This window comes from Bombina bombina, chromosome 2 (genome assembly GCF_027579735.1).
Source record: "Bombina bombina isolate aBomBom1 chromosome 2, aBomBom1.pri, whole genome shotgun sequence".
Taxonomy (NCBI): domain Eukaryota; kingdom Metazoa; phylum Chordata; class Amphibia; order Anura; family Bombinatoridae; genus Bombina; species Bombina bombina.
Window position 1 is genome coordinate 1,188,724,710 of NC_069500.1, and position 144,179 is coordinate 1,188,868,888.

The 144,179-nt window shown below is 37.6% G+C and overlaps 1 protein-coding gene across 1 annotated transcript; it reads left to right on the forward strand.

Moving 5' to 3' along the window:
• Nucleotides 1-23,048: 23,048 nt before the first annotated feature.
• On the forward strand, nt 23,049-99,843 carry TLR3 (toll like receptor 3). The gene is given in 8 exon segments (XM_053703893.1): nt 23,049-23,160; nt 33,800-33,971; nt 45,180-45,326; nt 58,098-58,556; nt 74,373-74,511; nt 74,514-74,563; nt 96,155-97,986; nt 99,402-99,843. Coding segments are annotated over 5 exon segments (2,703 nt in total). The 5' UTR covers nt 23,049-23,160; nt 33,800-33,971; nt 45,180-45,326; nt 58,098-58,103; the 3' UTR covers nt 99,631-99,843.
• Nucleotides 99,844-144,179: the final 44,336 nt, after the last annotated feature.

Genomic DNA, 144,179 nt, shown 5'->3' on the forward strand with positions numbered 1-144,179 from the left:
CGGTTTGCAGTCTATTTAGATCCACTAAAGGGATTTTAATCGGTAAGGTCCTAAACATATATAAAAGTCTTGGGAGAGTATTCATTTTAATGGCCGATAATCGGCCATACCACGAAAAACTTCCGGCCTTCCAAGATTTTATCTCCTGTCTGATTGTCTTGTATAGTGGGACATAGTTCAATTTATAAAGCTCTGTAATATCACTTGAGATTTTAATTCCTAGATACTTCAGGGCTTCTTTTACCCATTTAAATGCGAAGTTAGTGTCAATTAATTTTTTTGTATGGTTTGGAAGTGCGATAGGTAGTGCCTCGCTCTTGTCTAAGTTGATTTTGTATCCGGAGATGTCAGAGTAGTTTTGAAGTATTTGATATAGGTGTGGGAGAGATATCAACGGTCTAGTCAGGGTGAGGAGGACATCGTCGGCAAACAAAGATATTTTGAATTCCTCACTCCCCAACCTGACTCCGTGTACCTCAGGGTCTAGACGGATTATCGCTGCCAGCAGTTCTATACAGAGCGCGAACAGGAGTGGGGACAGGGGACAACCCTGCCTTGTACCATTTCGTATGTTAATAAGTTTGGATTGATAGCCTGCCGCTCTGATATTTGCTGTGGGATGAGAATATAAGCTCCTAATAGCCTGTATAAATGGGCCCCGAAATCCCAGTCTGTCCAAAACCTCAAACATGAAGTCCCAGTCTATTCTGTCGAACGCCTTCTCCGCATCCAGAGATAGGACCAGAGAAGGCGTCCGCGTTTTGTGCAGGTAGTCCACCAGGGAGATCATACGTCTAGTATTATCTGGGGCCTCTCTATCCAGGATAAATCCCACCTGGTCTGGGTGGACCAGGCCAGGTAAGTGTACTTTAAGCCTGTTTGCTAAAATTTTCGTAAATATCTTTATATCTTGGTTGATTAATGATATAGGTCTGTAACTCTGGCATAACTTTGGATTCCGACCCGGCTTAGGGATCACCACTATCTTAGCTTGCAGGATTTCCTTTGGGATTTCCTTGCCTTGTAAGATGTCATTACAGAGTGACACCACATGTGGGACTAAGGTGGATTTAAAAAGTTGATAATATTCTCCTGGGAACCCATCAGGACCTGCTGCCTTTCCAGGCTTCAGTTCCTTGATAGCGTTGAGTACTTCCCTGGTGGACACCGCCGCATTCAGTTCATCCCTGACACTACTGTCTATAGGCTTAAGTTTTGCGTCATCTAGGAATTTGTGCGTCAATTGCTTCGTGCGGTCATTGTGGGTCGTTTTTTCTCCATCATATAAATGTGCGTAATATTGGGCAAAGCTGTCTGCTATCTCCTGAGGGTTTGAAGTGTATGTGCCATCCGATTTCTGTAGTTGTGGTATGGTAAAGGATTTAGTCTTCTCTCTAAGTTTATGTGCTAAGTATCTGTCAGGTTTGTTAGCATAGAGGAAGTATTGTGCTTTCAGTCTGTGTGCTGCTCTAATAGCCGCTTTGTTCATAATAGTTGCTAATTCTGATCTTTTAGTCTGTAGCTTCTGAAAGACTTCAGTCTCTAGGTTCTGTTGATGTAGTTTAGTGAGCATGTCTATCTGAGTCTGGAGAGAGTCAATCTGTTGTCTGTTCGTCCTGGAGAGGATTGCTTTTTCTTTAATGAGTAAGCCACGGATAATGGGTTTGTGTGCTGCCCAGGGGTTAATTGGATTGGAGGTGGATCCCTTATTCATTTCCCAAAATTCAGATAAAGCCTGGGTAATGGATTTGCATACGTTTGGGTTTTGTAAGATATAAGGGTCATAGGTCCAAGAACGTGCGGTACTAACATAAAATGTCTCTTTGATATTTATTTGGACTATGGAATGGTCCGACCAAGCGCATGCATGTATTGTGGAGGATAACAAGTCTGGAATCCATACCTGACTCAAATAGATATAGTCTAATTTGGAGTAAGTCTTGTGTGCATGAGAGTAGTAGGTGTAGTCTGTGGTCTTACCATATAGCGTGTCCCAAGAATCTATTAAGTTATGCGAGGAGAGGGTCTCCTTAATCTTTTTAATCATGGAATTGTGCCTCATCTGTTTCTGAGTTAGCTTTGGTTTATTCGTGTCTTGAAAGGCATGCATTGAGATATTGAAATCTCCTCCTAGTAGGATCCTAACTTGTGACCATTGAGTCAATAAATAAGCGATATGGGAAAAAAAGGAGATTTGAGTCTCATTGGGGGCATATATATTGCATAGGATTATTTGTTTGTCCCTTAGTCTTCCTCTCAGAATCAAAAACCTTCCCTCTGGGTCCCCAATAGTCTGCTCCACTAAAAAACCTAAAGAGTGGTGTAAGAGGATTGATACCCCCCTTTTTTTTGTATCAGTGGTAGAGTGATAGTGTTGGGTATAATTTTTGGACCAATATTTTGGTATTACTTCCTTTGTAAAATGTGTCTCTTGTAGATATATAATGTTAGCCTTCAGTTTAGAGTATTGAGTCAAAGCCATCCTACGTTCAAGGTCTGTGTTGAGGCCCCTTACATTGTGTGTAACCAGTCTTATGTCCCCCGTCATCACTTACATCCTGAGGTGGGGGTTCCCCCCCCCCCGGCTCCGCCAGCAAGTCCTTTACATCGGGCCACAGACATTGCATATAGACATTTCTTTATCTGAACTTCTTGTGCGAGCAGGTGAAACAGCATGAGAGAATAGGCATGAAAAACAAAAACAAATTTGTCAATAAACAATAACATTTTCATCAAATGATGTTGAGTAACTAAAAAGAGAATCCCCTCCCCCCTCCCCCCTTCCCATACAAACAACATGTGAGTACTTAATATCCCCACTGCATGTTAAAATATTTAGAGCAAAAAATAATTTTTAACTTGTTACATTACATAGGATAACAACTATCTAGACTTAAGTTGCCTTATCTTTCAGCGATTGATGTCCAAGTCCTTGCAACCAAAACATCAATCTTATGCTCTGTAGCCCTTCATAGGCAGTCTTTTATCCTAATTTATTATAGGTGGAGTTGAGAGCAACATAGCAACGTGCCGTTGCATACCGGCCACCTGGACCAAGACAGAAAAGAGCAAGTAAAGTGGCATCTCACTCAGTTATTCTTGTCCAGTTTAAACCAGAAATTAAACGCCTTATAGTAAGCTGTTTCATGTTAGTCACTATGTCTTGGCTTTCTTTTTGGACACCTTCATCCACTTTTGTCTTTGTGGTTGGCCTGAACCTGAAGATTGTTGTGGCATCTCTGCCGTATTGTTCAGCTGCGGCAATTCTGGAGTTTCCAGTTGCAGACTGTTGCAGATTGCTGGAATCTCTGTTGGGTCTTTTAGACTGAGCGTTTTGCCTTTGTGTAGTATATATAGATTGAAAGGGAATCCCCACCGGTATATTATTTGGTGTTTCCTCAGAAGGGTGGTAAGTGGTCTCAGGTAGCTTCTTCTTTGAAGCGTTTTGACACACAGGTCTTGAAAAAATTGAATAACTGTCCCTTGAAATTTAAATGTAGGATTTTTCCTTGCAGCTACGAGAATTGCTTCTTTTTCTGGGAATCTGAAAAATTTAATCACCACATCTCTCGGTGGAGCATCTTCTCTCGGTTTGGCTCGTAAGGCCCTGTGAGCTCTTTCTAGTTGAAATTTGCCATCATCCACATCTCCTGTGATCGCCTGAAAGAGCTGGTGTAAATAGTTGGGCAATTCATCTGCAGTTACCGCTTCAGGGATTCCCTTCAGCCTCAAATTGCACCTTCGGCTTCTGTTTTCCAGATCTTCCAATTTATCTTGGATGTCATGCATCTCTTGCTGATGTGTAGATAAACTTTGGTTGAGAGTAGTTAAATCTTCAGTTATGGAGGCTTCTGATTCCTCTAATGTGGCCACTCTAGAGCCTAATTCTGTGATGTCTTGCTTAATTTCTGCTAAGCTGTTGGTGACCATATTCTGAAATGAGTCAAATTTGTCCCAGAGCTTATATATACATTTTTAAATATTTATTATGCTAATTATTCGAATTCTGAATTTTGAATATAAATATATATATGTACATATATTTTAATTAAATAATATATTGATATCTAATCTTTTAAAATAAGCTTTCTAACTGATTTTGTATGTATTTTACTTCGTACTTTTTTTTATTATTATTTATATTTTAATATGCCTAATGCAGTCACTAATACTTATTCTATATCATTTTAATGTTTAATGTATAGTGTTTTAAATTTTGTAGTAATCACCCTTATTTGTTTGTATTTGCTAGCTATTAATTCACTTGCACTTACTTTCAATATGTAATTTTACCCTATTGCTGTGTTTTTTCATTCAGTGCGTGATTTGTCCACCTTAAAAAATCTGGCTAGCACTTGTAATGGTATCACATGACTATCACATGTGATTTTGGGACCAATCACGCGTCTGAATGAACTATCCAATGACCGGTTGAGAATCTCGGCCAATCAGAAGGCGAGAATTACGATGTACAAACATGGTGCCGGTTTTAAATGTTGGAATCAAACTAATGTAAGTTATCACGTACTTCTATCCCTCTGAGGAAGAAGGAGACTTTGAAACACGTCAGGGACGCTGTACGGATACATTTGGGTTACTTTGAGGCCTTTCTTATGATCTTATCTTTGACTATCGTGGCATATATGCTTTTACTTACCTCATAAGATTGAGGTTTTTAAGTGTGAGTGGGAGACCTTGGGGGTACCTGTATTGTGGGGAACTTAATAAACATACTTCACTATTTTGGTACCTCTGTCTTTTTGTCTCCCTTTATATTGCATGAGCCTTTTACGTTTTCGGAGAGGATCGTAATCAGTGCCTCAGAATACAGCAAAAGGTGAATACAGCTTCAGGTCCCCATTGGAAAGGATCCAATTAATAGGAGCTGCTGAGATCTACGTGGATTTTCATTCCAAGGGTGATTACTTACCTCATATCGATTGAGGTTTTCTAAGTAAGTGTATAGATATAGGGGAGCTTCTTCCCCTGCAATATATATTATATGTCCACAGAGATTTGGCGCAGAACAAAAGACTTTTTTTCTATATATATATATACTAACATCACTTGCCATTTTGTCAGTACAAGGTGTCCCTTTTAATTTTATCAAGCCATATATATTAACCTTCTATTCCCTATCTAATGATAACAAACATCAAACAGTCACTCACTGCTCACTATACTGTCTCAATTCTATTAACAGTTTATTCAGAGTTACCTAACTACCCACCTGTTGAGGACTTGTTATGTTAGAAGGATCTACCCAGGTTTACATATACTAGACATGCTCAATTTAATAATCTATTCTGCTAATAGAATTCTTCCTACTTTGACTCACTAAGAGACATCAAGACTTTGATAGGGAGTCATACAGGTTGCTGGTGCTAGCTGAAAGTAGAACTATATGTAGTGTGACAATCTGACTCATTTTAAGAAGGCCCTATATCCTATACCACAATCCCTATGTTCTCTTGTAATGCTCACTCTGAGACAACTATATATACCAACATCACTTGCCATATTGCCAGTACAAGGTGTCCTTTTCAATTTTATCAAGCCATACATATCAACTCTCTACTCCTAATTATATGCTATCACATGTTAAACAATCACTCATTGCTCACTATAAATAATGTGAAGATACCCTCTAATAAAGCTATATATTATATAATCTCTCATGATTATCCCTTTATTTGACAGTTTGATATAACTATCCTCTATCATTTGATTAGGAGAGTATTCCCCTATTACGATTTGTGAGCTTCTATAGATCCTCCTCCAATCATTGAAGTCTATACCAGATTTTATGAACCCACCCTTTAGATTTAATTTCAGACTTTAATTATCAACATATCAGCCCTTTTTCTATTTAACGTTAAATATCATTTGCTAACCCACTCCTTTCATTAAATATTCAGGTCCAAATGTGACCACCCCAAATGTTATTTTTCCTCTAGATTACATAAGCTTTATCAGGTCCAAGAGTGACTGTATGTGTCAAGTGAGGAAACAATTGAAGAAAACAATAATAAAAACAGAGGTTCTTGATGTCTACCTATTATAACACGTTATGTTACTTCAATATGTATAATTAACTATTGTTAAAATGAAACTACTGTTATTCTTGTTTTATGGTAGTCCATATTTGTTGTATTTTTCTGCACAACCTCAATAAAAAACTAAACCTAAAAAACAATGCTACTGGGGCTTTTGAAATGTCGGTCTTCAATTTGTGTCAACCAAAAATATGAAAATGTTTAAAATATCACTAACCAATGTGGGTTAAGATTCTGCTTTGTGGATAGGACTATGGTTTTGGGTTAAGACTAATTTTTTTTAGTACTAGGGCTGTGTTTAGTGGTTAGTTTGCTGTCAATGTTGTAATAATTGTATCATCTGGGAGAGAGAGAGCGAGAGAGGGGAACCCTGGGGAGAAGAGGAAATGGAATTTATGCAGAGGAAGAGAGAAAATTTGAGAGGGGAATTATTTTTCTGTCTCCAAGCTGGAGAAAAAGGTGATTCAAACTAAATATTTTTATAGTGACCACAGCTCAGACATTTCTATAATTAGATGCTGCAGAAATTTGGAAACAGGTTCAATGTGAGCAAACTCATTATAACGTAATAAACAATTACCTGCATTATATCATTCTCTTAACTACTTACAATAAACAAATACTAGCGATAAGCTCAAGGATTCGAGCAGCTTACATTGAACAGAACAGTTTATAAAATAATGTGCATAAACTGGATAGCACAACAGAATTACTAAATTAACTGATTAAAGAGTAATGTTTTAGTGTTTTTTTAGTAAACAGTGTCTGAAAAGGCAGCAGGAGTCATACCAGCTGCAGGGATTTATTTATATTGTTCTCAAGCAGCAACAAGTTTATCACCTCTAGATACCTTGCACAGATAGATATGCGTGTATTTTAGTTCATGAGCTTATTTACGGCTAGATTTAGAGTTTTGTCGGTAACGACCCGCGTAGCTAACGCTGGTTTTTTTCTGGCTGCACCTTTAAAATAACTCTGGTATTGAGAGTCCACAGAATGGCTGCGTTAGGCTCCAAAAAAGGAGCGTATAGCATATTTAACGCAACTTCAACTCTCGATACCAGAGTTGCTTACGGACGCGGCCAGCCTCAAAAACGTGCTCGTGCACGATTCCCCCATAGGAAACAATGGGGCTGTTTGAGCTGAAAAAAAATCTAACACCTGCAAAAAAGCAGCGTTCAGCTCCTAACGCAGCCCCATTGTTTGCTATGGGGAAACACTTCCTACGTCTGCACCTAACACTCTAACATGTACCCCGAGTCTAAAGACCCCTAACCTTACACTTATTAACCCCTAATCTGTCGTCCCCGCTATCGCTGACCCCTGCATATTATTATTAACCCCTCCGTAAACCGCCGCTACTTACATTATCCCTATGTACCCCTAATCTGCTGCCCCTAACACCGCCGACCCCTATATTATATTTATTAACCCCTAATCTGCCCCCCACAACGTCGCCTCCACCTGCCTCCACTTATTAACCCCTAATCTGCCGACCGGACCGCACCGCTATTATAATAAAGTTATTAACCCCTAATTCGCCTCACTAACCCTATAATAAATAGTATTAACCCCTAATCTGCCCTCCCTAACATCGCCGACACCTAACTTCAAACATTAACCCCTAATCTGCCGACTGGAGCTCACCGCTATTCTAATAAATGTATTAACCCCTAAAGCTAAGTCTAACCCTAACACTAACACCCCCCTAACTTAAATATAATTTAAATCTAACGAAATTAATTAACTCTTATTAAATAAATTATTCCTATTTAAAGCTAAATACTTACCTGTAAAATAAATCCTAATATAGCTACAATATAAATTATAATTATATTATAGCTATTTTAGGATTTATATTTATTTTACAGGTAACTTTGTATTTATTTTAACCAGGTACACTAGCTATTAACCCCTTAATGACCACAGCACTTTTCCATTTTCTGTCCATTTGGGACCAAGGCTATTTTTACATTTTTGCGGTGTTTGTGTTTAGCTGTAATTTTCCTCTTACTCATTTACTGTACCCACATATATTATATACCGTTTTTCTCGCCATTAAATGGACTTTCCAAAGATACCATTATTTTCATCATATCTTATAATTTACTTTAAAAAAATTTATAAAATATGAGAAAAAAATGGAAAAAAACACACTTTTTCTAACTTTGACCCCCAAAATCTGTTATACATCTGCAACCACCAAAAAACACCCATGCTAAATAGTTTCTAAATTTTGTCCTGAGTTTAGAAATACCCAATGTTTACATGTTCTTTGCTTTTTTTGTAAGTTATAGGGCCATAAATACAAGTAGCACTTTGCTATTTCCAAACCATTTTTTTTTCAAGATTAGCGCTAGTTACATTAGAACACTAATATCTTTCAGGAATCCCTGAATATCTATTGACATGTATATATTTTTTTTTAGTAAACATCCCAAAGTATTTATCTAGGCCAATTTTTGTATATTTCATGCCACCATTTCACCGCCAAATGCGATCAAATACAAAAAATCGTTCACTTTTTCACAATTTTTTTCACAAACTTTTGGTTTCTCACTGAAATTATTTACAAACAGCTTGTGCAATTATGGCATAAATGATTGTAAATTTTTCTTTGGGATCCCCTTTGTTCAGAAATAGCAGACATATATGGCTTTGGTGTTGCTTTTTGGTAATTAGAAGGATGCTAAATACCACTGTGCACCACACGTGTATTATGCCCAGCAGTAAAGGGGTTAATTAGGGAGCATGTAGGGAGCTTTTTGGGGTAATTTTAGCTTTAGTGTAGTGTAGTAGACAACCCCAAGTAATGATCTAGGCCCATTTTGGTATATTTCATGCCACCATTTCACCGCCAATTGCGATCAAATTAAAAAAAAAGTTAAATTTTTCACAATTTTAGGTTTCTCACTGAAATCATTTACAAACAGCTTGTGCAATTATGGCACAAATTGTTCTAAATGCTTCTCTGGGATCCCCTTTGTTCAGAAATAGCAGACATATATGGCTTTGGCGTTGCTTTTTGGTACTTAGAAGGCCGCTAAATGCCGCTGCGCATCACACGTGTATTATAGCTAGCAGTGAAGGGGTTAATTAGGAAGTTTGTAGGGAGCTTGCAGGGTTAATTTTAGCTTTAGTGTAGAGATCAGCCTCCCACCTGACACATCAGACCCCCTGATCCCTCCCAAACAGCTCCCTTCCCTCCCCCACCCCACAATTGTCCCCGCCATCTTAAGTACTGGCAGCAACTCTGCCAGTACTAAAATAAAATATATATTTAGGCTTTTTTTTTTTTAAAGCATATTTACATATGCTGCTGTGTAGGAGCCCCCCTTAGCCCCCAACCTGGCTGATCCCCCACCAAACAACTGTCTAACCCTCCCCCTCTGCCTTAATGGCCGCCATCTTGGGTACTGGCAGCTGTCTGCCAGTACCCAGTTTATATAAAAAAAGTGTTGCTTTTTCATTTTTTCCCCATTTTCTGTAGTGTAGCTCCCCTACCCACCAAAGAACAAACCCCCACCCCCTCCTAGATACCTTTACTGTTGTTTTTTTTTTTTAATAAACAGCTGTACCTGAAACTTTTCTGTAGTGTAGCGGTTCCCACCCGCTCCCGCCCCGTGCACGCGCCCGCCCGCCACCCGGCGTGCACGCGCGCGCGCCTGTGCGCGCCCCCATCGCCCCCGCCCCGATCCCGCCCCCCTCTACATTACCCGGCCCATCGATGGCCGCCCACCCGCCTCCCAAGTCAGCTCCCACCCACCAACGTTACCGGCCACCGATGTCCGGTGCAGAGAGGGCCACAGAGTGGCTCTCTCTGCACCGGATGGCCATTTAAGGTTATTGCAGGATGCCTCCATATCGAGGCATCACTGCAATAACCGGAAAGCAGCTGGAAGCGAGCAGGATCGCTTCCAGCTGCTTTCCACACAGAGGACGTGCAGGGTACGTCCTCAGGCATTAACTGCCTTTTTTCTGAGGACGTACCCTGCACGTCCTCGGTCGTTAAGGGGTTAAATAGTTAAGAACTATTTAATAGCTAAAATAGTTAAAATAATTACAAATTTACCTGTAAAATAAATCCTAACCTAAGTTACAATTAAACCTAACACTACACTATCAATAAATAATTAAATTAAATACCTACAATTACCTACAATTAAACCTAACACTACACTATCAATAAATTAATTAAATACAATATCTACAAATAAATACAATTAAATAAACTAACTAAAGTACAAAAAATAAAAAAAATATTTACAAACATTAGAAAAATATTACAACAATTTTAAACTAATTACACCTACTCTAAGCCCCTAATAAAATAACAAAGCCCCCCAAAATAAAAAAATGCCCTACCCTATTCTAAATTACAAAAGTTCAAAGCTCTTTTACCTTACCAGCCCTGAAAAGGGCCCTTTGCGGGGCATGCCCCAAGAAATTCAGCTCTTTTGCCTGTAAAAAAACACATACAATACCCCCCCCCAACATTACAACCCACCACCCACATACCCCTAATCTAACCCAAACCCCCCTTAAATAAACCTAACACTAAGCCCCTGAAGATCTTCCTACCTTATCTTCACCATACCAGGTTCACCGATCCGTCCTCGGAAGTCTTGATCCAAGCCTCGGAAGTGTTGATCCAAGCCCAAACGGGGGGCTGAAGAGTGACGTCCATCCTCGGGCTGAAGTCTGGATCCAAGCGGCGACTGAAGAAATCCATCCTCGGGCTGAAGTCGGAAGTCCATCATCTGGATGAAGTCTTCTATCAAGCCGCATCTTCAATCTTCTTTCTTCTGGAGCGGAGCGGAACCATCTTCTTCCAAGCCGACGCGGAACATCCTCTTCAACCGACGACTAGACGACGAATGACGGTTCCTTTAAATGACGTCATCCAAGATGGCGTCCCTCAAATTCCGATTGGCTGATAGGATTCTATCAGCCAATCGGAATTAAGGTAGGAATATTCTGATTGGCTGATGGAATCAGCCAATCAGAATCAAGTTCAATCCGATTGGCTGATTCAATCAGCCAATCAGATTGAGCTCGCATTCTATTGGCTGTTCTGATCAGCCAATAGAATGCGAGCTCAATCTGATTGGCTGATTGAATCAGCCAATCGGATTGAACTTGATTCTGATTGGCTGATTCCATCAGCCAATCATAATTTTCCTACCTTAATTCCGATTGGTTGATAGAATCTTGGATGACGTCCCTTAAAGGAACCGTCATTCATCGGGAAGTCGTCGTCGGAAGAAGATGGGTCCGTGGTGGAGGTCTTCAAGATGGAGCCGGTCCTCATCGGATGAAGATAGAAGATGCCGCTTGGAAGAAGATGGTTGCCGGTCCGGATCTACTCTTCTTCCCGGATAGGATGAAGACTTTGGACCCTCTTCTGGACTTCTTCAGCCATCGGATGATGGATGTCTAGCCCCCTCTTGGGTTGGATGAAGATATCGGAGCCAGGACGGATCGGTGTGATACCCGGTGAGGTGAAGACAAGGTAGGAAGATCTTCAGGGGCTTAGTGTTAGGTTTATTTAAGGGGGGTTTGGGTTAGATTAGGGGTATGTGGGTGGTGGGTTGTAATGTTGGGGGGGGTATTGTATGTTTTTTTTTTGCAGGCAAAAGAGCTGAATTTCTTGGGACATGCCCCGCAAAGGGCCCTGTTCAGGGCTGGTAAGGTAAAAGAGCTTTGAACTTTAGTAATTTAGAATAGGGTAGGGCATTTTTTTTATTTTGGGGGGCTTTGTTATTTTATTAGGGGGCTTAGAGTAGGTGTGATTAGTTTAAAATTGTTGTAATATTTTTCTTATGTTTGTAAATATTTTTTTATTTTTTGTAACTTAGTTCTTTTTTATTTTTTGTACTTTAGTTAGTTTATTTCATTGTAGTTATTTGTAGGTATTGTATTTAATTAATTTATTGATAGGTAGTGTTAGGTATAATTGTAGGTAATTGTAGGTATTTTATTTAATTAATTTATTGATAGTGTAGTGTTAGGTTTAATTGTAACTTAGGTTAGGATTTATTTTACAGGTAATTTTGTAATTATTTTAACTATTTTAGCTATTAAATAGTTCTTAACTATTTAATAGCTATTGTACCTGGTTAAAATAAATACAAAGTTACCTGTAAAATAAATATTAATCCTAAAATAGCTATAATATAATTATAATTTATATTGTAGCTATATTAGGGTTTATTTTACAGGTAAGTATTTAGCTTTAAATAGGAATAATTTATTTAATAAGAGTTAATTAATTTCATTAGATTTAAATTATATTTAACTTAGGGGGGTGTTAGTGTTAGGGTTAGACTTAGCTTTAGGGGTTAATACATTTATTAGAATAGCGGTGAGCTCCAGTCGGCAGATTAGGGGTTAATGTTTGAAGTTAGGTGTCGGCGATGTTAGGGAGGGCAGATTAGGGGTTAATACTATTTATTATAGGGTTAGTGAGGCAGATTAGGGGTTAATAACTTTATTATAATAGCGGTGCGGTCCGGTCGGCAGATTAGGGGTTAATAAGTGTAGGCAGGTGGAGGCGACGTTGAGGGGGGCAGGTTAGGGGTTAATAAATATAATATAGGGGTCGACGGTGTTAGGGGCAGCAGATTAGGGGTACATAGCTATAATGTAGCTGGCGGCGGCGTGCGGACGGCAGATTAGGTGTTAATAAGTGTAGGTAGCTGGCAGCGACGTTGTGGGGGGCAGATTAGGGGTTAATAAATATAATATAGGGGTCGGCGGTGTTAGGGGCAGCAGATTAGAGGTATATAAGTATAACGTAGGTGGCGGTCGGCAGATTAGGGGTTAAAAAAATTTAATCGAGTGTCGGCGATGTGGGGGGGCCTCGGTTTAGGGGTACATAGGTAGTTTATGGGTGTTAGTGTACTTTAGAGCACAGTAGTTAAGAGCTTTATAAACCGGCGTTAGCCCAGAAAGCTCTTAACTACTGACTTTTTTCTGCGGCTGGAGTTTTGTCGTTAGATTTCTAACGCTCACTTCAGCCACGACTCTAAATACCGGAGTTAGAAAGATCCCATTGAAAAGATAGGATACGCAATTGACGTAAGGGGATCTGCGGTATGGAAAAGTCGCGGCTGAAAAGTGAGCGTTATACCCTTTTTTGACTGACTCCAAATACCGGCGGTAGCCTAAAACCAGCGTTAGGAGCCTCTAACGCTGGTTTTCACGGCTACCGCCAAACTCCAAATCTAGGCCTTAGGAAATACGTAGAGAGCAAACTGTTCAGCATTAGGCGTTAAAGAGAATGCACTAAATATTTATATGTATCTATGCTGTATTTTACTTATTAACCCCTTAACAACAGCTGAGGTACCCTGGACGTTGCCTGCCCTTTTTAAGTTAAGGGGTTAATTAGCGGAATGCCTCCTGGAAAAAGGCATGCAGTAATAGGAGCAAGAAAAAAATAATATTTCTGTATATATGTGATGATTTTTGGACTGCTATATCTATTTATAGCGAGATATGAATATGAATTTACATATATATGTCTAGATATCTCGAGATCTATATGCGGATATCTCTTTGAAAATACAGCTGAGATATTGTTTAATATGCATAAGATTGTTATGTAAAATATTTTCATTATCTCCATAGTTAAACATATCTCATTCTCTATACATATAAATCCATGTTTCTCAATGAATGTATGTATGTCAATACATGAGCCCTTATAACTTTTGTGTGCAATATTTTTTTCAAATAATTTTTATTAGTGTTAATATGAGTGTAACTGTACTTCGTAATGTATTTTGGAAGTGTTTTGTGAAACTTTTATGTTGCGCAAAACTATTATCTACAGCTCTTTGAGTGCGTAAAGGATTGTTGCGTAAAAGGCAATTGAGTGCGAAAACGCAATTTTTAGACTTGTAATATCTGCGCAAGGGAAATTGATTACGAAAAGACCATATCATGCTCGGAAAACTCATAACGCGCGACTTGTAATCTTGCTTTATGGTTTCGGGTTACAACTTTTTTTTTAGTGCTATGGCTTTGTTTAGTGGTAAGTTTGCTACTAATGTTGTCATCTGGGGGAGAGAGAGAGAGAAAGAGAGAGAGAGAGAGAGAGAGAGAGAGAGAGAGAGAGAGAGAGAGAGAGAGAGAGAAACCCTGGAGAGAAGATGAAATGGAATTTATGCAGAGGAAGAAAGAAAATTTGAGAGTGGAATTATTTTAATAATTTAATATCAAGTATAACAAGGTTTATTTCACTATCATTGCCAAATAATAAAGGCTTCCATTTTTCTTAAGGTGCAAATTAAATTGAAATGCTGGGGGGGGTGGGGGGTTTAGAGTTGCAGGTTTATGCAGGTTTTGCAAGAAAACTCTGGATTTTAAAAGGAAGAAAATAGATGCATTTTTTAAGGTTAAATAAAAAGTAATTTTGACACACACCTCCAGATCTTGCAGGATTGTCACTGGTTAGGAGGTCTGCCCGCTATACCTACCACAGTTTCACCAATCAGGGCAAACATCTGAAGCTCTGCCCACCAACACTAATAAGCCATTTTTCACAAGCTCCCCTCACCTCTAAAATGTCCACAAACTACCCAGACACACCCACTGACCAACCAGACACACCCCTTGACCAACCAGATACACCCACAAACCAGCCCACTAAACAACCATAATCCCACCCCTCTCAACACAGTTCCACCCACAAAATGGTGACAGGCCCCTATCATATTCCTCAGTCCCTAATACCCAGCCACACATGTTGGGAGGTATATATATTCCACAAAAAAATCCATAACAAATGTGATCAAGGGATCTCTGATATCTGCTCTAAATGTCAGAGGCCAAACCAATGTCTACTTTATTTAATATTGTCATGTACCAAACTACAAACATTCTAGGGTAAACCCTAGCGTCCAGCATGTCACCATCACTATCAACCTCTCCTAAGTAACTCTTGACTACTAGCAAGAAAATTAATACAAAGGTTAACAACATTTACCAGCACATGATATGTTAAAGGGACACTAAAGCTAAGATTAAATAAAGCATTACATTTAAAAACACTTTTCAATTTACTTTTTTTTCCATTTTTAACTGTGTCCATTCTTTTTATATGTAAGCTCTGAGTTAATAGTGTATTCATATGAGTCTGTGATTGGCTATCACATGATACAGGGTGGAGGCATTAGAATAGAGAGTTATTATTGTTTTTGTTGATAAAGCATTTCTACTGTATTGAATGGTCCTAACTATAGAACAAAATGCTATCTTAGATGAAATAAACGAATGGGCAAATTCATGAAAAATGTGTCTTTAATTGTGACTTTACCACATACAACACTATAAGTGCTATACATTTTTAAAACTTCAGGACAAATAATGAAGGAGGGATTATACTATTCTATGTTAATTTGGATGCGGTACAATATGAGGAGTACATTGACTCCTGGTGAATTATCCACCAGTTTAGAAAGTACTGCAGTAAAAATGAGGCAATTGGTATTATGTAGAAGAACAGAGGGAAGATATAGGTTAAAGGCATATAAATATAGCATATAAATATATAGTTTATCTTTCATCACTGATATAGAGCATGCAATTATAAACAACTTTCTAATTTACTTCTATTATATTTTCTTCATTCTTTTGTTATCTTTTGTTGAAAAACAGGGATGTAAGCTCAGTAGCGTGCACATGTCTGAAGCACTATATGTTATACATTTGCAAGAGCACTAGGTGGCAGCACTATTTCCTGTCATGTAGTGTTACAGACACCTACCTAGGTATCTCTTCAACAAAGAATATCATGGGAACAAAGTGAATTTGATATTAGAAATAATTGGAACCTTTTATTAACCCCTTAACGACCGAGGACGTGCAGGGTACGTCCTCTAAAGGATGTCAGTTAACGACCAAGGACGTACCCTGCACGTCCTCAGTCTGGAAAGCAGCTGGAAGCGATCCTGCTCGCTTCCAGCTGCTTTCCGGTTATTGCAGTGATGCCTCGACATCGAGGCATCCTGCAATAACACTTTCTGGCCATCCGATGCAGAGAGAGCCACTCTGTGGCCCTCTCTGCACCGGACATCGATGGCCGGTATCGTTGGTGGGTGGGAGCCGACTTGGGAGGCGGGTGGGCGGCCATCGGTGAGCTCTGTAAGGTGGAGGGGGGCGGGATCGGGCGGAGCCTTCGGGGGCGTGCACGGGGGGTGGCGGGCGGGCGCGTGCATGGGGCGGGAGCGGGTGGGAACCGCTACACTACAGAAAAAAAGTTGCAAGTAAATTGTAAAAAAAATGAAAATAAACTTATTTTTTGGAAAGCATCTAAGGGATCTGGAAGGGGTGGGGGGTTGGTATTGGGGGGGGGGAGCTACACTACAGAAAAGGGACATTTTTTTAATAAAAGCAGCATATTTTTCACTAAAATGTGTACTGGCAGACAGCTGCCAGTACCCAAGATGGCGCACATTAAGTCAGAGGGGGAGGGTTAGAGAGCTGTTTGGTGGGGGATCAGTGAGTTTGGGGGCTGAGGGGGATCCTACACATAAGCATATGTAAATATGCTAAAAAAAATTGCACAAAAAAGGCAAAATTTTCCTTTTATTTTAGTACTGGCAAAGTTTCTGCCAGTACTTAAGATGGTGGGGACATTTGTGGGGTAGGGGAGGGAAGAGAGATGTTTGGGAGGGATCAGGGGGTCTGATGTTTCAGGTGGGAGGCTGATCTCTACACTAAAGCTAAAATTAACCCTGCAAGCTCCCTACAAGCTACCTAATTAACCCCTTCACTGCTAGCCATAATACAGTGAGTGCAGAATTATTAGGCAAATGAGTATTTTGACCACATCATCCTCTTTATGCATGTTGTCTTACTCCAAGCTGTATAGGCTTGAAAGCCTACTACCAATTAAGCATATTAGGTGATGTGCATCTCTGTAATGAGAAGGGGTGTGGTCTAATGACATCAACACCCCTCAGGTGTGTATAATTATTAGGCAACTTCCTTTCCTTTGGCAAAATGGGTCAAAAGAAGGACTTGACAGGCTCAGAAAAGTAAAAATATGGAGATATCTTGAAGAGGGATGCAGCACTCTTAAAATTGCAAAGCTTCTGAAGCGTGATCATCGAACAATCAAGCGTTTCATTCAAAATAGTCAACAGGGTCGCAAGAAGCGTGTGGAAAAACCAAGGCGCAAAAAAACTGCCCATGAACTGAGAAAAGTCAAGCGTGCAGCTGCCAAGATGCCACTTGCCACCAGTTTGGCCATATTTCAGAGCTACAACATCACTGGAGTGCCCAAAAGCACAAGGTGTGCAATACTCAGAGACATGGCCAAGGTAAGAAAGGCTGAAAGATGACCACCACTGAACAAGACACACAAGCTGAAACGTCAAGACTGGGCCAAGAAATATCTCAAGACTGATTTTTCTAAGGTTTTATGGACTAATGAAATGAGAGTGAGTATTGATGGGCCAGATGGATGGGCCCGTGGCTGGATTGGTAAAGGGCAGAGAGCTCCAGTCCGACTCAGACGCCAGCAAGGTGGAGGTGGAGTACTGGTTTGCTCTGGTATCATCAAAGATGAGCTTGTGGGGCCTTTTCGGGTTGAGGATGGAGTCAAGCTCAACTCCCAGTCCTACTGCCAGTTTCTGGAAGACACCTTCTTCAAGCAGTGGTACAGGAAGAAGTCTGCATCCTTCAAGAAAAACATGATTTTCATGCAGGACAATGCTCCATCACACGCGTCCAAGTACTCCACAGCGTGGCTGGCAAGAAAGGGTATAAAAGAAGAAAATCTAATGACATGCCTCCTTGTTCACCTGATCTGAACCCCATTGAGAACCTGTGGTCCATCATCAAATGTGAGATTTACAAGGAGGGATAACAGTACACCTCTCTGAACAGTGTCTGGGAGGCTGTGGTTGCTGCTGCACGCAATGTTTATGGTGAACAGATCAAAACACTGACAGAATCCATGGATTGCAGGCTTTTGAGTGTCCTTGCAAAGAAAGGTGGCTATATTGGTCACTGATTTGTTTTTCTTTTGTTTTTGAATGTCAGAAATGTATATTTGTGAATGTTGAGATGTTATATTGGTTCCACTGGTAAAAATAAATAATTGAAATGGGTATATATTTGTTTTTTGTTAAGTTGCCTAATAATTATGCACAGTAATAGTCACCTGCACACACAGATATCCCCCTAAAATAGCTATAACTAAAAACAAACTAAAAACTACTTCCAAAACTATTCAGCTTTGATATTAATGAGTTCTTTGGGTTCATTGAGAACATGGTTGTTGTTCAATAATAAAATTAATCCTCAAAAATACAACTTGCCTAATAATTCTGCACTCCCTGTACACGTGTGATGCGCAGCGCCATTTAGCAGCATTCTAATTACCAAAAAGCAACGCCAAAGTCATATATGTCTGCTATTTCTGAACAAAGGGGATCCCAGAGAAGCATTTACAACTATTTGTGCCATAATTGCACAAGCTGTTTGTAAATGATTTCAGTGAGAAACCTAAAATTGTGAAAAATGTAACGTTTTTTTTAATTTGATCGCATTTGGCGGTGAAATGGTGGCATGAAATATATCAAAATGGGCCTAGATCAATACTTGGGGTTATCTACTACACTACACTAAAGCTAAAAATACCCCAAAAAGCTCCTTCAATGCTCCCTAATTAACCCCTTCACTGCTCGGCATGATACACGTGTGGTGCACAGTGGCATTTAGCGGCCTTCTAATTACCAAAAAGCAATGCCAAAGCCATATATGTCTGCTATTTATGAACAAAGGGGATCCCAGAGAAGAATTTACAACCATTTATGCCATAATTGCACAAGCAGTTTGTAAATAATTTCAGTGAGAAACTGAAAGTTTGTGAAAAAAATTGTGAAAAAGTGAACGATTTTTTGTATTTGATCGCATTTGGCGGTGAAATGGTGGCATGAAATATACCAAAATGGGCCTAGATCAATACTTTGGGATGTCTTCTAAAAAAAAATATATACATGTCAAGGGATATTTAGGGATTCCTGAAAGATATCAGTGTCCCAATGTAACTAGCGCTAATTTTGAAAAAAAATGGTTTGAAAATAGCAAAGTGCTACTTGTATTTATGGCCCTATAAGTTACAAAAAAAGCAAAGAAGATGTAAACATTGGGTATTTCTAAACTCAGGACAAAATTTAGAAACTATTTAGCATGGGTGTTTTTTGGTGGTTGTAGATATGTAACAGATTTTGGGGTTCAAAGTTAGAAAAAGTGTGTTTATTTCCATTTTTCCTCATATTTTATAAATTATTTTATAGTAAATTATAAGATATGATGAAAATAATGGTATTTTTAGAAAGTCCATTTAATGGCGAGAAAAACAGTATATAATATGTGTGGGTACAGTAAATGAGCAAGAGGAAAATTACAGCTAAACACAAACACCGCAGAAATGTAAAAATAGCCTTGGTCCCAAACGGACAGAAAATGGAAAAGTGCTCTGGTCACTAAGGGGTTAAAATTGTATGCTCAGTCTGAATCACAAAAGAAAACATTTGGGTTTCATATCTCTTTAAGACTGGTTACATATGTAATGAGTGTAATTTTTATATAAAAAAGATATAAAAACAATAACTTAATGTGTATTTGTTTTAAAAGAAACATTAGTATAAGAATTACTACTGTTTTGTTCCTGACCTGAGACTTGGTAAGAGCAAAAAGAAGAAAAAAATGTTGACTACTGTAATTCTGAGAGGTTTTGTACAATAGTAAGAGGGAGGATCAAAGGTTGGGGGGGGGCAGTGCCCCTTCTGTCCCAACCCCTCTAGAAAGCCTGAGAGCCTATGGCTGTATTTGTTATTAATATAAGTGAATCTGAGATTCTAAATATTGTTATTTTTGTAATCTTGTGAGTTTGTATAAATTAAAAATATTTCTAGGAGAGTTAAACTTTTACTCTTTAAAATGCTATTTTGTTTATAATTGAAAATATATTATTAAACAACAAAATAATAATAATAATAATAATAATAATAATATTTATATACAATTTGATATGTGCTATAGGTGGCTTTGTAGTACTGTTGTGTATGTACTGACCTATAAGCTGTATTGCTTTTGTTACTAAATGAAATATATTTCCACTGCTGTAAATGGATTAGAATTTGTCAATATTATGGCTGCAAAGACCTGACCAGTTTATCTACTAGTAAGGAAAAGAGACGTCATCCCTTATTGTTAGCTCTAATATTATTATTATTATTATTATCAGGTATTTGTAGAGCGCCAACAGATTCCGTAATACCACTGACTGTGTGACTGTGTATATATATATTTTTTATTATTTATTTTTTATTTTGAAGAATTAAGATTTAAGTGAATTGGTGCAGGTCATTATGTATTTTTGTTTTTCTATTTTTAATCTACGTTTTTTATTACTCTTGTTTTTGTTATGGGCCATAATAGTCACAAAATGACATGCTCTAATCTGTTAGAGGAAGTAATTTGAATACTATCAACCCTAGACTACTGTATGTTTAACCCAGAAAGGGGTTAAACACACAGTAGAAATACCGATCACACAGTAGAAATACTCGCAGAGCACTGCTGGTCCTGAGAGGAAAATTCCACATGTGATTGGATCAGCGGCATTTTCCGCTCTGGACCACTTCTGAGAAAGATCACAATTTTTTTTAGCTAAATCACACGAAAAATTTAAAGTATATTGCAAAGTTATTTCCCTATGCGTAGCTAAATCATTTAAATAAAAATCTCGTTATTTATTTTCCCTTTAACCAGGGACATTTTAAGGTTTGGCCACACCTGGCTGCTGCCGGGGAGTCAGAGACATTTAGAGCCCACTGAGAGTAATCAGTCACTCACTGTTTTAGGTAAACTATGAGTTTTTCTGAAAGTGCACATCTGGTTTTGCAGTGCGCATGCTTCTTTCACTGCTGCTTACAGTAATACCCACAAACAGCAGCTTCTCCTCACATGTTTGGGCAGCCTCTCCCCCTCCTCTTCTCTCTCAGTCCTAGTTGTAAAGGAATCTCAGTGCGTCAGTCATTGTAATGCTGAGGCTCCACACTGCTCCGATAAACCAGCGCACCTTTTTTTTTTTACTTGAACTTCTCATTAACCCATTTACCACAGCACTGATTGGCACACAACTTGTTTATGCCTATCTCTCCTCACAGTTAACTCTGTCTCCCACCATTTTCAGTAAACCACTGAAACCCTCTTCAAGGGACCAGACACATTAGCTCATTACTTCCTAGTCACTCCCAACATAACATGTTTAATTCCACCGATCCTGCTCGGCCCATATAAATCATTACAAAGACTAACTGCTCCCTATTGCCTTGCTCACTGCATCCCACTAATTTAAAGGGACGCTCAAGTCAAAATAAACTTTTAGGATTCAGAAAGAGCAGCAGTTTTAAGACACTTTCCAATTTACTTCCATTATCAAATTTTGCTCAGTCTTTTTAGATTCACACTTTCTGGGGAACAAGACCCTACTGAGCATGTGCCCAAGCTCACAGGGTATACGTATACTAATCTGTGATTAGCTGATGTATGTCACATCATACAGGGGGCCAGAAAATGGAAGAAAAAATAAATTTGTCAAAAAAAAATCTACTGCTTATTTGCAATTCAGATTAGGTGTTATTGTATTGTCTTTTTATTATGTACTTGTTAATTATAGAATTCTACTGCATTTAGTGGTCCTTTAACTTTTAGTTGCCTTGTATATACATATATATAAATAGACTATGCTATTTATGTATATTTCTATTTATACAGATTAGTGAGTGTAATTTATAAATAAATGAATTATCATGCCTACCAATCCAAATATATAAAATGCTTTTAATAACTAGTTGTGAAATTACGGACAGCACCTGCATATACCTTAAAATTTATTTTGTTTGTACTTTTTAAAAATTTTGCCCACTGACTATATTAACAAACCCACAAAAGTCATTTATATTATTTTATATGTTATAATAAAATGCTATATATTTAAAAAAATAAATAGCTATCACAATTCTTTAGAAAAGTTTAAAAAAATTAATTATGTACAAAAATTCCAAAGACTTAAATGCTGAATTTTGTAGAAAAATCATTAGATAAACTTTTCTAAAAAATAGGCACCTACATATGTTAAACCCACAGATATAATCCTTTAGATGATCTTACCTTATGTTTTTTTTGTGCACAATCAAAATCAAACTTTCAGCAATGCACTACTAGGAGCTAAACTAGGAGCTAAATGGTGATTGGTGACAACACACAAATATATTCAGTTAGCTGCTCCCTGTAGTTCACTGCAGCTCTAGCAGACTTCTAAATAGCAGAGAGACATACAAGATCCAGTAAGGGGGCTTTAGAGTTGATGTGTGTGGTGTGGGGAGGGTGCATTTAGCACTGGGAGCAGATTCTTTACAAAGTACCCTGCCTTTAAAGGGACATGAAACCCAATATTAGTATTTCATAATCCAGAGAGAGCATGCTATTTTACACAACTTTTCATTTTCTTCTATTATCAGTTTTTTTCATTCTCTTGGTGTCTTTTGTTAAAAAAACAGGACATAAGCTCAGGAGCATGCACACGTCTGGAGCACTATTTGTTTTGCAAGAATGTTACCCATTTGCAAAGGCACTAGATGGCAGCCCTATTTCCTGCCATATAGTGCTGTAGACAACTACCTAGGTAGCTCTTCAACACAGAATAGCATGGGAACAAAGCAAATTTAATAATAAAAGTGCATTGAAAACTTTTTTTAAATTATTTGCTCGGTCTGAATCCCCCCAAAAAATGTTTGGCTTTCATATCCCTTTAAATATGTCTGCAGGTTTAGAAATTGTACCAACCCTTTAAGAGTTTGCAGCAGGACAATTCTGTACAAAGACTTTCTAGCAGCTGCAAAATCTAAGAGTATTCTGCTCAACCACTCCCATGCTGGGAGGGACTTCCTACCAACTCCATTTCGCCAGCTCCTTCTTTTGTTGGTAATTGTCCTCGCTGAAAGCTTTCTGCAACTCTACACAAACAAGAAGACATTATTTTACCTGTTTAAATTAATATCAGAGCCAAGAAAAAACTGTAAGTAGTTCAGTCCTGTTACTACAAAAAAAGTCAGTGAGTTTGCTGTAAATATTCTGTTCAGATATAAAAATGTGTTAAATATTTGTATGCAGAACATGCTATGTGTTTTTAAAATGTATCTACCTTGTGTGGTGTGTTGTATTGTGCTGTAGTATAGATTTAATTATAAAAGTGCAGAATTAAGTGTAGGCATTATAAGCAGAAAAGTCATATTTATCTATCAGCACAGCTCAAGAGAGATTAAGGGTGAGTTGTGTACAAAGGTTATAGAAGAACAAACAGAAATACTGTATCCACACACGTTTTAAAGACTATGGGGTATATTTATCAAAGTGTCAATCTCTGAGCATTCGCCGGCGTCAATATGCTCGCCAGACATCGCTGATGCGGATCTGCATACGATGCCTTTATTTATAAAAAAAACTGCCAAAAACACGCGCGTCAAGTACGGCGCGATGAGTATCGGACTGTTGTTAACTAACACTCATCGATGTTGCGATTATTCTGTTTTTTTCCCAACTTTATTTATACCATTTCATTACTGTCTATGAACAAGCACATTTCTCTAAAGCTAATCTTTTATTTTTCATCTGTTATGTACAAGAGATAAATTGATTTATACCTCAACAAACAATATCTTGTAGAATGCTATTTTTATATTAATTTGTTATACAAAAAAAATCTGTTATATGATACTTTCACATAAATTAATGTGTATTTGTATTTCTAGAAGTCATGATATTCTTTTATCTCATGTTTTTTTTTTTATAAATGATTATTAATGCTAGAATTTGTACATATATCTTTGCACATACTTGTGTATATATATATATATATATATATATATACAGTATATATATTTATATATATATATATATATGTATGTGTATATTATGTCATGCAAACATATTTACATGTCCCTAAATTCCTTTTTTTGTTCTAAACAATGTTGTCTTTCATATCTCTGTGTTTATTTATACCACTATATGCATATAGTGTAAATTTATTATTATTCTGAGCAGAAATAATTGCGAATATAACATGTAATCAGGGTATCATATGCATTTATTTGCAATCAATGGATATTTTAAGAACTGGGCCAGTTTTCTCTCTGTACCTGTGCAACCCCTCCTGATTGCAATCTAGTTTTAAAAACCACTCCCACACAGGTGTTACAAAATGGGCTGGCATATAAGATGACATTTCTTACTGAAAAAGAAATTCAAGAGAAGAAATACACTGAAAATAGCATGACAGTAAAGAGGTGATTTTAATTTCTGCTGTATCTGATTCATGACACTTTAATGTTAGGTGGGCTATCCCTTTGAGCTATCAATTTATGATTATATTGAATCAAACATCATTCAAATTTTAAAATCATTGTCTAAAATATTACACTGTGTGTCCTAATGTCAGCATCAATTCTTATCTTTAATACTAATGTCACATATACATACTTTCAAAGTATAATACACAATGTAACAAATGGCACTTACAAGTTCTGATGAGTGATCAATGACACAAGTATCGTGCAATTTGATTCGTTAGTGATAGTTTAAAATGTATATTTGAATCAGATTGACTGATGTCATAAATCATGTGATTATGCATATTCCAATCAAAAGTGGTTGAAAAATTGACTAGTGTGTGGATTGTTTAGGAGTTTGCATCATAAAAAAAGTGTTGCGTCAAATTTGGTGTGAAGTGGAGAGTGGAACTTGTATTATATTCCTTAAACATGATGCAAATAGATTTATCAAAACAATAAAAAGGAAGTTAGCTATATTATGTTGTGTATTTATTTCATTTGTATCTCTATATCTATTAGTGCAAAAAGTTTGGGGCAAAACTTTGCACCAAATTTGGAGAAAAAATATTGTACCCTTGCTTTGTAATGAGAGACAAAGATGTAACATAATACATAAGTAGTAATGTATATTTCATTTCTATCCCTATATCTACTAGTGCACCAAATGTGGAGCAATAATATTGTTTGATTTAGAAAGGGTATACAATTTTAATAGAGTTTCTAATTTACAATTATGTAATACACTTCATTCTCTTGCAGCATCGAACATAAGCTTTCTGTGTTTTCAGACTCCCATTGTTTTCTATTGCATCTGCAGCCTCAAGGGTGGCGGTTTGAAAACTAGGTACGCTGCGTTGGAATGGAAGCGAGCGTACCTGTTAAATGTTTGATAAATTGGGAAAAGGGTCAAAAAGAGTTGAATCTGAATTCAAAACATCTGTAATGACGCAAGCATCGATCTGCGTCGGATTGAGATCGCGGGAGCGTATATTTCATCACACATTTCAACATTTGAAGATCTTGACGCTTTGTTAACTACGGCGGATCAATCTCGCGTCAAATACAACGTAGGATTCCAGCGTATTATCAGTTGACGCTTTGATAAATATCCCCCTATTGCTTTATTATGAAGTTGGGATTGAAATATTAATTTGAATCAGTCTAATTATTTATATGAAATTATTTGTCATTAAAGCTGAATTACCAGAGAATGTTCAGCATGGCCGACATCTCTTTAGAATGCTTGATACTTTCAATGGATGTTGCGACCGCGCTAGACATTGCTCATATTACAAATTGTTGAAAACCAAAATAGCGCTAGAAGAATTAGTGCAACTAGAGACCTGAAGTAAAATGTTAGAGCTAGAATAAAAGTTTCACAAAACACATGTAAAACATATTAAAGGGACATGAAACCCCAAATTTTTCTTTCATGATTCAGATAGATAATATAATTTTAAACAACATTCCAATTTACTTCTATTATCTAATTTGCTTCATTCTTTAGATATAAACAGTTCAAATGTGGGCGAATATATACTGAAAGAACTACGGTTGACAGAAAAAAACACTTTATGTTGTATCATTGGTAATGCAGGTTTTCAACAAATGTATCACCTGTCAGCTTTGCTGTTCCAATATCTTTGAAGAAACTTAGTCTCACATCTAGTTCATATAAAGTAAAACATAGCTTTTATTTAAAAACTTTAAGTAAAATGTACAGACCTGGATTTTTCTTGTTAAATTACCATGTACAGTGATAAATACCTCCGACCCTGTGTGGTGCGTCACTAGACGCGTTTCGACATAGCTTTATCGATAGTGACTGACACGATGACCTAAACTGCCAACTTTTAAATACCACTCCGATCATGTGACCTCCAGTCAGAAGACGGAAGTCTTGTTTCAGCGATAACATACCCAATTACGAAAAAAGAAAAATGCAAGGATTGATCAGCAGTTGCTAGGTAGAATTTCTGTCAATACACTTAAATACATTTACATTTAGTTTCCACCGAAACTTTGTTCCAATTGCCTAAGTACACTACCAAATGTTAGTTTTTTACGTGTATAACTAAATTGTATAGAGAGCAATCTTAAAAAGAGAGAATATATATTCTCCTTGCTGAATTACCTAATGTGTAAAATTTTCGTTATTTAAAAGCTAAAAAATGTTCTGAAATTATGAGGCGAATGAACCAAAAATGGACATAAAGAGGGCAATACTATATACGTATGTCTTTGCTGACAGCAAAACAGACCTCTAAAAAGCTTATAATGATGTCATATCAGGTTCCCAGATTACTACTTTATTTCTGTTTGTTATTTAATGGTTATTATTATATGACCTCCTATTCATTATCATCCTAAAAAGAGGTCCACATCCCATCTTGCATTTATTCCATTTGGTTATTTTGTTTGTAAAAAGAATATCCATTTGGTCTCCCTAAATAATAGATCTTTAAATCTATTACCTCCTCTGGGAGAACTGTGAATATAATCTATTGCTTGTATCTGAAATGCTTTAATAGGGTTGGGGTGAGTACAAAAATGTTTAGCTACTCTTGTCTTAGGTGGATTTGGCTGTATGTCATTGAGATGTTCCCTAGCTCTGTCTTTCAACATACGACTAGAGCATCCTACATACTGTTTATTACAAATGGAACATGTAATAAGATATACTATATATTTTGATGTACTGTCCAAACGATATCTAATTCTATATTCCTTATTTGAACTTGAAGAACTGAACAGTTCCCCTGCCTTAATATGTGTACACGTTAAGCATGGATGATGTCCACATTTAAAACATCCTTTTTTAGATAGCCAATGTTCCTTTGTTTGTTTCTTAGTGTTCCCTGTATAAACATATTGAATTACTCTATCCCCTACTGTGGGTGATCTCCTGGCTATATATCTGCAACCTTCAGACACAATTTTATTTAGTGTAGAATCTGTTTTTAGTATATTTAAATTGTTTTTTACTATATTTGTTATTTTTTTTAACTATTTACTGTATGCTGTGACGAAATGTATACTCTTTTTTTTTTGTTGTGTTTCTGATTCTTTTGATATTTACTCCTTTTTTTGTCTTTATTAGTAGTTTCCTATTAATTCCTCTTATTTCATTTTGAGTTTGTTTCAAGTTGTCTACATTGTAAACCATATCTACCAGTCTTTTTATCAGTTGATCTGAATGTCTCTCATAGGCTTCTAGTGTGGAACAGTTCCTCCTGATATGTATAAATTGACCTTTGGGGATCCCTACTTTTACATGTGTTGGATGACAAGAGTCTGAATGTAATATAGTGTTACCTGTTATTTCTTTTCTATATAATTCTGTAGTTATTTTTCCTTGAGTTTGATCGCCTATCAGACTTATATCTAGGTACTTAATTGTTTTATTGTGATATTCCCAAGTAAATCTAAGATTAAAGTCATTGTTGTTTAGATAAGAGATAAAATCTTGTGCTGCTTCCCTTTCTCCTTTCCATATAACTAGTAAGTCATCGATGTATCTAGTATACATGACAATGTATTCTGTAAATGGATTTCTTGTAGAAAAAATGTATTGTGACTCAAACCACCCTAGAAAAATATTTGCGTATGATGGGGCAAATTTTGCCCCCATCGCAGTACCACATTTTTGCAAGAAATATACTCCATCAAATTGGAAAACATTATTGGTTAATAAGAAACTGAGCACCTCTACAGTGTAATCTATTAGTGCATCTGGGTATATACTGTAAATACCCAAGATGTACCGTACTGCTTTGAGATCCAAAACATGTGGGATACATGAGTATAAGGAACTGACATCTACAGTGAGCCATGCTTGCTCCTTATCCCATTTCTCATTTTTTACCTTATTCAATAAATGAGTTGTGTCTCTCAGAAAACCAGGTAATTGAATAACACAAGGCTGTAGTAGATTATCAACCCATTCCCCTATATGTTCTATCAATGAACCCACCCCAGAGACTATTGGCCTACCGGGAGGGTTAAGGGGATCTTTATGTATTTTTGGTACAAGCCTAAAATTGGGTACTGTGAAGTGCTCTTGTAATAAGTATTCCTCTAGTTCCCCATATAAAATACCCAAATGTTTGCCTTCATCTATTAAATGAATTAACCCTTGTTTTATTTTGTCTGTCGGATCATATTTCAATTCTTTATATGTAGTCTTATCTCTTAATTGCCTCTGGGTCTCTAGATAATAGTCATGTTTGTTCTGTACTATTATTGAGCCCCCCTTATCTGCCTGGGTAATTGTTATCTCTTTATTGGATTTTAATTTTTCCAATGCCAACCTCTCTTTGTTTGTTGTTATTCTTCTCATAACTAATTCCTTTTTGTACAGAGTTTTCTTTAAGATCAATTAGATCCTTGTAAATCTTCTCCTGGAACAACTCTATAGTTCTGTCTCTGCGGTGGAAACTAAATGTAAATGTTATTCTGCCTAGCAACTGCTGATCAATCTTTGCATTCTTCTTTTTTGTAATTGGGTATGCTATCACCAAAATGAGACTTCTGTCTTCTGACTGGAGGTCACGTGATCGGAGTGGTATTTAAAAGTTGGCGGTTTAGGTCATAGTATCAGTTACTATCGATAAAGCTACGTCAAAACGCGTCTAGTGACGGACCACACAGGGTCGGAGGTATTTATCACTGTACATGGTACTTTAACAAGAAAAATCCAGGTCTGTACATTTTACTTAAAGTTTTTAAATAAAAGCTATGTTTTACTTTATATGAACTGGATGTGAGACTAAGTTTCTTCAAAGATATTGGCACAGCAAAGCTGATAGGTGATACATTTGTTGAAAACCTGCATTACCAATGATACAACACAAAGTGTTTTTTCTGTCAACCGTAGTTCTTTCAGTATATATTCGCCCACATTTGAACTGTTTGTTTAATAGATGACACACCCCTGCAGAAATTAGGTAGCAGATAGTGCTGTGTTGTCTCAATCTGTTCTAATTTTTAACGGTTAAGCACGGACGGAGTGTATGATACAGCTGCAACAGAGATTACCTGGACATTGTCATTATTTAGATATCCTTTGTTTAAGAAATAGCAATGCACATGTGTGCGCCAATCACACAAGGCATATATGTGCAGCCACCAATCAGGAGCTACTGATCATATCTAGATATGCTTTTAAACAAAGGATATCAAGAAAATGAAGCAAGATAAAATAAGTAAATTAAAAAGTTGTTTAAAATTGCATGTTCTTCCTAAATCATGAAAGAAAAAATGTAGGTTTCATGTCCCTTTAAAATAAAGTATTACACTCATATTTAAACATATATATATGTGTGTAGTTTGTATTTATGTGTCTATATGTGTAAATATGTATGTGCACACATATATAGACATACAGTATTATGCACTATAATTTTAAACAAATTTAATACGTTTTTTTAATAGAAATATTTAAAATACTATCAGCTAGATTACAAGTTTTGCGTTGCAGCTTGTAATGCTGAAAATATGACATTTTCAGCATTAAAACAGCACCGCCGCTATTACGAGTCTTGTCGGTATAGCTGTACCACACACCTTTTAGCCTGTACTGCAACGTCAGTCCTGCAATTACGAGTTTTGCGGTGAGGCTAAAAAGTGAGCGTTACAGCCTAAAACCACAAGATCCGTAACGCCATCTAAAGTCAGTAGTTATGAGTTTAACGTTACAAAGCTGTAGCATAAAACTCATAAATAAACTGCTACAAAGTATACTAACACCCATAAACTACCTATTAACCCCTAAACCGAGGCCCTCCCGCATCGCAAACACTATAATAAATGTATTAACCCCTAATCTGCCGCTCCCGATATCCCTGCCACTAATTTTTTTTATTAACCCCTATTCCAGCGCTCCCCGACATTGTCACCACTATACTAAAGTTATTAACCCCTAAACTGCTGCCCACCCACATCAAAAACACTATTTTAACCCCTAATCTGCCATCCGCCTACACCTCTGCTATTATAAACCTATTAACCCCTAAACCGCAAGCCCCCCACAACGAAATATACTAAAATAAACCCCAAAACTGAAAGCCCCCACAACAAAATAAACTAATTTAAACTAGTAACCCCTAAACCTAACAACCCCCTAACTTTATATTAAAATTACAATTTCCCTATCTTAAATTAAATTCAAACTTACCTGTCAAATTAAAAAAAAATATTTTAAACTAACAATTAAACTATTATAATTATTAAACTAAAATTAAACTAACTACCAATTAAATAAAATTAAACTACCAATAAAAAATCCTAACACTACTCTAAAAATTACAAAAAGTATCTACCTACAAAAAATAACAACAAACTAAATTACAAAAAAAAACCCCACTAAATTATGAAAAATAACAAATTATCAAAAAAAAAAAAGAATTACACCTTATCTAATAGCCCTATCAAAATAAAAAAGCCCACCCAAAATAAAGAAAACCCTAGCCTACAATAAAACATCAATGGCCCTTAAAAGCGCCTTTTGTGGGGCATTGCCCCTAAGGTTTCAGCTCTTTTACCTGTAAAAAAAATACAAACATCCCCCAACAGTAAAACCAATCACCCCAACAACCAAAGGGGGTTTGTATGGGCATTGCCCTTAAAAGGGCATTAAGCTCTTTTACCGCCCAGACCCTAAAAAAAATTCCCACTCAAAAAACCCTTAAAAAAACTTACACTAACCCCAAGACGATCCACTTACAGTTGTTGAAGTCCCGCTTGAAGGATCCATCCCTCCAGCAAAGTCATCATCCATGTGGCAAGAAGTCTTCATCCAGACGGCCTTTTCTATCTTCATCCAGCTGGGGCGGAGCGGGTCCATCCTGAAGACATCCAATGCAGAGCTCCTCTTCTTACGGTTGCCGCCGTAAACTAAATCTTCAATGCAAGTGATGTCATCCAAGATGGCGTCCCTTGCATTCCTATTGGCTGAAAGATTTGAATCAGCCAATAGGAATTAGGGCTGCTAAAATCCTATTGGCTATTCAAATCAGCCAATAAGATTTAACCAGCTCTCATTCTACTGGCTAATTCGAATTAGCCAATAGAATGAGAGCTGCTTAAATCCTATTGGATGATTTGAGTAGCCAATAGGATTTTAGCAGCCTGGATGAAGACTTCTTGCCGCATAGATGAGGACTTCGCCGGCTGTATGGATCCTTCAAGCGGGACTTCATCAACCAGAAGTGGATCGTCTTGGGGTTAGTGTTAGGTTTTTTTAAGGGTTTTTTGGGTGGGATTTTAGTTTAGTTTAGGGTCTGGACAGTAAAGAAGCTAAATGCCCTGTTAACGGCAATGTCCAAAACAAATGCCCTTCTCAGGACAATGGTTAGCTTAGGTTATTTTAGAGTTAGGGTTTTTATTTGGGGGGGTTGGTAGGTTTTACTGTTGGGGGGCTGTTTGTATTTTTTTACAGGTAAAAGAGCTGATATCTTTGGGGCAATGCCCAACAAATGGCCCTTTTAAGGGCTATTGGTAGTTTATTGTAGACTAGGGATTTTATATTTTGGTGGGCTTTTTTATTTTGGTTGTTTTTTTTTTTATTTTGATAGGGCTTTTATATTAGGTGTAATTCTTTTTTATTTTTGATAATTTGTTTGATATTTTGTGTAATGTATATTTTTAGGATTTTTTGTTATAAAGTAAAAGAGCTGGTTATCTCAGGGTAATGCCCTACAAAAGGGCATTTTAAGGGCCCCCCACAATGCCCTTTTAAGGGCCCTTGGTAGTTTGGGGGGTGGGGGTTTGTATAGTGTTAGGAGGTGTTTGTATTCTTTTTAAAGTAAAAGAGCTGGTTATCTCAGGGCAATGCCCTACAAAAGGCCCTTTTAAGGGCCCTTGGTATTTTATTCTAGAGTAGGGTTTTTTATTTTGGGGTGTTTTTTTTAAGGGTATTAGAATAGGATTAATCTTTATTTTTTGATAATTTCGGGGGGTTTTGTAATGGTAGTTTTTTTTATTTTTTGTAATGGTAGTTTTTTATTTTTGGTAATGTTAGGTTTTAGTGTAAGGCAGGTTAGATTTTAATTCACAGGTAAGTTTGTATTTATTTTAACTAGGTAGTTAGTAAATAGTTAATAACTATTTACTAACTAGTCAACCTAGTTAAAATAAATACAAACTTACCTGTGAAATAAAAATAAAACCTTAGCTAGCTACAATGTAAATATTAGTTATATTGTAGCTAGCTTAGGTTTTATTTCACAGGTAAGTACTGTATTTAGTTTTAAATAGGTATTATTTAGTTAATAATTATAAATTTAGATCTAATTTAATTATTTTAAAGTTAGCGGGTGTTAGGGTTAGGTTTAGGGTTAGGGGTTAATAGTTTAATTTAGCTTGTTGCGATGTGGGGGGCTGGCGGTTTAGGGGTTAATAGGTTTATTTAGTTAATAATTGTAAATTTAGCTATATTTGTATTATGTTAAAGTTAGGCGGTGTTAGGGTTAGGGTTATGTTAGAATTAGGTTTAATGGTTAATATATTTTAATTTAGCTTGTTGCGATATGGGGGGCTGGTGGTTTAGGGGTTAATAAATGTAGTATAGTGGTGGCGATTTTGGGAGCGGCAGATTAGGAGTTAATAATTTTATTTATGTGGCGGCAATATTGGGAGCGGCAGATTAGGGGTTAATAACTCTAGTTAGTTGTCAGTGATGTCAAGGGCAGCAGATTAGGGGTGTTTAGATGTAGGGTTTATGTTAGGGTGTTTAAATGGTATTTTAATTTCCCCATAGACATCAATGGGGCTGCGTTACGGAAGGTTTTTTTTTTTGCCGGCTCTCCCCATGTCTCAGCAGTGCTCTAATTGTGTGCGGTATGGAGCTTAACGCAACCATATCGCACGCAAAAGGCGTATGTTTGAGAACTTGTAATAGCAGCGCTATAGGAAATTAAATAACGTAATTTTTGTGGCGTTCGTTAATTTCTCCTTAGCACTCAAAACTCGTAATCTAGCTGTATGTTCTTCACTGTTCTTTTTATTTTGAAATACATATATTCTTCTAAGTAAAGAACATAGGTACAGATGAACATTTTATTCAAAGATAAGAACATAGGTATTTGAAGTACTCTTAAAGCAACTTTTATATTCATCATATCATACACTGTCACGCTATGGCATTAGGGAATGCTGTGTTGCTGTTGTAATCGATATTGATTGTCTTGAGAAAGGCTACTTGCTTAGCCGAAACGTTGACTTACACACTGTTCTATGATGAATATATGAAATAAAGAATTTTTTCTACTGTCAAGCCCTGTGAGTGCCCTTTCTTGGAGGTTTATATATATATATATATGTTTGTAGGAGGGGTAACAGCTGACCATCTCTGCTCAAGTTCTGAGCCCCAGTAAAGTCAAGCCCTGAAAGGTCAGCAACGGAGCTAATAGCAGAGAGCGGTGAGGCGTGGGTAACCACTAAGTGCCTTCTGAATGACGGAATACCGACTTGGTAAATATATGGAATCTTAACGGAAAAGGTACCGCACAATGACAAGTGTTAACAGCTTTGAATGAACATTTACACAAGGGAGATTCATTTGGAAATTACAAAATACAGATCATAATAAGCCCTAAGCATTTTCTAAGGAGGGCTACCCTGTAAATAAATAGCTACACTTGCTGTCTACTAAAGCGGTGAAAACCGTTTCAAGTCCATTTTCAATACAAGTTTTAGCTCTAAGAATCTGCTCTGAATGACACCATTAGAGTGAACTGTTATTGCTGTTTTGCTGCCAAACAGGACCTTCATTTTATGGCCACAGTATGGGATATATTTGCCTTACATTTAATTCAGAACTTAATGGACACTGTGACCCAACTATTAGATGCCTCTAAGGGTGTTTTATATTACTGCATATACAAGTAATCCTATAATCATTTGGGACTCATTACTATTTTTGTATAGTTGCCACTCATTGTATTATCAACCATTTGTTACAATTGAGCAATATAAATGCAACATTTTATTAGCATACCTGGTTTCCCTGGTTTGTGTTCCTTCTACCTTGTTAATTAATTATTTGATACCTAAGTGCTGGTTTAAGAGTCACTATTGTCTCTTTTTTCTTTGCATAATTAATTTTCACGACTCTCCGTGCACTGACATTAATGGCTGTGTGTTGAGTTATTTTGAGGGGACAGCAAATTTACACTGTTATACAGGTTGTACACTCACTACTTTACATTGTAGCAAAGTGTCATTTCTTCAGTGTGGTCACATGAAAATATATAATAAAATATTTACAAAAATGTAAGGGGTGTACTCACTTTTGTGAGATACTGGCCTCTAGATATCAAGCCGTCAACCGCAAATACGCTGGAATTCCGCAGCGTATTTGTGGCGAGGCTGATTTGCCTTAGTTATCAACCCCTACTGCCCGGCAAAAGTAGAATATAGTGACGTAACATATGATCCGCCGTACTCAGTCCGACACAGATTGATGGTTACGTCACTACAGATGTTCAATCTGACTACTTTTGGTAGTTATCAAACTACTACCAGGTACGCTCGCCACTATTCCGGGCCAGCGTACCTGGATTTCAATCCGCCACCCTAGAGGTGGCGGATCCCATAGGAATCAATGGGAGTCTGACCATAGCGAAAGCTCATGTTCGCTGCTGCAAGATATCCCATTGATTCCTATGGGAAATGTCTGCACCTAACACCCTAACATGTACCCCGAGTCTAAACAGCCCTAATCTGCCCCCCCTACACCGCCGCAACGAAATAAATGTATTACCCCCTAAACTGCCACTCCTGGACCCCGCCGCAACTATAATAAACATGTTAACCCCTAAACCGCCGCTCCCGGACCCCGCCGCAACTATAATAAATATATTAACCCCTAAACCGCCGCTCCCGTACCCCGCCGCAAATATAATAAATATATTAACCCCTAAACCGCTGCTCCCGGACCCCGCCACCACCTACATTATACATATTAACCCCTAATCTGCCGCCCCTATGCCGCCGCCACCTACATAAACTTATTAACCCCTATCCTGTGGATCCCGGACCCCGCCGCAACTAAATAAATTGATTAACCCCTAAACCGCCGCTCCCGGACCCTGCCGCCACCTATATTAAAGTTAATAACCCCTATCCTGCCCCCCCATACCGCCGCCACCTATATTAAAATTATTAACCCCTAAGCCTAAGTCTAACACTAACCCCCCCTAACTTAAATATTATTTTAATAAATCTAAATAATATTACTCGCATTAACTAAATTATTCCTATTTAAAACTAAATACATAACTGTAAAATAAACCCTAAGATAGCAACAATATTACTAATAATTATATTATAGCTATTTTAGGGTTTATTTTTATTTTACAGGCAACTGTGTATTTATTTTAACCAGGTACAATAGCTATTAAATAGTTATTAACTATTTAATAGCTACCTAGTTAAAATACTTATAAAATTAGCTGTAAAATAAATCCTAACCTAAGTTACAATTAAACCTAACACTACACTATCATTAAATTAATTAAATAAATTAACTACAATTACCTAAAATTAAATTAAAATAAATAAACTAAACTATAGTACAAAAAACAAACAAACACTAAATTACAGAAAATAAAAAAGAATTAAGAGAAGTTTAAACTAATTACACCTAATCTAAGCCCCCTAATAAAATAATAAAGCCCCCCATAATAAAAAAATGCCCTACCCTATTCTAAATTACCAAGTAACCAGCTCTTTTACATCCCTTAAAAGGGCTTTTTGTGGGGCATTGCCCCAAAGTAATCAGCTCTTTTACCTGTAAAAAAAATACAATACCCCCCAACATTAAAACCCACCACCCACATATCCCTACTCTAACCCACCCAATCCCCACTTAAAAAAACCTAACACTAACCCCCTGAAGAACTACCTACCTTGAGTCGTCTTCATCCAGCCAAGCCGAATTCTTCATCCAATCCGGGCGATGTGGTCCTCCATCCGGGCAAAGTCTTAATCCAAGCGGCAAAGAAGAGGTCCTCCATCCGGGCGATGTCTTCCTCCAAGCGGCATCTTCTATTGTCTTTCTTCTGGCTCCATCTTCAGACCGCCGACGCGGAACATCCACATATTGAGCTCGCATTCTGCCAATCAGCCAATAGAATGCGAGCTCAATACGATTGGCTGATTGGATCAGCCAATCGGATTGAACTTCAATCTGATTGGCTGATTCAATCAGCCAATCAGATTTTTCCTACCTTAATTCCGATTGGCTGATAGGATTCTATCAGCCAATCGGAATTTGAGGGACGCCATCTTGGATGATGTCCCTTAAAGGAACTGTCATTCATCGTTAGTCCGTCGGGGAAGGTGGATGTTCCGCGTCAGCGGTCTGAAGATGGAGCCGGAAGGAAGAAGATAGAAGATGCCGCTTGGAGGAAGACATCGCCCGGATGGAGGACCTCTTCTTTGCCGCTTGGATCAAGACTTCGACCGGATGGAGGACCACATCGCCCGGATTGGATAAAGAATTTGGCTCGGCTGGGTGAAGACGACTCAAGGTAGGGAGATCTTCAGGGAATTAGTGTTAGGTTTTTTTTTAAGGGGGGATTGGGTGGGTTAGAGTAGGGGTATGTGGGTGTGGGTTTTAATGTTGGGGGGGTATTGTATTTTTTTTACAGGTAAAAGAGCTGATCACTTTGGGGCAATGCCCCGCAAAAAGCCCTTTTAAGGGCTGGTAAAAGAGCTGGTTACTTGGTAATTTAGAATAGGGTAGGGCATTTTTTTATTTTGGGGGGCTTTATTATTTTATTAGGGGGCTTAGATTAGGTGTAATTACTTTAAACTTCTCGCAATTCTTTTTTATTTTCTGTAATTTAGTGTTTGTTTTTTTTGTACTATAGTTTAGTTTATTTAATGTAATTTAATTTTAGGTAATTGTAGTTAATTTATTCAATTAATTTAATGATAGTGTAGTGTTAGGTTTAATAACTTAGGTTAGGATTTATTTTACAGCTAATTTTGTAATTATTTTAATTCGGTAGCTATTAAATAGTTAATAACTATTTAATAGCTATTGTACCTGGTTAAAATAAATACACAGTTGCCTGTAAAATAAAAATAAATCCTAAAATAGCTACAATGTAATTGTTAGTTATATTGTAGCTATCTTAGGGTTTATTTTACAGGTAAGTATTTAGTTTTAAATAGGAATACTTTAGTTAATAATAGTAATATTATTTATATTTATTAAAATAATATTTAAGTCAGGGGGTGTTAGGGTTAGACTTAGGTTTAGGGGTTAATAATTTTAATATAGGTGGCGGCAGGGTCCGGGAGCGGCGGTTTAGGGGTTAAACATTTAATTTAGTTGCGGTGGGGTCTTGGAGCGGCGGTTTAGGGGTTAATGAGTTTAATGTAGGTTGCGGCAGTGTAGTGGGGGGCAGGATAGGGGTTAATAACTTTTATATAGGTGGCGGTGGGCTAGGGGTTAAACAATTTTTTTAGTTGCGGCGGGGTCCGGGATCCGCAGGATAGGGGTTAATAAGTTGAATATAGGTGGCGACGGTGTAGTGTGGGGCAGGATAGGGGTTAATAGGTATAATGTAGGTGGCGGCGGGGTCCGGGAGCGGCGGTTTAGGGGTTAATATATTTATTTTAGTTGCGGCGGGGTCCAGGAGTGGCGATTTAGGGGGTAAAACAGTGTAGTTTAGTGTGGGTGCTTAGTGACAGGCTATCAAAAAAGCTGCGAAGAAGCCGATGAGCAGCGAGATCGATGACTGTTAGTTAACAACAGTCTGCTGCTCATCGCTCCGTACTTGGTGCGTGGTTTCTTGACAGCTTTTTTGATAACTTTGGCGAACGTATTCAGGTCCGCGACGGCGATGGTAGGCAAGCTTAGGCGAGCCTATTGGGCCGGCGAATGCAGCAAAGTAGACGGCTTGATACATAGGCCCCATTGTGTGTATGTATATATATATATTTATATATACACGGTATTGTGCAAAAGTCTTAGGCCACCAAATTTTTTTAATGATCATCCATATTTATTTTTCAGTCTCTTTATTAAGATATAAACAGAAAATACAGGAAATATGTACACAAAATATAAAAAACACAATTTTAAGAGCAAAATGTCTTCTTTAGGCAAAATTCAGTTTTTAGTGTGATCTCCCTTGGCACTAAGCACATCTTTAACTCTTTGGGGAGACTGTCCTGAGGTTTTCTGAATTGGCTTCTTTCAGCACTTTCAAGAGTTCTTCTTCTTTAGATTTAGGTTGTCTTTTATTTATTTCTCTGTCCAGGTGATCCCATACTGCCTCTATAATATTCAAGTCTGGACCCTATGGAGGCCAGTCTATGACTGTTAGTGTTTTATCAGTTGTTTTTCTTTTCAAATATTATTTTACTGCATTAGCAGTGTGCTTGGGATCGTTATCATGATGAAAAATAAAACCATTGCCAACACCACTGGCAGAAATCCAGCCCCAAAACCAGAACAGACCCTCCTCCATGTTTCACTGAAGTCCGCAGCAACTCATTCTTCCATCTCTCTCCAATTCTTCTCACATATTGTCCACGATTGGACACAAAAATTTCAAACTTAGATTTGTAACTCCATAATACTCTTTTCCACTGATCTTCATTCCAATCTTTATGAGCTTTAGCATAGCTTAGCCTTTTCACCCTGTTACCCTTCTAAAAAGTGGTTTCTTGGCTGCTACCCTTCCACAAAAACCATTCCTGATCAAGCTTCTTCAGATTGTATCCACGAAAAACAAAAGCACTCCTGGGCATCACAGGTATGTTGTTTCGACAAAATATCCTGGATCCAAGAAGCAGCCTTCCAAAAAAGAGATAACTCACGAGGTCACCATCAACTCAAAAGAATAAAAGTGGATGCTTTATTGGGATACAATAAAAACAAAAAGGAGCCTCAGCCCCATATATGCAAGGAAAGGGTTACAGCAAAGAAACTGCAGACATGTTTTGCATGGTGTTCCACGCTTGATCACTGCTATCGGTTTGCTGTGGCCATGTTCTCTATTTAAAGATACATCAATTAACAATAATAAAAACAACAGGTTAACCCTTTCCTGCCTAGAACAGTATTTTACTATACACATATATCCACTAACTTATTCATAAGGGAAATTATTTTAATCCTCCTATAAAAGTGGATAACCCCTTATTGTGGGTTTTGTCTTAGTCCATTTTAACTTGAAATACAAACTAGTGAGACTATATATATATTATTATTATTATTATCGGTTATTTGTAGAGCGCCAACAGATTCTGCAGCGCTATTAACAAAGGCGGAGTACAAAAAAACAGTTATAGGGATCAAATGGGTAGAGGGCCCTGCCAAGAGTTGCACTGTTGTAGTCAGCTCTTGAGAAGGTGATCAACAAACAGCTGGACTCTTAAGCTTACATGCTAGGGGGGTTCAGGGGATAGCAATGGAGGAGAGGAACTGGTATAAAGAAAGGTTAGCGTAGGTTGTATGCATTCCTGAACAGTAGAGTCTTTAAGGAGCACTTGAAGCGTTTAAAACTAGAAGAGAGTCTTGTGGAGCGAGGCAGAGAGTTCCAGTCTGGAGAAGTCCTGTTAACGGGAGTGTGATGAGGTGACAAGAGAGGAGGAGAGTAGGAGGCTGTGAGCAGAGCGAAGTGGACAGGAGGGAGAGTATCTGGAGACAAGGTCTGAGATATAGGGGGAGCAGTGCAGTTGAGGGCTTTGTATGTCAGAGTGAGAATTTTGTGTTTGATCCTAGAGGCAAGAGGAAGCCAGTGAAGAGATTGGCAGAGAGGTGCAGCAGATGAAGAGCGACTTGTAAGGAAGATGAGTCTGGCAGAGGCATTCATTAAGGATTGTAAAGGAGCTAGGCGGTAGGTGGGGAGACCAGAGAGGACAGAGTTGCAGTAATTGAGGCGGGAAAGGATGAGAGAGTGGATTCAAATCTTAGTTGTGTCTTGTGTAAGGAAGTGTCTAATTTTAGAGATGTTTTTAAGGTGGAAGCTGCAGAGAGAAGTGGCCTTTTGATTTTGCTGTAAGTAGGTCGTTGGTAACCTTAACAATTGCTGTTTCTGTGGAGTGATGGGGACGAAATCCAGATTGCAATGGGTCAAGGAGGGAGTTTATTGTAAGGAAATGGGATAGGCGTGCATAAGCTAGTTTTTCGAGAAGCTTTGATGCAAGAGGGAGGAGGGAAATAGGGCGGTAGTTGGATGGGGAGGTAGGATCAAGGGAAGGTTTTTTGAGGATAGGTGTGACCAGTGCATGTTTCAGCGATGAGGGAAATATACCGGTGCTGAAGGAGAGGTTGAAATTGTGTGTGAGTATAGGGGTAAGGGTGGCAGAGAGGGAGGGGAGTAACTGTGAGGGGATAGGGTCAAGGGGACAGGTAGTGAGGTGAGAGTGCAGTATAAGTGCCGAAACTTCTTCCTCAGTAACAGGGGAGAATGAGCTAAGTTTAAGGTTATGTGGGTTGTCGTTGATTGAGAGCATTTGAGGGGGTGAGAGAATGGAATTATGTTGAGAGATGATTTCATTTCTGATGGAGTTGATTTTGTTATTGAAGTGGTTGGCAAAGTCTTGAGCTGACAGAGAAGTTGTATTAGGAGGTGGGGGAGGGCTGAGAAGAGTATTGAAAGTGGAGAACAAATGTTTTGGGTTTGAAGAAAGATTAGAGATAAGAGTAGAGAAGTAGTGTTGCTTATGGAAATTAAGGGCAAAGTAGTAGGAGTTCAAGATAAATTTGTAGTGTTGAAAATCATATATATATATATATATATATATATATATATATGATGAACATTGCACATTTTGACCTATTTGGCACCATCCATGATGATTAACTTTAAAACAACATTTCTCAATCAAAACAGTGATTATCAACTTCAATTACCTACAGCTTTATTGAACTTGCTACCTAGATGCAAGTGTGCAATCCGTAGGAAACTAGTTCAATTAGCATTAAATAGGCAAAGTCCCTGATAGCGGTTAATTGGAAGTCACGCATAATCCCTACGTTTCAAGCATGGGAGTCCCTTATGGAGCACACAATTCGCTTAGAGGAATATGGCTATTTTATAAGAAAAGATATGGAAACATTTCATAATATACAATTTTATTGGGAAACGAGAATGCACACACACTAATGATCACATACTAACATTTAGGCCAACTAGGAAACAAAGGGAGGAGTGGTCTCAGAGTAAACCTTGTAGACAGCGAACTAATGGGGAAACAGCATGCAGGGACACATGGGTGAGGTAAATTATATCCTGCTCTTCCTACTCATTCTTGCATTATGCAGTGACCAACTGCCATTTTAGATGTTTTGTTGTTAAGTGTTGAATAAGGCTGTTAATTATATAGCAATAGTACACCTGAAATGCTGGATGATATGTTTTCTTAAGATGCATGGAATCACTCTAGCTTCTGTTAACATCCTTTCAAGCTGTAACTGTTGTGATTAATGTCGCATTTATGTGTACTGTATTATTTCATCCAATAAAAATAAATATAAAAAAAAAAACAACAACATTTCTCAGAGCCAGAGGATGGTGCCAAACAGGACACAAGTGCTGAACTACAAACACAGATAAGTAATAACATTGAACTCATGTTTAATGAACAATGCTTGGTTTTAGATCTCACCTCTATGCTGAATGATAATTCAGAGGTTGAGAATAGCACAATAATGCCAACATTCAAACCTAGCATGAAAAAAAGTGTTTTTTTATCCTACACAAAAGCAAAAGCAAAAGTATAGATGTTTTTAAACGCACAGTTGAGCTGAAATTACAGGAGCTCTCAGAGAGCATAACAAATAAAAAGATACATACTAATCCATATAAATAGAACCTTACTTATGCACAAAATAAAGCCCTAAAAACTTTGAAATCCAATACTGAAATCGTGATCAAAGAATCCGATAAGGATTGTCATTATGTGGTCATTATGGATCATGAATATTACACCACAGAAGCTATGAGACAGCTGAATGATCAGGAGGTGTATTCAAAATTGACCTTCAATCCTACCCAGAAATTCAAACTCCAACTAAAGGATATCTTAGAACTAGGGAAACAAGCAGTGGCCTTTAAGGAAATATTTTTCAATACGTTGCTCCCTTCTACTCCCCTTACTCCCACATCTTTTACTTTGTTCCCAAATTACATAAAGACAGTAAATTTCCTCCAGGTAGGCCCATCATATCGGGGGTAGGATCTCTCCTTGAACCCCTATCCGAACCAGTGGATGCATTTTTGCAACCACTAGTGGGCAATTTAATGAGCTATATCAAAGATTCCCCACAGGTACTTAATAATATGAAAAGTCTCAAATGGCAGGAATCATATTGTTTTTTGACAATCAATGTTATGTCCCTCTATACCTCCATCCCACACCACCAGGGTCTAGCGGCTGTTGCATATTTTTTTAACAATTTTTCTAACTATACAAAGGATGTTAGCCTCCTAAAACAATTTTTTCATGTTTGGAGGGTGTTGCTATCTCCAGAGGCAAGGAACGGCTATGGGGGCAAAATTTGCCCCCTCCTACGCCAACCTTTTTATGGGTTGGTGGGAAGCCTGCCTTGTCTATGGAGATGGCAACCACCATAAGCAACACATTGACTATTATTGTTGGTGGTGTGGGATGGGGATGAAAAAACTATAGAAAGTTTTACTGGCTGCCATCAACTCCAATGATATGAATCTAAAATTCACAGCTGAACAGCACAGAACTAACATAAAATTCTTGGATTTGGAGCTGATTGCTGATATAGAGACCAATACAGTAAATACAATGGTATACAGGAAACCTACAGAGGGTAACACAATCTTAAACTACAAATCTTGTCATCCTGGCCATGTTAAAAAAGCCATCCCAAAAGGGCAATTTATAAGCACAAGAATAATTTGCTCAGATGAAAAGACATATGAGAAAGAATGTAAGGTACTCAAGGAAAGGCTTTTGGATAGGGGTTATCCGGAGACCTTACAAACAGTAGGACATGGCTACCTAGCATATTTGGATTTTATAAGTGTAGAGCACAACGGTGCAAAACTTGCAATTATATTGTAAAAGGTACAAACTTTAAATCCACAATCACAAACAGTGAATTTGATATCAGATTCAAATTAAACTGTAACTCTAATCATGTAATCTATCTCTTAACATGTAGGGGGTGCTATATACATTATGAGGGAAGGACCAAACGCCTCCTTAAAGACAGGGCACTCGAACACATAAGAGATATAGAAAATCCAGATACTCTTACACCAGTATCTAAACACTTTAAAACTATGCAACGGGGTGATGCATCATTGCTCTCCATCCAAGCAATAGATCATGTCCCCCAACACAAAAGGGGGGGGGGGGGTAACAGAGAATACTAACTTAGTTACAAGGAAGCAAAATGGATATTCCTGCTGAATACCAGACACCCACTGGGGATAAACAAAGAAAGTGATGTTAACCTATTTATTTAGGGTCTGTTAACATTTTCTAATAAATTCTTTTTTCAATACATTCTTTTTCCTTGCACTGTGCAAAATATGTATCAATTATTCTCCCTCCCTCTCTCATAAACAGTCCATGCTCAAATATAGTGACCATTTATGTCATTAATCTATTCTTATAATAGTTCATCATATATATAGTCTAACTAGTTTGTATTTCAAGTTAAAATGGACTAAGACAAAACCCACGATAAGGGGTTATCCACTTTTATAGGAGGATTAAAATAATTTCCCTTATGAATAATCAAGTGGATATATGTGTATAGTAAAATACTGTTCTAGGCAGGAAATGGTTAACCTGTTGTTTGTTTTTTTATTGTTAATTGATGTCTCTTTAAATAGAGAACATGCCCACAGCAAACAGATAGCAGTGATCAAGCGTGGAACACCACACAAAACATGTCTGCAGTTTCTTTGCTGTGACACTTTCCGTGCATATATGGGGCTGAGGCTCCTTTTTGTTTTTATTGTATCCCAATAAATCATCCACTTTTATTCTTTTGAGTTGATGGTGACCTTGGGAGTTATCTCTATATTTGGAAGGCTGCTTCTTGGATATTCAGGATATTTTGTTGAAACAACATACCTGTGATTCCCGGGAGTGCTTTTGTTTTTCGTGGATACAGTGTACGCCTTTGACGGAGGCGTGTCTTCCAGGGATAGGCAAGGTGTCCATACACGGCACATGCGTATAACCAGACAAGGGCTGGTTATAGGGTCAGTGGTATCTGCATCAGTATAATAACAACCAGCGCTATATAATGACACAGTAGTGACACTGGCACATGGGTATAGCCAGAGGAGGGCTGGTAATAGGGTCAGTGGTATCTGCATCTGTATAATAACACCCAGCGCTATATAATGACACAGTAGTGAGACTGGCACATGCGTATAACCAGACAAGGGCTGGTTATAGGGTCAGTGGTATCTGCATCAGTATAATAACAACCAGCGCTATATAATGACACAGTAGTGACACTGGCACATGGGTATAGCCAGAGGAGGGCTGGTTATAGATTCAGTGGTATTTGCATCAGTATAATAACAGTTTGCACTATATAATGACACAGTAGTGACACTGGCACATGGGTATAGCCAGAGGAGGGCTGGTTATATGATCAATGGTATCTGCATCAGTATAATAACACCAATAACTATAAAATAATGTTTTTCATTTCAAATGTACCTTGGTGTCCTTCACTAAGGTCTGTACTTTGGAAAATGTCCGCCACAGCCTTTGTCTGTGCCAATCCCTGGTGTCTTCCTGGGCTCCATGCGTTGCAGGCTGGATTATACAGACCGGTGCCATTGCTGAAGACAACGCTGCTCCTATATATGGATCCCCATTATTGGTAAGTGCCATCGCTTTTTCTTTTGTTTTTTCTGATTGTAAAAGGGTCAACTAGGCATCCCGATGAAGCTGCCAGATGCTGAGCTAGGTCCTTGCTGGACGTCTTCCGGTCTCTCAAAGAAGAAACTCTGAGAAACGTCTAATCAGATTTTGAACGTTTTCTTGGCCTTTCAGTCCTTTTTTTTTGTCCTTGACATCTCCTAAATTCTACAAATTTCTTTGTAACAGCTTTATTACCACATCTTGAGTATCCAGTTTGTTTGCTGATTTTCCTTTGAGAGTGGCCTTGCTAATGCAAAAGTATGATTTTATGTCTATCAAATTCTGTGATCTTTATTATTTTGAATGGAATGATGCGATTTAAAGGACCAGTAAACACAGCAGATTTGCATAATCAACAAATGCAAGATAACAAGACAATACAATAGAATTTACTCTGAATTTCAAATGAGTAGTAGATTCTTTTCTAACACATTTTAAAGTTATGTATATTTCCACTCCCCCTGTACCATGTGATAGCAATCAGCCAATCACAAATGCATATATGTATAGTCTGAGTTCTTGCACATGCTCAGTAGGAGCTGGTGACTCAAAAAAAAGTGTAAATATAAAAGACTGTGCACATTTTTTTTAATGGAAGTAAATTGGAAAGTTGTTTAAAATTACATGCTGTATCTGAATCATGAAAATATTAGCAAGCTTCCAATGAATTAAACTCATACCACATGTGTAGGTAATGCTCAAGCATGTCTTGCACAAACCTGGTGTAATAGACCTTTTTCACAGCAGTCATTTTCACGTGAAATAGTAGGACAAATACAAGTTTTAGCAATGATATTAATTAGGGTTCCATTCCATTTAGGTTTACAAGAGTAAGGTTCCTGCTATTGCTCAAGTATAAGGAGAGGTCACACTAAATACTTGCCACTTTTGACTATATAAGCAGCTTTTTCTGATTTTCTTTCTGTTTTTTAATACTGCATACAAATATCTTGTATTTCCTGGTTGTATTCTAAAAAAAAGACTGAGAAATAATTACATATGGTCATTATACTATTGCTAAAACAACAAATCTAATAGTGGCCTAAGACTTTTGCACAGTACTCTGTGTATGTATATATATATATATATATATATATATATATACACACACATATATATATATATATATATATATATATATACACACATATATATATATATATATATATATATATATATATATATATATATATATATATATAGTAATCCATGGAGGCAAGCACTCACTGGCGTTTTTAAACAAACAGATTTTACTGTGTATAAAACATAAAGTGAACGTTTTCGGGCCCAAAAACGTTCACTTTATGTTTTATACACAGTAAAATCTGTTTGTTTAAATACGCCAGTGAGTGCTTGCCTTCGTGGATTACTGTATATTGAAGTTTGGCTGGCACCCTGGGGGTTTGTAGTGAAAAGTGAGTGCTGGGTTCCTCTGGACTGTCGTGTATATATATATATATATATATATATATATAAATATATATATATATATATACAGTATAGATACATAAATGTTATATATGCAGAGTTCTTAAAAAATATGTATTTTACACAGGGGTCAAGTGCAGCGGGAATGCATGGGAACGGAGTTCCTGCACTATTTTAGTAGGTGGAACTAAGTTCCCCCTGGACAATGAACAGAAACACTTCAGTAAATACTGCTGCTGGTGGTGGGAGGAGGAGCTGGAGCACCGTATGGACATCCTGGATCTTGAAATTTTAAAGTTGTTTTTAAAAAAGTTCAGTATTTCACAAAAGAAAAATGTCCTCATTAAGCAGGAAAGAGTCATTTCCTGCCAGCTTCCTGCTTTGGAATTACTTTTAGTTCTTCCAGAGCTAGCTGAGATGAAGTTTGCAAGGGAAATACATGTGTACACACAAAGAAAAATAGTATTTGCAATTAAAGGTGTTTGTGAAACATCTTGTAGTAGGATAAGCCTAATTAATTTATTTTGTACACCAATAGTAAGTGCAGTCTGTTTATCTATTTGGTGTCTGTATGTCTATCAATTTATGGTCAGCAGGACAGATCTCTGTAGAATGCTGACCATTGCAAGATAATATATTTGCTGTAGATTCAACCTTACCAGTTTCATCCCAAAGTAAAAGGTGACCTGTTTTGCTTTCAGTGTTACTTTGCCCTCATGTCTCCTGCTTCCTCTGCCAGTGTTACTTGCTTCACATTTACTTGGTATACATGTTAATGGTAAAAGAAAATGACGCTCAGATGCCTTGTGACCATAATATTACTTTCAACCACATTATCTTTCTTACTGCAGAGTGAGTGCACACACAAACCTTATCAAGATCCTGATATAAGATGTTTAAACATCCTGAGAGCCAGGGAGTAACATCTCTTAAAATTTTACTAAGGCTCTTACCTTTTTGTACGTATGCTGTGGCATTCAGATGTGAATCTAGGGGTATCATTAGACCCAATGTGTCCTACACCATTACACCGCCCACACCACCTTGCACATTTTTTATCAGACATGATGGGTCCATGGATTAATGCTGTTTTCCAAATTTGGAGCCTGCAATCAGCACTAAGAACTTTGACTCGTCAGTCCAATCAACCATTTCCAGTCTTTGATGGTCCAGTGCTGGTGTTGTTGTGCCCACAGAAGGCATGCTTTCTTGTTCTTCTCTGATAACAACTGCATGTGACGGGGCCACTGGCTGTTGTAGCCCATCTGCAACAAGGTGCTCCTAGTGGTGCATTGCAATATGTTTTTCTTTGCACCAAGGTTGAATTCTTGTTCTTCTCTGATAACAACCACACCTGACGTGGCCACTGGCTGTTGTAGCCCATCTGCGATAAGGTGCTCCTAGTGGTGTGTTGTGATATGTTTTTCTCCAAACCAAGGTTGAATTCTTGTGTGACTTGCAAAATTGTGGCCTGTCTGTTTGCTTGCACAAGTCTAGCCATCCTCCTCTGACCTCTGTCATCAACAAGCATTTTTCTTCCACAGGACTGCCACTGACTGGATGTTTTTTATTCATTGCACCATTCTCGATACACCCTTGAAACTGTAGTACATGAAAAGTTCAGAAGTACTGCCATTTCAGATACGATTTGTTTAGCACATCTTGCACCTACTATTATTCCATGTTCAAAGTCCTTTATATATTTTTTTATTATTATTATGAAATGTGTGAAACATTACACATATAGAAATATACAAGCAAAACATCATTGCATAGTAATGACAACACACATAAACAGATACATATGCTCATTTTTAACTATTCAAAATGCCTTAATATAGGATTCATGGTTTGAGAATAGGGTAGTGCTTATCATGTCAATGGGTGTGTGGGATGTTGAAAAGCAAGCATAAGACTTAGCTGGAGTCGGGTAATTAACGGTCCTATCAAGACAAGAAAAATGGAAGGGTTACGGATAGAGAAAGGGAGGAGGGGGAAAAAAGGGGGGGATAGTTCGACTATAAGCTGAGCCTATCTTCTCCCAGTGCTACAGCTCTTTCAGCCTAAGCAATCTGTTTCCATTTGTCCCAGATATGGGCATGCAGGTATAATTTATTATGTTGCGCAAATATTGGGCTCTCCATAGATTCTAGGTGACTCATAAGTTTGGTGACCTCACTCCACGTAGGGGCTGCCTTTTGTTTCCATCATCTGGCAATCGACAACTTTGCTGCAATGAGCAAATAGACACTCAGTAGCTCCGTATGGGGTGAGGACAATTTGATATCTAGGTGAAATAAGATTGTTTGTGGTTTGCTCCCTAGCAGGAGAGCCAACCTAGAGAATCTGTCCATAAATATATCCATGAAGGGTTTCAGGGCTGGGCATTCCCACCAAATGTGAGCTGGCGCTCCCACCATTCCACAATCTCTCCAGCACATAGGAGAACTGACGGTCAAAATTTTAAAGAGTCTTAAAGGAGTGAGATGCCACTGGGTGCAAACTTTAATGTAAAGTTCCAGCATAGTAATGCAGTGAAGAGCTTTCCTGGTGAGCTCCACGGCCCTGGACCACTCATCCTGACTTGCATGGAATTTGAGTGCCCTCTCCCAAGAAATGATATAGGAAGACTTAAAAAACATTGGGGGTTAAGTACGTCTCTATAGGAGACCGAGAGAGCTCCCTCTTTTCCCAGTTGGTGGGCTGACGAAGTGGCTGGTTGAGAAAACCCCAAGATTTCAACAAACTGCGTAGTCTCCAGAATTCAAATTTCAGAAGCTGAGGTGGATTATAGGTAGAGCTAAACTGGGACAAGGTGATCAGTGTGCCAGTGGGAAAAAGGTCAGCAATGCAATTGATCCAATGTGCCCGCCACAGGGACAGGTGAATCGTTGAGAGCTTTAAGTAAGCCCGATAGGGAGTGTATGGGTGAGGGGCAATCTGTGGTAGCAAACTTATTTTATCTCAGAAGCGAAGAGCAAACAGGACGATGGTGTTTTGGATATCGAAACAGGGCCGTACATGCTTAGGCAGCCAAATGAGTTTGGTTAGTTGTAGTGAACTCAGCAAGGTTGCCTGTTCCAAGACCCACCATTTACTATTGGAAGAGGCAGAGTTCCAGGTGAGTATGTGAGCTAGCCTCGCTGCTTCATCGTAGTAGGTTAAGTTGGGGGTGCTTAAGGGAGGCTGCTGCATTATTCTCGGGGCCACCCACAGGTGTTTATACTTCCAGACATGCCTGTTGCTACCTTGCTGAAATTTACTAATCAGGAATTTAGGTATTGGGATAGGAAGGGTTCGGAAAAGGTAAGTAAGCCTGGGAAGCAATATCATCTTGAATGCTGCTATTCAACCTAACCAGGATATACAGGGGACATTCCATCCCTCTGAACTCTTTTGAACTTGCTGTAGAAGAGGATGGAAGTTGGATTCAATGATAGTAGAAATGTTACAAGATAAAGACTCCTAAGTGCTTTATGTGTTGCTTTGACCAATCGAATGGGTATGTTGTCTTAAGTTCTGCGAGCTCCTCATCTGGTAGATTAATGGTGTAAGCGTCAGTTTTACTAACGTTAAGTTTGTAAAAACTTATTTACCCAAACTCATGTAAAGCCTAAAAAGGGTAGGGAGGGACCAGGAGGGGTCAGCTAAGAATATAGTTAAGTCATCGGCAAATAGGGCCATTTTTTGTGTGGTACCTGCAATTTCGACACCCTTAATATCCGTACTCATCCTGATCGCCTCCGCCACAGGCTCTATAACTAATGTAAATATAAGTGGGGACAGGGGGCACCCCTGTCTCGTCCCATTTGTGATGGGAAAGGGAGGGGATTGAAATCCCAAGCCTCTCACTGATGCCGAGGGGGAAGAATAGAGTGCTTTGATGCAAGTATGAAAATACGTAGGAAAGCCGAATTTAGTTAAAACCTCAAATAAGTAAGCCCAATTCACGCGGTCGAAGGCTTTTTCCACATCTAGCGCTAGTGTTGTGCAAGGGGATCCCACTTTCTTGGCTGCGAAAATAAATATTAAGAATGTGCCGCGTTTTATCCGGCCCCTCTCTACCAGGATTAAAGTCAACCTGATCCCAGTCCACCAGCGAGGGAATTATACGGTTTAGTCTGGCTGCCAAAAGTTTAGCCAGGATCTTCACGTCAGTGTTAATTAATGATATGGGACGGAAGTGTTCGCATACATTGGGCAATTTCCCCGGTTTCCGGATAGTTACGATTGTAGCTTGTAAAAATTCCGAAGGAAGAGCTCCAGTATGTCTAGCTAACATGAAGACTCTAGTCAGAAAGGGAGAATGATAGGAACTGAATTTTTTATAGAAAAGAGTAGAATAGCCGTCAGGCTCTGGGGCCCCCCATTGAATTTCGCCCCTTACTATATTCAATATAAGCAACCACCAATGTAACATCTGGCTGCTAATGCTCATGCACACCTTTATCTGGGGTCAGATCCCAACCCTCATGATGTTACTTAAAGGGTTTCACTCTGCACTCCACTGTTGGTGTAGATGTTAATAGGATCTTTCTACCCTACTGAGCATAGTGACTGTAGTCAGTGGCTGCACACACGTTTGAAATTGAGAAAGCAAATTCCTCTCTGTGTGGAGCCCCCCCAAGTGCCAGTACCCCACACACATATAACACATAAATATATATGTAATCACCCCACACCCGCCAACTTTACCCCTTAAAACTGCCTAGTGTAGTTATTAATAATAATAGTTGAGGAATAAATAACTAATATAACACACAGAAATTACCAGTAGAATAAAAAGAGTAAACATTAGACCTACAAATTTCCTCAGGCTTAATCAGAAAGCAGAGCACAATAGAAAATATAAATGTTTTATATGTATCAGATGGGGATGCAATCTTCTGTATTAGCTATCTCCAAAAGGTATATTACAGTTTACCTGTGTGTGTATATATATATATATATATATATATATATATAAATGTTTATGAAATGATTATCTCCTCAGTTAATAGTGATAATGTGGCCTCAGGTTAAAAACAAATGGATATACTTTGCAAGCCCATCATATACAACAATTGCTACATTTTAAGGAATCAGACCCCCTCCTAAACGACTGAACCCCCCGTCATGTAATTTCTACAAACATTTGACCCCATATAATTTTATATCTTGCCATTAGAGGGACAATATGTTCCAAAAGCATCTCTGTTTCATCTTAAAGAGAATGTTGCAAAATGTATATCAGTTATTTCATTATTTTTTAAAATTTTTATCTTCCTATACTAAATACCCCTATTAGCCAGTGAGCATCAGAGTCCCAGGACTTGCACATATTCATTCACTTTCCTTTAGGTTCACTTTACTTAACCGTTTCAGGCAAAAATAAACAAATATTTTTCATACACAGGATACAATTTGGTCATCATTCACATAATCCAGATTTCAAGTAAAAGTTTTTTGTTTTGTGGTTTGCAAGCTAAATAAGTCATCTTCATTTTTTGTCCTTTCTGAGGTGCTTCAACTGGGCCTACAGTTGCAAGTCAGAGATAGAAATAGAATGTGGACCACTCTACATTATCTGCTATCCCACCTCTAGATTTGCTTTATTTCTTTAGTCATAACTGGATGGGCTTATCTCCCATATCCAATAAAGCTAAATAGACAACCCATTCTGCAGAATATATACGGCTCGATTTATCAAGCTGTTCACTCCCCACGACTGCAGGTTCTCACAAGAGAACCTGCAGTCCATATTTATCATCAAACCGCTGCTTTCTACCCTCTTCTCCACCTCTTACGTGGAGAATTTCAATCTCCCCAGTCTTATCCGACCGGGGAGATTGACAGCTCCTGTCCGTGTGTGATTGGCTGTGCATGGGCAGGGGGCGGTGTTGCACATGAGCGCAAAATAGCACTCGTGTGCAATGCTGAATTCTGCCAACAGATTGCTGCCCACCAGAGGCGAGCTGCGGCAGACAGGGGCGCATATGTACTCCCCTGTCCGCCATTGCTTGATAAATCGAGCCCATAGTGTATAATTCACAATACTGGATGTTATTTTTTGGGGGAAAATTCGGATGTGTGAAATAAAATGCAGAATTCCTAACTCTGTAATATGATTGGCTGTAGTGTGTGCCAATGTAAATGCATTTCTCTATATTGTATTTAGGGAATTGTAATCATGTTTTACAATGATAAACCAGTTGCAGCAAGAAGAACTACATTCCCAGAGACAATGCAAGTTCTTAATACTAATGTAAGCCTATCTGATGGCAGACAAAAGTCAGTTCATACAGTTATATGGTTTCAATCTGAACTGTTCATATTACATGTAGTATCACACAACCCTAAAAAGTTATTTATGAGTTGGTGATTAAACCCATTATTCTCACATTTTATACCAGTTAATTCCATGAATGCCACTGATTATAGATAACATACCACTGATATTGTTAATATTATCACCACTTAAAGGGACATTATAGTAAAGAAATAACATGCTCTAATTCATGTATGTATGTAGTTTTAAGACTGGCAACTCAGCAGCTCTAGTTAGACAGCTGGGACATGTGACTAGTGCTGCAGATTTAGCCAGTGGTAGTTTCTTCTCTGAACCAGCAGTGTTCTGCGGGTCCACACAGTACTTCTACTATGTGTTTAACACATTTGCGGGGGTTAAACACCTAGACGTGCAGGGTTGCAAGTCTTAATACTACATGTTCTAATAATTAAGAGAATGTAATTATTATTTTTTTACTATTATGACCCTTTAATATTTACAGTGTTTACATTATTTTATAATTTTAAATACCTTTTGTGTTACCTTTAGCAGATCATTTGTTATATAGTCAAATTTAGTTTATTGCTGTTTGTTTCAACTTTTTCTAAATAATGTTAACATATATCTACTGCTAATTAGATTATTTGAACAACTCTACTGTTTATATAGAATTGTTATACAGCACAAAAATATATATTTGCTTTTAATTTGTTTATTTTAGCGGCAATAGAAGTTACAATTTAGATGGACATGAAATCCAAAAACATTTCTTTCATGGATAAGATAGACTGTACAATTTTAATACGTTTTATAATTTACTTCTATCTTGAAATTTAACTTAATTCTTTTGGTATCCTTTGTTGAAAGTAGATTATATAAAAGATATGTATATTAGAATGTTTAAAATAAATTACACTCCTAAAGGGTGGAGGGACGGAGAGATAATAAAACATAAATTTTCTACTGTTCTCTGTAAGTATTGGTCTCACTGGTTATAGAAAAATAAGATAAGATTTTGGGGTAGATTTATCATGGTGCGGACAGACATGATCCGCTATAGCGAATCATGTCCGCCGCCCATACGCTGTCGGCATTGATCATTGCACCAGCAGTTCTTGTAAACTGCTGGTGCAATACCGCCCCCTGCAGATCCGCTGCCAATCGGCCACTAGCAGGGGGTGTCAATCAACCCGATCGTATTCGATCGGGTTGATTTATGTCCGCCGCCTCAGAGCAGGCGGACAGGTTATGGAGCAGCAGTCTTTGGACCGCTGCTTCATAGCTTCTGATTGGTGCCTGCACACATTTCTTTCTTGTGATTGGCTAACTAGATGTGTTCAGCCAGCTGCCAGTAGTGCAATGCTGTTCCTTCAGCAGAGGATAACAAGAGAATGAAGCAAATTCGATAATAGAAGTAAATTGGAAAGTAGTTTAAAATTGTATCTTCTATCCAAATCATGAAAGAAAATGTTGGGGGTTTATGTCCCTTTAAAGGGGAAGCCAATTCTATATTACATTATCCCATTAATCTGTGTATTCTCCATTTATTGAAATGTAGTTCACAGTTTATTCTTTAGCCTCAGCATTAAAATATTTGCAGGGATAGGCAAGGTGTCCGTACACGGACACTGGTGTCCGTGACTAGCCCTTGCAGTGTCCGCCACAACCTTAGTATATGTTTTGATTGAATAATAGGAATTAAAAAAAATATGTAGTGTGAATAAAGTTAGTGGCTTTTCAAGAGACTGCTAGTGATATTGGGTGATAAGTTATGGAATAACTAAAGCCTGAGTGAAATACTGAATGTGTATCTGCATCTGTATAATAACACCAAAGCTCTATACAAAGACACAGTAGTGACACTGGCACATGCGTATAGCCAGACAAGGGTTGGTTATAGGGTCAGTGGTATCTGCATCAGTATAATAACACCCAGCGCTATATAATGTCACAGGCACATGGGTATAGCCAGAGGAGGTCTGGTTATAGGATCAGTGATATCTGCATCTTTATAATAACACCCAGCTCTATATAATGACACAGTAGTGACACTCGGCACATGGGTATAGCCAGAGGAGGGCTGGTTATAGGGTCAGTGGTATCTGCATCAGTATAATAACACCCAGCACTATATAATAACACAGTAGTGATACTGGCACATGGGTATAGCCAGAGGAGGGCTGGTTATAGGATCAGTGGTATCTGCATCTGTATATTAACACCAAGCACTATAAAATAATGTTTTTAATTTAAAATGTACCTTGGTGTCCTTCACTAAGGTCTGTAATTTGGAAAATGTCCGCCACAGCCTTTGTCTGTGCCTATCCCTGAATATTTGTAGCCGTTTGGGTTAAATTCATGCGAACAAGCATTTTGTGCACAAATTGCACAATGAAATATACAGAAATAAAATGACATTTTTATTTACTGACATGTTATAAGACATAAAGGGGCTCTCGCTTTTGTGTAAAATTGTGCTTTTCCCTACTCCTGTCTAAACCAGCTACAAAGTATAAAGTTATTGCATAGAGCAATAGACAAAAACATTTATAGCCAGAGCCAGGTCACAGAGGGAGATAATATAAAGATACTAATCTTAGTTTTAAAGGACTTTAAAGTGTCATTCTATTGAATACTTTCTGTAGCTTCCCAGCAGTACTTCAACTGTGTGTTTAACCCCACAAATATAGATTTGCAGGGCCGCTAGTGCTGAAATAACATGCACAAACAAATATTAAAGCATGTAATTAAGTACTTCATACACACACACATATTTTTGTATATTAGTGACGTGCGGTGACCTCAGATGCTGGTGAGGCACTGGCTGTGATGCCCCCAAAAAAACACACACACACATATATATATATATATATATATATATATATATATATATATATATATATACACGATTAGTACCAGTCCGGTTATATAATTCTGGTAAGGTCCTTACGGGACATAAACCAACTTAAATTGTAATATAAAAATTATTTAAAAAACAGTTTGCAATATACTTTATTTATTTGCCCCCTTTTCCAGAACAGAAAGAGACCATCTAAACCTTTTGTGAAGAATCCACAGACGCACACTATTTGCATTTAGTACTTTGGTGTTATCTAACAGCAACAGATTATAGAGCTGCAGCAGCAGCCACCAGATGATTTGGATGATCAGCCCCTCCCCACTCCCTACACATACAACCAGCCGTTGCTGTTCATATAATTCTGCTCACTGCCAGTCCCTTGCTCAGCTGTCTCGGTCACCAGATTCAAATGTTTGAAAGGGGCACAGAAAGACAGATAACAACAATAAACTATTCTGTATTGCAGTTGGATGACAAGTTTATTTCACTTTTAGGAGCCGGCAACCACACATCTCTCTCATGCTAAAAGGAGCATTTATATTATAATAAATATTTTAGTAGAATAATAATTAAATGGAATTGTTAAGCACCTACTTGTGTTACATTACACACACCACCCGCTCCTAACAAATCTCATTTTACTCTCTTTAGTTCTATTTTCCAACAGTGGCATACTGATACTTATAAAATAAGACATCGTTGTCAAAATAAAAATGTACATTATTACACCTACAACCAATGCTTCTAGTAAAAGCTATCCCTCAGTGGCATACACAAATATGCTCCGCCTCCTTATGTCCTATGTATTAGCATTCAGAAACAACACCACACCTGCATGGCTGTAACGGTCAGTCAGTCAGAGACTCAGAGAGAGTAGTGGTCAGAGTCAGACCATTACAGTGACAGTCAATAGTCCCTCAAGACCCAGCTTAGGCCGCCTCCTCCTACCGGACCGGTATAAGTTGAAGTCAGAATAGTAGTGAGTCGATCTGATATCTGACTTACTTGTAGCAGCTCAGCTGTGTCTGTCCATTGAGTCGTCGTCCGCTCCTCAGGGCCACACTAGTGAGTGACAGTCAGTCAGTGTCAGTGAAGAAGTAGCAGTGCACTGCCAGCAGCCAACCAACTGCTCGTTGCTAAAATAATTATTGACCGATCAAATGAGTACCAGTCCGGTTAATAATTCTGGTAAGGGCCTGTAACGGTCAGTCAGTCAGAAACACAGAGAGAATAGTGGTCAAACCATCAGAGCCGTTAGACTGTGACAGTCAAAGTCAAGAGTCCCTACCTGGCTTAGGCCGCCTCCTCCTCCTAAGAGTCCTACCGGACCAGTATAAGCTGCCTTAAGAGTAGTGGCCGCCTCCTCCTACCTGGTATTTACTGTTTAAGTCTGTCTGACTTACTTGTACAATATTGTGTCGGCTCCTCAGTCAGGGCAGGGCCAGGGCCATCTATCAGCATTGCCTGGGAATCCCTTGACCTGGACCCGTAACGAGGAAGCTTGGCGTTCTGATGAGACACCATCAGATCCAGTTCTGGTTTGCCCCATAGTTGAATCAGCTGGGCAAATACCTCCGGATGGAGCTCCCACTCCCAGCTGATGATCAGCAATTTGGATCGCTCACTAGCTTGATGGCTGTGCTGTGCTCAGTCAGTGACTCAGTCCCAAACAGGCAGGAGTGTCACTGTGTTGTTCAAGCCAGACTGGTCCTTCTTTGCGCATGCACAGTGCAGCAGGGAGTCAAACAACCCCGGTCAGTGCATTCTCCTGGTGCTGTCACTCACCAGGAGAAAAATTCATGACCGGCGTTGATTGGCTCCCAGGGAAAATACGAGGCCTCATTAGAGATGCCTCTTTAATAGTTTTTTCAGCCGCGCTGCTGCTACAAATCACCAACGGGTGGTGCAGCAGAGTGGCTAGTCATAAAAATCTATGTTAAAATATTGCGCAATAGAGAAAAAGCAGAACCCACTGCCTCTATTGCGCAATATTATAGAGTTGGAAATTTAAAAAAAAAAACAAAAAAACCTTTTTTTTTATTTGCCCCAAATGGCAAGTGCGGCAGTGCCTCATCTGCCTCCTATGAGTGCATGTCGATATGTGTATTTTGTATCTGTGAAACTATAAAGGAATGCAATTTAATGAACTACACTATTTCTGACTTTTTTAACAGAAAAAAATGAGTCGTGCTTCTGTTTTTTCAACAATGCTGCTATTTGACCTTTACTTCATTTATACCATATTCGTGGCAACGACTTTGAGTGTAAATCCTTGTAAGATTGTACAGGAAAAAGCTGACTGCAGTCATCTGAAACTCTCCCAGATCCCTTCTGATCTACCAAGCGACATAAAGGCGCTGGACCTCTCTCACAACCAACTGAAGCAGCTGCCTTCTGCTAATTTGTCTAGATATGATCAGCTTGTCTCCCTGGATGTTGGATATAATACTCTGCATCAGTTTGATCCATTATTGTGTGAAAAACTACCACGGTTGTCTCTATTAAATTTACAGCACAATGAATTCACTAAAATTTCAGAAAAATACTTTACCTTGTGTTCCAGCCTCACCGAACTTTATTTAACCGCCAATGGAATAAGCAGCATAAGTGGAAATCCTTTTGAAAAATTAGAGGTAAGAGCGGACAGATTTATTGTACTTCTCAATGGAAAATATTCAATAGTGTTTTATTATATTATTTGATAAAGGGGGGGGGGTCTAATTTAAAATTTTCTAATGACATTGATTTTTTTAACCTAGAGTATTTTAGCAAACTGGAATAAATTACTGGCAGCAAAACTACATTTGTAGAGCAAATGTTCCATGTTTATTTTCTTCTTTGTGAATATCAGGTCAGATTAGGGCTTTTTTTTAATGTTTCTCCTATCCACTTTAAAGCTGTATGTATAACAGAATAATTTTACATGATAACATTTGCATTAACTTAAACCCCCTTGATGCTTTAATGCATTCTATAGTTCAAATATTTCTTTATTTTAAAGGTATATTAAACACTATATACATTTCATGCACATCCCTCTAATTATGGGCGACACCATATTGCAACCTAAGTTACACTGCAGATATCTGAAGGAGAGTTACTGCACATGTGTAAACATATCAACACTGGAATGCAGTGAAAGCTAGATTTCAACATGGTGGTACGCGTGACTAGAGGAAACTCAACTGCTAATGCAAATAGAAAAAGCTACTAATTAGTGTTGTAATTATGGGAGATTTTAAAAATATGGAAATAAATTGGGCTAATTAAACTAGCAATGCAACTAAAGGGAATAGATTTTTAAATACGCTCAAAGATAACTTTATGTAAAAATCAATAGAGGAGCCAACTATAAATAATTAGATACTGGATTTAACGCTATACAATAAAACAGAAATAGTATCAATCATAGAAGTGAAACAACATTTAGGTAACAGTGATCATAGCATAAGCACGTGAAATAACTTTCCAGCATTACAAGGGTTCAACCAAGACTTTTGAGAACGCAAAATTAAATATTTTAAGGAAATCGTTAAACAGCATAAATTGGGAGAAATTATTTTCAAACAAAAACAGAGGATAAATGGAGAACATTTAAAACTTTGTTAAATAAATATAAACATCAACACATATCACATGGTTATAGAAGTAAAAAAAATAAATCCAAGCCAATGTGGCTAAATAAAAATGTATTAAAGGGATATGAAACCCAAAATTGTCGTGATTTAGATAGAGCATTTAATTTTAAACAATTTTCAAATTTACTTCTATTGTTAATTTTTCTTTTTTTTCTCTTGGTATCTTTGTTTAAAAAGCAGGGAGATTTTCTGAAGCACTATATGACAGCGGCTATGCAAGAATGTTATCCATTTGCAAGGGCACTATTTTATGCCCTGTAATGCTCCAGATGCCTACCTAAGTATCTCTTCAACAAAGAATATCATGGGAACGTAGCAGATTTATATGCTCTGTCTAAATAACAAAATATTTTTGGGGGGTTTTATATCCCTTTAAGAGAAATCATAGTCCATTTAAATTATTAAAAGAAAATAATACAGGCTCATCTTTATCTTTTGGCTAGATTACAAGTGGAGCACTATTTTGTGTGCTAACCCAACCTTGTTAGTCCTAAATTATGAACCCCAATGCTCGTTACACATATTTTACATTCCTATGTTCTTTATATAGAAAATAGTGTAATTGTTATTATATATATATATATATATATATATATATATATTTATTTATATATTTATTTATATCATATATATAATACTGTTATTGTAAAATACATATCTATACCTATATATCTATAGGAATAGATATAATAGATATATATGTCTAGGTATATATAATGGATTTGCACTCACGCCTCCCAAAAACAACTGCCAGGGTGTCAGGAAAATAGGTTCAATCCAATAAAACAAAATATCCGCACTCACTGGACTTAGGTGAAAGTAAGTTTGTAGTGACGTTTCGGGGTACAAAACCCCTTCCTTAGACGTCTGAGGAAGGGGTGTTTTACCCCGAAACGTCACTAAAAAATTACTTTCACCTAAGTTCAGTGAGTGTGGATATTTACTATAAAAAGTACATTATCCTGTCAGTAAAGGACATTAGAATGTTAAATATGTACAGTACATATACAGTAAAACACATAAACACTTAAACACACGCAGATACATAGACATTTAGACATGTGTATGTATGTATATATATGGTAAGGCCCTTTGCAGCCCTATTTTTCCTAACACCTTATACCATCTATCTTTGAGCCCTTAACATTTTAAATATTTTTTTTAACTGTTTTTATGAGACAGTGTTTATGAGTGTAACTGTTCTTTTACATGTATTTATATTGTGTTTAATGCAACTTTTTTGGTTTCAACGCATAATATATCTAACCCCACTTTCATAAATCCTTATTTAGTTTGCTTATACCTCTCCTCCTAGTGCCAATCTACACTTTATTTTTTTAATGACGTTTCTTAATCCGGCCAATAGATTTTCTAGCTTTTAGGCGGCCAAGTCCTTACACAACTAGAAAAAAGAAAGTAGAAAAGCGCAACACGCATCTAAGTGCAGATTATGCATATAATACTTTTTATTCCAATAGCCTCTGTCCCAGAGTGCTACTCACAAGATTAAAAAATGAAAAGTGCACATCGGTTGTATAAAACCAGCAGTTTTGCTTCAGCGTCTGAGTGTTGATCTACCTCCTTCTGTATTCCTGTTGGTTATTGTTAAAACAGCCTGTGTATTCCACAAACAGTCCGTGCAGGTGAACCAAGTCCAAAGTTCAACAGGTAAGGAAAGAAAATACCGCTATACATACAGCGAATCAACTAATGATAATTTCTATTGCAGAGTGCTGACAAGCACTGAGATCTCTCAGCTTACCAATGTAACCACTATATGCGGACCCGGTAGACTCACTGAGACCTATTTACTTTAACTCACTCGGCGTACGTTTCGTTCCTATGACCAGGAACTTTTTCAAGAGTGATTTGCCTAATAGGAAGTGCCCCTTATATAGGCCATTTCCGGAACAAATTTTGAATTAACCCCTTCCTTACATAAGTGCAGAGTAACAATAGATGTAAAAATTTGCTTAATTACATATACGGATTTCACATTGTCAGTATACTAGATTAAAATGTATCCATCCAAGTCCTTAAAAAGATACAATATAATAAACAACATATAATATAAATATTAAAAATTAGTGATTGCAGTTTAAAATGTATATAATACTAATAAATAATTTAAATAGTTTAAAAAGTCATAATATTAACCCTATATTCATATCTGATATAAAAAACATCCAAATGAAGCATATAACAAGTTCATAAATAATTCTAAAATCTAAACCCCTGAAATATTTTTCCTCAATAAAATATTTGATAACCTATATAAAATAGTTAATTATGTAAGGAACGATTGGATATCTAAATCCACATTTAATCCTTTAGGTTGGAAGCAGTCTAATTCTTTTATCCAAAATGTTTCTCGTTGCCTCAACCTAAGAAGTCTGTTGGTGTCCCAAATATTAGGGGAAACCCACTCAATTACTTTAATTTCTAGATCCTTAGTATTATTACTATGTGCGAATTTAAAATGTAATGGCACACTATGTGTATCCAATCCTTTCTCTATATTAGTTAAATGTTCTTTGAATCTATATGTGATCTTTCTTTTAGTTCACCCTAGGTAGATAAAATTACATTTGCACTTTAATTGGTACACTACATAGGTACTCATACAAGTACATCTACTTTTAACCTTAAATACTTTAGAGCCATTAGAACTATAAAAAAAGTTATTCTCTTTACTTATATGGGGGCACATTACACAATCCCGGGTCTTACATTTATATGTGCCTGCATTTGCCCCTCCCCATTGAGCCAAGTCCTGACCTGGTTCCTTTCTTTCCCTCAATTTGGTTGGCGCAAGAATATTTTTGAGGTCCCTATTTTTCCTAAAAAGGACATCAGGTTTTTCACCTATACATTGTTTCAGTACTGGGTCTAATCTTAATACCTGCCAGAGTTTTCTCATAATACTCTTAATTTTCTGATGCTGACTGTTTAATTTAGTTATGAATTTAGGATTACTATTTGAGCTATTTTGACTACTTGTTTTATTGGTTTCATATTTAGGTTGTTCTATGAGCGATCTCCTATCCATCTGGTCTACCCTATGTTTGGTAGATGTTAATAAATGTTTATTGTAGCCTTTCTCTTCAAATTTAGTAGTAAGGATGTCTGCTTCTAAAGTATAATCTTCTGATTTTGTACAATTGCGTTTAATACGCTGATATTGCCCTAAGGGAATATTATCTTTCCATCTCTAAAGGTGTCCACTATGGGCATTCAGCAAGCCACTTCCTCCAACCATTAGTAAAAAACACCAAAGTGTACTTAAGAGACACATTGGATGTAAACATGTTATAAAACTATATGAAGGAATTGAATGGAAAAAATACTACTTATGACTAACATGTGATGTGTCTGCTCTATATACTAGCATCCCTCATGGGAGAGGGGTACCTGTAATAAGAGAAGAGTGTTTGAAAGGGGAATTAGATTCAGCACAAATTGAGTTTATTGTAAACTGTATTCATTTCATTCTAACACATACTTATTTTTTATTTGAAGGAAGGTTTACAAACAGATTCAAGGCACAGCGATGGGGACGATCTTTGCCCCATTCTATGCCAATTTATTTATGTCTAATTTTGAAAATAATAAAATTTGGACCAACAATCCATACATATCAAATATAATGCATTATCATTGATTTATTGATGATATTATAATGGTATGGCAAGGAACACCTAGTGATATTGATAAATTAATAGAACATATGAACAAAAATAATTATAATCTTTAATTTACTCACCAATTTTCTCATGATAAAATAGATTTTCTGGATCTTACCTTATTTAACGATAATGAGCACAATAAGGTGGCGGTAAAACATTTTTAGGAAAAATACGGACAGGAATGGCTTGCTGAATGCCCATAGTGGACACCTTAAGAGATGGAAATATAATATTCCCTTAGGACAATATCAGCGTATTAAACGCAATTGTACAAAATCAGAAGATTATACTTAAAAGCAGACATCCTAACTACTAAATTTGAAGAGAAAGGCTACAATAAACATCTATTAACATCTACCAAACATAGGGTAGACCAGATGGATAGGAGATCGCTCATAGAACAACCTAAAAATGAAACCAATAAAACAAGTAGTCAAAATAGCTCAAATAGTAATCATAAATTTCAGCATCAGAAAATTAAGAGTATTATGAGAAAACTCTGGCAGGTATTAAGATTAGACCCAGTACTGAAACAATGTATAGGTGAAAAACCTGATGTCCTCTTTAGGAAAAATAGGGACCTCAAAAATATTCTTGCACCAACCAAATTGAGGGGAAGAAAGGAAACAGATCAGGACTTGGCTCAATGGGGAGGGGCAAATGCAGGCACATATAAATGTAAGACCCGGGATTGTGTAATGTGCCCCCATAAAATTAAAGAGAATAACTTTTTTATTGTTCTGATGGCTCTAAAGTATTTAAGGTTAAAAGTAGATGTACTTGTATGAGTACCTATTTAGTGTACCAATTAAAGTGCAAATGTAATTTTATCTACATAGGGCGAACTAAAAGAAAGATCAAATATGGATTCAAAGAACAATTAACTAATATAGAGAAAGGATTGGATACACATAGTGTGCCATTACATTTTAAATTCGCGCATAGTAATAATACTAAGGATCTAGAAATTAAAGTAATTGCGTGGGTTTCCCCTAATATTTGGGACACCAACAGACTTCTTAGGTTGAGGGCAACGAGAAACATTTTTGGATAAAAGAATTAGACTGCCTCCAACCTAAAGGATTAAATGTGGATTTAGATATCCAATTGTTCTTTACATAATTAACTATTTTATATAGGTTATCAAATATTCTATTGAGGAAAAATATTTCAGGGGTTTAGATTTTAGAATTATTTATGAACTTGTTATATGCTTTCATTTGGATTTTTTTTATCAGATATGAAAATATGGTTAATATTATGACTTTTTAAATTATTTAAATTATTTATTAGTATTATATAAATTTTAAACTGCAATTACTCATTTTTTAATATTTATATTATATGTTGTTTATTATATTGTATCTTTTAAGGTCTTGGATGGATACATTTTAATCTAGTATACTGACAATGTGAAATCCGTATATATAAAAAATAAAGCAAATTTTTAATCTATTGTTACTCTGCACTTAAGGGGTAAATTCAAATCTGTTTCCGGAAATGGGTCTATATAAGGGGCACTTCCCATTAGGCAAATCACTCTTGAAAAAGTTCCTGGTCATAGGAACGAAACGTACGTCGAGTGAGTTAAAGTAAATAGGTCTCAGTGAGGCTACCGGGTCCGCATATAGTGGTTACATTGGTGAGCTGAGAGATCTCAGTGCTTGTCAGCACTCTGCAATAGAAATTATCATTAGTTGATTCGCTGTATGTATAGCGGTATTTTCTTTCCTTACCTGTTGAACTTTGGACTTGGTTCACCTGCACGGACTGTTTGTGGAATACACAGACTGTTTTAACCAATAACCAAGAGGAATACAGAAGGAGGTGGATCAGCACTCAGACGCTGAAGCAAAACTGCTGGTTGTATACAACTGATGTGCACTTTTCATTTTTTAATCTTGTGAGTAGCACTCTGGGAGAGGCACTATTGGAATAAAAAGTATTATATTTATAATCTGCACTTAGATGCGTGTTGTGCTTTTCTACTTTCTTTTTTCTAGTTGACTACCTGACAAGTCTGTGATGGGACTTTTAATCTGAGGAGCTGCAAAGATACACGCTTAGTTCATAGGTTTGCAGGACTGTTTGCACCTAAAAGTTATTAACTTGATCCTGGATACGTTATAGAACTCAATATTTAAAGGTATTTCTACCATTAAAGGGACAGAACTTTAGGCTATACATAAGGAGTTCATACGAACATTATAAGTACCACTAATATTGTTAATAAGTTTATACAGCAGAGCACTGTGTTTTTTTAATCTGTTTTATTTAAGTTCTTACACAGCATGCCCCATGGATCAACTGCAAAATCAATTGGCCCGGATGAAGAAACGTCATTAAAAAAAATAGTATAGATCGGCGCTAGGAGAAGAGTTATAAGTAAATTTAAGTTATTAGCTCTAAAAACAATTTTATTTAGAAGAGAACTAAGTAATGATGAATGAAAGTGGTGATAGATGTTGATCATAGTTACACTGATTACTCTCAGAACAGTTAACAATCACTTTAAATAGCAACATATCTATTTTTGCAGATGATACAAAGTTGTGTAAGGCTGTGTTTCTCAACTCCAGTCCTAAACTAGATCACAGCTGACTAGTAACCATGGTAACTAACCTGATCTTACATAACAACTGATCATTTCACCTGTGCTCTAGTTAAGGTATCAAAAATATCTAGCCTGTTAGGGGTACTTGCAACTGTTGATAAACACTGGGGTAAGGTCATTAGGTCAGTGCAGGATGTAATTGCTTTGCAAGGGAATTTACAAAACTTGAAAGAATGGGCTAGTAAATGGCAAGTTAGATCTGTTATTGGTAAATGTAAAGTTCTTTATTTTGGAAGTAAAAATATCCAGGCTACCTATTATTTAAACAGACTTCGCAAAGCAGAGGAGGTAAAGTATTAGGCACAGTTATAGATAACAAGCTAAAAATGAGCGTGCAATGCAAGGCAACAACTTCTAAAGCTAAAGAGGCATTGATGCAAGGGTAGAAAGCATAATTCTGTTGGTAAGACCTCACCTTGAGTATGTATAACGTAACCACTGTTACTAAAGCAGTCAGATTCACCCTCCCTAACTACTGGCTGCTGATTGGGGCAAGGTGGCAGGATCACTTAACTGTGAGTAACAGTGGCTAGTAAAAAAATTCAAGTATGGGCCCAGTGGCTGATTAGGGAACAGAATACTTGTGGTCAGACAGGCAGCAAAGGCATCAGACAAGTAACAAATACCAAAACAGGACCCGGAGGCAATAGTCAAGAACTGGCAAAAGTTCAACAAGGTGTGCAAAACGGCAGGCAGAGAGAGTAGTCAAAATGGGAAATTAGGTCAGCAACTCAAAAAATAGGCAGTATACAGAGATAGCAACAGCACACCCAGGAACAAATCCTATAAACAAGCAAGTGTTTAAATAATCAGCAGGCTGATTGTAAATTGCCCTTACATAGTAACATAGTAGATGAGGTTGAAAAAACCCTGAAGTCCATCGAGTTCAAACTATACTGCAGATAGGTCAAGTTAGGTGCAGATAGGTTGAGTTAGGAAAAGGTAAAGCAAGAACTAAAAAGTACAAGTAACTCATAAATAGAGCAACAACCAAGCATGCTGGAGACTAAGGTTTGATCCCAGAAAGTGACAGCATGGAGTGCAGTTCTGGGGACCAGTTGAAAACATTCAGAGAGGGGCCATAAAAACCTAATAAGGGGGATTTAAACTATGAAGAGAAGTTAGCTAAACTGGGCCTGCTTTCTCTAGGAAAATGGTGCTTGAGTGGTAATATGATATATATATTTGTTTGTTCACTAGAGTATGAGGACGGGGGTAACTCTCTAATAAATACAATTATTGCTTTGAAACAGCGAGTGCACCCTATGGACTGTTTATTATTATTCTTCTGGGTGGCACCCACCCGACTTTAAAGATTGGGAACAGTGAGTGTTGGTACTTATATACTATATATATATTCATTCATTCATTCATTCAAGGCACATATACAGAGTTGGTGGAAGCGTTGTTTGTTCCAAGACAATTGTTTGTGAAAAGAAACCACAATTTAAAGCTAGAGGAAAACATAATTTATGCTTACCTGATAAATTTATTTCTCTTGTAGTGGATCCAGTCCACGGATCATCCATTACTTATGGGATATATTCTCCTTCCAACAGGAAGCTGCAAGAGTCCACCCACAGCAAAGCTGCTATATAGCTCCTCCCCTAACTGCCATTACCAGTCATTCGACCGAAAACATGCAGAGAAAGGAAAACCATAGGGTGCAGTGGTGACTGTAGTTTTAATGGAAAAAATTACCTGCCTTAAAGTGACAGGGCGGGCCGTGGACTGGATACACTACAAGAGAAATACATTTATCAGGTAAGCATAAATTATGTTTTCTCTTGTTAAGTGTATCCAGTCCACGGATCATCCATTACTTATGGGATACCAATACCAAAGCTAAAGTACACGGATGAATGGGAGGGGACAAGGCAGGTACTTAAACGGAAGTTACCACTGCCTGTAAAAAACCCTTTCTCCCAAAAATAGCCTCCGAAGAAGCAAGATATCCAATTTGTTAAATTTGAAAAAGTATGAAACGCAGACCAAGACTCCGTCTTGTAATCTGTTCAACAGAAGCCACATTTAAAAAAGGCCCAAGTGAAAACCACAGCTCTAGTAGAATGAGCTGTAATCCCTTCAGGAGGCTGCTGTCCAGCAGTCTCATAAGCTAAATGAATTATGCTTTTTAACCAAAAAGACAGAGAGGTTGCTGAAGTCCTTTGACCTCTCCTCTGTCCAGAATAGACAACAAACAAGGTGAATGTTTGATGAAAATCTGTAGTAGCTTGTAAGTAAAACTTTAAAACACGAACCACGTCCAAATTGTGTAATAGACGTTCCTTCTTTGAAGAAGGATTAGGATACAAGAATGGAACAACAATCTCTTGAGTGATATTCTTGTTAGATACCACCTTAGGTAAAAACCCAGGTGGTACACAGGACTACCTTATCCGTACGGAGAACCAGATAAGGAGAATCACATTGCAACGCAGATAACTCGGAGACTCTATGAGCCGAGGAAATAGCTACCAAAAAGGAACTTTCCAAGATAGAAGTTTGATATCTATGGAATGAAAAGGTTCAAATGGAACTCCTTGAAGAACCTTAAGAACCAGCTTTAAGCTCCATGGCGGAGCAAACATTTTTAACCACAGGCTTGGTTCTAACCAAAGCCTGACCAAAATGCCTGAACGTCTAGAATACCTGCCAGACGCTTGTGCAAAAGAATAGACAGAGTAGAAATCTGTCCTTTTAAAGAACTAGCTGACAACCCTTTTCTCAAAATCATCTTGGAGAAAAGATAATATCCTGGGAATCCAGACTTTACTCCATGAGTAACCCTTGGATTCATAACAATAAGATATTTACACCATATCTTATGTTAAATTTTCCTAGAGACAGGCTTTTATGCCTGTATTAAGTATCATTTACTGACTCGGAGAAGCCATGCTTTGATAACATCAAGCGTTCTGTCTCCAGGCAGTCCATCTCAGATTAGTTATATTTAGATGGTTGAAAAGACCCTGAGGTAGAGGTCCTGTCTCAGAAGCAGAGACCGTGGTGGAAAGGATGACATGTCCACCAGATCTGCATACCAGGTCCTGCGTGGCCACGCAGGCGCTGTCAAAAGCACCAAAGCACTCTCCTGCTTGATCTTGTGCAAACCCCTCCGGAGGGAATTCCCACTCCCCCGGATGAAAAGTCTGACGACTTAGAAAATCTGCCTCCCAGTTCTCAACACCTGGGATAGGGGATACTTTTAGACAAGAGTGAGTCTCTGTCCAGTGAATTATTTTAAGACTTCTAACATTGCTAGGGAACTTCTGTTCCCCCTTGATGGTTGATGTAAGCCACAGTCGTGATATTGTCCGACTGAAATATGATGTACCTCAGAGTTGCTAACTGAGGCCAAGTCTGAAGAGCATGGAATATCGCTCCCATTCCAGAATATTCATTAGAAGGAGGGGTCTCCTCCTGAGTCCACTATCCCTGAGCCTTCAGGGAGTTCCAGACTGTATCCCAACCTAAAAGGCTGGCATCTGTTGTAACAATTGTCTCATCTGACCTGCGGAAGGTCATTACCCTTGGACAGATGGACCCGAGATAGTCACCAGAGAAGAGAATCTCTGGTTTCTTGGTCCGGATTTAACAGGAGAACAAATCTGTGTAATCCCCGTTCCTCTGGCTGAGCATGCATAGTTGCAGTGGTCTGAAATGTAGGCGTGCAAACGGTACTATGTCCCTTGCCGCTACCATTAAAGCCGATTACATTCATGTACTGAGCCACCAAAGGGCGCGGATGGAATGAAGAACACGGCAGAAATTTAGAAACTTTGACAACCTGACTCCGTCAGGTAAATTTTAATTCTACAAAATCTATCAGAATCCCTAGGAGGGAAACCCTTGATATTGGGGATAGAGAACTCTTTCCTTGTTCACTTTCCACCCATGCGATCTCAGAAATGCCAGTACTACGTCCGTATGAGACTTGGCAACTTGGATGTTTGACGCCTGTATCAGGATGTCGTCTAAATAAGGGGCCACTTCTATGCCCCGCGGCCTAAGGACCGCCAAAGTGACCCCAGAACCTCCATAAAGATTCTAGGGGCTGTAGTTAAGCCAAAGGAAAGAGCTACAAACTGGTAATGCCTGTCTAGAAAGGCAAACCTGAAAAAACCGATGGTGATCTTTATGCATCGTAATGTGAGGATAAGCATCCTTCAAATCCATTGTAGTCCTCTATTGACTCTCCTGATCATAGTTTAAGATGGTACGAATAGTTTCCATCTTAAATGATAGAATTCTAAAGAATTTGTTTAAGATCTTTTAGATCCAAAATAGGTCTGAAGGTTTCCTTTCCTTGGAACCACAAACCGATTTGAGGAAAACTGTGTCCCTGTTCCTCTATTGGAACTGAATGGGTCACGTACACAATGCAAGAATGTCTCTTTCTTTATCTGGTTTGCAGATAAATGTGAAAGGCAAAAACTCCCCTTTTTTTGGGGGGAAAGCTTTGAAATCCAGAAGATATCTCTGGGGTATAATTTCCAATGCCCAGGGATCCTGGGCATCTCTTGCCCACGCCTGGGCGAAGAATGAAGTCTGCCCCCTATAGGATCCGTTACCAGATAGGGGTCCGTTCCTCATGCTGTTTTAGAGGCAGCAGCAGGCTCCTTGACCTGCTTATCTTTGTTCCAGGTCCGGTTGTCTCCAGACCGCCTTGGACTGAGCAAAAGTTCCCTCTTATTTTGCCTTAGAGGAAGTTGATGCCACACCTGCCTTGAATTTTCGAAAGGCACGAAAATTAGGCCTTTTTTGTCCCTTGATTTGGACCTGTCCTGAGAAGGGCATGATCTTTCCTCCAGTGATATAAGTAATAATCTCCTTCAAACTAGGCCTGAATAGGGTCTGCCCCTTGAAGGGAAGTTAAGTAGCTTATTTATTAAAGTCACGACAGCTGACCATGATATAAGCCATAGCGCTCTGCGTGCCAGTATAGTAAAAAACAGAATTCTTAGCCGTTAGTCTATCAAAGGAACAAAGGCATCAGAAAACAAAGGAATTGGCTAGCTTAAGTGCTCTAAGCTTGTCAAATAAATTCATCCAATGGAGCCTGTAAAGCCTCATCAAGAGACTCAAACCAGAACGCCGCAGCAGCAGTGACAGGAGCAATGCGTGCAAGGGGCTGCAGGATAAAACCTTGTTGAATAAACATTTTTTATCCAATGGATCTAAAAAAGCACAACAGTCCTCGGCCAGAGGTAGTGGTACGCTTAGCTAGAGTAGAAACTCTTCTCTCTCCACCTTAGGAACTGTCTGCCATAAGTCCCGTGTGGTGGCAACTATTGAGAAAACATTCTTCTAAAAAATAGGAGGGGAAGAGAACGGCACACCTGGTCTATCCCATTCCTTATGAAAAATTTTAGTAAACCTCTTTAGGTATTGGAAAAACCATAAGTACACACCGCACTGCATATTATTTATCCAGTCTACACAATTTCTCTGGCACTGCGATTGTACACATTCATTCAGAGCAGCTAAAGCCTCCCTGAGCAACAAGTGGGAGGTTCTCAAAGCATAAATTTTAAATGTAGAAATATCAGAATCAGGTTAAATTCATCTTCCCTGAGTCACAAATATCACCCACAGACTAAGCATATTGTGAGGTAGTATCAGACATGGTTCTTAAAGCGTCTGTATGCTCTGTATCTACCCCCAGAGCTGTTTTGCTTTCCTTTAATTTCAGGTAGTCTGACTATTATACTGCTGCCAGTGTATTATACACAACCTTTGCCATGTCTTGTAAAATAAACGCTATGGGCGCCATTGATATACTTGGGCGCCATTTGAGCGTGAGTCCCTGGAGCGGGAGTCAAAGGGTCTGACACGTGGGGAGAGTTAGTCGGCATAACTTCCCCCTCGACAGAATCCTCTGGTAAAATAAACGCTATGGGTGCCCTTGATGTACTTGGCGCCATTTGAGCGTGAGTCCCTAAAGCGGGAGTCAAAGGGTCTGACACGTGGGGAGAGTTAGTCGGCATAACTTCCCCTCGACAGAATCCTCTGGTGATAATGTTTTTAAATACAAAAAATGATCTTTATTGTTTAACATGAATCAGTACATCTGGTACACATTCTAAAATGGGGTTCCACCATGGCTTTAAACATAATAAACACAGAGCCTCCTCTATGTTAGACATGTTAGAAATAATAAAGAGACTAGTAAGCTTGGAAAACACTTTAAATCAAGTTAACAAGCAAATATAACAAACGTTACTGTGCCTTTAAGAGAAACAAATTTTGTCAAAATTTGAAAAACAGTGAAAAAAGGCAGTAAATCAAACGAAATTTTACAGGTACATGTAATAAGTTAACAGAGCATTGCACCCACTTGCAAATGGATGATTAACCCCTTAATGCAAAAAAACAGATAAAAAAAAAAAAAAAAAAAAAAAAAAAACGACATTTTTTTTAAACAGACACAACAAAACTGCCACAGCTGAGCTGTGGATTACCTTCCCTATAACTGTTTTCTATGCAAAAATTTAAGCCAGCCATGTGGAAAAATTAGGCCCCAATAAGTTTTATCACCAAACATATGTTAAAAAACGATTAAACATGCCAGCAAACGTTTTAAAACACATTCTTATAAGAGTATGTATGTCTATTAATAAGCCTGATCCAGTCGCTATCACTGCATTTAAGGCTTTACTTACATTACTTCGGTAATCAGCAGTATTTTCTTTGGTCAATTCCATTCCTTAGAAAAATATATTACTGCACATACCTTAGCATATATCTCTATCAATCAGCCTGGTACCAGGTCGCTTTCACTGCATTTAAAGGCTGTACTTACATTACTTCGGTATCAGCAGTATTTTCTTAGTCAATTCCATTCTTAGAAAAATATTTTACTGCACATACCTTATTTGCAGGAAAACCCTGCACGCCATTCCCCCTCTGAAAGTACCTTACTCCTCAGAATGTGTGAGAACAGCAACTGGATCTTAGTTACGTCTGGCTAAGATCATAGAAAAAACGCAGGCAGATTCTTCTTCCAAATACTGCCTGAGATAAACAGCACACTCCGGTGCCATTTAAAAATAACAAACTTTTGATTGAAGAAATAAACTAAGTATAAAAAACCACAGACTCTCACGACCTCCTATCTATGTTGAGACTTGGCAAGAGAATGGACTGGGAATGGCAGTTAGGGGAGGAGCTATATAGCAGCTTGCTGTGGGTGACTCTTGCAACTTCCTGTTGGGAAGGAGATATATCCCATAAGTAATGGATGATCCGTGGACTGGATTACACTAACAGAGAAGAGAAATTTGACTCCAGTAAAGTAAAGATTTATTTCATGCTAAGAGAAATAAAATTATATAACACCTTCCTAAGGAGGTAGTGACTGCCATACCTTAGATTCATTTATAAATGACTTATAGATACTTTTCTGGCAAATAAAAATAGAATTCAGGGGTATGATTGCTTGTTAAATAGGTAGGAATTCTAATTGGTTTAATGTAAGGTCAGCTTCTTTATTGTAAATCAGGGTAGGGATCTGTATAGGGTGAACTCGATGGGCTTCTATCTTATTTGCACCTCATCTAATATGTTTAATATGGTATCATAGTTAAAAGGGCAGTAAAGTCAAAATTAAACTGAAATGTATAGCACACAACATTTTAAATAACTTTTCAATTTACTTCATTATCAATTTTGCCTAGGCTTCTTATCCGTTGTTAAAGAGTAATCCTGGCAGGCAGTGTATGCAATATTGTTTACAGCAATGTTATACATAGTTACAACCACTGCTGCCAAAGACTTCTATAGACACATGCACACTCCTAAGCTCCTACCAGCATACTAAACAAAGGACAAAAACAATTTAAAAACAAAGGAAAATTGGAACGTTTTTTAAAACTACATGCTCTATCTGAATCACCAAACTTTAATTTTAATTTTACTGTCCCCTTAAAGGAGGATTAAGATGGTGAAGACCTTGTTAGTGTTAATTGCACTGGGAAGTGATTGGGACTTGCCATTATATGTAATGATCAGGTCAGTGCAGTTAAGGTAATTTATGGTGAAGGGTTAAGGACAGTTTGGTTAGGGTTAACTTGCACTGGGTTGTAGTGGTTAGAGTTAAAGGGCAGTGGGGGTTGTCCAGTCAATTTGGTAAGTGTGATTTGCTATTAGAAGGTGTAGAATTGCTCAGTTTTGGGGTTGTTGGGTTGGGTTAAATTGCAGACGGGCAATTTCGGTATAAGAGGCTTTAGCATTGGTGACTAGTTAATATTGGACTTAATGTTATAGTCATAAATGGGCTAGTGGCTGATCATTGTAACTAGTTGTCATGTGACAATATATATTATGCTCTCCCTAAATATTAGCTAATAAGTTTGATGTGTCATAATGGACTATTATTTTATATATGTTTGGCAGTCTTTAAAGAGTGGTGTTAAATTATATAATAAACCATTTCATATCATGTGATGTATTATATTATTTTTATGAGTAACTTGTAAGTAAAACTAATGTATTAATATTTACCCACAGAGCTTGTGTGTTCTTGACTTGTCCCACAACAAAATGACTTCAACCATACTTGGAAACAAGCCACAACTACCAAATCTTCAAAAACTTATTCTGTCTTCAAATAAGATAACAGAGCTCACTAAAGACGGACTAGCTTTTCTATATACACTTCTTTAAAGACCCTTGAACTATCATCAAATGCCATAAAAATGGTAAGTATTTCTATCTGCATATTCATATTATGTAGTCTAACCTAAAGTGAGAAAGGACATTATAATGCATAAGCAGGGGTCACCTTTTACTCATTAAAGGGACATTGTACACTAGGTTTTCTTTGCATAAATGTTTTGTAGATGATCCATTTATATAGCCGATACAGGTTATTTTGTTGTTTTAAAAATGTATAGTTTGCTTATTTAATAAATAACATTGTACTGATTTCAGACTCCTAACCAAGCCCCAAAGTTTTAGAAGTAGACTGTGGTCTACCTATCCAGCTTGCTCCTGGTTGTGTAAAGGGGTCTTTTCACATGCAGGGTTTGGTCGGCTTTTTTTGCTTTCCAGCCCATTTCAATGGGTGTCCCAGCCTAAACTTTTCAACAGTGCTAAACTGGGAGCTTCTAAGTAAGGTTTTAAAAGAGGTTTTATACTGGATTTTTTAGATCAGTATCTGTGCATATTCTTCTTATAGTAGTGTCTATTATATGCAGTTATATGACAATTGGTATAATACTGTCCCTTTAAATACTTTGCTAATTAAAGGGACACTCAAGTCAAAATTAAACTTTCATGATTCAGATTAGAGCAGCAATTTTAGACAACTTTCCAATGTACTTATATTAACAAAATATGCACAGTCTTTTTACATTTACACTTATTAAATCGCCAGCTCCTACTGAGCATGTGCAAGAATACACAGAACATACGTAATGCATTTGTGATAGGCTGATGGCTGCCACATGATACAGGGGAGTGGAAACAGATTTAACTTTTAAATTTGTCAGAAAAAAAAATCTAACTACTCATTCGAAGTGCAGACTAAGTGCTATTGCTTTGTCCTTGTTATCTTGCATTTGCTTATTATGCAAATCTACTATAGTTACTGGTCCTTTAAACTGTTCCTTGGCCCTCTAACATACAAAAATGCATCAGTGCCCCAGACAACCAGGATATAAATAGAAAGATGATTCACAAGCTGTGGTCACACTGCCATGCAACAAATCCACTTTGGTTCCGTTTTTGCTGTTCTATAAATCTTATTACACTTATTTTTTGTGAGGAAAGTTAAATCTTATGAATAATAGTAATAATAAACACACGTACATATACACATTTTATTTGTGCATGTTGTGTGCATATTATTAGGTGTTTAACCCTTATAAAACAGTGTTAAACACATAATTAAAGCCAGCTCCAGAGCAGTAGGGCAGGACTGGAACATAGATATACACATCTGATGGACCAATGACAAGAGGAATATGTGCCACAAATCACTAGCCAGCATTTAGAAGTAGCACCTACTAGGTATTGCATATCAACAAAAGGATACCAAGAGAACAAAGTTAATTTGCTTATAGAAGTAAATTGAAATAACATGTTTTATCTGAACTATGAAAGTTTAATTCTTACTTCCATATCTTCATAAAATAAGGAAAAGTAAGTTTCGGTGAAACCAAATATCTGAAAAAAAAAGTTCTTCCTATTTCAAACAGCTGTTGTTTGGGAAACAAAAGTAACCAGTCTTGAGTACTACTGCTAGATTACTTTCAGTACCTTTTCTATAGAAATGTAAAGGGGGGGGGGGGGGGAATAAATAATTAAATAAATGCCTTTATAAAAATATGTATATGAATATACTTTGTGTTGAAAATTAATTTGTATAAAATAAAGGAAAATAGTATTTTTAATAAAGCTCCCATAATTTGATTTGCAGATTCATAATAATTGAAAATATTTGTAAAAAATTTGTCAACGACTGGTAACAATTTTAACCAATATAGGCCTAGATTACAAGTGGTGCGATAACTTTTTATCGCTCATGAGTATTATAAGTTGATGGGTATTACAAGTATTACAAGTTGAAAGTAAAAAAGACTCAGGCTCACTAACTTCAAAACTTCGGACTGCGCTAATTCCCTCTCTCCATAGACTTCAACGGGTAGCGCAGCGCTAAAGAAAAGCTTTTTCTATTTATTGCTTGCGCGCTAACCCAAGACTGCCCTAGACCAACTGTATTAAAGCCGAAGGTGCATCAGGATACTTTTTGTCTATACCTATATATCTATATGAATATATACATATATATATTATATATATATATATATATATATTGTATGTACATATAAAAAATATATATAGATATTTTTTTTTAAATAAAAATCTTTTTTTCTAAATGAACATAGGAATTTCAAGTATTTCTATTAAAAACATTAAAACATATTAAAATGTATTAAAAAATATATTGCATGCGTCAGGGTATTTGATTGGAAAGGCCTCAAAAGTGCATATAAATATATATACAGTATATATATATATATATATATATATATATATATATATATATATATATATATATATACAGGGCGCTGAATAATTTGCCCAAGAGATAGTGGTCTCATGAGATTTCTTAGTAGTCCCACTCCAAATTTTCACAATGTCATATGTAAACTTGTAATACGCAGCAATAAAACACTTTGTATATGGTCATAAACGTATAAATAATATAAACTTATTCTCTTACCTAAAAAGAGACACACACATATACTCATCTCTCTCACACACACAGAGACGGAGAAGAAAGGGAGACAAAAAAGGAAGATAGAAAGGGAGAGAGAGACAACAGAGAGGGAGGAAGAGAGACAACAGAGGAGAGGGTGCAGAGAAAGAGCAAGAAATAGGGGAGAGAAAAAAAAAGGTTGGGAAAAAGAAAGGGAGTAACAGAGAAAGACAAAGAGAGAGGAAGAGAGAGAGCTGGTAGAGGGAGTAGATGGGAGAGAGGGAGATAGAGAGGGAGAGAGAGAGAGAGTAGATGGGAGAGAGGGAGAGATAAAGAGTAGAGAGAGAGTAGATGGGAGAGAGAGAGAGTAGATGGGAGAGAAGGAGATAGAGAGGGAGATTGAGAGAGAGAGAGAGAGAGAGAGAGAGAGAGAGAGTAGATGGGAGAGAGAGAGAGTAGATGGAATAGAGAGAGTGATAGAGAGTAGATGGGAGAAAGGGTGAGAGAAAGAGGGAGAGAGAGAAAGAGAGTAGATGATAGAGAGAGGGAGAGAGAGTAAATAGGAGAGAGGGAGAGATAAAGAGTAAAGAGAGAGTAGATGGGAGAAAGAGAGAGAGAGTAGATGGGAGAGATGGAGATAGAGAGAGTAGATGGAAGAGAGAGAGTAGATGGGAGAGAGAGGGAGTAGATGGAATAGAGAGAGTGATAGAGAGTAGATGGGAGAAAGGGAGGGAGAAAGGGAGAGAGAAAGAGGGAAAGAGAGAAAGAGAGTAAGTGATAAAGAGGGGAGAGAGAGTAAATAGGAGAGAGGGAGATATAGAGTAGAGAGAGAGTAGATGGGAGAAAGAAAGAGAGTAGATGGGAGAGATGGAGATAGAGCGAGAGAGAGAGAGAGAGAGAGAGTAGATGGGAGAGAGAGGGGCCTATCTATCAAGCTCCGTATGGATGATCCGACAGCGTCGGATCAGGACCGATAGACCGTTGTTAAATAGGCCTCAGAGAGTAGATGGAAGAGTGAGAGTGATAGAGAGTAGATTGGGAGAAAGAGGGGAGAGAGAGAGAAAGAGGGAGAGAAAGAGAGAGAGAGTAGATGATAGGGAGGGGGAGAGAGAGTAGATAGGTGAGAGGGGATAGAGAGGGAGACATAGAGAAGAGAGAGAGGAAGGGTAGGTTAACATTTAACACTTTGTTAAAATTGTTTTTTAGCACACTTTTAACAACTCTTCAACAAAAAAAAAACTGCCTAATTGATATTCTCCAAAATGTTGCAAAGATGTTTACTACACAGATGTCCACAGTAAATTAATTTAGGAGCTAAATTACTCAATGGTTTGTTAAACACAGCTCTAGTGCTGGCTAGATGAACATCTCCATAAGTTATACTTTTTAACAATCCAAAGGGAAAAAAAACTTTAATACCTTAAATAATTATAAATGAAACTTAAACTATTCTCTATGATCTAAACACAGTTTTAGGAATGATTGCAACAAACATACTAAAAATATAATTACTGTTTTAAAACAAATAGCACAACTTGGAAATGCAATGCCAAGATATATAGCAAAGATTATGTTAAGTACGGTTATGCCTTGAAAACATGTTCAATAGCTCCATCAAAAATGTCATAGTTAGCATCATGGCACAAGACAGCAGCCTAAGAGGGATATTTATCATGCCGTCAACTATGCTGCATACGCCGGCACCAATACGCTCGCCTAACATCGCCAAACATCGCGGCCGCGGACCTGAATACGCTCTCATAAGTTATTAAAAAAAGCTGTCAAAAAGCCACGCACCAAGTACGGGGCAATGAGCAGCGAACTGTTGCTAACTAACAGTCATCAATCTCGCTGCTATTCGGCTTTTTCCCAACTTTATTTATACTCTGTCATTAAACACCCGCCACTATACTAAAATGTTTACCCCTATCCCCGCCGCACCCGTAGCACACCGCAACACTAATAAAGTTATTAACCCCTATCCCTCTGCTCCCGGAGCCCACCCGCAACTAAATAAATGTATTAACCCACTACACCCCTGGCCTCCCACATCACTACCACTTACTAAACCTATTAACCCCTAAACCGCCAGCCCCCCACATCGCCATAAACTAAATTAAGCTATTAACCCCTAAACCTAAACAACCTGCTAACTTTACATTAAATATTAACTCATCCCTATCTTATAATAAAGTTAAACTTACCTTTAGAATTAAAATAAACTATTTTAAACTATTAATTAACCTACCCTAACTATTATACTAAATTACATTAAACTATATTAAACTATTAATTAACCTACCCTAACTATTATACTAAAATTACATTAAACTACAAATTAAATTAACTATATTATATATTTAAAAACCAACCCTACTCAAGTTATTTAAATCTACAATAAAGAATTACTAAGTTACAAAAAATAACAACTAAGTTACACAAAATAAAAAACACTAAGTTACACAAAATAAAAAACACTAAGTTGCACAAAATAAAAAATAAATTATGAAATATTTAAACTACACCTAATCTAATAGCCCTATCAAAATAAAAAAGCCCCCCAAAATAAAAAATTACCCTGGCCTACATAAACTACCAATGGCCCTTAAAATGGCCTTTTGCGGGGCATTGCCCCAAGGAAATCAGCTCTTTTACCTGTAAAAAAAAATACAAACACCCCCCAACAGTAAAACCCATCACCCACACAGCCAACCCCCCCAAATAGAAATCCTATCTAAAAAACCTAAGCTCCCCATTGCCCTGAAAAGGGATTTGTATGGGCATTGCCCTTAAAAGGGCATATAGCTCTTTAGAATTCTATCAGCCAATAGGAATTAAGGTTGAAAAAATCCTATTGGCTGTTGCAATCAGCCAATAGGATTGAGCTTTCATCCTATTGGCTGATCCAATCAGCCAATAGGATTGAAACTCGCATTCTTGTTGGCTGATTCGATCAGCCAATAGGATGAAAGCTCAATCCTATTGACTGATTGCAACAGCCAATAGGATTTTTCCACCTTAATTCCTATTGGCTGATAGAATTCTATCAGCCAATCGGAATGTAAGAGACGCCATCTTGGATGACGTCATTTAAAGGAAACTTCATTCTTCAGCGGCGATCGTAAGAAGAGGATGCTCCGCGCCGGATGTCTTGAAGATGGAGCCGTTCCCGCGCCGGATGGATGAAGATAGAAAGATGCCGTCTGGATGAAGACTTCTGCCCACTTGGATGAAGACTTCTGCAGGCTTCGCTGAGGACTTCTGCCACTTGGATGAGGATGGATGTCGGTCTTCGAAAACTGTAAGTGGATCTTTGGGGTTAGTGTAAGTTTTTTTAAGGGTTTATTGGGTGGGTTTTAATTTTAGCTTAGGGACTTTGGGCCGGAAAAAGAGCTAAATGCCCTTTTCAGGGCAATGGGGAGCTTAGGTTTTTTAGATAGGGTTTTTATTTGGGGGGTTTGGTTGTGTGGGTGGTGGGTTTTACTGTTGGGGGGGTGTTTGTATTTTATTTTACAGCTAAAAGAGCTGATTTCTTTGGGGCAATGCCCGCAAAAGGCTCTTTTAAGGGCCATTGGTAGTTTATTGTAGGCTATGTTTTTTTTTATTTTTGGGGGGGCTTTTTATTTTGATAGGGCTATTAGATTAGTTAAATATTTGATAATTTATTTTTTATTTTGTGTAACTTAGTGCTTTTTTATTTTGTGTAACTTAGTGTTTTTTATTTTGTGTAACTTAGTGTTTTTTATTTTGTGTAACTTAGTTGTTATTTTTTTGTAAATTAGTAATTCTTTATTGTAGATTTAAATAACTTGAGTAGGTTAGGTTTTTAAATATATAATATAGTTAATTTAATTTGTAGTTTAATGTAATTGTAGTATAATAGTTAGGGTAGGTTAATTAATAGTTTAATATAGTTTAATGTAATTTTAGTATAATAGTTAGGGTAGGTTAATTAATAGTTTAGAATTAGTTCATTTTAATTCTACAGGTAAGTTTAAATTTATTATAAGATAGGGATGAGTTAATATTTAATGTAAAGTTAGCGGCTTGTTAGAGTTGCGGTGGGCTCCGGGAGCGGCAGAATAGGGGTTAATATAATAATTTAGTTGCTGCAGTGTCTGGGAGCAGCGGGACATTGGTTAATACATTTATTTAGTTGCGGCGCTGTCAGGGAGAGGTGGGATAGGGGTTAATAACACTATGTAGGTGGCGGCGATGTCGGGGTGGCAGATTAGGGGTGTTTAGACTCGGGGCTTATGTTAGGGTGTTAGGTGTAAATGTAACTTTTATTCTACCATAGAAATCAATGGGATATCGGGCAGCAGTGAACATAAGCTTTCGCTGCTTTCAGACTCCCATTGATTCCTATGGCATCCGCGGCCTCCAGGGTGGTGGATTGAAAACCAGGTACGCTGGGCTGGAATAGCCGCGAGCATACCTGTTAGAAAGTTTGATAAATGGCAAAAGTTGTCAGATAGTGCTGAATTTGTATTCGGAACATCTGTAATGACGTAAAACATCGATCTGTGTCAGACTGAGACCAGCGGATCGTATGTTACGTCACAAATTTCAACTTTTGCCGGTCTGTAGGCTTGATAAATATGTCGAATCAGGCTTGCCACAACTACGCTGCGGAATTCCAGCATATTTGTGGTTGACGGCTGCTTGATAAATAGGCCTCAAGGAGTTAACATCACGTACAGAAGCCGAGTTTGTGAAAATTATATTGCAGCTATAAAGTGGAGATTGGAGCATGGAATGATGTGTAACTGCCGCTGGAGTGTGTCTCTACAGCTGCAGTTACACCTTTTATTGCCCCTGTAAGTAAAACATTACACACACAAAACGGAAAAAGCTGTATGGTGCCTACACATTTACACTGGCTCGAAACAAAACTTTCTGTTGTCATCCACCCATAGCAGTGACTCACCAAGTTCCTGGTCTCATGTGAGGGGCTCATGAATATCAAACATTAGCACCTCTGATACCTAAATCTCCTGCAGGGATCCAAGTCTTCTGCTGGCCTACTGAGCACAATTTGCTCCACAACCTGACATAGACCCACTGAACCTCCCTCCTAACATGCTGCAAGACTACAGTGCAGCGCGGCTTCTAGTTGCTGCACGGCCACCCTGCTCCCCACTCCCTCTCTCGCCCCAAAGCCCTTATGTCTTGCAAATGCCCACGCACAGATAATGGTTACATCCTGTTGGGGGGGGGGGGGTATAATTATTTTAATTTATTCAAAAGTTTAAATAAAAAATAAATGCTTCCTATGTTGCCTGGTGTAATTATGTAGTCGTCCCTGACCACCGGACAACTGCATTTTATTTTTCTCTCTCATTTGTTTATATGTACTGTATGTATATGTGTACTTACATATTTACACATATAAACACATAATTACACACACACACACATATATATATACGTTGATTGGAGTAGCCGTGTTAGTCCAGAGATTTAGATATCAAAATAATAAGAGTATTGCATTGAGCAATGATACTTTTTTATTGGACTAACTATACATTTATAAGATGACAAGCTTTCGGAAGAGTGTCTTCCTTTTTCAAGTCTGAAGCAATACTGACCAATTTGATGGAATTTACTTAAAACATAGGATGGCTAGAAAGACAGAAAGTGTTACAAAGGTCTGAATGGAGGAGGAGGAGGGGGTGTCGTAAAAAATCATTATGGGTGTTTAGGAGACAGAGGCAGACAGTGTCAGTTAAGGATAACAGACAGGGGAGATATATGGTTATACACAAAGCATATACTGATATAAAGTTATATATCAACATAGAATCAATATGTAAAACAATGTGAAATTATGTATACAGGGGAATAAAGGATAGTCAAAAAAGGAGAAAGGAAAGAAAGAAAAAAAGGGGGAATAATAATAATGACAAAAGTGTGGACATAGGCTTACCTGCGTTCCTATGCATAGAGAGTGTGGAATATACAATGTAATTGACTACAGTATATGAAAGTACATTACAAAAATTTTGATAATGGGTTAAGAAACCAGAGTCCACATTTAGTCCAGAATTTAGCAAGTTGAAGTTTGAAATGAAAATGATAATGCACAGTACTGTAATCAGAAAGGTAATATCTGTTATTTTAAATAAATATAGACTATTATTTGCATTTTAGATCACAAAAAAAACAACAACCAAAGACATGAGTCTTATTCATTATTCATGAGTCAGCACTAATTAGCTAAATGCAAGTCTTTAAACAGCACTGAGATAAGGAGGCAGTCTGCAGAGGTTTAGATACAAGGTAATCACAGAGGTAAAAAGTGTTGGTTATGCAAAACTGGGGAATGGGTAAGAAAGGGGATTATCTTTTTTTTTATTTGGAGTATACTGTCCCTTTAAAAGTATATGAAGGATTCTCTATCTCCTCCCCCTCCCATACAGTCTCTCCTTCTATAATACCATTTTTAGAATTCACAAAAATTCCGTAACTTTTAACTGTGCCACTTATGTTAGACTTCAGTTGTATAGACTGGGCCTGTCCCTTATAGACCAATGTGTCCTCTAAAGTTTCATATTTCCCTGTAAAACTTATTATTATTTGTGTTGGAAAATGGCAATAATTCTGTATAGATACTGAAATATGTTGGTGGTATCATCAATTTTCACTTCCATTTTCCTGACAAAACAATTTCATTGCAGAGACAAATATCAGATATTTTCTTGGGATTCTATAAACCATGTTGGAATAGTACCTCTTGTGGAACAAAGACATGTTTTTCTATTAAATTTGTATATGTAGAACAGGACCACCCAAAAAAAAGTATTTCATGATTTAGGTAGAACATACAATTTTAAACAATTTTTCACTTTACTTCTATTATCCCTTTGAGTGCTAAGCACTTTCCCACCTGGGTGCTAAGATTTTTTAAAGTTATTTTTTTTGTAACAATTTTTTTTAACTTTTATTTTTCTTCAGACCCCCAAGACTTACACTGTTGCAGAGGTTAGACGATTACCTTTCCAATGGTGGGTCTTGGGGGTCTGCAGCGGCTTAGATGCCGGAGATACAGGCTTCTAAGCAGCATGCCCCCTGCTCCTATACTTAACATTGTTAAAGTGAAGGTAAAGTTTTCCTGTTTTCTAAGCTTTATTATATTTTGCATATGCTATATAGTACGATCACTATTTTTTTTTTAAACTATTTCAATATATATGATTGTATTATAAAGTATTTTTATCTACTCACGCTTCCATTATTATCTCCTCCCTCCATGAATTTCCTGATTTTTTTCAGTCTAATACGTACAGAGCGGTCCCACCCGCTCTATACGTAATTCAAAAGTGCGTTCTCGCTTCCAGGGCAATTTGCGCATGCGCACACTTTTCAGTCTAATACGTACAGAGCGGTCCCACCCGCTCTATACGTAATTCAAAAGCGCGTTCTCGCTTCCAGGGCAATTTGCGCATGCGCACACTTAGCCCTATGTTCTATTTGCGCCTGCGTGAATGCGAAACTGGAGCGAGCCCGCCATGGAATGGAGATAAAGTAAACCAAACGCATGCGCAGAAGGACAAGAACTGTTGTTACGTCAAATGACGGCCGCCTAACGGCCAGACTTACTATTGGATGATGCCCACACGTGACCGGACAGATAAAAAAAGACAAAAATTAAAACGGGTTGTTTGTGAAACGAAACGATCTAGAAAGAAATAAGTTGATAACTCTGTTAATATATAAAATTGAAAAAAATCATGAATTAAAGTACTATTTATTTTATTTGTATTAACGTTTACTATAATCGAATCCTGCTAAGTTTACCTTCATTTTAAGTATAAATAAAGTTTCGCGGTGACGTCATCACGTTATTGTGCGTAACGTCACCACGCAAAACGGGAAGCCCCAGTGATGCCTGTCACTCTACAGGCATGATCGCCAGGGTAGGAGCTGGTTGGAGCCCCCAGATCTCCCTCAAGGTGGGAGAGTGCTAGTGACGGCTCTGAGCCGTCATTAGCACCAGAGTGGGAAACTCTGTGACGGCTCAGAGCCGTCATTAGCACTCAAGGGGTTATCAAATTTTCTTCATTCTCTTGGTATCATTTGCTGAAGGAGCAGTAATGCACTACTGGTTTCTAACAGAACACAATCGGTATATATATGCAGCCAGCAAACATCAGCTAGAACCTAGGTTCTTTGCTGCTCCAAAGCTTTCCTAGATAAACCTTTCAGCAAAGGATAACAAGAGAATGAGGCCTATATATCAAAGGTCTTGCGGACCTGATCCGACAGTGCGGATCAGCTCCGTAAGACCTCGCTGAATGCGGAGAGCAATACGCTCTCCGTATTCAGCATTGCACCAGCAGCTCTTCTGTACTTCTGTAATCTGCTTTATTCAAGCTAATCCTTAGTACATCTTTTATTACTATATATTATATATTGTATCTAATATAGATCATTATTGGGAACACTTACTAACAACTTAAACGAATATACAGTATATACACACGTTTATCTTCCCATTGGGACTATATGCTAAAATTCCCCTTTTTATTAAAAGCATATTTATATTTCCCTAAACTTATACAACCTAGTCACAAACTTTTCTAGTGTGGTTATTTCTTTTCCTATCCCTAGCCTATAGCGCCAGTACTTAAATTCTTTTTTTGTATCTTAGACTTGTCTATCTAGGCCTAGGGACTTATTTGAGGAAGTTCCCTTGTACTTGATGATAGGGAAGTCTATAGCGCTAGCTCTACCCACTTCTCATACTCACATTTATTGAGATTTCCGAAAACATTACAATAAAGGAAACGTTGACATTATACATTTCTAAAATCTTGAACATGTTGTCATTGACTAGTTTGTATAACATATATGGGAGGGAAATTTTGTTCATACCCCTCGCGTTGAGAGTGTGTTTGGTGGAATGTAGTTCCTGAACTAGTTCTTAAGTCCTTTCAGTACAATCATCATGGTAGGTAACTCAAACTTGGAAATGATCATCAGATAATGCTAAATAGCTGCTTAAAACCAACATCCTTAGCGTTAACAATTGCATTTCAAATAACAATAATTTGTTGTAACGTGAAGTATTTAGGAACATCTAAATTGAATGCATCCACATAAGGAGTGGAAGAAAGAGACAGAAAATAAGTTTATAGTGAAGAGGGGGAGAAGATAAGTTGTTTAGGACATATTAGGAGGGGGAAATAAATAGATAAGTTACTGGGGGATTGGGCCATGAAGAGGTGGACCCAGCACCTGATAAGGATTGTCGGAGGAACATTATACAAACTATTATTTTTCTGATTTTTCTAATTAATTCGTTGTGTTGGCTTTCCAGAGGGTAAGCATGTACTCATGTATTTCTATTCTATCATCTTGCATGTAGTAAAATCTTTAGAGTAGCAAAATTCAGTCTGTTTGGTGTATCCATTCAGCTTGTGTGGGAATATTAATTGATTTCCAATGCTTAGGGATTAGGGATTTAGCACCAATAAGCATGAGAAATAGAAGATGTTTCTTGGGTTTATCTGTTATCTTAGGGAGGTTATGGAAGAGTAAGAGGTTGGGTGATCTAGTTAAAGTGATGATTAGTTTTGAATCTATTGCATCTAGTACTGTTCTCCAGTAGGGTTCTATTACTTTACACTCCCACCAAATGTGGAGGAATGAGCCTTGTTCACCACATCCTCTCCAACATCTCCCATCCGTTTGATTATATATCTTCCTAATTTTATCTGGGGTCAAGTACCACCTAGAAAGGAACATGTAATTAGATTCTAGTACTCTAGCTGAGACTGAAACCTTGGCATGGTTGAGGAAAATCCTTTCCCAGTTCCATCACTAGGTGCTTGAGGGAGTTCTCTATTCCAGTATCTAGTGTAGCTAGGAGGAGGTGCTTCTTTGTAAGTCATTAACATGCAATATATGATGGAGATCAAATGTCTTGATGTTTGCATTAGTGAGCAGAGAGATTCAAAAAGCATTAGGGGCCTAGTTAGCAGTTGGACTTTTTTGTTTGTTTGAACATAATGTTGTAGTTGCATGTGGTAATACCACGTAAGATCAACTCCTATTGTTTCTAGTTCTGGCCTCTGCTTGATTTGTTTGTTTGTTATTATTCTATGAAAAGCCGTTTGTGTGATCTGTGTCTCGTCAATGTCTATTTCTTGTGCCCTTGTGAACGGGATATCTGGGTTTTCTATATATGAAGTGAGAGGGGATGGGTTTGAGGATATATGAGGGTTGTCCTGGAGAGTTTTATCCCATTGTGCAAAAAATTCATGCAGAAGAGGATATTTGTATATTGTCCCAGATCGGGACTTAGTTGAGATCCATCCTAGAGAACCCAGGTTTTGCGTTTGGAGAATTATTTTGCCTATTTGGACCCATGTTTATTTTTGGAGTTGTTGCACCACTCTACTCGGTGTTGGTGATTAATGGCCTTTTGATAAATAGAGTGTGCATTTCTCAATTTGTGGCCTAATTCCTTTCCATATAAACTCCTCTATATTTCTCTGTATTGTAAATAGAATTTGGGTAGTAAGATTTGGAGGGTCTGTAAGTAATAAAGAGTCTGTCAAAGGGGTAAGACAAACTCCTAGGTATTTAAGTGTATGTGTCTTAATTCGCATAGGGCCTTTCAGGCAGAGTTCACATAGTTATGCCTGAGGAAGATTTATATTCAGGATCTCAGATTTGTTCTGATTTAGATAAAAGTTTGACAATTTACTATATTCCTCAAACTCTCGCAGTATTTCTGGTAGTAATATAAATGGGCGGGATATGGACAAAAAAACATTGTCAGCATATAATGACAATTTGTGTTCTTGATCTCCTATTCTAATTTATGATATAAATGCATTTTCCCTAATCTTCTGAGCTAATATTTCTATTGTGAGTGCAAATAGTAGTGGGGAAAGTGGGCACCCCTGTTGTGTCCCGTTAGATATGCTAAAAGGGTCTGATAGAATATTGTTTATTTTCACATGTGCCGACGGTTTTGTATACAAAGAGAAGACCTTATGTATAAAATGATGTCCAAATTTCATCTTTGACAGGACAGCTCTCAGAAAGCTCCAGCTGACCCTGTCAAAGGCTTTTTCTGCATCAGTGGAAACTAATATCATCTATATTTTGTTATTCTGAGCATAATTCACCAATAGGGAAGCTTTTATAGTATTCTCTCTGGCCTCTCGGCTGGGTACAAAACCCACTTGTTCTGGTGCAATTAATTTCAGAAGGAATTTCTTTAATCTGGTGGCTAGGATCTTTGCAAGCATTTTTATATCAACATTGAAAAACATTAAACTGATATATATATATATATATATATATATATATTGTCTGGGCATATTTCAGTTTTTTTTCCCCTCCACCCGGACGCCCATGACTTAGACAATATAAATATTCACATTCATGGTGCTACGCTATTGCATATTATCGATATTGCATTTACATTTTTTAAGGAAAATCCAATAGCAAAATGAACATTTGTTTTGTATGTATATCTGGCCATATAAATGTGGCTGAATATACCCGCATTAAACAAACTAATCTGTACTGCAGACTTAAACCATTTTCAATTAAACAATTAGAATGCTATCATCAGCTTTATTTCAGTTTGACATGCCTGGACTAGAGGATAACTTGTGTCTTGATTCAAGATAATACAGATAATACAGATACCAGAATAGATTTTTCACATACCATACTGTACATATCTTAAACTTTATATCACTTCTTTTTTATTTCTTTGTTTGGCATGATTGATTAGGGAAGCAATGTTGCTGGCTGATGGCTGTCACATGGGTGGGTTTTGGGTTGGGTTTTTAAAGGGGGTCTTTGAGTATAGGCATAACTGTGTTTTTTATTTTCGGTAGTGTTGTTTTTTTCTGTAATGTTAGGTTTTATTATTTTTTGTTAATTTAGTATTTGTTATTTTTAATATACTTAGAAGTAGAATTAGAATGTATTTTGATGTTTAGGATTGTTATTAGCATTTATTATATATATATATATATATATATATATATATATACAGGGAGTGCAGAATTATTAGGCAAGTTGTATTTTTGAGGATTAATTGTATTATTGAAGAACAACCATGTTCTCAATGAACCCAAAAAACTCATTAATATCAAAGCTGAATATTTTTGGAAGTAGTTTTTAGTTTGTTTTTAATTTTAGCTATTTTAGGGGGATATCTGTGTGTGCAGGTGACTATTACTGTGCATAATTATTAGGCAACTTAACAAAAAACAAATATATACCCATTTCAATTATTTATTTTTACCAGTGAAACCAATATAACATCTCAACTTTCACAAATATACATTTCTGACATTCAAAAACAAAACAAAAACAAATCAGTGATCAATATAGCCACCTTTCTTTGCAAGGACACTCAAAAGCCTGCCATCCATGGATTCTGTCAGTGTTTTGATCTGTTCACCATCAACATTGCGTGCAGCAGCAACCACAGTCTCCCAGACACTGTTCAGAGAGGTGTACTGTTTTCCCTCCTTGTAAATCTCACATTTGATGATGACCACAGGTTCTCAATGGGGTTCAGGTCAGGTGAACAAGGAGGCCATGTCATTAGATTTTCTTCTTTTATACCCTTTCTTGCCAGCCACGCTGTGGAGTACTTGGACGCGTGTGATGGAGCATTGTCCTGCATGAAAATCATGTTTTTCTTGAAGGATGCAGACTTCTTCCTGTACCACTGCTTAAAGAAGGTGTCTTCCAGAAACTGGCAGAAGGACTGGGAGTTGAGCTTGACTCCATCCTCAACCCGAAAAGGCCCCACAAGCTCATCTTTGATGATACCAGCCCAAACCAGTACTCCACCTCCACCTTGCTGGCGTCTGAGTCGGACTGGAGCTCTCTGCCCTTTACCAATCCAGCCACGGGCCCATCCATCTGGCCCATCAAGACTCACTCTCATTTCATCAGTCCATAAAACCTTAGAAAAATCAGTCTTGGATATTTCTTGGCCCAGTCTTGACGTTTCAGCTTGTGTGTCTTGTTCAGTGGTGGTCGTCTTTCAGCCTTTCTTACCTTGGCCATGTCTCTGAGTATTGCACACCTTGTGCTTTTGGGCACTCCAGTGATGTTGCAGCTCTGAAATATGGCCAAACTGGTGGCAAGTGGCATCTTGGCAGCTGCACGCTTGACTTTTCTCAGTTCATGGGCAGTTATTTTGCGCCTTGGTTTTTCCACACGCTTCTTGCGACCCTGTTGACTATTTTGAATGAAACGCTTGATTGTTCGATGATCACGCTTCAGAAGCTTTGCAATTTTAAGAGTGCTGCATCCCTCTGCAAGATATCTCACTATTTTTTACTTTTCTGAGCCTGTCAAGTCCTTCTTTTGACCCATTTTGCCAAAGGAAAGGAAGTTGCCTAATAATTATGCACACCTGATATAGGGTGTTGATTTCATTAGACCACACCCCTTCTCATTACAGAGATGCACATCACCTAATATGCTTAATTGGTAGTAGGCTTTCGAGCCTATACAGCTTGGAGTAAGACAACATGCATAAAGAGGATGATGTGGTCAAAATACTCATTTGCCTAATAATTCTGCACTCCCTGTATATATATATATATATATATATATATATATATATATATACAGGGAGTGCAGAATTATTAGGCAAATGAGTATTTTGACCACATCATCCTCTTTATGCATGTTGTCTTACTCCAAGCTGTATAGGCTCGAAAGCCTACTACCAATTAAGCATATTAGGTGATGTGCATCTCTGTAATGAGAAGGGGTGTGGTCTAATGACATCAACACCCTATATCAGGTGTGCATAATTATTAGGCAACTTCCTTTCCTTTGGCAAAATGGGTCAAAAGAAGGACTTGACAGGCTCAGAAAAGTCAAAAATAGTGAGATATCTTGCAGAGGGATGCAGCACTCTTAAAATTGCAAAGCTTCTGAAGCGTGATCATCGAACAATCAAGCGTTTCATTCAAAATAGTCAACAGGGTCGCAAGAAGCGTGTGGAAAAACCAAGGCGCAAAATAACTGCCCATGAACTGAGAAAAGTCAAGCGTGCAGCTGCCAAGATGCCACTTGCCACCAGTTTGGCCATATTTCAGAGCTGCAACATCACTGGAGTGCCCAAAAGCACAAGGTGTGCAATACTCAGAGACATGGCCAAGGTAAGAAAGGCTGAAAGACGACCACCACTGAACAAGACACACAAGCTGAAACGTCAAGACTGGGCCAAGAAATATCTCAAGACTGATTTTTCTAAGGTTTTATGGACTGATGAAATGAGAGTGAGTCTTGATGGGCCAGATGGATGGGCCCGTGGCTGGATTGGTAAAGGGCAGAGAGCTCCAGTCCGACTCAGATGCCAGCAAGGTGGAGGTGGAGTACTGGTTTGGGCTGGTATCATCAAAGATGAGCTTGTGGGGCCTTTTCGGGTTGAGGATGGAGTCAAGCTCAACTCCCAGTCCTACTGCCAGTTTCTGGAAGACACCTTCTTCAAGCAGTGGTACAGGAAGAAGTCTGCATCCTTCAAGAAAAACATGATTTTCATGCAGGACAATGCTCCATCACACGCGTCCAAGTACTCCACAGCGTGGCTGGCAAGAAAGGGTATAAAAGAAGAAAATCTAATGACATGGCCTCCTTGTTCACCTGATCTGAACCCCATTGAGAACCTGTGGTCCATCATCAAATGTGAGATTTACAAGGAGGGAAAACAGTACACCTATCTGAACAGTGTCTGGGAGGCTGTGGTTGCTGCTGCACGCAATGTTGATGGTGAACAGATCAAAACACTGACAGAATCCATGGATGGCAGGCTTTTGAGTGTCCTTGCAAAGAAAGGTGGCTATATAGGTCACTGATTTGTTTTTGTTTTGTTTTTGAATGTCAGAAATGTATATTTGTGAATGTTGAGATGTTATATTGGTTTCACTGGTAAAAATAAATAATTGAAATGGGTATATATTTGTTTTTTGTTAAGTTGCCTAATAATTATGCACAGCAATAGTCACCTGCACACACAGATATCCCCCTAAAATAGCTAAAACTAAAAACAAACTAAAAACTACTTCCAAAAATATTCAGCTTTGATATTAACGAGTTTTTTGGGTTCATTGAGAACATGGTTGTTGTTCAATAATAAAATTAATCCTCAAAAATACAACTTGCCTAATAATTCTGCACTCCCTGTATATATATATATATATATATATATATATATATATATATATATATATATATATATATTTGGCACTACATTATTTTGTTACTGCATATGTTTAAATTGTTTTTGCATCACTAAAGTGACTTGACAATTCAATATAAGGTTGCATAATACAATGTAATTGTTATCAAATGTGCATTGAAATGTCAAAATTTTGTTATAGCAGAATTTATTCTGATGCTTTATGGTAAATATTAAAATAAATATTAAAATAAATTATCACATTGTTCAAGGTTTGGCAGATCAGTGGTTTTAAAATGTATTTCAAAACTAAGTGCTGGTGTTCTGTAATATTTGCCTACTGTGTTACGTTTTTTTTACCTACGTAACGCGAACGGCCAGATAGAGCACTTTCATATCAGACATTTTTGTTTCAAATGGAGGCTGATATAAAAATATTGATCGGATGGTTATATTTGGCTGTTTTGAGTGCAGATCTCGCTCAAACATAAAACATTAAAACATAATTAAAAAATAGTATGTTTGTGATGATAGCATTACTTTTATAAATGTAGTTTTTCAGGGTACAGATATGTTTCGATTATTTTTTGTTACATAGCCTGAAAAATACATTTATTCAATTAACGCTATTGTTACAAGCTAATACCATACACAATATTTTGTCTTTATGTTTTAATTATTTAAGTTTCAGCGAGATCTGCACTGAAAATAGCCAAATATAACAAGTTCCGAAAATTATACAGAATCTGATCACTATTTTAACATCAGCCTCCTTTTGAAACAAATATGGCGGATATAAAAGTTCTCTATCTAAATATAGGCTTGGCCGTACGCGTTACGTAGGTAGGACAACGTAACAAGGTAGGGAAATATTACAGAACACCGGCAAAGTTTTTGAGAAAAGAAAGGTTTAATGGCATAAATATATATAGAGAGAAGGGTAAGAGGTGATATGATAGAAACGTTTAAGTATATTTAAAGGACAGTAAGTATATTTAAAGGACAGTAAAGTCAAAATTAACCTTACATTGATTGCATAGATCATGACATTTTAAACAACATTCCTATTTACTTTTATTATCAATTTTGTTTAGTTCTCTTGGTATCCTTCATTAAATTGTAATCCTAGGTTAGATTAGGAGCATGCACGTGTCTTTAGCCATCTTGCAGCAGTGTTTGCAACAATATTTATAGTAATGTTAGACATAGTTGCAAACGCTGCTGTCATAGACTTTAAATAACATGTGGACAGTCCTAAACTACTATCAGCCTTCCTGGATTTACTCCTCAACAAAGGATACCAAAGGAACAAAGAAAAGTTTATAGTAAATTGGAAAGTTGTAAAAGATCGCATGCTGTATCTTTAGAATCCCTATAAGGGGCTTAATAAAGTCGAGGCTGTAAGTATTTTTTTTTTGAAGGGTAGCAGGTTCAAGAGTGATTTGTGGAAAAATCTTTGTGCGCATGCAGGTTAGTGCGCTTATTGCAAGTTGAAAGTAAAAGTTTTGCGCGCAAGCGAAACCCGACGTGTGCTAACTTCAGGACTAAAGATACCACGACTACAGTAACTTTTTCCCTCATAGAATTCAATTGAGAGCGTAGAAGAAAAAAACTAACACCCGACTGTAGTTATTAATCTTTCACATAAAGGAAAAAGTTATTTTTATTTTAAATACATATTTCTATATATATCAATATATCTCTCTATACCTGTATAGATATATAGGTATAGCTATACATTTTAAATTAACATTATCAGATATGTATGTGTTCATATATAATTAATAATAAAATTACATTTTTTTTCTATGTGAAGAACATAGGAATGTAAAATATGCTTTATATGCTTCGGGTGGTGTGCTTTAGCTCTAACATGGCATTGGGTTAGCGCACATAAAGAATTAATTATCTTAAGGTGTGTTATTGACATATTAAATATTGATACAATATTAATAATTATTATAAATACATTAAAATATACATATATATTCTATGTTTTTTTAGGATATTTTTATACAGCTATAATAATTATTTACATTAATTATTAATATTTTTGAATATTTTATATTAAATACCTAACGTACCTTAAGATAACTCATGTCGTGTTAGAGCACATGTGGTATACTTCTGTCAAGTTTATGTGCACAAACCTGAGAGGAGTACACAAATTCATGTGTGCTGACCCGACATGAGTTATCTTAAGGTGTGTTATGTACTTATTAATTATAAAATATTCAAAAATATTAAAAATTAATGGAAATAATTATAGAGGTACTAAAATATTCTAAATAATCCATTATATATATATATATAGGAGGTAGGTTAAGTGCACTCACACTAACTGCATTCAAATGCCAGGGTGCTAAGAAGCAGGTAGATAGTAGATGTGAAACAAAGCACTGCAAATAAAACTCAAGTTTAAATATATTTCAAGACCATTGAGTGCTTTGTTCCCCATCCACTATATATATATTACAGTATCTACAATACTTATTAATAATAATTTTTTATTTTTTAATATTTAATATTTCCATAACGCTCCTATTCCGAGACCACGTTAGACCTAAAGCGCAGAACCCAAAGTGTGTTACACATATTTTACATTCCAATGTTCTTCACCTAGAATACAATGTAATTTATATAATTAAATATATATATATATATATATATATATGTCAAACAAGTAGAATCCTGTGATAGAGTCAAAGGAAGCTAAGGGTCTATAAGCGCTCCAGACAGGGACAATAGAAAGAAATCCCTAATAAGTATAAGTAATAGAATATTATTTCTATAAATGCCAATAGCTGCTGCTATACCTAAAAGCAAAGGGGGCCTCTCTAAATTCCCCCTTCTAAAATTAAAAATAAAAAAAAAGGGAAAGGTAAGCGCTGCAAAGCATAAAATGTAAAAAGTCTAATGCAAGATAAAAAAATCAGATAAAAACAACGAAAAAAGTTCAAATAATCATAAAAACAAAAATGAAAAAAGTCCATAAACACATAGATAAAATAATAAATCAGGAGCAAAGTGATGAATGTTCCAAATGTTCCCAGGAAATCTTCAAATACAGTTCCCCCAAGGATGTAAACTTACTTGAAGAACCCTCAATCCATATGAGGTAAGTAATGACGTAATCAGCATCCAATCCCTCTGATTTCAGCAAGCCACTGCTTTCAGATGCAAGTCTCCAATAACTCCTGAAGTATCCGTAGTTAGAAACTTTCAGACCACCTCTCCTCCAAATAAAGCTTCACAGATGTGCAGATCCGTGTGTTCTAGGGCAGGATCAGCTTGTCTGTAGCCTGAAATAATATCCCTATCACTATATACCGTATATATGTGATCATGTTAATGTAAAATATCTATATATATATCTATACCTATATATCAATATGAATAGTTATATAGGTATAGGTATATACATATATATATATATATATATATATATATATATATATATATATATATAAATATTTATTTAAATAAAAATAAAATTTTCCTTTATGTGAAGAACATTGGAATGTGACGCCTGTCGGATTAGTGTGTGAGCGATGTGTTAGGTTTTTCTCCTGCACTCTCCATTGAAGCCTATGGGGAGAAAAAGTTAGTAAGGTCGCGTTATCCGAGATTCTGAAATTAGTATGCTTTGGGTTTTGCTTTGGATAAAAGTTTTATGCAAAAAGAGTGCTACTGCTCCATTTGGAATGTAGCCCATAATAAGCTAGGATTAGTAACGCAAAAATAACATGCTTCAAGAATAAACTTTTTTTTATTTAAATTGTCCATTTAATTTAATTTTGTCTTTTAAAAATAACTCAGAATTTCAAAATTGTACAGTTAAACTCTTTGAATATTATTATATAATTTATTTCTGTTTTATTGTATAACTATTATTTTTATTTTTAGGTTTCCAAAGAGTGTTTTCACAGTTTAATAACTCTCCATACACTGGTGATGGACAATATGCAACTTGGAGCAAACCTGGTGGAACTCGTTTGCACAGCTTTAGCAGGAACTGGAATACAAGCTGTTTCATTAAATAATGTACAACTAACACATATATATAACACTACATTTACAGGATTAGAACATAGAAATCTGACTACATTAAATATTTCCCAAAATAGTTTATCACATATTGATGACAAATCGTTTGCTCCACTCCATCAATTAGAGTATCTAAACATGGAAAATAATCAAGTTTCTCAGCTGACGCCTAATACCTTTTATGGTTTGTCGAACCTAACGTATCTCAATTTAAGAAAGTTTTTCATCAAATCAAAAGTTTCTATTAATGACCTTTCATTCCAGTGGCTAAATAATGTGGAACATCTGAACATGGAAGAAAATAAAATATCTGACCTTACAGAGAACACTTTTACTGGTCTAACAAGCTTAAAAATGTTAAATTTAAGTGACTGCTCTATAAACCTGCAGAGAATTACCAATAAGACATTTTCATCTCTTTCCAAATCACCATTGTTAGTACTGGATTTGACAAAAACAGGAATAGTCATATTAGAAAGTGGAGCATTTTCTTCCCTGAGTAACCTTAAGGTTCTTGACTTAGGTTTAAACAAGATAAACCAGGAATTATATGGCCAGGAATTTCAGGGTCTTAAAAATATTGAGATTCTTTATCTTTCCTTCAACAATCGGTTGACCCTAAGAAGCAACTCCTTTACTTATGTTTCAAGTCTTAAACGATTGTATTTGCGGAAAACAGCATTGACATTCACAGATCTAAACCCTTCTCCTTTTAAAGGTCTACACAATTTAACACTGTTGGATCTCAGCAACAATAACATTGCTAACATAGAGGACAATATATTTGAAGGTTTGGACAGCCTTAAAATTCTTAATCTTCAGCACAACAATTTGGCTCGGTTGTGGAAACACGCAAATCCAGGTGGTCCTGTTTTGTTCTTGAAAGGATTATACAGTTTGGAGATACTTGGGTTGGTGTCCAATGGTTTTGATGAGATACCTGATTCAGCTTTCAATGGTCTGCCTAATCTATCTATTTTGGATCTAGGGGAAAATAATGTAAACATAATACCAGTGTCTCTGTTTGATGATCAGAGATCGCTTTCTATACTAGATCTTCATAAAAATCTCATAACAGCAGTTGAAAAAGAAGTATTTAAAAATGTTTTCAAAACTTTAACAAACTTGAGCATGGGTGGAAATCCCTTTGACTGCACATGTGATAGCATAGCTTGGTTTGCAGACTGGCTTAATAAAACAAATGTAACTATAACAGGCCATACTTCTCAATATAAATGCAACACACCTCCACGATACCATGGTATTTATGTGGAATATTTTGATGCATCTTCCTGTAAAGACAATAGTCCTTATATATTGTTCATACTTTCTTTCAGTTTTCTTATTACTTTTCTGTCTTTAGTAGTGTTAATACACTTCCAAGGGTGGAGATTTGAATTTTACTGGAATGTTTCTGTGAACAGGATACTTGGTTTCAGAGAAGTTGATTACAGAACTGAAGACTTTGATTATGATGCTTATATAATTCACGCTAAAGATGACCTTGACTGGGTTGAAAATAATTTGATACCATTTGAAGAAGATGAGCCTAAATTACAATTTTGCATTGAGGAAAGGGACTTTGAAGCAGGAATATCTCAACTTGGTGCAATAGTTAAGAGTATGAAAAGAAGTCGAAAAATCATATTTGTTATAACTAATTTGTTTTTAAAAGATCCTTGGTGTAAGAGGTAAGCAATTTGTGTTAAAAACTCTTAGCTTATTGGCTTGAATTTAAAAAAAGAAATTAATTTGTTTATAGTTATTTAAAAATGTTGTAAATCTATATTGCAGACACACATTTATACACATATTTTTTTTATATCACTAAAGATGTATATTACAAATAGTTTCTGAGACTAAGGGCTGAATCACTATTCAACCACTCTTAATAGGCTATATAACAGCAACCCTCTCACTAAAATCTTTATACAAACAAAAAAATAATAAGTAACCAAACTCCATATAAGCAAGTCACAAGAAATACAACAAGAATGCAAGATTTGTTTGCAGTCTGGCACAAAATTAACATACAAGGTAACATTTAACATTTGTTAAATACATTAACACCTTGTTTGTTGCAGTTGACTTTTAATAGCCTAACTCTCCTCACCACCTGCCTTATGTGTATGAGACAGTCCAGAAGGGTTATTGGAGTAGACAAGGGGCTTGCCACTGACATTTTGTAGTTAGCATGCACTTTTTTGCAGTTTCTTATCTGATAACCCCTGCTGATGCAGTTATGGACAGTTATGTGGCAGGTTTAGGTTTATGAAGTCTGTTTTGAAGCTGCAGATGTACATATGCTTTAAGGGCCCTGCATCCGTATTCAAGCTCAGAGAGTTGGTGGTGGTGTGCTGTGCCTGTGAACACTTGCCTTTTTGTTTTGTTTGGTGATGAATCCGTTATGCGGGAATAATACTCAAAGCCCAGAAACAGGTCAGAGGGTCAATATTAGGAATCAATCCAAATAAATCTCTCATCAATGGATATAGCTTCAAGAAAATGTAGTAGCAGGCCCAGGTCATATACCATAAAGAGAGTACATCAGCAAAGTACAGATAGGGGTAAGGCAATACCAGAGTCCAGTGAATTAGCCAGGGTCAAACACAGTGATCACTCAGTCCTTAATCCAAACATCACAACACAATGGATGAGGCAAAGAAAGAATCCAGGAAGATTAGCCAGGTTCAGGGATACAAATTCAGAGTGGTCAGTGTTCTTCACATAAAATGCTACCAGCAGGGTGACATTATGAAGTGGATAATTTGTAAAAAAAAAAAAAAAAAAACATTGATACAAAAATGATATAAGCTCATTTTACAAACAAAATTGATTATTTAAAGATACAGATTTCTGCATCAGAGAAAGGGCAGCAGGTTAGGAATCTTGACAAGACTTCTTTTGTATTATACAACCCACTGGTTTACTTTTCTTTCCCTTTAATAGATTACATAGTAATTCAAGAATTTAAAATAGGTTCTAAAAGTATAGAAAAATCGTTGAAGCATTTTGGAAAACACATTTGTTAAATTAAAAAATTAAATATTGGAATATGATAAAATGTATTAATACAAAGTGTTAAAATAATTTGTTTTTCCATAAGGTTTAAGATACAACATGCTGTCCAACAAGCTATTGAACAGAGTCGTGACTCCATCATACTTATCTTCCTTGAGGATATTCCAGATTATAAATTGCATTATACCATACATCTAAGAAGGGGAATGTTCCAGTCACATTGCATCTTGGATTGGCCAGCTCAAAAGGAAAGATTTAATGCTTTCCGTCAAAAACTAAAAATTGCTCTGGGATCTACTAACATCATAAGTTAATTTTGATTGACTAAAAAGTAGAATCTAACTTCTGTTAAATAGAGAACCACTATTGGTGTTCGATTCCTCTCAGACTTGCCTGGTGAGGGCATGAAACGGGCAGTCAGTTTGAGAGCCTACAGTTCCTGAAAAGGGAAACATAAACACATAATTAATTTTTCTGTTTCACTTCTTAAAAATATTAATAAACTGTTTTTTTTTATTTCTCTTTAATATGTATCTTTAATAATATTGTAATTGTTTAATTTTAGTTGCGTAAAAATATAAAAAAAAAAAAGATCAAGGAGCCAGATGATATGTGTTTATATACTTATTTATTTTTGCTGTTGTTTTTTAATTTTATATTTTGTAATAAAATTTACAAAACAGTTTGGGCTAAATTACAAGTGGAGCAATACATTTTTAGCACTGTTGAGCGCTAACTGTGCTCAAGGTAAATAGCACTCGTTTGTTTGCTATAGTATTACAAGTTGAAAGTAAAAATGTAGTGCGCGAGTGAAAGACCCAGGTGCGCTAGCATCTGGAAGTTTTATAATGCGACCGCATAAACTCCCTTTTGCTAGAAAATTCTATGGGGTGCTCTACAAAAAGCCTTTATTTTTCACTTGAGTGCAAACCGGAAGGTGCACCAGGCCAACTGCGCTAAAGCCAAAAGATGAGTTAGGAATACTTCAAATATTTATGTTCTTATTAGAAATTAAGGGTGTGCTGAGTTACTAAAGGAAGTATCCTTCTGTTTCTGTAAATTGCTGTCATTAGTTCTATCTGTCTTCCTTCTTAGCTGCATCTTGAAAAATAGAATCAGACAGGATGACATAAAGTCAGCTCAAAAGCAGAAGTTAAAGCAGATTGACATCTATCAGAGCCCCCAGCCCAAACAAAGTCATGGGGCCTCTTTGCCCCTCCCCAATCATGCTTACCCATCAGATATGCTCCCTCCACATTAACATGTTTGTATTATAAAACAGAAATTGTTTCCATAGCATTTCTGTTAAAATGCTTTTAGTGTTAATTAAATATATATATAAAAAAACTTGCATTTACACAAATACAACACATCTGTATGATCAGTAATTGCATTCATGAAAACACTATACCTCATACTAAAAACAAGAAGATAAACCTGTAGGAACAGATCAAGTGCCATTGTGAGTATCCATCTGTTTGGGCTTTTTTGCTTAGTCTGCACCCCCAGTACAGACGATATTGTTTTATGAGGCGCCTCTTCATCTGTTCCTACAGGTTTATCTTCATCCACGATCACTACAAGAGTGCTGCCGCCAACTATTGTATATCTCCACGACCATGTTCCTGTTACCATTTGCGCACCTCCTATAGAGGCACCGTGTCCTAAACCCATACCAAAAACAAAAAGCAAAATAAGAAAAAGGGATCATGTCCGCTGCACATTGATAAATGCCGACAGCATATGCTCTCTGCATTTATCATTGCACCAGAAGTTCTGGTGAACTGCTGGTGCAATGCCGCCCCCTGCAGATTCACGGGCAATCGGCTGCTAGCAGGGGGTGTCAATCTATGCTATGAGGCCTATTTATCAAGCCGTCAACCGCAAATACGCTGGAATTCCGCAGCGTAATTGTGGCGAGCTTGATTCCCCTTATTTATCAAAGCCTACAGACTGGCAAAAGTTGAAATTTGTGACGTAACATATGATCCGCCGGTCTCAGTCCGACACAGATCGATGCTTACGTCATTGCAGATGTTCTGAATGCAAATTCGGCACTATCTGACTACTTTTGCAAGTTATCAAATATCTACCAGGTACGATCGCCACTATTCCGCCCCAGCGTACCTGGTTTTCAATCCTGCAGGCGGCGGATGCCATAGGAGTCAATAGGAGTCTGAAAGCAGCGAAAGCTTATGTTCACTGCTGCCTGATATCCCATTGATTCCTATGGGAGAATAAAAGTAACGTTTACACCTAACACCCTAACATAAGCCCAGAGTCTAAACACCCCTAATCTGCCGCCCCTACACCACTTCCAACTACATTATACTTATTAACCCCTAATCTGCCGCCCCCTACACCGCCGCCACCTACATTATACTTATTAGCCACTAATCTGCCGCCCCCTACACCGCCGCCACCTACATTATACTTATTACCCCCTAATCTGCCGCCCCGACACCGCCGGCACCTACATTATACTTATTAACCCCTAATCTGCCACCCCCTACACCGCCGCCACCTACATTATACTTATTAACCCCTAATCTACCGCCCCAACACCGCCGACACCTACATAAAGTTATTAACCCCTATTCTGCCGCTCCCGGACCCCGCCGCCACCTACATAATGTTATTAACCCCTATCCCACCGCTCCCGGAGCCCAACGCAACTAAATAAATGTATTAACCCCTAAACCCCTAACCTCCCACATCACTAGCACTTACTTAACCTATTAACCCCTAAACCGCCAGCCCCCCACATTGCCATAAACTAAATTAACCTATTAACCCCTAAACCTAACAACCCGCTAACTTTATATTAAATATTAACTCATCCCTATCTTATAATAAATTAAAACTTACCTTTAGATTTAAATTAGACTATATTAAACTAATAATTAACCTACCCTAACTGTTATACTAAAATTACAATAAACTATATTAAACTATTAATTAACCTACCCTAACTGTTATACTAAAATTACATTAAACTATATTAAACTAATAATTAATCTACCCTAACTGTTATACTAAACTTACAATAAACTACAAATTAAATTAAATATATTACATATTTAAACACCTAACCCTACTCAAATAATTTAAATCTACAATAAAAAATTACAAAGTTACAAAAAACTAACAACTAAGTTACAAAAAAAAAAACACTAAGTTACACAAAATAAAAAATAAATTATCAAATATTTAAACTAATTACACCTAATCTAAGAGCCCTATGAAAATAAAAAAGCCCCCCATCGGCTTCGATGAGGACTTCTGACGCTTCGTTGAGGATGGATGTCGGCTCTTCAGAAACTGTAAGTGGATCTCCGGGGGTTAGTGTTAGGCTTTTTTAAGGGTTTATTGGGTGGGTTTTAATTTTAGATTAGGGTTTGAGCTTTTGAAAAAGAGCTAAATGCCCTTTTAAGGGCAATGCCCATACAAATGCCCTTTTCAGGGCAATGGGGAGCTTAGGTTTTTTTAGTTAGGTTTTTATTTGGGGGGGGTTGGTTGTGTGGTGGTGGGTTTTACTGTTGGGGGGTATTTGTATTTTTTATTTACAGGTAAAAGAGCTGATTTCTTTGGGGCAATGCCCCGCAAAAGGCCCTTTTAAGGGCCATTGGTAGTTTATTGTAGGCTAGGCTTTTTTTTATTTTGGTGGGGCTTTTTATTTTCATAGGGCTCTTAAATTAGGTGTAATTAGTTTAAATATTTGATCATTTATTTTTTATTTTATGCAACTTAGTGTTTGTTATTTTTTGTAACTTAGTTGTTAATTTTTTGTAACTTTGTAATTTTTTATTGTAGATTTAAATTATTTGAGTAGGGTTAGGTGTTTAAATATGTAATATATTTTGTAGTTTACTGTAGTTTTAGTATAACAGTTAGGGTAGATTAATTATTAGTTTAATATAGTTTAATGTAATTTTAGTCTAACAGTTAGGGTAGATTAATTAATAGTTTAATATAGTTTAATGTAATTTTAGTATAATAGGGTAGATTAATTATTAGTTTAATATAGTTTAATGTAATTTTAGTATAATAGTTAGGGTAGATTCATAAATAGTTTAATATAGCTTAATTTAAATCTAAAGGTAAGTTTAAATTTATTATAAGATAGGGATGAGTTAATATTTAATATAAAGTTAGCAAGTTATTAGGTTTAGGGGTTAATAGGTTAATTTAGTTTATGGCGATGTGGGGGGCTGGTGGTTTAGGGGTTAATATGTTTAGTAAGTGGTAGTGATGTGGGAGGCCAGAGGTTTAGGGGTTAATACATTTAGTTAGTTGCGGCGGTGTCAGGGAGAGGTGGGATAGGGGTTAATAACTTTATTACAGTTGCGGAGGGGTCCGGGAGCGGCGGGATAGGGGTTAAACATTTTAGTATAGTGGCGGTGTTTAGTGACGGTATAAATAAAGCTGGGAAAAAGCCGAATAGCAGCGAGATCGATGACTTGGTGCGTGGCTTTTTGACAGCTTTTTTGTTAAATATGGAGATCGTATTCAGGTCCGCGGCCGCGATGTTAGCCGAGCGTATTGGTGCTGTCGAATGCAAGTAAGTTGACGACTTGATAAGTAGGCCTCTATGTCTGTCCCCTGCCTTTAGAGCAGGCGGACAGGTTATGGAGCAGCATTCTTTAGACCGCTGCTTCATAACTTGTGTTTCTGGCGAGCCTGAAGGCTCACCAGAAACACGGAGCATCAAGCTTCATACGGAGCTTGATAAATATACCCCATAGTATTTAGCTGCATATTGCTTACTGTGCAACAAACATTTATTTTACTTATGGTTCTTGGTACCTTGTAGAATCATTGTAGCTAATACTCTCACCAATTATGAAATATTCACGTGCAGAATTTGCTTATTTACTAACATTTTGGGGTTTATTTATCACAAGACAAATGCATTGATCAGTTGCAGGCTTGCTAATTTGAGCTTGCAACTGATATTTATGAAGCAGCAGTTCAGACGGCTACTTCCTAAACCCTCTTCAACAATTTAAAGTTGGTGGATGAAAATCACCCCTGACTCATTCGACCAGGCCAAGTGAGTAACAAGCTCTACTCTCATCATGCAATTTATTGCACAAGTGCAGGGGGCAGTATTGCACAAGCGTTTGCTTGTGCAATGCTAAATATGGAGAATAAATGCGCTCCACAATTTGCAATAAAATTTGGACAGGTTAATGTGAACCTTGTCCATTTGCAAATTGATATAATAATAATATATATAATTTATATAAATTAATATAATTTATCATAGAATAAAATCTATCAAACAGTTATTAGAGCATGTCACTTTTCGATTGTTATGGTCCTTTAAAGGGACATTAAATTCAAAATTAAAGGGATACTATACCCACATTTTTTCTTTCATGATTCAGATAGAGACCAAAAATGGGCTGGCAACTAAGCTTTACATTCCTGCTGTTTAAATAGAGATACCAAGAGAATGAAGAAAAATTGATAATAGGAGTAAATGAGCAAGTTGCTTAAAATTGCATGCTCTATCTGAATCATTAAAGAAAAGTTGTAGGCTTAGTATCTCTTTAAGCATTCATGGTTCAGATAGAGCATGCAATTTAAAGAGATTTTTAATTTATTTCTATTATCAAATGTTCTTAATTCTCTTGGTATCTAGATATGCTCATGATCTGTAACGCACTGCTAGGAGCTATGCTTCTTGCCAGATTTGTTCAGCAAGTTCACAGTAGTGCAGTGCTGTTCTGGGGAGAAGTTTAATTATGTGTGTAGCATCTTTTGCAAGGGTTAATCACATACACCTAGATTACGAGTTTTGTGCTATACCGGGTGCATAAAGAACGCAATAAAATGAGCGGTCCCACACTTTGCATAGTGCTGCCATTACGAGTTACTTAAAAACCTCCTTGTGCTGTGCGTTATGGTGCGTTAAGCTCAATACCGCACAAAAGCCAAGGGCTGAGTTTATATGCCTCTGCACGCTTTCCCCAGATATCAATAGGGAGAGAGTGTTAGAAAAAAACTAACACCTGCGATCGTGGAATGGCAAATCGCCGTAACGCAACCCCATTGATGTCTATAGGGAAAATAAAGTTACGTTTAAACCTAACACCCTAACATAACCCCTTAGTCTAAACACCCCTAATCCGCCACCCCTGACATCGCCGACACCTAAATAAAGATCTTAACCCCTAATCCGCCACTCCCCGACATCGCTGACACTAAATAAACCTATTAACCCCTAAACTGCCGACCCCCACATCACAAATAAACCTATTAACCCCCAAACCTCCAGCCCCCCACATCGTAACTAATACACTAAACCTATTAACCCCTAAACCCGCCGGCCCCCCACATCGCAAAACACTTAATTAAACTATTAACCCCTAAACCTAACACCCCCTAACTTTAAATTAAAATACAATATAACTATCTTAAAATAAATAAAAACTTACCTATAAAATAAAAAAAAACTAAGATTAAACTATAAATTAACCTAACATAACTATTCTAAAAAAATAAAAAACTATCAATTAAATTTCCTAAATTACAATTAAAAAAAAAAAACACTACGAAAAAAATAAAAAAAATCTAACATTACAAAAAATAAAAAACACTAAAATTACGAAAAATAAAAAAACTCTAAGTTTTCCAAAAATTAAATACGAAATTATCAAAAATAAAAACAATTACACTTAATCTAATAGCCCTATAAAAATAAAAAATCCCCCCCCAAATAAAAACACCCGCTACCCTACAATAAACTACCAATAGCCCTTAAAGAGGCCTTTTGTAGGGCATTGTCCTAAGTTAAACAGCTCTTTTACCTAGAAAAAAATCCAAAATCCAGCCAACAGTAAAACCCCCACCCAACCAACCCCCAGAATAAAAAAACCTAAGTCTAAATAAAACCTAAGCTACCCATTGCCCCTAAAGGGGCATTTGTATGGTCATTGCCCTTAAAAGGCTATTCAGTTATTTTACTGCCCTTAAAAGGGCATTCAGCTCTTTTACAGTGCCTCTTCATACGATCAACACCGTACACTGAAGTTGAATGCAAGGTACCCCTGAACAGCCAATAGGATTTCAGTAGCTCTCATCCTATTGGCTGATTTGAATTTGAAGAATCAAATCAGCCAATAGGAATGCAAGGTACGCCATTTTTAAATGGGTACCTTGCATTCAACTTCAGTGTATGGCGGTGATCATATGAAGAGGACGCTCCACGCAGGATGTCATCCCTGGTCCTGGATAGCTTTGCTCCGCGCTACCGGGATGAAGATAGAAGACGCCTCCATGATGGATGAAGATGTCGCCGCCTGGATGAAGACTTCTCGCCACCTGGATGGAGATGGATGTCCGGACTTCAGGAACCGTGAGTAGATTTTATGGTGTTAGTGTTAGTTTTTTTGTTGTTTTTTTTGGGTGGGTTTTTTTTTAGATTAGGGATGGGCACTATAAAAGAGCCTAATGCCCTTTTAAGGGCAGTAAAAGAGTTGAATGCCCTTTTATGGGCAATGCCAATACAAATGCCCCTTTAGGGGCAATGGGTAGCTTAGGTTTTATTTAGACTTAGGTTTTTATTTTGGGGGTTGGTTGGATGGGGGGGGTTACTGTTGGGGATACTTTGTATTTTTTTCTAGGTAAAAGAGTTGTTTAACTTAGGGCAATGCCCTACAAAATGCCCTTTTTTTTTATTCAATAGTTTTTATTGATTTTTTGTTTCAACACAATACATATGATAAAAAAAGGTAAATTTACTTTCAACATTTGAAACATTGTATAATTACAATTTCAGAAAATTAGTGATCAGTGGTATATTTATAGAAGGCTGTGATATATCCTGAAAATAAAATAGTATGAAAAACATACATTTCAAAAAGAATACAATCAATCTTTGGTTGTTGGTAAGCTGTCCTATAATAGTGTCCCCTTTACACTGGGCGGTGGGGTAGGGAGGGGGAGGGAGGAAGGGAAGGATCAGGGGGGAGGAAAAGGTAGGGTGCTAGAGGGGTATATAGAGTTCAGAAATGAAGGTAGAATTCTAGATTGTCTCTATTCTATGCTTTAGATTTCTCTGTCTTCTTTTAGTTTATAGAGGCCTTGTTCCCAAATAAAGAACATATCATTGAAAGGGTCTCGTTTTCCCACATAATAATAATGTTGCTTTTCTAGTTTCAGTACGTGTCCTACTTCTGCTACCCATTGTGTGTGTGTTGGAATGTTTTGCGTCTTCCACTGTCTGGGTATCAGTCTCTTTGCACAGGCTAGCATCAATTTAAGGAGTGTCGTGCGATATATACAGTGTATTGGTGGGATCATGTTAAGCAATACAATTCTAGAGTTCAAGGCGATTTCCAAGCCTAAAATTTTATTAGTGCACCTCTCTATATTTCGCCAGAATTCTGATAAGAGGGGGCACCCCCACCAAATGTGGGTCATTGTCCCCAATTCTCCACAGCGTCTCCAACAGGTTGGTGAAGCCGTGGGGTAAATATATCTAAGGCGCTGGGGTGTTAAGTACCACCGGGTGAGTATTTTATAATTCAGTTCAGATATGAACAGGGAGGTTGAGACAGAGTGTGTCATTCTGAAGCTATTTCTCCACTCTTCTTCAGTGAAGTTATCTATCAACTCTGATTCCCATTTCATAATGAAAGAGGGGTGTTGACCCGGGGAAATGCGTCTTAGCAGTTTATAAGTTAGCGATAAGTGAGCTTTTTTGCACTCGGGGTTTATACATAGCTTCTCAAAAGTAGTCAGTGATCTAAATATATTAGCTTTAAATGCGTTCTCTGAAAGCGCATGTCTTATTTGAAGGTATGAGTACCAGCTATGAAAAGGTGGCCCTAGTTCCTCTTGTAGTTTTGATCTATCCTTAATCCTCCCTGATTCCACTAGTAGGTAAATAGGTAGGTTGTGTAAGTGTTCCTCTTTGTTCACATGGGAGAAAAAGGAATTCTGTAAGAAAATCTGATTATTCAGTAGTGGGGAGAGGGGGGAAACAGGAGTGGATATGTCTGCAAAGTGTATTATCACATGGTCCCACACCTCTAGGGTGGCTCTAACATAGTTATTCCGGTATGCTAGCTGAGGTCTTTGAGATTTGGGCAGCCACGCCACGTCTCTCATGGATCTTGTCTCCAGGAGAGAGCTTTCAATTTGTACCCATAGGGCAGAGTCAGCGGAATGGGACCACGAGATCACTCGGGATAAGTGGACAGCCCTATAGTAGTTTAGGAGATTTGGGACGTTGAGCCCACCATCTTCTTTATGCATATATAGTGTCTGTTGGGCAACTCTGGGTTTTTTGTAGGACCATATGAATGAGTTGATCATATTTTGTTGGGTTTTTAGGAATGAGACCGGCAGGGCCACCGGCAGCGTCTGGAATAGAAATAAGTATTTTGGTATTATCATCATTTTCACAGTGTTAATTCTACCCATCCACGATAGGTGACCCTGTCTGTGCCATCCCTCCAGTAAGGCGCTCACTGATTTTTGGAGGCCTAGATAATTAATACTAAATAAATCTTGGTGTTTGTGTGGGATCAGTAGGCCTAGGTATTTAAGTTTATCAACAATTTGGAACGATGTTTGCTGGGTTACAAAGTCTATATCACTTTTAGGGGAGTTTAATAGCATGATTCCCGACTTTCCCATATTAATGGAGAAGTTAGAGACCTGCCCATATTCTTTTAGGGTTTGTAACAAGGCAGGTAAAGTGGTAGAAGGGGATCGTAAGGTAAAAATCACATCATCTGCAAATAGCAAACATTTCTGATTAATTTGGTTAAATGGTAGGCCTAATATATCTTTGTTATCTCTGATCTTAATAGCCAAGATCTCTATGGTTAAAGCAAACAATAGTGGGGACAGTGGGCACCCCTGGCGGGTTCCATTGGTAATTGGAAAGGAGTGGGATATAGTTCCGTTTACTCGAACTCTGGCTTGTGGGGTAGAGTATAACGCTTGTATTCTATCGATAAAGGTTTTAGAGAAGCCAAACTTCGACAGGGCCCCCCACATGAATTGCCAGCTGACCCTGTCGAAGGCTTTTTCAGCGTCAGTTGATAAGAGCGTCAAGGGGGTTTTGTTATCATGCGAAGCTTGTAAGGAATGCAGGACTCGGATTGTATTATCTTTAGCCTCTCTGCCCTTGACAAATCCCACTTGATCTGGATGTATAATTTTTGGTAGGATCATATTAAGGCGATTAGCCAAAATTTTAGCATAAATCTTTATATCTATATTTAAAAGAGATATGGGTCTATAATTACCCGCCAGGGTGCCCACCTTGTCCGCCTTTGGGATTACAGTGATTGTAGCTTCTAGTAGAGAGTAGAAAAAGCTTCTCCTTTGTCTATAGATGTGAATAGTGCATGCAGGGGTGGGCACATTTGTGATCGGAATAGTTGGTAAAATTTAGCCGTTAACCCATCCGGTCCAGGGGATTTTCCATTAGGGAGTGCATTGATGGCATTGAGAATTTCTTGGGTGGTAATAGGGGCGTCTAGGGCATGACTATCATCCTCTGTTATGCTAGGGGTCTCTAAAGTGGCAAGATAGCTTGTTATACTATTGCTAGTGTCTTGGGTTATGTTGGGGTTAATGTTATAAAGTTTAGTGTAGTAGGATACGAATGTTTCGGCAATTTCTTCATGTTTGTTCACCATCCTGCCAGAGGGGTGTGAAATAGATCTAATGAATGAATTATATTTTTGCTTTTTAAGTGATCTCGCCAGAAGCCTCCCAGCTTTATTGCTTTAGTAGTTAAGGCCCTAAGGTGGGCTTGTTGAGTTAAAAATTTATTTAGGCTTTCTCTGGCTGAGACGAGATCTGCTAGTTTTTGGGTTGAAGTCAGATCAGTTTTATGTAACCTGTCGGCTGTGGTTAAAGTGTCAGTCAAAGATGTTACTTGGGCCTTCATCATCTTGCGTATTTTAGCTGTATGCTTTATTAGGAAACCCCTAATATAACATTTGTATGTTTCCCAGTTGTTTCTTGCAGATGTGTCTGCAGGTTTATTATTAAGAAAAAATTCGTCAGTCGCTTCTGTTAGTTTTTCCAGCGTTTCCTGATTCGTCAGGATGGTTTCATCTAGTCTCCAGTTAAAAGTGTTTATCGGTTTAGTAGACCACTGGAAAGTAGATAGAACCATGCTATGGTCAGACCATGGGGTATGTGATATTCTAGACTGTACCATGTTAGTTAAAAGTGTCTGGCTACATAGAATGTAGTCCAATCTAGAGTAAGAATGTTGTGGGTGGGAAAAGAATGTGTAGTCTCTTTGTGTGGGGTGCGCTATTCTCCAGGTATCGAACAGGGAAATTGAGCATAAGGCCGCATAATTGGCTTTTAGAATTTTGTTACCGAGATATGACTTCCCTGTAGAGTTATCTAGAGAGGGGTGCATAGTGAAGTTGAGGTCTCCTCCTAAGATGATGGGACCTTTTGAAACATCTAGAATGGTATTTATGACCGATTTATAGAACCTGGGTGTGGGTCTATTTGGGGCATAGACATTGACCAAGGTGATTAAGGCGCCGTAGCACAGACCTACTAAAATTAACAGTCTCCCATCTTTGTCTGAGTGTTTTTGCTTTAATTCAAAGGGAACATTGCGCTTGATTGATATGCATACTCCATTTTTCCTACTTAACCCTGAGCTGAAGAAATGTTTGTCAAAGTAGCGTGTAGCTAAGCGGGGTTCATTTCGTCTCTTAAAGTGTGTTTCTTGTAACATGGCTACTTCAATGCCCTTCTTATAAAAGTCAAAGTATGCTATAGAGCGTTTTTCAGCAGATAGGAATCCTTTTACATTTTGGCTTGCTATAGTCACAGTGTTCATTCTTACTGTGTGGGATCTATAGGCGAGGTGGATGAATATAGGAGTTTATGCTCAGTGTTTACTTATAGCAGATGTGAGGAGGATGAGGGGAAAAGGAGGGAAGAAGGAGGGAACTTGGAGGGGAGAGTAATGTCTAAGTAGGTTATAAGTAGAGGACAAAACTCAATGGTATATAGTGTCTGTCGGCTTCACAGATAATAGTATATATATGATTGTATTTAGTAAAAGAATATATAAACTTGAAAAACTTTCAACAGGTGAGGCTGGTTAACAAGCCTGGTGGCTACTCACATTGCGCATCTTATATTCAGCTCAACAAATACATAACAATAACAATTAATTAAAATTAAAGGTTAGTTATAACTTAGGAACATGTCATACAATTATCGAAGACCTTTCTAATTAGGAGGTAGTTTCCTATGCCTTGATTAAACATTTCAAGAGTGTGTATTCTCATACTAATGCAGAGTGTGTAACAACGGTAATTCAAACTATCGGGTTCTTTGTCTAGCTATCATACTAGTTTAATAGCCCTTATCCATCTAGTGGTAATAATATAAAATAAACAAGAACTGTGGGTAGTTAGCTCATTGACCTCTAAAATTAGGCAAGTGGTCCTATGGGAGCTTTCTTTACCTATATATTTTGTTAAAGTGTGATAGGCAAGGGAAACTGCAATTGGTATAAGCCTAAGACAAAAAAAAAGGATAAGAAACATCAACCTTAAACAGTTTAGATATACATACAGTCATCTTGTCAACAGTGCCGGAGGGCACTAACAGGAGGTATACTTGCCACATAGTTCTGTAGTTAAGGCATTACATAAAGTTCTAGCCCCCCATTGTGAGTATCTAGTGGGGGTCAGTCTCTGGAGATCTGTCCTTGGTAGGTTATGTCCAATTTGACCAGATGTGACGGGCTAGGCCCATAGTGGAGTATGGGGTATGAGATCCTTGTGAGGTCAGCCTGGTTGTATTAAGTCAGATTCCACAGGGCTAATCTGCTTCCTTTTAAGTTGGCTTGATGGATTTGTCACTCCGGGTGTTCTCTGTGACTTATTGGCTGGTCTTCCTAGCGTTGAATTTTGCAGAGGCACATCCATGTCTCCGGTTGGAACCGGAATTGCCAGCATGTGGCAAAACTTTTCAACGTCAGACAGATATCGGCATTCAAATTTCTTCCCATTTTTCATGGAGATCACTGAGGTAGGAAATCCCCATCTATAAGGGATCCTTAGTTGCCTAAGGTGGAGTGTCAGAAACAAAAAATCTCTTCTTTTTTCCTTATGGACAGGTCTTGATAGATCTGTATACGGTGCCCTTGGTATGACACTGATTGTTGTTTTCGTGACATATTGTAGATATCTTCCCGATGTTGATAATTTTGGAATTTGACAATAATGTCTCTGGGTGGAGAGTCCTCATCGGGTTTAGGGCGCAGAGCTCTGTGCGCTCTTTCCAGAGTAACATTCGTCAGCTCCATATTTCCTTTCTCGGCTATTTCAGAAAAAAGACCTTGTAGATATTCTCGTATCTCATTATTTTGGACTGTTTCAGGAATGCCCCGAAAGCGCAAATTGTTGCGCCTAGTGCGGTTTTCGAGGTCGTTACAAAATGCCCTTTTAAGGGCTATTGGTAGTTTATTGTAGGCTAGGGGGTGTTTTTATTTTGGGGGGGCTTTATTATTTTTATAGGGCTATTAGATTAGGTGTAATTGATTTTATTTTTTATAATTTCATTTTTTTTATTTTTTTATTTTAGTGTTTTTTATTTTTTGTAATGTTTGATTTTTTTATTTTTTTCATAGTGTTAGGTTTTTTTAAAATTGTAACTTAGGAATTTTAATTGGTAGTATTTTTATTTTATTAGAATAGTTATGTTAGGTTAATTTTTAGTTTAATCTTAGTTTTTTTTTTATTTCACAAGTAAGTTTTTATTTATTTTAAGATAGTTATATTGTAACTTTTAATTTAAAGTTAGGGGGTGTTAGGTTAAGGGGTTAATAGTTTAATTTAGTGTTTTGTGATGTGGAGGGCCGGCAGTTTAGAGGTTAATAGGTTTAGTTTATTAGTTATGATGTAGGAGGCTGGCGATTTAGGGGTCAATAGGATTATTTAGTGTCGGCGATGTCCAGGGGCGGCGGATTAGGTATTAATCATTTTAATTAGTGTCGGCGATGTTAGGGAGCGGCGGATTAGGGGTTAATAGGTTTATATAGTGTTGGCAATGTGGGTGGGTGGCAGATTAAGGGTTAATAGCTTTATTTAATAGCCGCGATGTGGGTGGGCAGCAGATTAGGGGTTAATAGGTTAAATATAGTATTTGCGATGCGGGAGGGTGGCGGTTTAGGGGTTAATATGTAGTTTATGGGTGTTAGTGTACTTTGTAACATTTTAGTTATGAGTTTTTTTAAACATTTTTTCCCCCAAAATCCATAACTACTGGTCTCAGATGGTGGAATGGATTGTGTCGGTATAGGCTGTAACGCAAGCATTTTAGCCAGACCCCACAACCTGAAATACGGTGCCATGGAAAATCCCGCACTCAAACGTAATTTTTTTGAGTGCGGAATGGATGTTGCGTTACAGGCTAAAATGCTTGCGGTATAGCTATACCGCCACGACTCGTAATATGCGTTACCGGCCATTCCAGAGCAATGGCCCATTTTTCAGCGGTAATAGCCGTACCACACCATAACGCAAAACTCGTAATCTAGGCCATAGTTACTTGGGACCAATAATGCAATAATATATGCTTTAAAATATTTTATTTTTAGGCTTTTATATTCATTTATTGAAACTAACACCTGTATTAAACATGACTACTGGTGTTCTACAGTTTACAAAAGCAACAAAAAGAAAAAACAATGTACAGTTTTATTGTTTTTTAAAGCAGCCCTGTCGCACACAAAACTTTGACATAGGATTTGTACACTAAGGTCACTGTGACTTAATAATAATATTTCAGTTTACTTGTTTTTGAAATTCCTTAGACTGCATATTTGAACAAAAAATATTGCTTTACAACCTGCAACATCTCCTGGAAAGGTAAGAATTTGTCCTGGATTTCACTGGCAGTTTTAATACATCATAAAATTCTGTTTGCTGAAACCTGAGCTCTGTAAAGAATTTCCCTGAAAGAAAAGCTAATTAAAATAACTGCCCTCTCTCAGCCTGTCATTTAACTGGTCATTTAAGCAGGTATTTTAGTATTGTCACAAAAACTAAGGGCTAGATTTAATAAAGCTGAGGCGTACAGGGGCACGTATACGCGCCCCTGTACGCCTCAGCTCGCCTGTGGCGGGGCGAAATTACCCGCAGGTATTCGCCATTGCACACGAGCGCAATTTTGCGCTCGCGTGCAATCCCGCCTCCTGCCCGCTCACAGCCAATCACGCGCGGGCAGGAGCTGTCAATCTCCTCGGTCTGACTAGACCGAGGAGATTGAATTTCGCCACATTAGAGGTGGCGAAGAGGTTAGGGAAGCGGCGGTCTGGTGACCGCTGCTTGATAAATGACGGCGAGCAAGTTCTTGTGAGAACTTGCAGCCGTAGGGCTTTAATAAATCTAGCCCTAAATGTAAATATATAAATTATATCATTGAATATGTGAACTACGTAGGTAGAAGTTGAAATCTATCAATATGAAAACTGGAAAAAGAGGCCATTTTAGAAAAAACTAAAAGTACAATGATGACTTTGACTTCTTAGGATCATTTACAAATTGAGAGAAAATATCTTTTAATGTTTATTAGAACACGTTGCTTTTAGAAATAAACTGCATTTTGCTGGCCAGAGCTGCTATCTTCTGTAATATTTCAGCAATATTTGAAAGTATAACTTTTACAGGCGGAGACTGAAGTCATATTATTAACAATTAGCAAGAGGTCTGGTGTCAGAATTTCTATTAGATAATCTTTCTTCTATGAACATTTATACCTATGAAGTTGTGGAACCGTTACCGTATAGAAAAGAGAGAGTTATTGATATTTTAACATTGTATTTTATTAAATGCATCTATGATTGTATTTGTTTGAGATTTGTTAACCTAAGGGATTAAATGCCCTACTTTCCTGAGTGTGGTTGACTAAAACATAAATAAGTAATAACTTAACAACTTAAAGGGCCAGTAAACCCACAAAATAATGTTATATAATTCTGCACATAGTGCAGAATTATATAACATTAGTTTAGCGCAAACTTTGTACTTTAAAAGAGTAAAGTGAAAAAATGCTACGAAATTTACTTTCACAGTACGCCGCTCCTGGCTCTACTGAGCGGGTCTGTTTGTTTTCCCTAAGCCATCGGGCACGCTGTCTATTCACAGCCAGCCCGATCGCTCCATTAAACTCAATGTAACTCACTCCTGCTAGCAGACCAGAGCGGGAGCGAGTTACATTGAGTTTAATGGCACGATTGGGCTGGTTGTGAATAGACAGCATGCCCGATGCGCTTAAAGGAAACAAACAGACCCACTCAGTAGAGCCAGGAGTGGTGTACTGTGAAAGTAAATTTCGTAGCATTTTTTCACTTTAATCTTTTAAGGTACAAAGTTTGCGCTAAGCTGATGTTATATAATTCTGCACTATGTGCAGAATTATATAACATTATTTTGTGGTTTTACTGGCACTTTAACTTAACAGTTGAACTTAATAACTTTGCAGAGGACACTGCTGCAGACCACAAGGTGGAGATACTCTACGCAGCTTTTGTTTTAGGGAGTTCTCGGCCCGTCATAACCAGCCAGAGCACGCCCAAGCTACCGAGCCTGGGGTGTCACCCTGACTGCAATGGCCGTCACTCAAACCTCCTTCCAGCCTGTAGCCGTGATCCTGACCACCCGCCAGATTAGGGTTCCATCAATAGAAACTCCAAACCAGTAGGTCCAGCCTTGACTTGTCTAACAGCATGTCAATAACTGGGGAGCTCAAGCTACCATCTTTGGACTTAAGGAAATAGTTTGAGTAACCCTCTTCCTGCCTCAAACACCTAGTCTCATATAGAGACACTAAATTAAATTGATTGCCGTCTTTTACAATCAAAACATAACAATTGCACAACAGGGATGGGAGGGTGGAGCTTTCAGGGATCCATAGGAACAAACAGGAAGTGGACTCCCTGCACATCCTATATATAAGGTAAGTAAACCCCTCCCAACACAATGCAACATGGTAACAAACACACACACACAGCAGCAGCACTCACTCAACCAGGTCTTAACCCTTAGCTGCGCTCCGGGCTAGTCGCCCTGCACTTCCTTTATAAATGTATCTTTCCTTTTGATTGTATCTGTCTTTTAGCTGTTTATTGCGCAGTACTAGTGATTTGTTGATTTTTAGTATATTTGTTGTTCCCACGTTGGGGCAAGTGAGACGTTAGTATTGCTTAGACAGTACGTTTTATGCTAACATCTGCACTTGTGTATTCACATAGATAATATACTTTATGTGATGCATGTAACAATGCAAGTGAATTTCAACCCTACCAAAGAGTTTACTTTATTGGAGTCACCAAATTGAGGTTTCATTAGTTTTCAGAAGCCTTCTTAAAGGGACATGATAGTTAAACCTGAAATGTGTATGGGTGCATTTCATATTATAATATAATTTAATAGCAAAAATGTTTCTAGCAAAAGCTATCACTGTTTCAGTGGCATATGCACATATGCTGTGCATACCCAAGCACTCTCATTCAAGACACACTCATGAGTATACCTCATGGAAAGAGCTAAGCTTTAACACAACATAATAAAAGAACCAGGTAAATTTGATAATAGAAGTAAATTAGAAAGATGTTTTTAACTCTACTTTCTGTATAAAATTTAGTTTAATTTAGACTATTGCAAACCTGTAAGGCCAAGGATGACATAAGCATCATATTAACCCATTAACCATACAGACATACCCTTTACATTGGGTGTCCTTAAGGGTTTTTAGCCATGTAATAGCACGGGTCTTGCAGAAAGAGCTGAGACGTGCTATTACTACATACCTCACTCCAGGAGGCATTTGGCAATAGTGCATCCTTGCCACTGTCTACGACAGCCATGCTAGTTAACCATTTTCAGTGATGTAATGTATTTCACACTTTGCCATGACCACTTATTTCCCTGAGCCTTAACCCTTCTTATTAAAGTACTGGAACAAAATATGTAAAAAGTAAACATCAACAACTGTACAATGGCTTATTGTATTTACTATACTATGACCTCCCAGGTGTCTGATTCTGTACTGCAGTCAGTGGCAGTGGCTACCGTTAACCTGGAATATGCTATGCCCAACTGATTCCTGTTACCAGATAGACTCCCCATATGAGCAACCTTTGCGAACAGTCCTATATACACCAGCAAGTGCGGTCTTCTCAGTTTAGGGTATTTAATGCACACAGCTGGGCCCCTACACCTGCTCCCTGCCCTCAAATAGTGATGTAATGCCTGACTGATCAGTACTTCCCAGCTATTAAATTAATAGTGAATATTCTATACCATGTAATGAAGCATACTGCCCTCTTCCACTGTATATAGATCTGCTAAGAAATTAGCTAGTTTAAAGCAAAATAAATCAGTGTATTTTAAGCAGATTTTTTTATTATTATTATTTTTAAACCTAACAATACCTATACCTACCCCTCACAAAATGTAATTCTTGGCAATGATTAAGCTGCAGAAAGCACTTCTGCCTCTAGTGCTTTCAACAGTCCCCTAAGAGCACTGCCCCTGACTTAATTTTTTTTCTTCATGATTTGGAGAGAACATACAATTTTAAACAACTTTACAGAGTCCAGGGAAGAGTTAATATTACTCAAAAAACATATTATACACTGAATTCAATCCCTAATTAGAGTGGGACCAAAAGGTTTGTTTTTTTGTTTGCTTTTTTTTTTTTTTAACTACAGGACCTATTTATAAAGACTGAACTTTATCAAGGCAAACACATAGATTAGAGGAAACAGTGTGATATGGGCATTCAGACCATTATTTATTTTGCTCCTCCTTATTAAAGGGGCAGTAAACTTACAAACTAATGTTATATAATTCTGCACATAGCGCAGAATTATATAACATTAGCTTACCGGCACATTTATACTTTAAAGCAGTGTTTTTCAACCAGTGTGCCGTGGCACCCTAGTGTGCCATGAGAGATCCTCAGGTGTGCCACGGCAGACTGACAACAGTGTGACATATTTTTTAAACTTTGCTTGTTTTTTACTCCCAGTGCAGGAGTAGTTTGTAGGAAGCATGGCATAACAGCACAATACATACAGTATGTGTGTGTTTGTGTGTGTGTATATATATATGCTGTATTAGGCTACAATGTGTGATTTTTTTTTAAATTTTGGGATGGTGGTGTGCCACAGGATTTTTTAATGTAAAAAAGTGTGCCACAGCAAAAAAAAGGTTAAAAATCACTGCTTTAAAGTATTTCAGAGAAATTGTATCTAAAACCTCCTTTTACCAGAACACCGCTCCTTGCTCTACTGAACGGGTCTGGTTTTTGTCTAGTCACAGTGTGCCCGGTTGCGCCATTAAAATGAATGTAGCTCGCTCCCGCTCTGGTCTAATAGCGGGAGCGAGCTACATTCATTTTAATGGCGCGACCGGGCACACTATGACTAGACAGTGTTGCCGCGATGCACTGTGTAAAAACCAGATCCACTCAGTAGAGCAAGGACCGGCATTCTGGTAAAAGGAGGTTTTAAACACATTTTCTCTGAAATACTTTAAAGTATAAATGTGCCAGTAAGCTAATGTTATATAATTCTGCGCTAAGTGCAGAATTATATAACATTAGTTTGTAAGTTTACTGCCCCTTTAAGACATATTTTGCTACACGATCAGTAGTGCACCATTCTGAGGGTCAATGGTGATAGAGGGTTCAAAAGAAAGTAGTTATCTACAAATACATTTTTCATGAACATACATATACTTTGTCATTTGATGTCTCCCAAGGACAATTAAAGGGACATTAAAGTAGTTTTTTCTCCTAAAATGTAAGAATGAGTGAGCTTCTATTCCACAGACCAGCACCTCCTGTTTGTCTCAAAATAAAAATAAACAGCTTTAAAATAACCCTTTGTCAAGCAAGAAAAATCATGTTTAAATAATGCTATTAGACCGTCATTATTCAATTGTATATTAACAGCCATCATATTCATTTGGAGCTATAAACTAATAGGGGAAAAAAATTATTTATGTAAGAACTTACCTGAGAAATTCATTTATTTCATATTGGCAAGAGTCCATGAGGTAGTGACATATGGGATATACAATCCTACCAGGAGGGGCAAAGTTTCCCAAACCTCAAAATGCCTATAAATACACCCCTCACCACACCCACAATTCAGTTTAATGAATAGCCAAGCAGTGGGGTGATAAAGAAAGGAGTAGAAAGCATCAACAAAGGAAATTTTGAAATAATTGTGCTTTATACAAAAAATCATAAGCACCATAAAAAGGGTGGGCCTCATGGACTCTTGCCAATATGAAAGAAATGAATTTATCAGGTAAGTTCTTACATAAATTATGTTTTCTTTCATGTAATTGGCAAGAGTCCATGAGCTAGTGACATATGGGATATCAATACCCAAGATGTGGAGTCTTCCACTCAAGAGTCACTAGAGAGGGAGGGAATAAAAATAAAAACAGCCATATTTTGCTGAAAAAATTAATCCACAACCCAAAAAAATAAGTTTATTTCATTTTTGAAAGAAAAAAACTTAAATCAAAAAGCAGAAGAATCAAACTGAAACAGCTGCCTGAAGAACTTTTCTACCAAAAACTGCTTCCGAAGAAGCAAATACATCAAAACAGTAGAATTTAGTAAATGTATGCAAAGAGGACCAAGTCGCCGCTTTGCAAATCTGATCAACTGAAGCTTCATTCTTAAAAGCCCACGAAGTGGAAACTGATCTAGTAGAATGAGCTGTAATTCGCTGAGGAGGGGCCCGACCCGACTCCAAATAAGCTTGTTGAATCAAACGTTTCAACCAAGAAGCCAAGGAACTAGCAGAAGCCTTCTGACCTTTCCTAGGACCAGAAAATAAAACAAATAGACTAGAAGTCTTCCTGAAATCTTTAGTAGCTTCCACATAATATTTCAAAGCTCTTACCACATCCAAAGAATGTAAGGATCTCTCCAAAGAATTGTTAGGATTAGGATATAAGGAAGGGACAACAATTTCTCTACTAATGTTGTTAGAATTCACAACCTTAGGTAAAAATTGAAAAGAAGTCTGCAAAACTGCCTTATCCTGATGAAAAATCAGAAAAGGAGACTCACAAGAAAGAGCAGATAGCTCAGAAACTCTTCTAGCAGAAGAGATAGCCAAAAGGAACAACACTTTCCAAGAAAGTAGTTTAATGTCCAAAGAATGCATAGGCTCAAATGGAGGAGCCTGTAATGCCTTCAAAACCAAATTAAGACTCCATGGAGGAGAAATTGATTTAATGACAGGCTTAATACGAACACTACATACACTTGATCCAGCATTTATATTGAGGCTGAGTATTAGCTGTTCAAGTATAATTTCAATATTCAGCTCTATCTGCTGTGCTTCAAGTAACTGCACTGTGTATCAGGGTTGAATAAGCTGTCCTATGATCGGACAAGTATACACCAAGCACTATTAATTTCCTCATGTCTAATTTATACACACTGAGAAATCCTACTAACAGCCATCCACTGTTATTTTAGTTGATAATTCCTATTTGAATCTATGAACCACAATAGCCTCAGTCCATTATCCAAGACTTAATATAAGTTATATGATAACAACAGCATGACAATTACTGTTCCAATAATAACTTATATAATTTACTGATTTAAGTATTTAATCAGCCAGACTGATTTGGTACAGTGCAACTGGTATATCTATAGTACTGATTATTGCTATCTAGCATTTTCAGTTACTTTAACATTATTGTGCTAATATGCAGTATTAGGAACTAGTGCAGCATTTGCTGAGATCATATATTTAGTCATACCACTATTGGTCTAAGTTTCTCTAGTAGCTGCCAATTATCCTTGTCGTTGGTAATCACCAGATCATATTATTTAGTGGTTCTAGTCTCCTATATTCAGTAGTTGTACTGGGAACACCAGCATTTTAGTTTTAAATCAACCCATATTTTAATATTTCTAATAAAGATTAATGTTTTAATTTGTGTGAATCTTTTTTCAACTCCAGAAAATTTGGGGTCATGTGAGTGCTTATATAGTATCTTTTTTTGTTAGTTTCTTTAACTAACATATTTGGAATGCAACTTTGTTGATACATAGCACCTAACCACATCAACTGTATATTATCAAGGCCATTGAGCTTATTACAGAACGGTAAAAGACCCAGTGTTAAATCTTTGAGTGGTGCCATCAATTCTATCTGAATTTCAGCAGGCTTAATACGAACTAAAGCCTGTACAAAACAGTGAATATCAGGAAGTATAGCAATCTTTCTGTGAAATAAAACAGAAAGAGCAGAGATTTGTCCTTTCAAGGAACTTGCAGACAAACCCTTATCCAAACCATCCTGAAGGAACTGTAAAATTCTAGGAATTCTAAAAGAATGCCAGGAGAATTTATGAGAAGAACACCATGAAATGTAAGTCTTCCAAACTCTATAATAAATCTTTCTAGAGACAGATTTACGAGCTTGTAACATAGTATTAATCACTGAGTCAGAGAAACCTCTATGACTTAGAAATAAGCGTTCAATTTCCACACCTTCAAATTTAATGATTTGAGATCCTGATGGAAAAACGGACCTTGAGATAGTAGGTCTGGCCGTAACGGAAGTGGCCAAGGCGGGCAACTGGACATCCGCACCAGATCCGCATACCAAAACCTGTGTGGCCATGCTGGAGCCACCAGCAATACAAAAGACTGTTCCATGATGATTTTGGAGATCACTCTTGGAAGGAGAACTAGAGGCGGGAAAATGTAAGCAGGATGATAACACCAAGGAAGTGTCAGTGCATCCACTGCTTCCACCTGAACATCCCTGGACCTGGACAGGTATCTGGGAAGTTTCTTGTTTAGATGAGAGGCCATGAGATCTATCTCTGGAAGCCCCCACATCTGAACAATCTGAGAAAACACATCTGGATGGAGAGACCACTCCCCTGGATGTAAAGTCTGGTGGCTGAGATAAACCGCCTCCCAATTGTCTACACCTGGGATATGTACCGCAGAGATTAGACAGGAGCTGGATTCCGCCCAAGCAAGTATCTGAGATACTTCTTTCATAGCTTGGGGACTGTGAGTCCCACCCTGATGATTGACATAAGCCACAGTTGTGATATTGTCTGTCTGAAAACAAATGAACGGTTCTCTCTTTAGCAGAGGCCAAAACTGAAGAGCCCTGAGAATTGCACGGAGTTCTAAAATATTTATTGGTAATCTCGCCTCTTGAGATTTCCAAACCCCTTGTGCTGTCAGAGATCCCCAAACAGCTCCCCAACCTGAAAGACTCGCATCTGTTGAGATCACAGTCCAGGTTGGCCGAACAAATGAGGCCCCTTGAACCAAACGATGGTGATCTATCCACCATGTCAGAGAGTGTTGTACATTGGGATTCAAGGATATTAATTGTGATATCTTTGTATAATCCCTGCACCATTGATTTAGCATGCAAAGCTGTAAAGGTCTCATGTGAAAACGAGCAAAGGGGATCGCGTCCGATGCTGCAGTCATGAGACCTAAAACTTCCATGCACATAGCCACTGAAGGGAATGACTGAGACTGAAGGTGCCGGCATGCTGCGACCAATTTTAAACGTCTCTTGTCTGTTAGAGACAGAGTCATGGACACTGAATCTATCTGGAAACCTAAAAAGGTGACCCTTGTCTGAGGAATCAAGAAATTTTTTGGTAAATTGATCCTCCAACCATGTTTCCGAAGAAACAACACTAGTTGATTCGTGTGAGATTCTGCAGTATGTAAAGACTGAGCTAGTACCAAGATATCATCCAAATAAGGAAACACCGCAATACCCTGTTCTCAGATAGTAGGGCACCCAGAACCTTTGAAAAGATTCTTGGAGCTGTTGCTAGACCAAATGGAAGAGCAACAAATTGGTAATGCTTGTCTAGAAAAGAGAATCTCAGAAACTGATAGTGTTCTGGATTAATCGGAATATGAAGGTATGCATCCTGCAAGTCTATTGTGGACATATAATGTCCTTGCTGAACAAAAGGCAGAATAGTCCTTATAGTCACCATCTTGAAAGTTGGTACTCTTACATAACGATTCAAAATTTTCAGATCCAGAACTGGTCTGAATAAATGTTCTTTCTTTGGTACAATGAATAGGTTTGAATAAAACCCCAAACCTTGTTCCTGAGGAGGAACTGGCATGATTACCCCTGAAGACTCCAGGTCTGAAACACATTTCAGAAAAGCCTGAGCTTTTACTGGATTTACAGGGATGCGTGAGAGAAAAAATCTTCTCACAGGAGGTCTTACTTTGAATCCTATTCGATACCCTTGAGAGACAATGCTCTGAATCCAATGATTTTGGACAGTTTTTATCCAAAAATCCTTGAAAAACCTTAATCTGCCCCCTACCAGCTGAGCTGGAATGAGGGCCGCACCTTCATGCGGACTTAGGGGCAGACTTTGGTTTCCTAAATGGCTTGGATTTATTCCAATTTGAGGAAGGCTTCCAACTGGAAGCAGATTCCTTGGGAGGAGGATTGAGTTTTTGTTCCTTATTCTGACGAAAGGAACGAAAACGTTTAGAAGCCTTAGATTTACCCTTAGGTTTTTTTATCCTGAGGCAAAAAAACTCCTTTTCCTCCAGTGATAGTTGAAATAATAGAATCCAACTGAGAACCAAATAAATTATTACCTTGGAAAGAAAGAGATAGTAATCTAGATTTAGATGTCATATCAGCATTCCAAGATTTAAGCCACAAAGCTCTTCTAGCTAATACAGCTAAAGACATGGATCTAACATCAATTTTGATAATATCAAAAATGGCATTACAAATAAAATGTGCATGTTGCAGTAAGCGAACAATGCTAGATATGTCAAAATCCAATTCATGTTGCGCTAAATTTTCCAACCAGAAAGTTGATGCAGCCGCAACATCACCCAAAGAAATAGCAGGTCTGAGAAGATGACCTGAATATAAATAGGCCTTCCTTAGATAAGATTCAAGCTTCCTATCTAAAGGATCCTTAAAGGAAGTGCTATCTTCCATAGGAATAGTGGTACGTTTAGCAAGAGTAGAAATAGCCCCATCAACTTTGGGGATCTTTTCCCAAAACTGTATAGATTTTGCTGGTAAAGGATACAATCTCTTAAACCTTGAAGAAGGAATAAAGGAAGTACCTGGCTTATTCCATTCCCTAGAAATCATATCAGAAATAGCCTCAGGAATGGGAAAAACACCTGGGGAAACCACAGGAGGTTTAAAAACAGCATTTAAACGTTTATTAGACTGAACGTCAATAGGACTGGTTACCTCAATATCCAAAGTAATTAACACTTTTTTTAATATAGAATGCATATACTCTATTTTAAATAAATAAGTAGATTTGTCAGTGTCAATATCTGAGGAAGGATCTTCTGTTTCAGATAGATCCTCATCAGAAGAGGATGAATTATTATGTTGTTGGTCATTTGAAATTTCATCAGCTAAATGAGAAGTTTTAAAAGACCTTTTACGTTTATTAGAAGGTGGAAATGCAGACAAAGCCTTCATAATAGAATCAGAAACAAATTCTTTAAAATTTACAGGTATATCATGCACATTAGAAGTTGAAGGAACTGCAACTGGCAATGTACTATTACTAATAGAAACACTATCTGCATGTAAAAGTTTATCATGACAACTATTACAAATGACATTCGGTGGAATAATTTCTACAATTTTACAACAAATGCACTTAGCTTTGGTAGAACCGATGTCAGGCAGCAATGTTCCAGCAGAAACTTCAGAGACAGGATTGTATTGGGACATCTTGCTCAATGTAAGAGAAAAAACAACATATAAAGCAAAATTATCTATTTCCTTAAATGACAGTTTCAGGAATGGGAAAAAATGCAAAAGCATAGGCCTCTTGATAGAGAAGAAAGCAGGAGGCAAACAACAATGGGGAGAAGCGCATATCAACATAGAAATCTTAGCACAAACTTACTTCACCACCTCCATAGGAGGCAAAGTTTGTAAAACTGAATTGTGGGTGTGGTGAGGGGTGTATTTATAGGCTTTTGAGGTTTGGGAAACTTTGCCCCTCCTGGTAGGATTGTATATCCCATATGTCACTAGCTCATGGACTCTTGCCAATTACATGAAATAAATATATTTTCTAGAGGTTTGGTTTTAAAAATGTTGAAGTTTAAGTTAAAAAAAACACATCAAGAAGTGCTTCAAGGATTAGAATAGAGTAGTTTGGCAGGCCAATGTTAACAATCTTATTTTTATTCTAAATAATATTTTTTGAGCCTTAAACACTAAATTACAGACAATGGGAAATATGGTAAAGCATTTTCTCAATTGCATATAACACTATAATATTCCACTGTGGATAAATAAGCTAATGCGAATACTCATGTGTGTCGTGAAGTTACTAAAAACACAAATTGGGGCCAATCTATCAAGCTCCGAAAGGAGCTTGATGGCCCGTGTTTCTGGCGAGTCTTCAGACTCGCCAGAAACACAAGTTATGGAGCAGCGGTCACAAAGACCGCTGCTCCATAACCCTATCCGCCTGCTCTGAGCAGGTGGACAGGAATCGCAACAATTCAACCCGATCAAGTACGATCAGGTTGATTGACACCCCCTGCTGGCGGCCCATTGGCCGCGAGTCTGCAGGGGGCAGCGTTGCACCAGCAGCTCTTGTGAGCTGCTGGTGCAATGCTGAATACGGAGAGCATATTGCTCTCCGCATTCAGCGATGTCTTGCGGACTTGATCCGCACTGTCGGATCAGGTCCACAAGACATTTAGTAAATATGCCTCATAAAATCCTCCACTTATACAAAGTGGCCCATTTATCAAGCTCCGTACGGAGCTTGTGGACCTATGTTTCTGGCGAGTCTTCAGACTCACCAGAAACACAAGTTATGAAGCAGCGGTCACAAAGACCGCTGCTCCATAATGCTGTCTGCCTGCACTGAGCAGGCGGACAGGAATCGCCGGAAATCAACCCGATCGAGTACGATCAGGTTGATTGACACCCCCTGCTGGCGGCCTATTGGCCGCGAGTCAGCAGGGGGCGGCGTTGCACCAGCAGCTCTTGTGAGCTGCTGGTGCAATGTTAAATGCGGAGAGCGTATTGCTCTCCACATTTAGCAAGGTCTTGCGGACACACACACACACATATGTTTATATATATATATATGTGTGTGTATGTATGTATGTGTATATATATATATATATGTGTTTGTATATACAGTATATATATATATATATATATATACACACACACACACACATAGAAACTGTATAAGCATACTCAGCCAATGCCATATGCTAGAGAGACCTTGTCGTGTTGAAAAGAAACATCAATAGAAGGTACATTAGAAGCTAAAGGGACTACTTTTGGGTCTAATGTATATAAATATAAATAGTAAAACAATGACATAAAATATATTTAAGAGGAGCAAAAACAGATCACATAATAACTGTGACCTAATAGATACAGCATAAATCGTATGTTTTAATGTGGTGTGAAGTTACACAAATGTTGATTAAAGGGACATAAAATTACAAAAAGAAAATGCTCTAATGTTATTATTGCACTATTGCTTGCACAGAACATTCACCTAAATTACAAGTTTAGCGGTATGGTGCGGTAAGGCTATACCGCTGAAAAATTGGCCATTGCGCATGGAATGGCAGGTCTCCCGTATTACAAGTTGTGGCAGTATAGCTATACCGCAAGCGATGGGCTTCCAGTGGGAGGAGCGTGAATGGAGAATGCATGCTCTGCAGCTCTAGTGAGAGGAGCTGGTAATCACACACCCCTGTATGCTGATCTCCTATTGCCGGGGAAGAGAGAGCCCTGCCTGGGGAGCAACTACTGCCAGGAGCATCAGACAGAAGTCACTGAAGCTAACAGAGGCCGGGCGGCACTGGCCACAAGTGCACGCAGAGACCGCAGGTCTGGAGAACCAACCAGACTGCGGAAATAAAAGCTAGGGGACCGACGCTACACGCCCACACTTTTACCGTGGCAGCCTGCCAGTGAGAGGTACAACAGAGAGTACTACCCACAGAAGACCAGAGGAAATCTTCTTAAATTCAGCTGTATCTTCCTACCGGTGCGGGACCCTGAACCAGACGTGAGGTGTCGTGGGTGGAGCAGGGTTGAGGAAGGCATCAGTGAAGTGGTCGAGAGTACGCCTTAAAGCCAAAGGCAAAAGCCGAAGGAACCCGCAAGTATTTAACTGACATAGGCTATAGCGTTTCAGACTTGTCATGCTGTGGGTGCCTGCTGTGGAACATTTTAAATGTTTCTATGGGGCTTAAACACACCCAGTCATGCAGCTACAAAACATAGTACCTGGCAGTAGTAAGGGGTATAAGTGCAACGGAATCCAACTTAACAGAGGAGTTGCTTAAAATTGGTAGCTCATAGAGTTAAAATTGTGCACCAAAGAAATAGATATAAATCTCCTTAACTGTTTACTTAAGTATCATATAAAGCTATAACTGTTTAGATGCTGGCCTATTTTTGGTGAACAACCTGGGTTGTTCTTGCTGATTGGTGGATTAATTTAACCGACCAATAAACAAGTCCTGTCCAGCTTCTGAACCAAAAAATAGCTTAGATGCCATATTTTTCAAATAAAGAAGCGGCAAGATTTAAAATTGAAATCTGAAAAACAGTTTAGAATATTCTTCCATAAATGGAAGAGTCATTTTATCATGGCCCCTCCCAGTACAGAAGCAATTTATACTCCCTTTGAAGAACGCAATACCTTTATTACACTAGTTCTAGAAGAGTCGCTTCCTCAGTCCTGGTTAATGAGTACCGGGTAAATGATTCGGTTTTATAAGGATAGCAAATAATAAATGGTAAGAAGGAGTTGGCAGCACAGATCAGATGCTCTATGCGTGGGGAGGGAGGGGGTTGTGGAGTGGTTCTCTTTCCTTTTTTTTTTTTGAGTTTAATTTTTTAATTTAGAGGAATTGAGTTTGTTGTCGGGATTGATATTTTATATGTGTTATATATATGTTATATCTGTAAAGCGTAAGAAAAAGGAAAAACCAAAAACAACTCTTATTTTTTTGTTATTCATAGGACCTGCGTTTCCAACGAATTGTAATAATATGTTAATCCTTAATAAAAAAAAAGCTATATCGCAAGCATTTTAGCCTGTAAAGATCCATTCCACACTAAAAAAATGACGTTTGAGTGCGGGATTTCAATAACGCTGTATTACTTGTTGTGCGGTCCATTAAAATGCTTGTGTTATAGCCTATACCGCCATGATCCATACCGCGATCTGAGACCAGTTGTTATGGATTTTGTGAAACAAAAATGTTTCACAAAACTCATAACTAAAATGTTACAAAGTACACCAACACCCATAAACTACCTATTAACCCCTAAACCACCATAAATTTACAATACAACTATCTTTAAATAAATAAAAACCTGTGAAATAAAAAAAAGTTAAGTTTAAACTATAAAGTAACCTAACATTACTATTTTAAAACAATAAAATTAACGAAAAATAAAAAACCTAAATTACAAATTTAAAAAATCTTAACACTACGAAATAAATTAAAAAAACTACATTACAAAAAAATTAAATCTCTAGAATTATGAAAAATAAAAAACTCTAAGATTACAAAAAATAATAAACGAAATTATACAAAATAACAATTAAACCTAATCTAATACCCCTATAAAAACAAAAAAAGCCCCCCAAAAATAAAAACGCCCTAACCTAACAATAAACTACCAAGAGCCATTAAAATGGCCTTTTGTAGGGCATTGCCCTGAAAAAAATCAACTCTTTTACCATAAAAAATGACAAAGTCTCCCCTAAAAAAAACCTTACCTACCCAGTGCCCCTAAAGGGGCATTTGTATAGGCATTGCCCTTAAAATGGCATTCAGCTCTTTTGTGCCCAAAGCCTAACTCTAAAAAAAAAAAGCCACAAAAAAAAAATTAAAAAAAGCTAACACTAACCCCTGGAAATCTACTCACAGTTCCATTCAGCTATTTTGTGACCAAAGCCTAACTCTAAAAAAAAAAACCCACAAAAAAATTAAAAAAAAACTAACACTAACCACTGGAAATCTACTCACAGTTCCTGAAGTCCGGACATCCATCTGCATCCAGACGGCTACATCTGCATCCATCGTGGGGGGATCTTCTATCTTCATCCCAGTGGCGCGGAGCTGTGGAGGAGCAGAGCATCGTCGCCGGTGGTGCAGACATCCAGCGTAAAGGATCCTCTTCATACGATCACCACCGTACACTGAAGCTTGAATGCAAGGTACCCGTTTAAAAATGGGGTATCTTGCATTCTTATTGGCTGACATTTTCAAATTAGCCAATATGATGAGAGCTACTGAAATCCTATTTGCTGATTTAAACAGCCAATAGGATTTCAGTAGCTTTTTTAATTTGTAATTTAGATTTTCTTTATTTTTCGTTAATTTTATTGTTTTAAAATAATAATGTTAGGTTACTTTCGAGTTTAAACTTAGTTTTTTTATTTCACAGGTAAGTTTTTATTTATTTAAAGATAGTTATATTGTAAATTTAATTTTAAATTAGGGGGGTGTTAGGTTTATTATTAGCGATGTGGGGGGCCGACGGTTTAGGGGTTAAAAGGTTTATTTTATTAGTAGTGATGTGGGGGGCCGGCGGTTTAGGGGTTAATAATTTTATTTTGTGTCAGCGATGTAGGGGGCGGAGGATTAGGGGGGTTTAGACTACAGGGGTTTATGTTAGGGTGTTAGGTTTGAACATAACTTTCTTTTCCCCATAGACATCTATCAGGGTTCAAACCTCCTCTGTCCCTTTAAGGATTCATCTCCCACTCTTACTCAGTAGTATTTAAGCACCTCCTCTTCCATTCATCATTGCTAGGTTAATTTATCTGACTGCTAGTGTAACCTGCACTAGCTCAGTAATATCCTTGCCATCTGGCAACACCTCAGCGAGCACATACCGGATCCTGAGCTCACCTCTCATCAAGATCTTTCCAAGTGCTGCCGAATCTGCTGCCTGTCACATCCAGTTTCAGAGCGCCGCAGCTCCTTCCTTGACTCTCACTTCACACTGCTTGTCGGGCTGACGTCATCAGCTGTTGCCGACCGCAGTTACCGCTCCTCGCCACGCTCAGGGATCAGGTTGTATGTTACCGAAGTGATTCAAGTTAATTCTGTCTTGCCTAAAAAACGCTTACTGTGATATTCAGAGACTTTGCACTTACAACTTATAATTGTATTGACTGTTATGCTGTACCGCTCTCCACGCTACCAAGTATAACCATAAGAGCTGTAACTTCTAGGTTGTGCCCTCTAAACTCATTACACATATATCATATATATATATATGTGAGGCTAGTTACTTGGGCAACATTAACACACACAGTTATTCACTTAGGCCATCCAGTGTCTAACTTTGTGTCACATACCTCATTCATATATTTTCTCTCTTTCTGCTAAATTCCAAGTTCAGAGGTTAACCATAAAAAAGTAGCCTGACATATTAACCTAGCAGATCAGTTCTCTAATATATCACAGCGCATTGACAGTCTCACACAAAACATCAGAGACTTGCAGAGTGATAATGAGACAGTAAAAACATGTCTCAGAGATTTATATAATGCCAAACCTAATCCCACTACACAGCTGCCTGAACCACAGATCAGCCTCCCTGAGAAATTCTCAGGAAACAGAACCCAGTTCAGAGAGTTCAAAAATTCTTGTCTTTTGCTCTTTGAACTTAAACCAAACACTTACAGCACTGATAGATTAAAGGTCTTGACTATCATATCCTTTCTCAGGGCTGAGCCCCATGCATGGGCTGACACATATTATGAAACACAAGATCCTATTCTAAACTCTTTAGATGATTTTTTGAAGGAAATGTCATCCCTATATGATGATCCTTTCAAGCAAAGTTCAGCTGAAGCATCAATCAGAGCTTTAAAACAAAATAGGCAACCTGTTGAGGACTATATCGCTCAGTTTAAAATACATGCAAGGGATTCCCAATGGAATGAGCCATCCCTCAAGAATCATTTTCGAATTGGCTTGTCTGATGATATAAAGGATGAGCTGTCCAGGATTGGCATACCCCCTACTCTGGAGGAACTATACACCTTAACCATTACCATTGATAGACGGATCAGGGAACGCCGTCATGAGAGGGCTGGTTACTCTGGTTCCACAAGGAGACCGTCACCTACTGTCACACATAAAGAACAGGATCACGAGGTTCCAATGGAGATCGGAGTGATCAAGGGACCTTTGACACAGCAAGAAAAAAATAGAAGACGCCTTCTAGGTCTCTGTATGTATTGCACAGCCAGAGATCATGATGTTAAGGCATGCCCATTACTGCAAAAACAAAAGACTGGTAGGTCCAGAAAAAATATTTCTAACCATATTTTAAAAGAAAAAAACAGCACTTATTTTTTTTTACCTCTCTCCTTACAGTGGCATCGACACAGGGTAAAAACTGAAGCCTTAATCGATACAGGGGCATGTGGTAATTTTGTTGACTTAGAGTATGTGAGGGCCAATAAAATTCCTGTTGAAACAAAACCCGTTCCTCTTTCATTTAACATTGTTGATGGTTCACCTCTCTCCTCAGGTCCTGTGAACCAACAGACAACACCTCTACTTATGGTTACTGATACAGGTCATACTGAAATCATAACATTTAATGTGATTACCTCACCTATTTTTCCTATTATTCTAGGTATTTCTTGGCTAAAGACACACCAACCTACACTTCAATGGAAAGATTTTTCTGTTTCTCTCAATTCCACTTATTGCACTAGCAATTGTTTTTCACCACAACACATCGCAGTGCTAACTGACCCTAAACTCCCTCTTTGTTATGCTAACTTCACAGATGTGTTTAGCAAGAAAGATGCTTTATCTTTACCTCCACACAGAGCATATGACTGCCCTATAGATTTACTCCCAGGCTCTAGTGTACCATATGGTCACATATACCCATTATCAAAACCAGAGTTAGTTCATTTAAAGAATTATTTGCAGGAAAATCTGGAGAAGGGATTTATTAGACCCTCCACATCACCAGCAGGTGCTGGTATATTCTTTGTAAAGAATAAAGATGGTTCACTCAGGCCTATCATAGACTATAGGGAACTCAACAAGAAAACAATTAAAAACAGGTACCCATTGCCTTTAAAACCAGAATTAATTGAGAGGTTACGTGGAGCCCAGGTCTTCACCAAATTGGACCTGAGAGGGGCCTATAACCTCATTAGAATCCGTGCCGGCGATGAATGGCTAACAGCATTTAGAACCCGTTACGGGTTGTTCGAGTATACTGTTATGCCATTCGGTCTGTGCAATGCACCAGCTACATTTCAAAATTTCATTAACGATATTTTCCGTGACATTTTGGACGTATACATTGTAGTGTACCTAGACGACATTCTTATATTCTCACAAAATCTGGATGAACATATACAACATGTTACAACTGTCCTCACCCGCTTACGTACACATAGTTTGTATGCCAAGCTTGAAAAGTGTTTATTTCATGTTAACCAGGTATCATTCTTGGGTTACCATATTACCTCCACCGGTATTAAGATGGAGGAAACCAAAGTTTCTTGCATTAAGCACTGGCCTACCCCTAAAAGTAAGAGGGACATACAAAGATTTCTTGGCTTCGCCAATTTTTACCGCAAATTTATCCATAAGTTCGCCACATTGTCGAAACCGTTATCTGACCTAACAAAAATACAAAATAAATTCCATTGGTCCCCACTTACTCAACAGGCATTTGACACCTTAAAAGAACGTTTTACCACTGCTCCTATTCTTCAGTTTCCTGATACCAACTCACAATTTATTTTGGAGGTCGATGCCTCTGATTTTGCCCAAGGGGCAATCCTCTCACAGAGGAAGTCTTTCAAAGAACCCATACACCCTGTAGCATTTTTCTCAAGGGTAATGACTTCAGCAGAACTCAATTATCCAGTAGGAGAGAAAGAGTTGCTCGCTATAAAAGCTTCTTTTGACCACTGGCGTCATCTCCTTGAGGGTTCAGTTTATCCCGTCGTCATCTTAACAGATCACAAGAACTTACAATATCTCCAAACCAACAGGACCCTTTCAGCAAGGCAACTCAGGTGGAGCCTCTATTTCTCCCGCTTTCAATACATCATAACATACAGGCCGGGTTCCAAGAACGGCAAAGCAGATGCCCTTTCACGAATGTACCAAAGACCAGACACTGACAACCCACCATCCACCATCATCCCAAAGGAAAATGTATTGGCTTCTCTCACCATAAGACCCATAGATATCAGATCTTCACAAGATAAGGATTCCTTTAAACCAACCACATTGCTGCAACTGGCTCCTGATGGATTGTATTATCACAATCAATTACTGTATATCCCTGCAGATCTCAGGACACTTATCCTAGAATCAGTTCATGACTCTCCACTAGCTGGACATCTTGGTTTCCATAAGACATTCTCAATTCTCAAACGATCTTACTGGTGGCCCTCCATGGAATCTTATGTGAAACAATACATCTCCAAATGTGTCATTTGTACTAGTTCCAAACCTTCCCATTTGAAACCTGTTGGTTTGCTTCAACCTTATCCAGTTCCAAGTATCCCATGGACTGATGTTTCTCTCGATTTCATAGTCGATCTCCCCAATTCGTCTTCACATACATGTGTCATGGTCGTTGTTGATATGTTCTCCAAAATGGCACATTTCATTCCAACCTCCGCTGTACCCACTGCAGTGACTACGGCCCAGTTATTCATCAGAGAGATCATTCGGCTACATGGCATACCTACCAGTATTCTCTCCGACAGGGGTACCCAGTTTACCTCAAGATTTTGGAAAGAACTCTGCTTAGCTTTACGAATTGACCAAAAATTAACTACCTCATATCACCCACAATGTAATGGTCAAACGGAGAGAACCAACCAGTGGTTAGAACAATATCTTAGGTGCTATTGTTCACAACAACAGGAGACCTGGTACTCTTTTCTTCCTCTCGCAGAATTTGCGTACAACAACACTCCCAATGCTTCTACTAAGTATAGTCCATTCTATATCAATAACGGAGTGCACCCCAGGTGTCATATGCTACCTAGGGTCGAGTCTTCATGCCCTTTAGCGAATGACACTGTTAACGACATTTCGAAAGCCTTTACGATCATAAAAGACAACATCAAATATGCTCAGGCATCTTACAAACGGCAATATGATCTTCGCCATCGACAACAACCTGCCTATCAAATTGGACAATTGGTTTGGTTGTCTACGAAGAATCTCAAGCTTCGTCTACCATCCAAGAAACTTGCTAGACTTTTTGTTGGTCCATTTCGGATAACGGCCTTGCCTAATCCTGTCACAGTCACTTTGAAATTGCCAGACTCCTACAGAATCCATCCAACTTTTCATGTATCTCTCATCAAGCCCTGTGATTCTTCGGTCAGCTCCACACCAGAAGATCTTGCCTCTTACGACCTTTCTGATGACACTGAATATGAGGTGCATAGTATTGTGGACTCTCGTCTGAGAAATGGACGTCTCGAATATCTGGTTCACTGGCTGGGTTATGATACTTCTGAAGATTCTTGGGAGCCCGCTGCTAATGTCACAGCTCCTCGTCTGGTCTCGCTGTTTCATCGTCGTAACCCGGATAGACCGGTGCCATGAAACCTCGCAGTGGTTTCCTTGGGGGGGGCTCTGTCAGGGTTCAAACCTCCTCTGTCCCTTTAAGGATTCATCTCCCACTCTTACTCAGTAGTATTTAAGCACCTCCTCTTCCATTCATCATTGCTAGGTTAATTTATCTGACTGCTAGTGTAACCTGCACTAGCTCAGTAATATCCTTGCCATCTGGCAACACCTCAGCGAGCACATACCGGATCCTGAGCTCACCTCTCATCAAGATCTTTCCAAGTGCTGCCGAATCTGCTGCCTGTCACATCCAGTTTCAGAGCGCCGCAGCTCCTTCCTTGACTCTCACTTCACACTGCTTGTCGGGCTGATGTCATCAGCTGTTGCCGACCGCAGTTACCGCTCCTCGCCACGCTCAGGGATCAGGTTGTATGTTACCGAAGTGATTCAAGTTAATTCTGTCTTGCCTAAAAAACGCTTACTGTGATATTCAGAGACTTTGCACTTACAACTTATAATTGTATTGACTGTTATGCTGTACCGCTCTCCATGCTACCAAGTATAACCATAAGAGCTGTAACTTCTAGGTTGTGCCCTCTAAACTCATTACACATATATCATATATATATATATATGTGAGGCTAGTTACTTGGGCAACATTAACACACACAGTTATTCACTTAGGCCATCCAGTGTCTAACTTTGTGTCACATACCTCATTCATATATTTTCTCTCTTTCTGCTAAATTCCAAGTTCAGAGGTTAACCATAAAAAAGTAGCCTGACAACATCAATGGGGTTGCGTTATGGTGATCGCCATTCCGCGATCGCAGGTGTTAGTTTTTTTCTGACACTTTTTCCCCATTGATGTCTACGGGGGAAAGCATGCACAAAAACATCAAGTCAGGCCGTGGGTTTTGTGCGGTATGGAGCTTATCGCACCATACCGCACACCAAGAGAAGGTTTTTCAGTAACTTCTAATGGCAGCACTATGGAAAGTGCGATACGGCTCATTTTTTTTGCATTACTTACCCGGTATAGCGCAAAACTTGTAATCTTGGTGTCAGTGTCAAAACACCGCACAGGGGCTATACATATTGTTAAAGTCAGTTCCAGATCTAGATAAACATATCTGATAAGCTAATGGAGAAAGAGATACATATCTAGCCACCAGTCACCCAATATCTCTCTGCAGAGCTATAATACAGTAATTCTATTATAGATTAACTCAAAATTCTATTAAAGATGAACTCAAAATCTGAGCCCTTATTTGTTATAGTATTTTTTAAACCATTAGTTTGTTGGCTGGCATTTGAATATATACTGTTATATGTGTGTGTGTGTTATACATATAGATGACGGATGGATAGTAGAGATGTGCATTTGTTTATTATAAACAAATGTCAGAATTGATGCACCAATAAAAAAGAAAGAAAACAAATACATACTTTGTCAGTTTTCATTTGTTTCCTTAAAATACTAATTAGATTCTACGAGGAAGTAAGTAAAATTATAGATAAAGGGGGAATCAGTTGATGTGATATACTTGGATTTTGCGAAGGCGTTTGATACAGTGCCACATGAGAGATTAATGTACAAAATTAAGGGACTGGGAATAGCTTAAAATGTTAGCTCATAAATAAATAACTGGATAAAAGATAGTGAGCAACAAGTAGTAGTAAATGGATCATACTCAGATTAGACAAAGGTAATTAGTGGAGTCACCCAGGGATAAATAGCAACATCTCTTTTTGCAGATGATACAAAGTTGTGTAAGGTCATTAGGTTAGAGCAGGATGAACTTGCTTTACAAGCGGATCTGCAAAAATTAGAAGAATGGGTAGGTAAATGGAAAATTAGATTTAATACGGGAAAATGCAAGGTTCTACATTTTGGAAGTAAAAATTAGCAGGCAATCTATTATTTAAATGGGAGTAGATTTAGCCAAAAAGAGGAGGAAAGGGATTTGGGAGTATTAATAGATAACAAGCTAAAGATGGGTGCACAATGCAGGACAGCGGCTTCTAAGGCTAATGTGTTAAAAGAGGCATTGGAAGGAAAGCATAATTCTGTTACTGTATAAATCCCTTATAAGACCTTGCCTTGAGTATGGAGTGCAGTTCTGGGGACCAATCTAAAAAAATAACATTGCAGACTTGGAAAAAGTTAAGAGAAGGGCCACAAAGCTAATAAGGGGAATGGAGAATTTAAGCTATGAGGAGAGGTTAGCCAAACTAGGTCTGTTTTTTCTAGATAAAAAGTGCTTGAGAGGTGACATGATTACTTTATATTAATATATTCAAGGCCCATAAACAGAGATGGCAGAAGCTCTGTTTATTCCAGGAAAATTATTTGTGACAAGAGGTCCCAATTAAAGGTTGGAGGAAAGGAAAAATAAATCTCCTGTAACGGAAACATTTTTTCACTGTAAGAGCAATAAAATTGTGGAACTTATTATCTGGAGAGGTAGTAAATGCCAATACCTTAGATACATTTATTTAAAAATGGTTTAGATACATTTCTGTCTAGAAACAGAATTCAGGGAAATGATTGTTTGTGTTAAATTGGTCACTTTTTTAATGGGATTAATTTAATCTCAACTCAAGCTTTTTTGTAAATATATTAGATTTTTATAGGTTGAACTTGATGGACTTCTGTCTTTTTTCAACAACATCTACTATGTTACTATGTTACTTACCTTTTGCTCGCTGGAGACCGAGCTAACCCGATCCTCTTCTTGCAAAAGCCCTGGCCGCGCTATCAGGAGGCTTAGCACGGTCGGCTCCTAGGACCTGCACTACAGTTAGCCGGGGCTCTGGGAAGAAGAGAATTGGGTTAGCCCACTCTCCAGTGCGTAAAATGTAAGTATAAACTGCAACAGGTAAACTTTTCACCTGTAAATTTAAATATTTATATTCATTTTAACTAAAACTAATGTAAATGTTTAACTAAAATTCAGTATTCGTTTTGTTTTAAGTTAAATGAATACCGAATAGTACAGCCAACAAATATTTGGGCTGATCATCAATTAGGACACCTTCGCTGCTTGACTTCAGTAATGGTGAGTACCTATTTTGGGGTTAGTGTTAGTTTTTTGGGTGGTTTTTTGGGGGGTGGGTATTTTTTTAGATTAGGCCTTTCTCTATTTTCATGGGCACTAAAAGAGCTGATTGCTCTTTTAGTGCAATCTGGGATGCTCATAAGAAGGTTATAAAGGGAATTTAAACTAAGATCACAACTTAAGAAAGCATATTTAGATAAAAAAGATTAGTTCAAAAGCTTAGAGATGCACACCTAGATCAGAAATGTAATTCACTATATGCAACACTAGTTGTTAATGGTATCAGGAGGTCTAATATTGGCACATAGATGGATGATATAAGGGGCAGAGCATACAGGGGAGGGGAATAAGAGCACTGGGCTGTGGGGCCCCACAAATTGATTTTGCACAGGGTCCTGCAAATGCTAAGGTTGGCCCTGATGAGGCGTATAAGCGGGCTTCTTATCTAAAAATAAAGACAACAAAGCCGATACTCTATTGGCAAGAGTGATAAAACAAAGAATTTGAATTTCTTTGTACACAAACTTGCCTCGGCAGATGGCAGGGATATCATGAATTGTAAGATGATAGCTTCCACTTTTAGATAGTTTTATGAAACATTGTGTAACTTGCCAATGAGCCAAACCCCACACTTTGAATGAGATTTGCTTAAATATGTCTTTCAATCACATCTACCTACCTTAACTAAACAAAAATGATAAAGACTCTTGAACTACCTATTACGATGCAGGAGGTGCTTAAAACTATTGAATCTCTACCCTCCAGTAAATGCCCAGGTCTGGATGGATTTACAAATAAATACTATAAAAATCTTAGCCTCCACCTTACTAAATTATATAATGCTGTTGATTTGGGAGGAAGCTTTTCTACAGAATTTCATTTGTTATACATAACTGTAATTCCCAAGCCACTTAGGTATTTAGGAATTGACCTCTCTCCTTCCCCCAAAACACAATTTGAGCTGAAATATCAAAAGCTGTTATCAGATACCAAAAATGCTTTAAAGGGACATGAAACCCAATTTTTTTCTTTCATGATTTAGAAAGAGCATATAATTATAAACAACTTTCTAATGTACTTCTCTTATCTAATTTGCTTTATTCTCTTGATATTCCTTGCTGGAAAGCATATCTAGATATGCTTAGTAGCTGTTGATTTGTAGCTGCACACAGATGCCTCCTGTGATTGGCTCACCATGTGCATTGATATTTCTTCATTAAAGGATATCTAAAGAATTAAGCAAATTAGATAATAGAAGTAAATTTGAATGCTGTTTAAAATTGTATTCTCTACCTTAATCATGAAAGAAAATTTTTGGGTAAAGTGTCCCTTTAAGTAATTGGCATAGGAAACTACTGTCATGGTGGGTCCGAAATTCAGATAAAATTGACCATACTGCCGTGAGTTTTTTTATCACATGCATGCAATGCCACGATCTCTAACAAAAGTATTTCTTTAAAAACTCCAACAGTGTATTGAATATATCTGAGGCTCGGTGAAACTGCGGATTCAAAGGGATACTATGTATAGAACCTTATATTATGGTGGTTTTGTGGTGCCTCACCTCACCCTTTATTATCAAGCTGTTGAAGATCCCTTGTGTAGGAACAATTTTTTGGGTCACTAAGGAGCACAGACCGGTACCAATTCATAATTTCACAATTTGGGATAATTTCGTTTTCACTACCTCAGGGCTCTCGTCATCTATATCCACAAAGCCTACATTGTACAATGCTGAATTTTTTGGATATTAAGGTTACCAAAGTTTCAGTTTGGGGAGACTCAATACCAATAATACAACTGACGGATAATGGTAAGTTAAAACATAGACCGGAGTTGAGACAAAGGGGCCGACAGACCTCGCTGAATCAGGTCCGCCAGTGCGGATCAGGTCCGACAGACCTCGCTGAATGCAGAGAGTAATACGCTCTTCATTTTCAGCATTGCACCAGCAGCTCTTGTGAGCTGCCGGTGCAACACCGCCCCCTGCAGATTTGAGGCCAATCAGCCGCCAGCAGTGGAGTGTCAATCAACCCGATCGTACTCGATCGGGTTCAATTGCGGCGATGTCTGTCCGTCTGCTCAGAGCAGGCAGACACGTTATGGAGCAGCAGTCTTTAGACCGCTGCTTCATAAATGGTGTTTCTGGCGAGCCGAAACACGGGGCTTCAAGCTCCGTACGGAGCTTGACAGATAGGCCCCAAATTGCTGGGAGAATTTTTTCGAGTTGGCTCAAATATGCGCAGGGTACATCACTTAACCCCTTGACCCATTTCAATGTATATATACACGTCATGTGGTATAGAGCCCATTGTATCACATAACCTATATATATATATGTCGGCCCTTCAGGAAGCTTCAGCAGTCTCGGTTGTCAAGTGACAACCAAGACTTGCTCTTCCTGGACTGCAGGCATCTGCCTTTGAATGGTAACAGAGCACGATTGGTTTTCTATTACCATATGAGGGCAGCCTGCCTGATAATTGCAGACAGCTGCCAGTACCTAAGATGGCAGACACCATTGGGAGGGAGGAGGTTTAGAGAGTTTTTTGGAGGGATCAGGAAGGTGGGAGGGTAATGGGGGATCCTACCATGCAGAAACTAAATAAATACATATAATTTGTTAAAACAAACAAACCCTTAAACTTAATACTGCCATTGCCTAAGATGGTGGTCAGAAGTGTGAGAGGGGGGAGTGAGCTGTTTCCCCTTCTATTCCCCTTCTAGCTTATTAATTAACTGCTGGGATTTTTATTTTATTTTTTACATTATGTTTTTGTTTAATTTTATTACCTACCTCTTTCACCCCCACTGGGAAATTGATTGCTGCTTGCTGCCTCTTGTTTACATAGCTTATCAATAGTGAATACCAAAGTATTTATATTTTCAGTAAAGGTGGGGGTTCAACAGACAGGAGCAACTTTTTTAAATGACAAAATAAAGGTATTTATTACCAAATTGATACACTGCTGTGTTAAAACAGATAATTGGCAACACATTAAAGAGGAGGAAATAATTACAATACAATGTCCCTTTAACTCTAAGGCATTGCGCGAAGTAAAGTCTTTTATCTTCCTCCATGATTACTTTCCAGCTATATATTCATTAAAATTACCTTTCTTGAAGAATAGATGTCCTGCCTTTGCCTTTGTGGCTCCTGCTATGATGCTTTCATACCAATTATTTGAACTAATTTTATTAGTATTTAGGCTTTGAATTTTGTTTTCCATTTTATAATTAATATTATTAATGCCAATCAACTAAGCAAATATAATAATAGAAGTCAATTGGAAATCTGTTCAAAATTGTATGCTCTGTCTGAATTATGAAAGAAAATTTTGGGGTTTTATATCCTTTTAAATGAAGCAGAACTGTATATTCAACAATAATAAATAATAAAAAGACAATGCAATAACACAGTCTGAATTTTAAATGAGAAGTAGATGTTTTCTAACAATTTTCAAAGTTACTTCCATTTTTCCTGTATCATGTGACAGCCATCAACCAATCACAAAACGCATTTATGTATATACTGTGCATCATTGCACAGTCTCAGTAGCTGGTACCTTAGAACGTGTGCATATGAAAACACTGCACATTTGGAAAATTAATTAAATTGTAGTTTTGTAAGATGTTTAGCTTTTGCCATAATTAATATATAATAATTCTAGATGCTTAGTTTTCATAAATCTCCTGTAACAAATGGGTTGAAATAGTTTACTCTAAATCACACTGAATAAAACAATTGAACACTACCTTGTTGCTAGTATAACAAATTTACTTGAACTAGGTTTGTTGCTGACAGTTCTTACAGTGTGTGGTTGGTCCATTGTTAATCTGCTTCTGTACTTGATTACAGATAAACTGCAATAAGGCTGATAGGTTTTAATTACAAGTGAATTAATAAGTGATGATTTCCTAATTAGAGATATTGAATTAACCTTTATGTGATACCTTTAGTGCCAATTCTTTTTGCATATGTGTGATACATTATTTCACTGTCTTCTGAGTTGAGAAAGTAAGACTTTGCATCAGTGATTCTTTAAAGTGATGGTAAATCCGAGCATTTAAAAAAACGCTAGAATTTACAATCACTAAAAATAAACTGTAGTTTCAGTCATCAGTTATTACAAAAAGGGTGCTAACTTCACAGCACAGCGCTCTTTACCAATGAGGTGACGTTTCCACTTCCAAACCAATAGCCGTACTAGGATGTCAGATGTCAGGCACAGCTATTGGTTTAGAGGTGGAAACGTCACCTCATTGGTAAAGAGCGCTGTGCGGTGAATTTAGCACCCTTTTTGTAATAACTGATGACTGAAACTACAGTTTATTTTTAGTGATGGTAAATCCTAGCATTTTTTATACACTCAGATTTACCATCACTGTAAAGTATGTCTGTTCTATAACCACAAGTATGAGAAATGAATGTTATCTAGATAGCAGCACTATTTCCTGCAATGTAGCCATGAATTAACAAGCGCTACCCAGGGGCTGAACCAAAAATGGGTTGGCTCCTAAGCTTACATTCCTGCTTTTTCAAATTAAAATAGCAAGAGAATGAAGAAAAATTGATAATAGGCATAAATTAGAAAGTTGCTTAAAATTGCATGTTCTATCTGATTCACGAAAGAATAAAAATGGGTTTTGTGTCCTTTTATGGGTTAGAATTAAACAGTGCATTGCTTAGAAAAAAACAAATAGCTACAGAATGCGCATATCCTGTTTGTGTCTCAAAGGGAGTTGGAGTTGTGGCTGATACTGCACTAATTGGCTAAATAGATAATAAACAGTCACAGTCATGTGATCAGGGGGCTGTCAGAAGAGGCTTAGATACAAGATAATCACAGTGGTAAAAGTATTATTAATATAACTGTGTTGGTTATGCAAAACTAGGGAATGGGTAATAAAGGGATTATCTATCTTTTAAACAATACAAATTTTGAAGTTGACTGTCCCTTTAAGTTGTATACTTTTCACTGAATCTTTCACATTTCTGCTAAAATAGAGTTGTATTCTTTATCTATATCTGGATTTATTTATGCTCATTTTTCAAATTTACTTCCATTATCAAATTTTCTTTGTTCTCCTGGTATCCTTTGTTGAAAAAAGCTCAGGCGATTGAACGTGTCTGGAACTCTATATGGCAGCAGCTTTGCACGAATATTATCCATTTGCATGAGAACAAGATGGCAGCACTATTTTCTGCCATATAGTGATCCAGATGCCTACCTATGTATCTCTTCAACAAAGAATGCAAAAGAATGAAGCAAATGTGATAATAGAATTGGAAACATTTTTAAATTGTTATGTTCTGAGTCACCAGAAAATAAATAAAATGTGGGTTTCATATCCCTTTAAATTGTGATTAAAGCATTTCTATGCGAATAAAACTTATGAAGTGAAAAAGGCAATAACTGAGTAAGCTATTTCTTTTACTATTAAATGGATATAAAAGTGCAATAAGTTCTAATAAGTTAGAGGATTTTATTCTTCCACTACTGCTTATAAACAGCTGTATGTTTAACTCAGCAAAGAGATTAACACATAGTTAAAATTAGCTCCAGAGCAGAAGTGCACTACTGGGAGCTAGCTGAACACATCTGGTGAGCCAATGACAAGAGATAAATAAATCCCAGAAGTGAATGCTATTCTCACTTTTTTTGGGAAAGCAAATCATTTCAATATAATATTTTTAGTTTTAATTTTTTACTATGAAAGGGGCGGTGAAAGTGAGACCGAAGTTACGGAACCTCTTGCTAAAATGTTTGAATCTCACTACTGCCTCCTGCTTCTGTCTGCGGTCCTCCTCAATAACACGTTATAAAAAGAGGAACAATATAGTAAAACCATCTTCACTTTATTAAAGGGATATGAAACTCAAAACATCTTCTTTCAAGATTCAGATTTTAGACATCTTTCTAATTTACTTTTATTTTCAATTTTTCTACATTCTCTTGGTATCTTTTTTTGAAAAGTTGGGACGTATGCTTTGTAGCCGGCCCATTTCTAGAGCACTATATGGCAGCAGTTTTGCAAGAATGTTATCCATTTGCAAGAGCACTAGATGACAGCACAATTTCCTGCCATGTAGTGCTCCAGATGACTACCTAGGTTTCTCTTCAACACAGAATATAATA